General features: G+C 41.8%; 3 protein-coding genes across 13 annotated transcripts; 2 read left to right on the top strand and 1 right to left on the bottom strand.

The window, feature by feature from the left end:
- The first annotated feature begins 24,414 nt into the window (after positions 1-24,414).
- On the top strand, positions 24,415-30,971 carry LOC110537621 (myb/SANT-like DNA-binding domain-containing protein 2). Of its 2 annotated transcripts, none has more exons than XM_021623800.3 (4): positions 24,415-24,952; positions 28,375-28,630; positions 28,923-28,989; positions 29,241-30,971. In XM_021623800.3, the coding sequence occupies exons 1-4, from the start codon at positions 24,497-24,499 to the stop codon at positions 30,193-30,195; spliced, it is 1,734 nt and encodes a 577-aa protein (XP_021479475.3). In that variant the 5' UTR covers positions 24,415-24,496; the 3' UTR covers positions 30,196-30,971. The 2 variants fall into 2 exon arrangements, with proteins under 2 accessions (XP_021479475.3, XP_021479476.3); XM_021623801.3 differs by having other exon boundaries at positions 24,416-24,937.
- Positions 30,972-37,955: 6,984 nt separating this feature from the next.
- Positions 37,956-110,269, top strand: esama (endothelial cell adhesion molecule a). Of its 2 annotated transcripts, none has more exons than XM_021623798.3 (7): positions 37,956-38,737; positions 93,999-94,144; positions 95,463-95,664; positions 98,994-99,149; positions 106,214-106,336; positions 107,093-107,222; positions 107,341-110,269. In XM_021623798.3, the coding sequence occupies exons 1-7, from the start codon at positions 38,671-38,673 to the stop codon at positions 107,870-107,872; spliced, it is 1,356 nt and encodes a 451-aa protein (XP_021479473.1). In that variant the 5' UTR covers positions 37,956-38,670; the 3' UTR covers positions 107,873-110,269. The 2 variants fall into 2 exon arrangements, with proteins under 2 accessions (XP_021479473.1, XP_090048652.1); XM_090192526.1 differs by lacking the exon at positions 37,956-38,737 and adding an exon at positions 79,014-79,176.
- A 4,308-nt stretch (positions 110,270-114,577) lies between these two features.
- On the bottom strand, positions 114,578-141,687 carry LOC110537619 (fasciculation and elongation protein zeta 1 (zygin I)). Of its 9 annotated transcripts, none has more exons than XM_021623795.3 (11): positions 141,638-141,687; positions 134,252-134,632; positions 128,266-128,365; positions 126,957-127,043; positions 123,696-123,864; positions 118,198-118,523; positions 117,034-117,114; positions 116,839-116,914; positions 116,480-116,545; positions 115,794-115,882; positions 114,578-115,556 (listed from the first exon to the last, which is right to left on the bottom strand). In XM_021623795.3, exons 2-10 carry the CDS (start codon positions 134,587-134,589, stop codon positions 115,806-115,808), a joined length of 1,320 nt encoding a protein of 439 aa, XP_021479470.2. In that variant the 5' UTR covers positions 134,590-134,632; positions 141,638-141,687; the 3' UTR covers positions 114,578-115,556; positions 115,794-115,805. The 9 variants fall into 9 exon arrangements, with proteins under 9 accessions (XP_021479470.2, XP_021479471.2, XP_021479472.2 ...); XM_021623796.3 differs by having other exon boundaries at positions 128,266-128,317; XM_021623797.3 differs by lacking the exon at positions 115,794-115,882.
- Positions 141,688-144,179: the final 2,492 nt, after the last annotated feature.

The following is a 144,179-nucleotide window of genomic DNA, read 5'->3' as shown; positions in this document are numbered from 1 at the left end:
CATGGTAATTACAACAATGACCATAATCCATTGCGCCTGTTTTTCCTTCTCGGTCAGAGAGGAATAGGAGAAGCGAGAGGTTTCACTCTTGCCAAAATCTGTCCAAAATAAACTCAAAATAAGTTTCTATGGGCTTATTTTGGACCAAAACTCGTCACCTGCATTCCCGCCGTTGGGACGACTCCCATTGTTAGGTCAGAGACATAAGCATCTTGTCATTATATGCAGATCTCTGGACGGATACACTTTTACGCCTGCTACATTTGGTTCGATACACATAGACCGCAGGAGAGAAGAATGTACACAACACAATGAGAGGGATGGAGACAGTTCGTGAAAGTATCCCTTATCTACTATGAAGAACTAGTAAAAATTATTTCATCAGACAGCTCTGCAGAAAGCTTCCGCATTTGCTTCGGTTCGGCTGGCGCCTAGCAAAACTTGGCTAGTGGAGCTGAGCACTAGGCGAACCGAATGAGTGTGCTCGAAAACTCCCTTAAAGGATCTTCATTTGAAAAGCAAGAAAAAAACTGCAATAGTACATCTGTCCATCTAAGACGCTGTAGCCAGTATACACTTCCTCAAAATGAGTCAAAAAATCTGTAATTAATTTGTATGTTTTTGCCAAAGAGATCTTAACATACAGTCCCAGTATTTCTGAAGTGAAAAAAATGTGCATGAAAACGAGTCGTCTCTCGTTGAATGATAACAAACACCTCATTGAAGAATCCCTACTGTTGACCAATCACCGACAAAGGGCCATAGACTTCGACTACCAAACTTTGGTTTTGCATCGAGAAAAATATTTGTGTTTACGAATGGCTGAAATAAATCCTTGCCGAAGACCAAAACGAAATGTCAGCATAATATATGCACAAACTGTTTCAGATGGGAAAATGCTTGGGCATGACTAAAGACAGTACAGTGTGGGGAGCACATAGCATTAGATGGACTGGCTGGCTGACTGCTACTGTCTGAGCAGAGATGAGATGATGGCTTTAAGAAATTAAGAATAATCAAGTCCTCAAATAAAACATAAGTAACATACTCAACTGAAAGATTGTATTATTTCATAGATATTTCCTATTTTCTATTGATGTCTACTCAATGTGGACCTGACAGAGACAATGGGATATTTTCAATGTTTTGGCAATTTAATGTTTTGACTTTGGAATTTCTATTTAAAAATATCTGAAATCATTGTAAGGTCATTATTTCACAATGCATTTAACATCAAATCGCTCAGCACTAACACACACACACACACACACACACACACACACACACACACACACACACACACACACACACACACACACACACAGTCATTTGACAGGCTGATTACAATACAAAGAGATGGACAGGGTGGGCTCCGTTCCTTCAGTAGGTTCCCCCCAAGGACTCACACACACTTTGAACACAAAGCTAACTCACTTACACACTTCAGCACAATGGGAGAACCTTGCAATTAGGCCATAGAGCATTTCATTGAGATCATTATGACACCCTTGTAAAGATGTGATGCTCCATCAGCCCTCAGAGTAGCGTGTAGTGGAGTCATATCTATAATGATGGCTTCCCAGATAAGTACAGAATATGCAGCTAGTAGTAATATACACTGAGTGTACAAAACATTAAGAACACCTGTTTTTTCCATGAAAGACAGACCAGGTGAATCCAGGTGAAAGCTATGATCCCTTATTGATGTCACTTGTTAAATCCACTTCATCCAGAATCATTGTAGATGAAGGGGAGGAGATAGGTTAAAGAATGCTGTTTAAGCCTCGAGACAATTGAGACATGGATTGTGTGTGTGTGCCATTCAGAAGGTGAATGGGCATGAAAAAAAATGGAAGTGCCTTTAAAAGGGGTATGGTAGTAGGTGCCAGGTGCACCGGTTTGTGTCAAGAACTGCAATGCTGCTGGGTTTTTCATGCTCAACAGTTTCCTGTGTGTATCAAGAATGGTCCATCACCCAAAGGACATCCAAATGTGGGAAGCATTGGAGTCAACATGGGCCAGCATCCCTTTGGAACTCTTTCGACACCTTGTAGAGTCCATGCACCGACGAATTGAGGCTGTTCTGAGAGAAAAAGAGCAACTCAATATTCGGAAGGTGTAGTCCCATAGTTGCAGACCTATTTTGACCTTTTGTGATGAAAGATTTTCAGAGCACAGGCCCAAATATGAGCGAGAAGGTGTTACGTTCATTTTAATTTTTCATTGCCCCTTGTTGTCATCACTATCAATATGTTTCCGAAATACAGGAATTGAGCAATACGCCAGAGCACAGACACCGACATACAAGTCAAATTCATTTTCTTCTGTTAATTACATCAGCTCGTCCCAAACAGACAGAGATCACTTCATAACATATTGAGGTCATGCCACTCATTCAGAAAACACGAGAGACAAATCACAGTCTGTGCCTCCGAGAGCATGAAAACAAATAAATACTTTTCCCTCCGACATTGGTTTGTGTTGTGGAAAACCATCGTCTAAACAAATCCTACCCAGCAGCACCACAAGTTTGTGATAGTATGTATTGAATGTGATTGCTATCTCAGGTCTAGCAAGAGGAGGGTTGAGAATCCATACTGTGTGCAACTGGATCAGATGTAGATGTACTGTAGATATCAGATACTAATAGAAAGGCTGAATTGTAATTTGACTTTGCATCTCAAACTTTTGCTCACTGAAAATGATAGGCTATATTGATGTTGATGGGAGATTTGCAAAAAAAAAAAAATGATAACATGCATTGTATCTCAAATCAAGACACTTGACTACATTAGACAATGGGATCGGGAGACACTTCTTTAGAAAACTATTTTGGCTGGCATTGGTCCTCCAATACAAGCATGCTTCCAAGTTCCTTCCCCTGTGTTTTCTTTCAACACAAAATGAGTGATTACTGTTCATATAAAGAGGCAGCCCTTTAATTACCCAGCCTGCCCCTGGGGAGCCATTACAGCGGGGAATCTTTTCACTCTTTATTAGCACATTTTAATATGGGCTAAGAAAAGTACAATGGGTGAGGCAGCCGTTTCCCTCTCCCTGGGCATATTTATCCTGCTTTAGGGTGCTACCTACTGGGCCTTCCGCTTGAATATGCATAGTGGGCTGTGGACCGGTGGGCTGGTCCCAGGGCACAGGGCCATGTGACAGGGGTGATGAACGGCCTCATCTGGGGGTTCCCCCTAACAAAGGGAAGACACAGCGAGAGTTTTTCATAGGAGTTAATGAAGAGGCCATGTAAAATGAAGGAGATGCCAGCACTGAAAGGTAGAGTGTTGAGGGATGGGACCTATGACTTCCCTCTCACTCTATACACCCAAACTTTATTTGTGGGCTCCCGCTTCATTTGACTGCTCCTCTAAAAGAGCATGATGCGATGCGATGCCATCCCTCAAAAAAGTTCAAGGCAGGAGACCTTAGCAGGAAAAGGTCTGGACCCAAGTTATGTATTGATCCCATTATCCCAAAACATGTTTTATTTTTTTCCACAGGACCCCCATGGATGCAGGCGTGTCACTACCAAGATCAGCAACCGACGATGTGAGCTACGCATTTTTTAAAGTACGATATCACTTTGCTTTCTTCCTGAAATTACAGAAATTGTTTTATAGCAGTAGGCTAAAACTACATGGCCCAAAGTCTGCAGAACTTCAACTTACATAAAGCGCTTTGAGATTTCACAGTGTTTACATTTATTTATTAATCAGGGAGATCAGGCTCCAACTCCAGCAACTGTAAATATGTACTAAATTACATCCAAAGTCAAGGACAAACTCAATCTCCAACAATCTTCCCCTGATACCAACTTATTAAACCCCAGTATAATTCAAAGTCCCTCAATAGGAAAAAGGGCATTGCTCACTTCAGTGCCTGAGTCAACCTCTCCCAATGTGGAGACAAATGTAATAGCAGAACCCATCTGCTAGTTTGTATCCAAGCCCAATGTAGATGCAAAGGAGAGGGATAATGAACCATGAACATAGGGTCTTATTAATAATAATGAACATACATGTTGTTCCTCTAGTAGAGAATAGAGGGATTAGATGGGAAATCCAAAACTATTGACTGACAAGTACTCCCTGACCTCTGAGAGAGAATGGAGGTACATCCTCTGATGCTAAAGTGGCTACATGGGTATATCAAGCCACTCACAGACACACTAAAGCCCCGCAATTAAATTATTGCAGGAATTAAACCCTCACTCCAAAACAGGGGTAAACTAACATTGAGTTGTGTGTGTGTACACGTTTTACTATACTTGTGTGTACCAGAAGTCCTCACAAGAATAGTAAACCAACATAAATTCAGGGAAGTGAGGAGATTTTGCTGGTCCTCACTTGGAAAAAAGCTATTTTAGGCTTAGGGGTTCGGTTTAGGGTTAGGGTTAGGAGTTAGTGGTTAGGGATAGGTTTAGGTTTAGGGGTTAGGGAAAATAGAATTTTGAATGGGAATCAATTGTTCGTCCCTAAAAAGTCCTCACAAGTATCTACCCTACTCTTAACCAGATGATGAAGTAGTAATCGAATGTGCCTGTGTGTGTGTGTGTGTGTGTGTGTGTGTGTGTGTGTGTGTGTGTGTGTGCGCGTGTGCTTCGGGGGAGTAAGGTGCTCAAACGACTCACTCCTCTCCCCGTGTGAGGAGCGCACGTGCGTCTGCATTCTGTAGGCATTAACACACCACGTTAATCAAAGCCAGAGGGGAGACCGCAAGAGGAGATGAGAGAGATGAGGGAAGAGATGTAGGACCCTGCTGGGCACAAAAGCAACCCCTCTGCTCCCAGACCCTTTTAATTAGACCCACAGAAGCGGCACATCGCAGGGGCACATCGGTGACACCCTCATTTTCTCTCTAGTGTGTGTGGGGGTCATCCTATCTTCCCCAATTCTGCTAATGAGCTGCTGCCCAGTGGCTATCAGGGTCAAGATATTGGCCAGAGAAAATAAGACCCTCCTCACTCCCCAACGTCCAGTCCGTCAAAGCAGTGTGAAACAAAAGGATAGATAGCTTCATATCACCTCATTAGGGAGCCATGGAGAATTAGTGTTTCATATGGTAAGGGCTATACTTTTACATACGTTTTCAGACAAACATGTGAGAGGAATCCAGAAGTCTCACTGGCCAGAGAAACCACTAAATAATGTTGGTCTTGACTTGGAATTTATCAGTTGGATATACTTTTCCAAGTGGTAATTTTTCAACAGTGGACACAGAGAGGCTGCTAGCCATCTGCCTGCCAAAGGCCCCCCGAAAGCATTGACATTTGGTCAGGGACCTTTCGCCTCTTTGTAAAATGTCATGACACTGAAAGTCACCCCAACACAAAGAGCCCTAAACCCCAATGGAGGGAATCAGAGCTAACCTGACAGAATGCGGTCCTGCCTGCAATCAAGAATGATTCATTAGTCCAAACTGTCACTATCGCTCACTATCTACTCCTTGCAGAATGACTGGCAAAAGCGACGCAAGTCTAACTTTAGGTGTCATAGAGTGTGATTAAAACAACGTTGGATCGAACCGCGCTGTCATAGCACAATAGACACCCTCAACCCCAGAGCAGAACTCTGCAGGAAGTTAGATTAATTGGGGACACTCAGTGAGCAACAATAAGACCAAGCTGGAATACACTCGGTCTGGAGACGCTCCAGTCTTTATTGCAGTTATCAATCACTAGCACACAAAGTGAGGAGACAGCGAGTGGGCCAATTTTTGCACGGCGGTCGCACTCATTACGACACAGTTGAAGGGTGTTGACAGTGGCTTTCGATGCAAAGATTAAGTGAGATGGTGTTGAAAAGGACCCGCTCTCATTTGCTTCATGGATTTCAATCCCATTAGAGACTCAGTATGAATTCTCCTAGGAACTAAACTGGTACTTTGGCTATCAAATGGAGTACTTGTACACTTTTAAAGCCTTAGTGGTACAAGCAGAAAGAAACGTGTATGTCGTAGATCCATTTGAGTTTTCAAAGGTTTTCTGAAGTGTCTTTTTTAACGTTTTCCTGGCTGTCTTTAATGGTCATATAAATGACATTCAGGTTCACTTTTAGTCTATAAACCAACTCAATACCATGTGACATTTGAGTCACATGTTGAATGAAAACATTCATAAGTAGTATATCATTTCCCCATACAAACCATTTTCACTCAATGCAATCATTTTTTTGATCATTTTCAACTGTAGAAAAGATCTGCAGTTCATTGAGGTGAAGAGTTTTATTCTTTCACTTTGAGTGAAAGTTATGAAGGCTCTGTAGCCACTTACCCCATCATTCTCTCCCAGAGTTAGCCCATGCGGACAGTGCGAGTGGTAAGCTCTGGTCAGAGCAGCTGCCGGGGGTAATGGTGTATTGAGCTGTGGACAGGCCTGAGGTAAGGGGGCTAGGGTCCAGCTAACCCACACCTGTGTCCACTGGGGGGGCCAAGAGCCTGCCGACTTAGGGCCACTGCTCCCCTCCTCCCACCACCCACACCATGGAGTGGGCCCTTCATCACTCAGGCTCTGCTCTCACACACATTAATCAGGGGCCCGTCGTGGGCCCTCAAGTGGGACCATGCATCAAAGACGATGACCATTAGTGATCCTTCATTCATTCCTTCTCTCCATTTTTCCCATTTCTTCTTGCTGACTGTGACATCGCTGGATTAATTGCATTTGAATGAAGCGCACGCTGAGAGTGAAAGCCGAAATGGGATTTGATTGAAAATTGTTTAACTAAGAAAACTGCATGTATATTTGGGAAGTAAGGTATGTACAGTATGGGTTAGACCTACATGATTTTTCACAGAAACAGGGACACCTAACCCTCAATCCAATTCATTCAATAGACTTAACATTTGCTAAGATTTTATACAAAAAAACAAGGACCATTTATTGTTTTCAAAGGCCTTGCTTTACTTCCCACCTCATATTGCAGCATGATAGAGGTTGCCTTTTTAGGCCGTTATTGTAAATAAGAATTTGTTCTTAATTGACTTGCCTAGTTAAATAACGGTTAAATAAAAAAAATAGAACAATTCCAGTTGAAGCTACAAGAGTTGCTAGCAGTTGTATTTCCTAACAAAGTTGTAGTCTTGACATCTGATATGAGTATGTCATCACCCACTTGACCTGAATTCTCTACATATGATTTGCTGAATCACACCTGAGACAATGGTTGAAACAAGCCCTGCTGACACCGAGGCTGTCCTAATATGGATACCTTACAGTGGCTTACTGCAGCAACATGGCTTACGCTTGACCGGTCACCTTATCGATACCATTACAATGTCACAGACAGCAAAGTTATTCCATTTCAGTTATCTGAAATATCAAAGGCATTGACATGAAGAAATGTGCTTGGTTATGAGATAATACGGTCTTTGGTTCACGCTGATATAATATCATTACCAAGCATTTGCCCACCCCTTGATTTGTCATTCATGAGGTGTTAATGAACTGTAGAAAAAGCTTCATTTGAAACTCTGTCTATTAAAGTTAGATGTAATGGAGTAATGGTGCCCGCTGATGTTTCAATACAGACCCTCTTGGGTCTCACAGAAATCTTCAGCTGCTGATGAATAATTGTATATCATTGTCCTAATGAATTAGACAAAAATGTATGGAGAATAATATCTGTAGAATAAAACAGCTCAAATGTAGACTTCAAAACTACATAAAAAAGTTTAATGATTGCCTTTTAATTTACAAAAAAACATTGGGAAAAGGGCATTAAAAATAAGATATTTGATGAGCATATTCAGTATAAGTTAATCAAATTACCAACACAACCAAGTACCTTTCTTGACCTCTGCATGCCCGACACAGCCTCAATCCCCGCTCTGCTTCACCAAGACTTGAACTTGAATTCTCTCACTGCTCAGCCTGCCTCCATCCCTATGTCCTTCGCTACCTCCCTCCCTCCCTTCCTCCAAAATACAGAAGCATGACATGACTTTGGCCCTGACCCTGGGCTACCTGACTGTTTTGTTATGAGTGGGTGGAGATCAGATGTTTTTGGTCATTACGCCGCCTCTCATTAGGTTCTGGCCTCATCCACATCAAGATAATGAGACAGTGTTTAATGTGGAGCCCGAGCTCCCTGATGAGGGAGTAGCGTGTGTTTTGGCCCACCGGGATGAATTACCCCCACGTCTGACTAGGGGATGGCACCTGGGCCTCTGTCACTCTGGGGGAGGTTAGCCTAGAGCATGGAGCTCCCTGGGGGGAGAGAGGGCTGGACTCAGCTGGAGGAAGCCGCCTAGGTAGATTCTCTTTGGGACGGTGTGGATGAAGGGATGTGAGGGCCTTTGGTGTTTGGGGGGGGATTCAGCATTACCATCTGACTTAATTGGGAAGTGGGAGGCGAATGAATTCATTTGGCGTGTGCTGTCATTTTCATTTTCATCTGTTTACGTATTCTTACAATACCCATACAATATCACAAACTATCTTAAACTTATAGGCTTTTCAAGAAGCTTATTTAAAACTTATTCCAGAAGCTTTTCCAGAAAGTTCCCCTTTGTATCACTAAACTTCTAAAAAACTGTTTATGGCACCAAGAACATTGGCTACTAAGAGGCAGCGCATGTACCAGTTACAACAGTGCATAGTAGTTTCAACTTCAATTAAGGCTAATACATTATGATCATTACTAGATTTTATTTACATAAGTAACATTTGTTGTGTAAGGCTACTTTTTCAGACCTTATTTGTTGTGTTCTGGTAAAAAAAAATATGTAAGGTATATTTGGGAAAGAGGTACAAAGGTTTGGGGTCACATAGAAATGTCCTTGTTTTGAAAGAAAAGCACATTTTTTGTCCATTAAAAATCAGATCAAATTTATCAGAAATGCAGTGTAGACATTGTTAATGTTGTAAATGACTATTGTAGCTGGAAACGGTAGATTTTTTTTAATGGAATATCTACATAGGCATACAGAGGCCCATTATCAGCAACCATCACTCCTGTGTTCCAATGGCATGTTGTGTTAGCTAATCCAAGTTTATTATTTTAAAAGGCTAATTAATCATTAGAAAACCCTTTTGCAATTATGTTAGCACATCTGAAAATTGCTGCGTTGATTTAAAGAAGCATTAAAACTGACCTTCTTTAGACTAGTTGAGTATCTGGAGCATTAATGGCCAGAAACAAAGACTTTCTTCTGAAACTCGTCAGTCTATTCTTGTTCTGAGAAATGAAGGCTATTCCATGCGAGAAATTGCCAAGAAACTGAAGATCTACAACGCTGTGTACTGCTCCCTTCACAGAACAGCGCAAACTGTCTCTAACCAGAATATAAAGAGGAGTGGGAGGCCCCGGTGGACAACTGAGCAAGAGGACAAGTACATTAGTGTCTAGTTTGAGAAACAGACACCTCACAAGTCCTCAAATGGCAAAACACTAGTCTCAAAGTCAACAGTGAAGAGGCGACTTCTAGGCAGAGTTCCTCTGTCCAGTGTCTGTGTTATTTTGCCCACCTTAGTCTTTTATTTTTATTGGCCAGTCTGAAATATGGCTTTTTCTTTGTAACTCTGCCTAGTAGGCCAGGATCCCGGAGTCGCCTCTTCACTGTTGACGTTGAGACTGGTGTTTTGCGGCATCTTTTTAATGAAGCTGCCAGTTGAGGACTTGAGAGCTGAGAGCTTCAAGTTCCTAAGTGTCCACATCACCAACAAACTATCATGGTCCAAGCACACCAAGACAGTCTTGAAGAGGGCATGACAAAGCCTATTCCCCCTCAGGAGACTGAAAAAATTTTGACATGGGTCCTCAGATCCTCAAAAAGTTATAATACTGCACCACCCAGAGCATCCTGACTGCTTGCATCACTGCCTGATATGGCAACTGCTCGGCCTCCGACCACAAAGCACTATAGAGGTTAGTGCGTATGGCCCAGTACATCACTGGGGCCAAGCTTCCTGCCATCCAGGACCTCTATACCAGGTGGTGTAAGCCACCCTAGTCATAGACTGTTCTCTCTGCTACCGCACGGCAAGCGGTACCAGAGCGCCAAGTCTAGGTCCAAAAGGCTTCATAACAGAATCTGCCCCCAAGCCAGAAGACTCCTGAACAGGTAATAAAATGGCTAGCCAGACTATTTGCATTGTTGTCATCCCCCCCACCCCCTATTTTACGCTGCTGCTACAGTGCCTTGCAAAAGTATTCATCCCCCTATGTGTTTTTCCTATTTTGTTGTATTACAACCTGTAATTTAAATTGATTTTTATTTGGATTTCATGTAATGGACATACACAAAATAGTCCAAATTGGTAAAGTGAAATTAAAAAATAGATTTAAACTCAGTTTTCACAATTCCTGACATTTAATCCATTTTAAGAATGTGAAATGTCAGAATAATAGCAGAGAGAATAACTTATTTCAGCTTTTATTTCTTTCATCACATTCCCAGTGGGTCAGAAGTTTGAATACACTCAATTAGTATTTGGTAGCATTGTCTTTAAATTGTTGAACTTCAGTCAAACGTTTCGGGTAGCCTTCCACAAGCTTCCCACAATAAGTTGGGTAAATTTTGGCCCATTCCTCCTGACTGAGCTGGTGTAACTGAGTCAGGTTTGTAGGCCTCTTTGCTTGCACACGGATGTTCAGTTCTGCCCACACATGTTCTATAGGATTGAGGTCAGGGCTTTGTGATGGCCACTCCAATACCTTGACTGTTGTCCTTAAGCCATTTTGCCACAACTTTGGAAGTATGCTTGGGGTCATTGTCCATTTGGAAGACCCATTTGCAACCAAGCTTTAACTTCCTGACTGATGTCTTGAGATGTTGCTTCAATATATCCAAACATTTTCCTGCCTCATGATGCCATCTATTTTGTGAAGTGCACCAGTCCTTCCTGCAGCAAAGCACCCCAACAACATGATGCTGCCACCCCCATGCCTCACAGTTAGAATGGTGTTCTTCGGATTGCAAGCATGCCCCTTTATCCTCCAAACCTAACGATGGTCATTATGGCCAAACAGTTCTATTTTTGTTTCATCAGACCAGAGGACATTTCTCCAAAAAGTATGATCTTTGTCCCCATGTGCAGTTGCAAACCGTCGTCTGGCTTATTTTTGGCGGTTTTGGAGCCAAATCAAATCCAATTTTATTTGTCACATACACATAGCTAGCAGATGTTAATGCGAGTGTAGCAAAATGCTTGTGCTTCTAGTTCCGACAATGCAGTAATAACCAATGAATAATATAACCTAACAATTCCACAACTACTACCTTATACACACAAGTGTAAAGGGATAAAGAATATGTACATAAAGATATATGAATGAGTGATGGTACAGAACGGCATAGGCAAGATGCAGTAGATGGTATCGAGTACAGTATATACATATGAGATGAGTAATGTAGGGTATGTAAACAAAGTGGCATAGTTTAAAGTGGCTAGTGATACATGTATTACATAAAGATGCAGTAGATGATACAGAGTACAGTATGCACACGGATGAGATGAGTATATGAGATGAGTAATGTAGGGTATGTAAACATTATATTAAGTGGCATTGTTTAAAGTGGCTAGTGATACATTTTTTACATCAATTTCCATCCATTTCCATTATTAAAGTGGCTGGAGTTGAGTCAGTATGTTGGTAGCAGCCACTCAATGTTAGTGGTGGCTGTTTAACAGTCTGATGGCCTTGAGATAGAAGCTATTTTTCAGTCTCTCCGTCCCTGCTTTGATGCACCTGTACTGACCTCGCCTACTGGATGATAGCGGGGTGAACTCGTGGCTCGGGTGGTTGTTGTCCTTGATGATCTTTATGGCCATCCTGTGACAACGGGTGGTGTAGGTGACCTGGAGGGCAGGTAGTTTGCCCCCGGTGATGCGTGTTGCAGACCTCACTACCCTTGCGAGCCTTACGGTTGTTTGCGAGCCCTTACGGTTGTTTGCGAGCCCTTGCGAGCCTTACAGGCGATGATACAGTCTGACAGGATGCTCTCGATTGTGCATCTGTAGAAGTTTGTGAGTGCTTTTGGTGGCAAGCCGAATTTCTTCAGCCTCCTGAGGTTGAAGAGGCGCTGCTGCGCCTTCTTCACAATGCTGTCTGTGTGGGTGGACCAATTCAGTTTGTCCGTGATGTGTACGCCGAGGAACTTAAAACTTACTACCCTCTCCACTACTGTCCCGTCGATGTGGATAGGGGGGTGCTCCCTCTGCTGTTTCCTGAAGTCCACAATCATCTCTTTTGTTTTGTTGACGAGTGTGAGGTTATTTTCCTGACACCACACTCCGAGGGCCCTCACCTCCTCCCTGTAGGCCGTCTCGTCGTTGTTGGTAATCAAGCCTACCACTGTAGTGTCGTCCGCAAACTTGATGATTAAGTTGGAGGCGTGCATGGCCACGCAGTCGTGGGTGAACAGGGAGTACAGGAGAGGGCTCAGAACGCACCCTTGTGGGGCCCCAGTGTTGAGGATCAGCAGGGTGGAGATGTTGTTATCTACCCTCACCACCTGGGGGCGGCCCGCCAGGAAGTCCAGTACCCAGTTGCACAGGGCGGGATCGAGACCCAGGGTCTCGAGCTTGATGACGAGTTTGGAAGGTACTATGGTGTTAAATGCTAAGCTGTAGTAGATGAACAGCATTCTCACTTAGGTATTCCTCTTGTCCAGATGGGTTAGGGCAGTGTGCAGTGTGGTTGCGATTGCGTCGTCTGTGGACCTATTGGGGCGGTAAGCAAATTGGAGTGGGTCTAGGGTGGAGGTGATATGGTCCTTGACTAGTCTCTAAAAGCACTTCATGATGACGGAAGTGAGTGCTACAGGGCGGTAGTCGTTTAGCTCAGTTACCTTAGCTTTCTTGGGAACAGGAACAATGATGGCCCTATTGAAGCATGTGGGAACAGCAGACTGGGATAAGGATTGATTGAATATGTCAGTAAATACACCAGCCAGCTGGTCTGTGCATGCTCGGAGGACGCGGCTGGGGATGCCGTCTGGGCCTTGCGAGGGTTAACACGTTTAAATGTTTTACTCACGTCGGCTGCAGTGAAGGAGAATCCGCAGGTTTTGGTAGCGGGCCGTGTCAGTGGCACTGTATTTTCCTCAAAGCGAGCAAAAAAGTTATTTAGTCTGTATGGGAGTAAGACATCCTGGTCTGCGACGGGGCTGGTTTTCTTTTTGTAATCCGTGATTGACTGTAGACCCTGCCACATACCTCTTGTTTCTCAGCGGTTGAATTGCGACTCCACGTTGTCTCTATTCCGATGCTTAGCTTGTTTGATTGCCTTGCGGAGGGAATAGCTGCACTGTTTGTATTCGGTCATGTTTCCGGTCACCTTGCCCTGGTTAAAAGCAGTGGTTTGCGCTTTCAGGTGTTGCCGGAATCTCCTGCCTGTCCGGTGCTGCCGGAGTCTCCCGCCTGTCCGGTGCTGCCGGAGTCTCCCGCCTGTCCGGTGCTGCCGGAGTCTCCCGCCTGTACGGCGCTGCCGGAGTCGTCATTCACTCTGGCAGCGCTGGACAGGAGGGAGACTCCGGCAGCGCCGGACAGGCGGGAGACTCCGGCAGCGCCGGACAGGCGGGAGACTCCGGCAGCACTGGACAGCGCCGTACAGGCGGGAGATTCCGGCAGCACTGGACAGGCAGGAGACTCAGGCAGCGCTGGACAGGTGGGAGACTCAGGCAGCGCTGTACAGGCGGGAGCACCTGTACGAAGGAGACAGAGAGATAGCCCGGTGCGGGGGGCTGCCAGCCCGGTGCGGGGGGTGCGTGGATGTGGCACCGGTACCCCCTTTATATAGCCAAGCTACTGTTATTTTACTGATGCTCTTTAACTATTTAATTTTTTACTTATCTATTTTTTACTTAACACTTATTTTTCTTAAAACTGCATTGTTAGTCAAGGGCTTGTAAGTAAGCATTTCACTAAGATTGTATTCAGCACATGTGACAAATAACATTTGATTTGATTTCATCAACTCTGGCTGTGCTTGAGCTGGCATGCATACTGCAGGTGCTGCAATAAGCGCTGGCGATGAATGCATGTAATGATCAATCACACCCACTCGCTAATGATCTGATCCTGAGCACTCAGCGAAGGGGAATGAGATGAAACAGAATTTTATGGTGGGTGTGAAAAGCCCCCTACTACGGATTTTTACCCAGATAGGCCGAAGCTTAATAGAAAGCTGTGTGAAAACACCTGAAAATGTCTTCTTTTAAAGAGATATGGTCAACCATTTTCTCTTACGGGAGAGAAAACATTCCTTTTATTCTAGCACCTTTTCCTGTTGTTAATTTTCAATCCATTTCTTTTTATCTCTTCATGATTTTTGAGCAAATTGCACCATGCAGCCAAAGCAGAGCTTTCAAGTAAAAACACAGCCCTTGCATACCACATTGCCAAGGCTTTGGGACCCAACACATCTGTGACCCAATCAGAGGTTAGCATGGACGTTACACAAATCCATTGCCGAACCGGAGAGAAGATTAATTGCTGGCTTTTAACAGCACACACAAAGGTTGTGTTCAAACACTTTTTAATTGAGCCCACATCCCAATTTCCAATAATTTACTACGAAATTATGGATATGTATTTTTCCATGTTTGTTTTTGCTGAATCCTTGTCCATTAGGGCATTATGCTAATAATAGCTGTACATATTATGTGTTACCCATGTTATGAAAATGTAGCCCGGCTCTGGTCAGAGGGAAATGGATTGAGTAGGCTAGGTAAATGGCTAATCCAAAATATCAACATACGGTAAATAGAAAATGGTGGCTGATTGAAAATTACCATTATAATATTCACAAGTATGATATTGTCCCTCCCTCTCAATCAAATCCCATCTCCCACGATTACATTACCATTTGAATAAAAACACACTCATGAATAGAATGACCATAGAACATGCTAAACTTAAAATTCTAATGACACCACAAGGCATATAATACCAGCCAGCCATAATTAGGAAGAGACCAGTCCATCTTCAAACTTCAGTTAGTAAGACGCTAGGTAAATGGCTGCAGTATAAACCTCATAGCCAAGCATTTTGTCCTGATTGAGTACAAATACAGCAATCACCTCATTAATCTTAAATTATGTCTGCGCATATATATCGTATATAATGGAGATCCTATAATGGTACAGACACAGAACCTAGTCTTTTGGACAAATTTGCATTCACAAATATCCAATCACCTATGGAGCTTATAGGGCTTCTGGAAGATGTACATTTGAGCTGCTAAACATATGACCATGCTTGTGTCCCAAAAGGCACACTATTCCCTTTATAGTGCATTATTTTATGTAATGCACTATAACAAAAATAGAGTGCCATTTGGGATGCAGCCCAAATGTAATAAGTCATAATGAAAATATGAAGAATTATTCTGTTGACATGAAGCACTCTCTCTGAATTCATAGCCACTCCTCACAACCGAATGTGCAACCTGTCTTTAAAAGTTAGTCTGTCCACATTCTTTCCTGTGTCTGACCTTTACCAAATACCAAACACATGGAGATTGTCAAAAACTATGCATCCTGAGAGAAAAGGGAGGACAGGAGGATGTTCCTCCCCTCTGGTCACGTCATGACCAGAAGACACACAGAGGGCATATGCCCACTGCTGGACGACAGCTGGCAAAGCAGTTTCTGAATTCACAGTATATCCACAGTAAAATGAGTCCTATATCGACAAAACCTGAAAGGCCGCTCAGCAAGGAAGAAGCCACTGATCCAAAATCGCCCTTAAAAAAAGCCAGACTACGGTTTGCAACTGCATATGGGGACAAAGATCATACTTTTTGTTGAAATATCCTCTGGTCTGATGAAACAAAAATAGAACTGTTTGGCCATAATGACCATCATTATGTTTGGAGGAAAAGGGAGAGGCTTGCAAGCCGAAGAACACCATCCCAACTGTGAAGCACAGGGGTGGCAGAATCACGTTGTGGGGGTGCTTTGCTGCAGGAGGGACTGGTGCACTTCACAAAATAGATGGCATCATGAGGCAGGAAAATTACGTGGATATATTGAAGCAACATCTCAAGACATCAGTCAGGAAGTTAAAGCTTGGTCGCAAATGGGTCTTCCAAATGGACAATGACCCCAAACATACTTCCAAAGTTGTGTCAAAATGGCTTAAGGACAACAAAGTCAAGGTATTGAAGTGGCCATCACAAAGCCCTGACCTCATTCCCATAGAAAATGTGTGGGCAGAACTGAACATCCGTGTGCAAGCAAAGAGGCCTAAAAACCTGACTCAGTTACACCAGCTCTGTCAGGAGGAATGGGCCAAAATCCACCCAACTTATTGTGGGAAGCTTGTGGAAGGCTACCCGAAATGTTTGACCCAAGTTTAACAATTTAAACTCAATTTAAACTCAATTTAAATGTAAACTTCTGACCCACTGGGAATGTGATGAAAGAAATAAAAGCTGAAATAAATCATTCTCTCTACTATTATTCTGACATTTCATATTCTTAAAATACAGTGGTGATTCTAAGTGACCTAAGATAGGGAATTTTTACTCTGATTAAATGTAAGGAATTGTAAAAAACTGAGTTTAAAATGTGTATGGCTAAGGTGTATGTAAACTTCCGACTTCAACTGTCTATCTCATCTGCCCAGACCCGGATGCTCACACCCCCATCACTGGTGCCTGCATTATTATTTGCCACATGGCATTTTCGTTATCTGTCATTTTGTTAGTTATGCTCCAACATTCCCTCCATCAGTTTTTTAAAGTCTGGGTTCCAATAGTTTATATTTTTTTCTAAGAGTGTCAGTTGGATATGCTTTCTGCAATGTTTTGTATATCTTACCCATCATATGAACATCCTTTTCAACTCACGTAAGATTCCTTCAAGGTTGCCCTGATGTCCAAAAGACTTCAAATCTAAATGTTGTGATATGTAATATTGCATCCATTTGAAAATATCTACATTGGTCAGTCCAAAATTACTTTTGAATTCTGTCATGGACAGTGGTGTAAAGTACTTAAGTAAAAATACTTTAAAGTACTACTTAAGTCCTTTTAGGTGGTATCTGTTCTTTGCATTACTATTTATATTGTTGACTACTTTTACTTCACTACATTCCTAAAGAAGATGATTTACTTTTTACCCCATACATTTCCCTGACACCCAAAAGTTACATTTTGAATGCTTAACAGTGACAGGAAAATTGTTTATTCACGCATTTATCAAGAGAACATCCCTAGTCAAATCTACTACCTCTGATCTGGCAGATTCACTAAACACACTTTTGATAATTTAGTATATTTTAGCAATTACATTTACTTTTGATACTTAACAACTATCTCCCATCCTATTCCTATTGTTTAGGAATATGAATGATTGTCTGTTAGCCTACATCTGAAACTGATCCACTGCAGGACTGAGAGTTTCCATTGTAGCGCCATCCCAGCCATGCTTTACCTGCTTAACAGTTGATAGTTAACATTATTTTTCTATTTCCATTTTTAAATGTCTACATCTGTTGTTTATTGTGTTTGTTACTGTTTCCAATTGCAATATTCAAATGTAAGTTTAACTCACAATTCAGCATGTTGCTGCATAGTTAGGAACACTATAATGTAACAGTATGGAAGAAAATGAAATGTATTCTACAAGAACCAATATGACTTCCTAAAAACACAACCCTATGGAACAATCCTTGGATAGCTTTTCAGAATTCACTGATAAATTGGTTCAAATGGAAAACTAAAAGCATGGAAACCGTAAATTATGTGGTAACAGGAAATAAATGTATTTCCATGACCAGTGGGATAAGTATCCAATTGTCATACTTCAGTAAAAGTAAAGATAACTTAATAGAAAATGACTCAAGTGAAAGTCACCCAGTAAAATACTACTTGAGTAAAAGTCTTGGTTTTAAATATACTGAAAGAAAATTTGCAATTGAAATTGCAATTTGTCCAATGTGACCGACCGCCTTGATTCAGTCTTATGTAGCAAAATTTGAAATTGTGTTTTGTACATTGGATAAAAGTAGAGACACAGAGCTACAAAATGGTATATCATACACTGCATTTGAGGAACAATGGGAAAGTAATTCTGCTTTAAAAGTTGATAAACTTGTAATCTTACTTTTGAGAAAATGGCCTTTGAATATTTTGGTAACAACTGGAGAGCTCTTCTTTGTCTACACCCATTCAGCATCATTCATACACTCTTAAGTTTTAGCCCGACCTATCTCTTTAAGGGTTGATCTGAGCGTTCTGAACTAACAACAGCAGTCAAGCACCCAAGCTAACTGGCTAACATTGGCTAGCTACTTCCAGTCACAAATGAGAGAACAGCTCACTGAACATTACTCGCCCAAGCAAACCTGCTTAGGCTGTTTTTGTGTTATCCAGAGCATTGGTGACTGCAACTGTGCTGTCAGATTGTTAATTGACACGTTAACAATTACACTCATTTCAAATGCAGGTATCAGAACTGATCCTCACATAATATGGTAATAGGAAAAAATGTGTGTGTTGAGAAGCTAGTCATGTTATCAATCTACAACATTTATAAAGAATAAGATTATTGTTTTCAGTGTAAAAACAAATATGTGTAAAACAACTCCTAAACGCCATCAAAAGCAATGGAAGTTCAAAATTGGTACCAAATGGGTTGCCTGGACGACAGGTATGACACACTTGAGTAAATGAGGGATACAAAGTGTATTGAAAGCAGGTGTCACACAGTGGTTCCTGACTTAATAAAGCAACTAACATCCCATCATGCTTAGGGTCATGTAAAAAATGCTGGGCAGGCCATTATTTTGGCAACCATGGCTATGCCCCCATAGGATGACAATGTCTCAGTTACCAGATCTCAACCCAATTGAACCGTTATGGGAGATTCTGGAGCAGTACCTGAGAAAGAATTTTCCACAATCATCAACAAAACTACAACTGATAGAATTTCTCGTGGAAGAATGGTGTCGCATCCCTCCAATAGAGTTCCCGACACCTGTAGAATCTATGCCAAGGTGCATTAAAGCTGGTATGGCTTGTCGTGACCCAACACCCTATAACGACGCTTTATGTTGGTATTTTCTTTATTTTGTATGTGTGAATGTTATAGAGGAAGAGAGTCAGAATATTGACTTACCAGGAAGTTATTAATCCCATAATAAAAGGGATATGGCTCATGCCCATGTATTCCTCATTAGCCATGTGTGTTCGACAGGATCAGCTCAGCTCAGGTACATTGAATGGTCGCGGCACTGTTCCACTCACTCATAGGTACTTGAACATGACACAGCTCTAGCACAGCGGCAAATACGAAGAGGTGACGCTTACCTCCACCCAAACGTTAACGTGAAAGGTCAAGCAACTGTTGCTTGGGAAGATAATAGACTAACATTGGCTGGAGAATGGCCTTAATAAAGAGCTCAGTGACTATCAACGTGGCACTGTCATAGGATGTGACCTTTCCAACAAGTCAGTTCGTCAAATTTCTGTATTGCAGCCCCAGTCAACTGTAAATGCTGTTATTGTGAATTGGAAAGGTCTAGGAGCACGAATGGCTCAGCAGCAAAGTGGTAGGCCACACAAGCTCACAGAATGGTATCACTGAGTGCTGAAGACCGTAGCTTAGTTGCAACACTCAATACTGAGTTCTCTGGAGTGATGAATCACGCTTCACCATCTGGCAGTCCGACGGACGAATCTGGGTTCGAATCTGTGGCAACAGTTTGGGGAAGGCCCTTTCCTGTTTCAGCATGACAATGCCCCCGTACACAAAGCGAGGTCCATACAGAAACGGTTTGTCGAGATCGGTGTCGAAAAACTTGACTGGCCTACATAGAGCCCTGACCTCAACCCATCGAACACCTTTGGGATGAATTGGAACGCTGACTGCAAGTCAGGCCTAATCGCCCAATATCAGTGCTTGACCTCACTAATGCTCATGGCTGAATGGAAGAAAGTCCCCACAGTAATGTTCCATCATCTAGTGGAAATCCTTCACAGAGGAATGGAGGCTCTTATATATCAGTAAAGGGGGACCAACTCAATTTTAATGGCCATGATTGAGATGTTCGACAAGCAGGTGTCCACATACTTTTGGTCATGTAGTGCATGTACTGGACATGAGACGGGTTCATGGTCTCATGACTATCTGCGTCTTCGAAATCAGTGTCACCCTCAGCCCAAGAGAACATTTCCTCTTGGTGTAACGGTCAAGATGGATTCTCCCGTGGGAGACCAAGGATTCGGTCCTGCCCATGACAATGCTGTGCAACCAGGAATGTTATTTTGGGAGCACTGTGCGACTATGAAAAAAAATATCCCAGATAATAATTGTTGTAATGATAAAGCTTAGCTATACCGTTGTTTCAGTGACCTAGAGAAACAAGTGACTGAAGCAAGAGAAGATTTGTTAATGTCATGGTTACTAGAGTGAAAACAGCTTGCTTCTAGCACCACCAGGTCAAAGTATCTGACCAATTATTACCAGTGCAACATTTGTGTCTTCCTATAGGGAATGGGAGCGCCTTTTTCAAACCATGTTGTGGGACCTTCTAAAACTACTCGCAGGTCGACGTCGTTAACCATTCGTATAGTTATGTTACCTCATTGGCTAGCAGGGTTGGGGAGCAGTGGATTACATCGATTACAACAAAAAACGGTAAATGTAATCCGTTACGTTACCAACAAAAATATTGTAATCAAATTACAGATACTTTTGAAAAACAACATCATTACTTTGAGTTACTTTTAAATTCAGAAAGGATGTTTGCGAGAAAAAAAATATTTGACACTTCTTTTCTCAATTACATTCAAATCAGCATTGAAAAAAGGCACAAGTTTAAATTTGTTCCACGTGAGTCTGACCAAACGGTGCCTTGCGAAAGTATTCACCCCCCTTGGCATTTTTACTATTTTGTTGCCTTACAACCTGGAATTAAAATAGTTTTTTGGGGGGGTTGTATCATTTGATTTACACAACATACCTACCACTTTGAAGATGCAACATATTTTTTATTGTGAAACAAACAACAAATAAGACAAAAAAAACGGATAATTTGAGCGTGCATAACTATTCATTCCCCCAAAGTCAATACCACCTTTTGCAGCAATTACAGCTGCAAGTCTCTTGGGGTTTGTATCTATAAGCTTGACACATCTAGCCACTGGGATTTTTGCCCATTCTTCAAGGGAAAACTGCTCCAGCTCCTTCAAGTTGGATGGGTTCCACTGGTGTACATCAATCTTTAAGTCATCTTGAACAAGGCAGTTAACCGACTGCTCCTAGGCTGTCATTGTAAATAAGAATTTGTTCTTAACTGACTTGCCTAATTAAATAAAGGTTAAATAAAATATGGCATATATTTTTCACATGAAAATAGCACTTTTCAGTAGTGCTCAAAACATGCCATTCCATGAGCGCAGCATTTATTTTTCAACTCGAATCAATGAGCCAAATCAGTCCTAAATGACAACAAAATCATAAACAACAGAGTAGGGCTGGGTTTTTTGGGTTATGCTCAGGTAAACAAATTTGGCTATTAATATACTTCCATATTTCCAAGTCCTATTCTTGAAGATCAAGGGGTATAACATTAATTGGAATGACTGGAATTCTGATAGACTGTTTTGATTTGTATATATTTTTTAAATATTTTATTTAACCTTTATTTAACAAGGCAAGTCAGTTAAGAAAAAAATATTATTTATAGAGCTCCATTTTTATGGAACGTTCTGCACATCCACGTGAGAGACGCAGACTCGGTCTCGACCTTTAAGTCTTTATTTAAAACTCATCTCTTCAGTAGGTCCTATGAATGAGTGTAGTCTTGTCCAGGGGTGGAAGGTGAATGGAAAGGCACTGGATCGACGAACCCACCCTTGCTGTCTCTACCTGGCCGGTTCCCCACTTTACATTGGGATTCTCTGCCTCTAACCCTATTACAGGTGCTGAGTCACTGGCTTACTGGTGCTCTTCCATGCCGTCCCTAGGAGGGGTACGTCACTTGAGTGGGTTGAGTCACTGATGTGATCTTCCTGTCTGGGTTGGCGCCCCCCCTTGGGTTGTGCCCTGGAGGAGATCTTCATGGGCTATACTTGGCCTTGTCTCAGGATGGTAAGTTGGTAGTTGAAGGTATCCCTCTGGTGGTGTGGAGGCTGTGCTTTGGCAAAGTGGGTGGTGTTATATCCTTCCTGGTTGGCCTGGGCTGGGGGTATCGTCGGACGGGGCCACAGTGTCTCCCGACTGCTCCTGCATCAGCCTCCAGAATTTATGCTGCAATAGTTTGTGTCAGGGGGCTAGGATCAGTCTGTTATATCTGGAGTATTTCTCCTGTGTGAATTTAAGTATGCTCCCTCTAAGTCTCTCTCTCTCCCCTACCGGAGGACCTGAGCCCTGGGACCATACCTCAGGACTACCTGGCCTGATGACTCCTTGCTGCCCCTAGTCTACCTGGTCATGCTGCTGCTCCAGTTTCAACTGTTCTGCCTGCGGCTATGGAACCCTGACCCGTTCACAGGATGTGCTATCTTGTCCCGCACCTGCTGTCTCCAACTCTGAATGCTCGGGCTATGAAAAGCCTTCTGACATTTACTCCTGCTGACCTGTTGCACCCTCCACAACCACTGTGATTATTATTATTATTATTTGACCCTGCTGGTCATCTATGAACATTGAACATCTTGGCCATGTTCTGTTATAATCTAAACCCGGCACAGCCATGAGAGGACTGGACACCCCTCAGAGCCGGGTTCCTCTCTAGGTTTCTTCCTAGGTTCTTGCCTTTCTAGGGAGTTTTTCCTAGCCACTGTGCTTCTACATCTGCTTTGCTTGCTATTTGGGGTTTTAGGCTGAGTTTCTGTATAGCACTTTGTGACATCGGCTGATGTAAAAAGGGCTTTATGAATCAATTTGATTGTGTGTCAGTACATGCATACAACAAGTAGGTTACATGGGGTGAGGCGTCGTGCCGTATGGTGTGGCTTTATTCATTTTAAATAAAACACGTTTGCTGTTCACTTGCGCTATGTAAGATGGAATGGAGTTCCATACACTCATGGCTCTATATAATACTGTACGTTTCCTTGAATTTGTTCTGGACCTGGGGACTGTGAAACGAACCCAGGTGGTATGTCTGGTGGGGTAAGTGTGTGTCAGTGCTATGTGTAAATTGATTATGCAAACCGAATGAATTTCCAACACATGAATGTTTCTTATAAAAACAATAAGTGACGCAGTCAGTCTTTCCTCAACTCTTAGCCAAGAGAGACTGGCACGCATAGTATAAATATTAGCCCTCTGATTACAATGAAGAGCAAGACGTGCCGCTCTGTTCTGGGCCAGCTGCAGTTTAACTAGGTTTTCATTGCAGCACTTGACCACGACTGGACAATAATAAAGATAAGATAAAACTAGAGCCTGCTGGATTTGCTTTTTTGGAGTGTTAAAAAAAAACAGATAATCTCTTTATTACGGACAGACCACTCCCCATCTTTACAACCTTTGAATATATATGTTTTGACCATGACAGTTTACAATCTAAGGTAACACCAAGTAATTTAGTCTCCTCAACTTGTTCAACAGCCACACCATTCATTACCAGATTCAGCTGAGGTCTAGAATTTAGGGAATGAATATGCTTGTTAACCGCAGCCAGTGTTAATTTTTTAGAATGTGTTTTACCTGTAGCCTAATCTGACTACTGCATTCATAATAACACAAGATTTCAAAAACAACAAACTGAAGTTATAGGCTATTTTTTTTTACATTGATTTGCCAGCTCCAGGTAGACTACACAGGTGGCACAGATTTGCAATGACCTGTGATATCGTAATTTCAACATATTTATTGTATCAAATGGTAGCCTACAATGGCATATACATTAGTAGACTACTTGATGGCCAACAGAGGCAAATGTATAATTCTCGACATTTAGCCTAATGTCAGTTTCATTGAGGACTTTTCCCCATAAAAAGAACCACGCGGGGGAGTTGCATAATTTACACTTCAAAAGTCCACACGGGCAGCCCCCGAGACACGAGAACTGAGCATGCGTAAAGCACTTGATAGCGTTTTCTTTAAGAAGTCAACATTAGAATGCAGTTTAAACCACCTCCGAGCGGATTTGTGAAATGCGCACTAGTGCGCCCAAAGTCGTTTTCCAGTGCTGTATCTCCATTATTTCTTAATGTGCATCGGTTCTAGGGTATTAATATATCTTCTGGAAAAAGGTTTGGAAATAGGTGTCTCCATAATGACAATAAAAATAGTCTACCAACAACTGGTAAAAAAGTTGTCACAACGTGCACGCGTGCTGCCCGCTCCTCTCACTCACGTGACTTAGCCAATAACTGCAGTGCTCTCTCAAAACACACACACCCCTCCGGCCCTCCCAACATTTACACGGGAACATGGCAACGACGAGTGCATGCGCGCACACAAATTATACAGTGCAGATGGCTTGACCCATATTTTCTGTTTGCAATATTAATTGACCGCTCACCCAATCCACTGAGAAGACGTCAACTCCCACCCCCCGCCCCTTAGCAACAGAAGCAAGATGGCGGCGCCCAGTAACGCTGATCATTCTCCAGAGATATCGACGCCTTTAAAGATACCGAAAACAGAAGTGCCATCACCAGAATCAGAAGATTTGAGCGACAGCAACCAATATCATTCCAATCCCTCCACACCTAATCGATTCTCGCCTCTCAACGTAGGTTTGTCGATTTCTGGGAGCGCAGGCCGAAGTGGATCGGCCTGTGCATCAAATAGCTTCACCGCTTGCCGAGGGATGTCGTGGACCCCATCAGAAACAAACGCCCTTATTGCGGTATGGGGGAATGAAAGACTGACAGAGGCACGAATGCAGCAGCTGGAGGTTGCAGGCACCGTTTTCTCTGGAAAGGCTCCTGGTCCCGCAATGTACGAGCGGGTCTCACGAGCCCTAGCAGAGCTCGGCTACGAAAGGACCCCATCCCAATGCAGGGAAAGGATGAAGGTAATGGGGGACAGAGTAAGCATGTTCATCTATCACCTAGCTAGGTAGCTAACGTTAGCCATCTGCCAGACTCTTGCTAGGGAACTTCGTGTTATGTTCATTAATTTTATGTTATCCAGGATGTTGTCATTGCTACCTTCCTAGCTATGCCCCATGACTAAGTAACGTTACCTTTCTAGAGAGCTATACAGAACAAAAATATACACGCACCATGTAAAGTCTTGGTCCCACGTTTCATTATCGGAAATATAAGATCCCAGACATTTTCCATCTGCACAAAAAGCGTATCTCTCTCCAATTTTGTGCACATTTGTTTACATCCCTGTTAGTATTTCTCATTTGCTAAGATAATCCATCCACCTGACAGGTGTGGCATATCAATAACCTAATTAAACAGCATGATCATTACACAGGTGCACCTTGTGCAGTTTTGTCACACAACACAATGCCACAGATGTATCAAGTTGAGGGAGCGTGCAATTGTCATGCTCTCTGCAGGAATGTCCACCAGAGGTCTTGCCAGAGAATGTAATGTAAAGTTTTATAGAATTTGGCAGTACTGTATGTCCAACCGGCCTCAAAACCGCAGACCACATGTAACCATGCCAAGACCTCCACATACGGCTTCTTCAGCTGTGGGATGGTCTGAGATGAGCCACCCGGACAGCTGATGAAACTGGGTTTGCGCATCGGAAGAATTTCTGTTAACTGTTAGAAACCGTCTCAGGGAAGCTCATCTGTGTGCTCGTCGTCCTCACCAGGGTCTTGATCTGACTGCAGTTTGGGGTCGTAACAGAGTTCAGTGGGCAAATGCTCACCTTCAATTGACACTGGCACACTGGAGAAGTGTTCTCTTCACAGATTAATCCCGGTTTCAACTGTACCGGGCAGATGGCAGACAGTGTGTATGGCTCTGTGTGGGAGAGTGGTTTGCTGATGTCAATGTTGTGAATCGAGTGCCCCATGGTGGGGTTATGGTATGGGTAGGCATAAGCTATGGACCACTAACACAATTGTATTTTATCAATGGCCATCACCTCATGTTTCAGTATGATAATGCACGGCCCCATGTCACAAGGATCGGTACACAATATCTGGAAGTTGAAAATGTCCCAGTTCTTCTCAGGCTTGGATGCTCACCAGACTTGTCACCTTTTGAGCATGTTTTGGATGCTCTGGATCGACGTGTATGACATCGTGTTCCAGTATCGAGCAACTTCGCACAGCCATTAAAGAGGGGACGGACAACATTCCACAGGCCACAATAAACAGCCTGATCAACTCTATGCAAAGGACATGTGTCACGCTGCATGAGGCAAATGGTGGTCACACCAGATACTGAATGGTTTTCTGATGCACGACCCTACTTTTTTTTTTGGTATCTGTGACCAACAGATGCATATCTGTATTCCCAGTCATGTGAAATCCATATACCGTATTAGGGCCGAATGAATGTATTTCAATTGACAGATTTCCTTATATGAACTGTAACTCAGTAAAATCTTTATTATTGTTGCATGTTGCGTTTTATATGTTTGTTCAGTGTAGTAATGTAGTGAGATAATGTAACCAGTTGCCCTTCCCTGAGCTAGATACAGTTGAAGTCGGAAGTTTACATACACCTTAGCCAAATACATTTAAACTCAGTTTTTCACAATTTCTGACATTTAATCCAAGTAAAAATTCCATGTCTTAGGTTAGTTAAGATCACCACTTTATTTTAAGGATGTGAAATGTCAGAATAATAGTATAGAGAATGATTTATTTCACCTTTTATTTCTTTCATCACATTCCTAGTGGGTCAGAAGTTTACATACAATCAATTAGTATTTGGTAGCATTGTCTTTAAATTGTTTAACTTGGGTCAAACATTTTCAGGTAGCCTTCCACAAACTTCCCACAATAAGTTGGGTAAATGTTGGCCCATTCCTCCTGACAGAGCTGGTGTAACTGAGTCAGGTTTGTAGCCATCTTTGCACACACACGCTTTTTCAGTTCTGCCCACACATTTTCTATAGGATTGAGGTCAGGGCTTTGTGATGGCCACTCCGATACCTTGACTTTGTTGTCCTTAAGCCATTTTGCCACAACTTTGGAAGTATGCTTGGGGTCATTGTCCACTTGGAAGACTCATTTGCAACCAAACTTTAACTTCCTGACTGATGTTGCTTCAATATATCCACATAATGTTCCTACCTCATGATGCCATCTATTTTGTGAAGTGCACCAGACCCTCCTGCAGCAAAGCACCCCCACAACATGATGTTGCCACCCCCATGCTTCAAGGTTGGGATGGTGTTCTTCAGCTTGCGTTTTCCTCCAAACATAACAATGGTCATTATGGCCAAACAGTTCTGTTTTTGTTTTATCAGACAGACCAGAGGATATTTGATTATCTTTGTCCCCATGTGCAGTTGCAAACCATAGCCTGGTATTTTTATGGAGGTTTTGGATCAGTTGCTTCTTCCTTGCTGAGCGGCCTTTCAGGTTATGTCGATATAGGACTCATTTTACTGTGGATATAGATACTTTTGTACCCGTTTCCTCCAGCATCTTCACAAGGTCCTTTGCTGTTGTTCTGGGATTGATTTGCACTTTTCGCACCAAAGTACGTTCATCTCTAGGAGACGGAACGCGTCTCTTTCATGAGCGGTATGATGGCTGCGTCGTCCCATGTTGTTTATACTTGTGTACTATTGTTTGTACAGATGAACGTGGTACCTTCAGGCATTTGAAAAATTGCTCCCAAGGATGAACCAGACTTGTGGAGGTCTACCATTTTTTTCTGAGGTCTTGGCTGATTTCTTTTGATTTCCCCATGATGTCAAGCGAAGAGGCACTGAGTTTGAAGGCAGGCCTTGAAATACATCCACAGGTACACCTCCAATTGACACAAATTATGTCCATTAGCCTATCAGAAGCTTCTAAAGACATGACATAATTTTCTGGAATTTTCCAAGCTGTTTAAAGGCACAGTCAACTTAGTGTATGTAAACTTCTGACCCACTGGAATTGTGATACAGTGAATTAGAAGTGAAATAATCTGTAAACAATTGTTGGAAAAATGACTTGTGTCATGCACAAAGTCGATGTCCTAACAGAGTTGCCAAAACTATAGTTTGTTAACAAGATATTTGTGGAGTGGTTGAAAACGAGTTTTAATGACTCCAACCTAAGTGTATGTAAACTTCCGACTTCAAATGTAGATAGCTATCCGGTAAGCTGACTGGAAGTTTGCAGAAGATGGTTGAATTTTGCATCTAGTGCAATTGTAGAGAATTAAATATCCTCAGTTTAATTTCAAAGCAAAGGATTTCAGTAAATTATTTTTCAAATCTGGTGTATTTGTGGCATTGGATATGCCTATAGCTAGCCTAGTAGCTAACACAAACCTCAAGCTCTTCCTCTAACATTTACACATCCATTATGACCCGCAGACGCTGCGACGGTGCTACAGCCGAGTGAAGGAGCACGGTGTCGGCAAGAGGAAGAGCAGCTACTCCATCGAGCAGCTGGAAAAGGTGTTTGGCCAGGGAGGCTGGGACTCCCAGATGTGTGCCCCCGTCCTCATCAACAGCAGTGGCCTGTACCAGGAAATGGAGTCTGACGGCAGCACCATGGAGGATTTCTCCCAGGAAGACTGGTGCAACCAGGTGCTGGCCTCGGCCTTCCAGGAGGGAGAGATGGAAACTGGTGAGTGGTGGTGATTGATTGTAGGGTTGACAAAAGTGGGCTATAGTGAAGTGGTCAGCAGACTTATTTTTGTTAAAGGGGTAGGTAGACTATCCAGGGTGCTGGTAGTTCTTACTAGGGGTAGTTACGGGACTGTGAAATGTTTGGAAGCCCTGTCGTTAGTATGCAGGCTATTCCTTCACTCTATGTCAAAAGGAATAATGTAGGAGTTGGCTAATGAGGCCAAATGCCTGTCAGGTAGCATTTATTGTGTTATTTTGATGTTGATTGAAAATACTGTTCATTTCTTCAGAGGAAACACAGCCACCAAAGAATGCCAGAGTCCTGCAGCTGCGACCTGAGCCTTCGGAGCAAGTCCAGTATGTATTTTTTTCTCCATAGAATGAATGATCCCTAATAACACTGTGTAATATGAATATAATGCCAAACTAAATGCTTATTTTTTTACTGCCAAGATGTGATATATTTGAAAAACAAATCGCTTACAGAAACTTGGTCTCTGCATCATTCAATGTCTAGTCTTCATCAAAATTAAGCAGCTGTTCTCATTACCAACCCTCCAATGGTTCCAACCAAATCTTGACCGGTCATTTATTTCTGTCCCTGTCAGGAAACAGGCAGTGATGCTGAACGTGGTGCGTATCCTGGAGTCGGTGCAGGTGAAGTGGGAGCACTTTCAGACGTGGACCGACTTCTCCCGGCTGCACCTTTCCAACAAGCTGGCCATTTTTGGCGTGGGCTACAACACGCGCTGGCGTGAGGACATCCGCTACCACTACGCAGAGATCAGCTCCCAGGTGCCCCTTGGCAAGCGGCTGCGCGAGTACTTCAACCCAGAGAAGGCAGAGGGCCGTGTCATCATGACCAAAGTACAGAAGATGAACTGGAAGAACGTGTATTATAAGTTCCTGGACATCACCATTAGCGAAGCACGCTGCCTGGAACTGCACATGGAGGTGGACTGGATCCCCATAGCCCAGGCCAGGGTGACGGGCTGTAGCAACGGGACCTCCAAGTATCTCCTACCGGGGGGTATCCCCAAGACTTACGGCCTGTACGCCATAGGCTACGAGGACGTGGTGGCGGAGTTGCACTACGCAGGGGAGGATGAGGCTCCAGCCTCTCCACTGCAACACCAAGACACTGACCAGAGCTTGCCTCTCTCTGGGTCGTCGGGCTCCGGCGGGCCCGGGTCCGAGAGTGTGGTGAGGCCGGGGGGACGAGTGAGGGAGGGGGAGAGGACTGGGGCCAAAGTGACCTACTGCTACCTGGGCATCGCAGAGGAGAGGACCTTACAGCAATGTCTGTTCCAGCACTTTCAGAGCTCAGGCAAGCATTACAGCCGCAGGGAGATCTCGGCCGTAACATGCTTCCTCCAGGGGAATTGCAGCGGCACCGGCCAGCAGACCAGGGAAGAGGGCCTCTCCTTGGGCCCTGAACATTCGGCCATATACATTAAATTTATCGAGGTGGAGCTAGATTTCCTCTCTGCTGGCTCACTGTTGGAATGTCTAGAAATTGCAGTTGGTTACTCTTTAAAGTACAACAACAAAGAGGCGTTGTAACGCTTGTTGTTTTGACTCCCATTAACTGAAGGATTGAACAGGGGCCAGAGGGACATGCAATATCTCTTTCCCCCAATTTAACTGCAGACCTGAGTTCAAATGCTATTTGAAATCATTTAAAATACTTCGGCTGGGCTTGATTGAGCTTGCCTTGGTCAATGGAACCAAAAGAATAGTCACAAAACTGTTAACCCCAGCTGACTCATTCGGCAGGCAATAGCAAACACAAAAGAATATTTGAAATAGTGTTTGAACCCCGGTCTGTGTACATGCTGTCTTATCAGGGGATGTGAGAGGGGAATGGCTACTGCTGAATGCATTTCCCTACCTTGAGGATATAGCAGTGGACATACAGTATATTTGTCACAAGAAGATGGTGTGCACTTGTTTTAAAACTGCCTTTACATTTCTTTGAATTTGGATGTCTATCGTCAGGTCTAAGGTGCCAGAAAAAGATCCCGGGGTAAAGATCATGATCCAGGAACTTGATCCAATTCTAATAGAGGACCTAGAGGGGCAATATGAATGAAGATGTTGAATCTATCTCTATATAGAAATATATATTTAAGAATATATATTGATGTTGTCAAGCATTCCAGCATTTATTAACATTATGAATTTCAAAGAAGTATGTTAATGTTTTGATATATATATATATATATATATATTATTGGTTAACCAGTGTCTTTGTGTATTTTTGTTTCCAGGTCACAGTCTTGTGTTTACATGTTTTGAAGAAAATAATAAACAGGGCACAGACCGTCATTTGCCACTCATTGAATAGTTCTAGATTCCAGTGGGCTCATTTGTAGGTGTTGGGTCCTTGTCTCTGCATACTGCTATCTCGTGATGACCCTTAGGTCTTATCCTTACCAACCTTCCTTGCAGGAGAGCCAATGTTTCATGCACCACTTCTGTCACCAGATGGCAGCAGATAGCCATAACTGAGAAGTTACAGGCATTGCGTTCTTAAACACAATCCAATGGTGAATATGCAGGTAAATGCCAAAGTAATGGAAACACCTGAGTAAATGGACACAAAGTATATTTTAAGCAGGTGCTTCCATACAGGTGTGGTTTCTGAGTTAAGTAAGCAATTAACATCCCATCATGCTTAGGGTCATGTATACAAATGCTGGGCAGGCCATCATTTTGTCTACCATGGCCATGCCTCCATAGAATGACAATGCCCCCCCTCATCCACAGGGCATGAGTGGTCACTGAATGGTTTTATGAGCATGGAACCGATGTAAACTATATGCCATGGACATCTCAGTAACCAGATCTCAACCCAATTGAACACTTATGGGAGATTCTGGAGTGATGCCTGAGACAGCGCTTTCCACCACCATCAACAAAACACCAAATGATCAAATTTATCATGGAAGAATGGTGTCGCAGCCCTCCAATAGACTGTTTACACAGGCAGCCCAATTCTGATATTTTACCACTAGTTGGTCTTTTGACCAATCACATCAGATTTATTCACATCAGCTCATTTTCAGTGCCGATCTGATTGGTCAAAAGACCAATTTGTGAAAAAGGTCAGAATTGGGCTGACTGTGTAAATGCAGCAATAGAGTTCCAGAGACTTGAAGAATCTATGCCAAGGTGCATTGAAGCTGTTCTGGCTTGTTGTTGCCCAACACTCGATTAAGACACTTTATGTTGGTGTTTCCTTTATTTTAGCAGTTACCTTTACTTTCAGAATCTGAAAAATAACATGACATATTTTATTGCAGATATTTGTTTGTTTTGAAGTCATAACTTTCCCAGAGGGATAAACTACAAAGCACGACCAATGACTTAGCCATCGAACTTGAAGAAATATTCTGAAATAACTTCACATATATTTTTTTAAAGATACGCTTGAAATGTGCATGGTCTAATTGACTCAATAACCAAAACCACATACATTTAGCCTAAGTCAGTAGTAATAAAATCAATAGTTATTTCTGGTTTTATCAAAGTTAGCCGGCTAACTAACTGATCCTGCTTTTTAGTATACCCACCCTTCTGGTAGATGATGTCAATCCCTCATTCTGTAATGACAAAAGGCTTCTGAAATGTTTGTTTTCACTGCATGCCTACCACTAATGCATATGACTATTGGCCATGTTATGTGTCTGATTATTACCATCATCTCTAGAGAAATAGTGTGAACACTACTAGGCTGTCAAGTGCGTGCGTCTGTGTGTATGTATGCAAGCATGTGAAGCTTCAACTGTTCATATTATTGCCTATCAGAGATGATGCACTTTTTACAGGATATACAATACGTTGTGCACAGGACAAGAGGGGAAATATGACAGGTAGGCCATTATTATGATACTCTCAACATTATTTAGCATTGTTGTCCAAGATTTTAGGTGCACATTTATGAGTACTTTTGTATGTTTCTTCAGGAAAATGTGGTGAATTCAACAAAGGGTCTTCATAATGGCAGACCATGGAGGATGCATGTGCTTGAATCAAAGCTGCTACTGGTCAATGATTAACTCACCATGTGTCCACCTTTATCAGCTTTGAGGTTGAGTCAAGGTAGGTCAAGGGTCATTGTTTGTGTCAGTTGGAATACTACCACAATAAAACTAACAATAAGTACTGGTTCACATTGGGGTTTGATGGAACTAGGCAATGGATGAAATTCCCTGTTAGTGTCTTCATTAAATATTTGAAACACTCAGACCATTGCTATTGTATGATATGGGCCACCAATGAACATGCACTACTGGTCAAACATTTTAGAACACCTACTCATTCAAGGGTTTTTCTTTATTTCTACTATTATCTACATTGTAGAAAATTAATGAAGACATCAAAACTATGAAATAACACATAAGGAATCATGTAGTAACCAAAGAAGTGTTAAACAAATCAAAATATGTTATATTTCAGATAATTCAAAGTAGCCACCCTTTGCCTTGATGACAGCTTTGCACACTCTTGGCATTCTCTCAACCAGCTTCACCTGGAATGATTATCCAGCAGTATTGAAGGAGTTCCCACATATGCTGAGCACTTGTTGGTTGCTTTTCCTTCACTCTGCAGTCCGACTCATCCCAAATCATCTCAATTTGGTTGGGGATTGTGGAGGCCAGGTCAGCTGATGCAGCACTCCATCACTCTCCTTCTTGGAAAAATAGCCCTTACACAGCCTGGAGGTGTGTTGGGTCATTGTCCTGTTGAAAAGCAAATGATAGTCCCACTAAGCCCAAACCAGATGGGATGGTGTGTCGCTGCAGAATGCTGTGGTAGCAATGCTGGATAAATCACAGACAGTGTCACCAGCAAACCACCCCCACACCATAACACCACCTCCTCCATGCTTTACAGTTGACCAAAAAGACCCAAAATACAAATTTCCACTGGTCTAAATTCCATTGCTTGTGTTTCTTGGCCCAAGCAAGTTTCTTCTTCTTGGTGTCCTTTAGTAGTGGTTTCTTTGCAGTATTTCAGCCATGAAGGCCTGATTCACACAGTCTCCTCTGAACAGTTGATGTTGAGATGTGTCTGTTACTTTAACCCTGTGATGCATTTATTTGCACTGCAATTTCTGAGGCTGGTAACTCTAATGAACTGGGTCTTCCATTCCTGTGGCTGTACTCATGAGAGCCAGTTTCATCATAGTGCTTGATGGTTTTTGTGACTGCACGTGAAGAAACTTTCAAAGTTCTTGAAATGTTCCATATTGACTGACCTTCATGTCTTAAAAATAATGATGGACTGTCATTTTTCTCTTTGCTTATTTGAGCTGTTATTGACATAACATGGACTTGGTCTTTTACCAAATAGGGCTATCTTCTGTACACCCCCCTACCTTGTCACGACACAACTTATTGGCTGAAACGTATTAAGAAGGACAGAAATTCCAAAAATTGACTTTTAAGAAGGCCCACCTGTTAATTGAAATGCATTCCAGGTGACTACCTCATGAAGCTGGTTGAGAGAATGCCAAGAGTGTGCAAAGCTTCCGTCAAAACAAAGGGTGAAGAATCTGAAATAAAAAATATTTTTGTATTTCTTTCACACTTTTTGGTTACTACATGATTCCATATGTGTTATTTCATAGTTTTGATGTCTTCACTATTATTCTACAATGTAAAAAATAGGAAAAATTAAGAAAAACCTTTGAATGAGTAGGTGTTCTAAAACCTTTGACCGGTAGTGTAGGTGTTTGCCTCTTCTTTACCTTTAGCCTTTTAGCGAAGATGCTTCGTTTGCTTTAGCCTCTTCGAGATGGCAGTGGCTGTTTCAACCTCACTAGTATTTAACTTCAATGCACATTGTCTTCTTAACAGGCTGCGGGCCCTGCCTTTGGCAGCAAGCCCTGTCTGTATGCGTTTTGTGGTTAAGGAGAGCGGACATTTGCTCAGGGATAGCCGAACACTGCCACAATGTCCCATAGTCGTCCACAACAGGCCACAACATTTAAATGTCCCAATTCTGAAAAATGATATCTAGAACAATTATGTATTGTTTAGGAACTCTGTCGGGGTCTCAACTTATTGTTGAGAGTTAGCATAGTATAATACACAAGGTGCAATTCCAGAATGTGGTTGTGTATTAGCAGTTTTTCTCTTGTTATGTCAGTCACACCCTTAGCGGATTTGGGAGAAAGTGGATGTTTCTAGTTTTCAGGGATACAGTATTTACAACCTAACTTCCCTTTCCCCTAGAACAAAAACAGAAGTAGGGACCACAGATGGTTGGTGGTATAACTTAATTGGGGAGGACAGGCTTGTGGTAATGGCTGGAGGGCCATAGGTGCAATGGCATCAAACACATTATTATGAGCTGTTCTCCCTTCAGCAGCCTCCACTGGTGGGGACTCTGCTCATGCGTCTTTCTACCCCTGCTACGTGAGGTCATGTCAGTCACTAGGCAGGTTTCCATTGACCCAGGTTTATTCAAAAAAAGCAATGTCGCAAAATAAATCATTGCAACATGTATAATGGAAACGGCAGAGAGGATACATTTTCTAAAGAGTCGACAACATTTTTATCTTCTTGACAGGGTGGATTTTTCTTTTGTCTGACTTTCTTTATTGTGACAAATAATGATAAACTGTGTTTTTCGAAAAAAAAATAATGCAGAATCATTTTTAAGGTACGTAGGGCACTTGATATCATTAAATAACTATAAAGCTGCACTCTACATTTAATTCTAAACAGAGGTGGGACCAAGTCATTGTTTTACAAGTCACAAGTAAGTCTCAAGTCTTAGAACTCAAGTCCCAAGTCAAGTCCCAGGTCAAGACCGACAAGTCTCAAGTCAAGTCTCAAGTCCTAAACTTTGAGTTTTGAGTCCTAAACAAGTCATAATGTGCTCTTCGCCAAATGTAATACCATTTCATATTTTTAACAAGAGTAATAGTTAGTATATTACATTTACGCAAATCGTGAATGCTTTTAAAAATATATATATTTTTTTCTTTCAAATAAACTTTATATTTCTATGGAAATACATCATGGCTACATCATGAGAAAGACCCGCACCTCCAACCCCCCATTGCGATCGACTATCGAGGATCGCAATCAGACGATGTAGACTTGTACACAATTGCCCAAATGTAACACACACACACCCCCTCTCTGTATGTGGTTACAGTAGGCTAACGTATGTCAATGGTTTCAGGAACAACAGTCGAGTTGCAAGTCACCCTATTTGTCACTCGAATCTGTCTCGAGTCCACACCTCTGATTCTGAATGCCTAGGCCAACTGCTTGCTATATAAAAAATGTAAACTATAAAAAATGATGGTTCTTTGCAGGACAAGGATTGTCCTGACTTTCAAGAGTTTTCTAAATTACTTCACCTTGCTTTTCTGGTTGACTGGCAAGTTTCACAATCCAACATTTTCAGATCTGCAGGAGTACAAGTTTCACCATGGCACGGACCATGGCAATATGTTGGCAGATGAGAATTATTACAATATAGTAAATGTTAATCAATTATTGCATTCTATCCATGCTAGCTTTCACGGGCTACCTGAGACATGAAACAGATAGGTGGAAGAGCATACAGGCTGTCGCAAATGTATTCATGCGCAATTTGCCTAATTTGCCTTAATTTTTATTTGACACTGTAGGTTTTTGCTTATTTTGTTATTTTGTTTTTTAAAAATGTGACGTCATTACATCCAGCTCTTTTTATCGACATAAGATAGATAAATGGAATCGCACTGTAACAGGCAATTGTCGCATGTATTTTCTATGAAAACTTTCTAAATGTCTACAAAGAAAATCACTGGACAAGTTAATGGAAACATAGCTACAGACAGTCACTCAGCGATTTAAAAAAAAATGTAGATTGGTTAATTATTCTAGCCAGCTATCTAAACTTGCAGTAATCATGGCCGAATAATGACCAGACACACAGGGCACGTGCCCCCGGGCCCCTTACCTCCATGGGGCCCCCATTGATTTTGTTAGTCACTCTCACTCAGATATCATATTAACATGTCATAAGTCATGGCGAATGTGTAGAATTGCAGGAAATTAGCTTTGAAAAGGCAAGAATGTCTCTCCACCCTCTGGTAAAATTGGGTCAAGTTACAGGAAATTAGCAGTAAAATTGCACATTTTTCTCTCTGCCCCATAGCTAAATTAGTAGAATTGCAGGAATTACCTTTAAAACTATGTGGGGTCACCAAATCTCAGTTAGGGCCCCCAAAAGGCTAGAGCCAGCCCTGCTTTATAGCCTGCATGGGCTTCACATCTACTAACTACAAGATATTCTAGTAAGCCTATATGTAGAGAAATTGGCTTTGAGGAAATTGCATAGGAGATTCATCAAAAATAGTCTGAACTTGAATATAAAATGAATCAAAATATAGTCCTTTTCAGTCTAGGGGCCAACATATCCGGTTTCCTTTCAGACAGTGCTGATGTTCCTTGACACAACCACCCACCCTCTGAATGTAGCAATTCAGGGGAGGTCCCGATGTAATCCATTGGCAACATTGGCAACTCTTTACGTATAGATGCGACCCATTAGCCTTTGGACTCTAATAATTTAGTAATCTTGCTGCATTAGCCTCGGCAGTATTTCCATGGCAACCGACCAGCCTCAGAGAAAGCAGAGTGAGTCAGGTATTCACCTCTAAGGGCTGGGCTTGTCTACATTCTCCACTTCCAAGTTGCCTGCTAAGTGCTGGGGGTGCCAAAGCTCTCTTGACAAGCCACTGAGGCTTGTTTCTTTGCATTAGCCACCTGAGAGATCTAAAGGAGTAATAGAACATGAATTGCAGTTTCAAGAGAGGGAAAGAAAAGTAGATCATTTTGGAATTGGTTAGATTGCACACTTATGCATTAGCCTCAATGTGTGTATCAACATATGAGCTAACCATGGCCATTGTCTGAAAAGCTTTATCAGCTGATTTGTTATATTGTAATCATTTGTAAAAAGTCACAATTTTTTAAAGGAGTTGACTGTCATCATACTGTATCATTGCCAGCCCCCATTGAGTTCCTAATTTGGAACTCAGCACACATAGCAGGTGTGTAGGCTGTCTAGATAGTAATGTCCAGAAATAGCTCTCTAGCTAAATAAATAATGTCTATGAACTGAAAAAGGCATTTTGCACTAGCCTCCAACAGTAGCCTAGTTATACCCTGAATCAGCTAATAACATATATAATATGTATCCTATATGTGCAATATACAATAAGTAATGTGTAATCAATGTACCAAGGTTCTATTTAAGCAATAACGCACGACGGGGTGTGGTATATGACCAATATACCAGGGCTGGGCTAAGGACTGTTCTTAACTATGACGCAGCACGGAGTCCCTGGATACAGCCCTTAGCCGTGGTATATTGGCCATATACCACAAACCCCCCGAGGTGCCTTGTTACTATTATAAATTGGTTACCAGCGTAATTAGAGCAGTAAAAATATGTTTTGTCATACCCGTGGTAAACGGTCTGATATACCACGGCTGTCAGCCGATCAGCATTCAGGGCTCGAACCACCCAGTTTATAATTGGGAATAGTTATTTTCATACGGTTTCTTTATTTGGGAATAGAACCACTACACCTGTAAGTGCGCAGAATGTCAAGAGTGACGTTGTTAATGTGCACAGGTGTCGGTTATTGAGGTGGCAGGGCAGAGCATTCTCACCGTGAGAACTTTGTTCGTTTTTGACGACGACCGATGCATGAACGACGAAGTCGACGAAGACATTTTTGTAAGAAAATATCTGGACACTTGCCAAAGTAGGCTGCTGGAAAAATTATTTGCGCGCTACGCTAAATGCGAACGCGAGGCTTTATCACTCTCACGTCAACTGCTGCTGAGAACGAGATGATTTAACTCCGGATAATGTCACATTGCCCACTGTAAACTCGCTACCCCAAGTCTTCGCTCTGGCGGTTCAAGGTAGTGCGAAATTGCTCACAGATAACGGGGAGACAATACATTAAGACAGGAAACAGCAGCTGTGGGTCAAACAGAAGACGCATGTTGAACTATGGAGATGTATACTTCGAGGAAACTTTGCATCTTGCTGTCGTTCACATTTTTCTTGTTTTTTACAGGTAAGACAATAGTCATTTTGAGTTTGAAATAACACAATTTATCATTTCAAAAGTAGTTGTCTTATTGTTTAGTAGGCTATATGTGGATGCAAGGTGTTTTGTAACCAACATTGTCTTCGAACTGACAACACCGACAACATAAAACAATGTTCTAGCTGCCTCCGAATGACAGTACAAAACTTGACCTAATAGACAGTGGAATTTCTAATTTTGTTGTGGAGTAGTAGACGATTAAGTTCCCGTACTCGAGATGGGGATTTAACCTGAAACACCTGTTCGTTTTCCATTGGATTTGAAACAAGTGTGTTACACACAATTCTGCTGGCCAGGGAGGATTAATCCCTTTATTATAAAATGGACACACACTGCCTGAACAGTGGACTAACACTGTTTAGCAAAGTCTTGTTTCACATCACACTATCGAGCATTCTAACATCAAATATTTTGGTCGTAATGACATTTATTTTACAATTTAACCAATTTATATATAGTTTATGGACAATGTCATATGTAGGAATAGTCTTAGATTTTGACAAAGAATTTTCAGACACGGTGCATTTTTAACGAGTGGTATTCTTTCCCAGTAAAAAAAAAAAAAAAAAGCCAAAAACGGAACCAAAGTATTCACTGGACATGGGATGTAGTGGAAACTTCCTATCTCTCTTTCCCACATCTGTCCTAGGATTCTCTGCCCTTTTCAGTGTTTTGTTTCCAAAACAATCATGTGCTGATGCTGGCAATCTCACACTAGCTCATTTCACCTTATCAGGGTGTGGCATTCATTGCCAAATAGTAATGTGTATTCCAAGGAATCATTACTTGACACAAGTTTATTGCAATCTATTCTCAAACTTTTACCTTAAGTATGAAGTGCAGAAAATACTGCTCGGTAGCTGAACAATAACCCACCTGATTTATAAATTAGTTATCTGTTTGACTCACCAACAGTCTACAGCAGGTGTGTCCCCTATGATGTAGGGGCCAAGGCATGGGAGGAAATGGTTGTGAATAGAGTCTTGCTAACAGGAAGATGGCTAGTTCTACTTGTATGCTTTCATTCCCATGGCTGTGTTTGTCTTCTCTTGAAAACAGGATAACCTGTGATTGTCTTGTTGCCTTTTCAATCACATTGTTGAGTTATGGGGGGGCGTGTTAGTGTTGTGTGTGACAGTGTTAAAACTAGTGTCTTGGAACTGAAGTCTGGAGTTAAAGTAGGCTACATTAGACTAATGTATTGTAAACACACTGCTTCACAGCAAGTGTGTGTCACACAATGCCATTAATATGACATTAAGCCAGTAGCCAGCATTATTTTTCTTTTCATCGCAGCTTCTTGCTCAGTTGGACCTTTTTAGAATCTGGGTTTGGGCAATTCCAGTGTAACAGAGTAATGCTGAGACTCACTTTTCACATTTTAAAATGTATGTCAACCAAAGTTTAGCAAACCATACACCTATGTGCAGAAGTCTACTTTGAACAATTGCCACTGAAGATGTTGCTAAAATACTTTTACTTGAGGAACATTGAAGATGCAAAGTTTGGTAGCAGAATGACAGTAAAATCTCTGTTTGTGAGCACATTTTCCAAAATCTGATAAATATTTACTCCAAATTAAGATTCAAAGATTTCTGCAGAAAGAATGGGGCTATGATATGACGCCTTGAGTTTGAGAACATCTCTTGTTTATTGAACTGCAGTAAGTGAAGTGGATCAACACCCGGTAACAGAATGACATCATGGGTCCTTAATCTGTACAACACAGAAATGCATAATTATGGATATGAATGTCATTCTCTTTATGAGGATGTATCCTGAACGAGTGCACAAAGGTAGAAAAATGTAATATCCTGCTTTGAATGTTTGGGTATTCTTCTACACACAGGCTATTATTCTAATGCGGTCTGCCACCAACAAGACCAAATTTGATATGATCCTATAAACTGCTCATGGGTGCTTTTACATGGAAATGACAGTTATATATATGTATATGTGTATATATTTTTTTTTACTTGGCCATGCTCTTTGTCCTCTCAACACAGCAGCCAACAGTACATGTTGTAATGTCAGGCGCTATAAAACATACAGTAATCATATTTAATAGGACCGTCTATTGCATGGTGTTAGTTACATTGTCCTGAGATCCCTACATCAATTAGGATTGTCAAGTCTAAGCCTAGTCATTTTGGTTTTGCTCATTTGAATGCCATTAGTCTCATATGTGTTGTAATTGTTTAAAGTGACCTTGTATTGTATCCAGTACTTTACTGAATCTCATTACTGAAGAAATGTGTTTTTATAAAAAGTCTCGCTGCTTGATGTGCCTGGACTTGTTTTTCCTAATTACTGGAGTGGGTAGGGGTGGGTCAAAGGAAAACTGTACCAGTATTGTTACAATTGAAGGCTTTTTGCTCTTTCAGTCGGATCACGAGGTGGTTCAGGGTTATCTGGATAATTTGGACCTGTAATTAATGGAAAAAAATCCTTAATGAATAATTAGACCCAATTTTAATGACCTTATACTTCCTCAAACTGTTAACTGTTTTAATGGACAACAAAGGATTTAAAATGCTATACTTAGAACAAGTTTAAAATGAGATGGAAGGAACAACACGCTAGTTGATGACACTTCCATTCCAGACACACCATCCCTGGGAAGATAATATCTTCATTTGTTTTCCAGGTGTGCTCTACAAAGGACTGACTTATTTAACAAGGTCATCCCATATGGGCTTCCGAAATCCTTCTGGGTTTGAGGAAAAGCGTGCCTGGGGAAGAGTGTCATGTGTAATACTCCCCACTTCACCTACTCTCTAGAATTCAGTGTTGTTTTTAATAGTGAGGAAGGTTCTGGACTTTATTTTAGCAACATGTCTGTCCCTCATCAAGATACAGCATGCCTTAGTCTAGGTAGTGATCATTAGGACATGCAATGTTTCTTATTGGACAAGTCCAGGTATTCCCTCCCTGTTTGTCTGTTTTCATCGCTTTGGTACCTAATAAATGCGACTCTGCCTGGCGTGTCCTCATCGTTTGGCACAGTTTGTTTCCTCCCTCCACTGTATTTGCTGCAGTGCGTTGAGTTCACCCCCCCCCCCCCCATCCTCTGGAATGCAATCTATCAAAGTTATAACAACTGTGCCTTATCTCTAATTGTTTGTTTCTTAAAATAATATGGACTGGAGGCTTGCCTAATGGCGTTTAGAGCCTGGAATACAGGCCAAATTTGAAGTTGCTGGTCTCTTGTGTGGGACTCGAGTAACTGGTATGCTTTTGATTTGTTACAGGGGATTGTGGATTTATCTGGACTATTGTTAGACGTAATGACAGAAAGAACACCAACCCATGTCACTAGTTATAACAAGGTAAAATGAGGGTTGTCCAATCAGAGAACAGTGGTCAGTTGTAATCCTGTGTATTGCCTCTGGCCATGTATCTCACATTGTGATGCATCCTTGGACCTCTGGGGAGATTGAAATTAGTTCACCCGAGTTGTGTGCTTTGCCTCTCACACAGTTATGGACAGGTATGTGAGGGCAGCTAGCATTAGTGCTAAGATAATGTTAGCAAGCGTCCTCCGCAGTTCCGCCCCTTATTAAAGTTGCCCTCGGCTGCCTTCAATCCCAGAAAATGGCTCTCAGTTTCTGATAAAACTGAATGGGAAAAACAATTAGACAATTAGCAGAGCTGCTATGTTTAGACCTACCTATAGTGATCTCTGATCCACAGACGGGAGAGAACGTGGGCTGAGGGAGGGGGGCAGCCTTTTGGAATGAAACGCGGCTCAACTAGTGGCTTCTGCCACACAGGACATCCTCCAGGCGAATGCCTCAGACAGACAGCACTTTCCTGCTGCTCTGCTCCATGACTCCCCGCATGCACTGTCCCACGAGCTACAGCAGACTACAAGCTGACCAGGGGTCATGAGAAAAGCAGTGGGTGACTTTCCCAAGTCCCAACATGCTGTGTCTGGCCTATGGACTCCCTTAGACACACTCTCTCTCTCTCTGTGTGTGTTTCTGTTTCTCCCCATCTTCCTTTCTGGAAGAGGAAATGGCCTGAGCCTGCTCGACAAATGGGCAGAGGGCTGTGTACGAGATTCCTCATATTATTTCCCCCATAAGTGACTGATTCATGACTGCTGCATGTTATAAGAACCTCTCCTGAGATCATTTGTATTGTATATTGTTTGCATATGGAGGGAGTTATTTTGAGTCTCCTGCTGTGTTTATTTCTCTCAATGTATTTGTCCCTCAGTATGGCATTGTATGTCCCTCTGGAGACACCAAACCAATGCCAGAAGATATTTATAGACTGGTTATACTGGTTTTGAAAGGGATGTCCCAAATTATAACAACGAAATGTCTTGTAAAATGACATGTCAAGCCTATAACAATGACATGCATGTCAAATCCACAGAGTAATTTCAAACAATCTGCTTACTAATTACTATTTACAAACCTTCAAGCTTATCGGGTGACATGACAGGCTGTCAAGCTGCTATGCTAGCGACTCTCTCCTCTCTGCTCACGCACCCCGACAGGCTGCTGATGTCAAACCTCTCCTCCATCTCTCTGCCTTTTTGGGAGGCATTACAGTAAGCAATTACAATACGGCCTAAGAACTAACAGGTCAACAACTGAGATGACACACACTGATAAATGTTGCTGTCTGTCAGATTCCAGCTATGGGGGGGGGGGTCTATTGTTGCGTCTAACATTTCTCCTCAAACTATGTGAAGTGCTTTGAGCTACTGGAAAAGCATTACATACTGTAGTGTACATCCAATCAATTATAATAATTGTAATTGATTAACCATTCTGTTAAGATGGACCTTATTTTTTTGGTGCAATTGCTATAACATTTTGATAATCATATCTTTTCATGTGCAAACTAGTTTCCCTGCAGGTATTGTGGTTTGTGTACTGTTTACTATGATGAAAGCCATTAAATTGGTGTCATAATACAGTCATATTGTCCTCTGCGTACGTCTGCCCCCAATCTGAATCCCCAACTCCCCTTATACACATTTTTGATGATTGAAAGAAAGATACCAGTATTCATCTCAAATCCCTGCTCACCAATTTGTCATTCTGGTTGGGGCAGGTGATATCGCTAGGTGTCGGAGTCGATTAATTGCAATTGGACAAGTGTGCCTTCTTATGCTTGGATTTCCCTTATGGGCAAAACCCCTCTTATTCTGTCTCTGCTATAAAATGACTGTGTAATGTCCTCTGAAATCCACTGTAATCCCATACGGCAAGTCAAGGCCCAGGCTCCATCAGCCAATGCCCCTACTGCAGCATGCAGCTGACGTCTTAGAAGGCACCCGCTAGCTACACCAGAGCCTTACAGGCAGGAAGGAATAGCATCGCAATAGTCCTGGTGAATGTCCACACACACACACATTCCAGCCTTTGCACCACCTGTTTGTTATATACATCAGAGGTATTTCCAGAGAACCAAACTACTCAACTCTTAACAAATTGATAATTACACTTTGCCGATTCCACCCAGAGTAATTGTGTATGCAGTAGCAGCAACGCAGCAGCCAGCCTTGTGGAAAAAGTCATTATATCCACACTATTAAGTGAAGCCCTTCAGGGCAGAGTGGATGTTGCACTTTCCTAGTGAGGGGAGGAGCAAGTGATCAAGAGGCACTGTGTAACGTGGGCTAGGAGTCACCCTAAATGTCACGGCGCTGTGCTCTTCTCCCATCATACACCCTCGACACCCCCCCCCCCCCCCCCCCCCACACACACACACACACACACATACACACAGTCATTCCTGTCCAGCACCTCCATAGCCAGTAGTTTCTCGCAGGTCCGTGCCCCTCAAGCCTCTGCCTGCCCAGCAGAGCTTTCCCCCAGGGGGGACAGGTCAACTTGTCAGCCTAGCCTCCCCCCGCTTCCCTCCTCTCATCAGCACGTCTCATCAGCACATCTCAGGTCAACCAGGAGGTTAGATCTAGGGGGACTCATTACACTGAAAGCAAGCCTGGAAAGGAGGCAAAAGCACGTATTGTGTGTGTCTGTTGGTTTGTATGTCTACAGTACTTGTTTTATATATAGATCTGTAGGCGAGCCTTCACTTGTTGGCCTTATCCTTTTATTTGCTCTTACCTTCCCTCCAATCATCCTCTCTCAGCCTTTCCATGGTGCTGTGCAATTATAGGATTTCATCCAAAGGGGTGTTTTTGGTCACAACCATGCTCTGGTGCCATATGATGTCATTATTTTGGTATCGTGGAGGTGCAGCTTTCCCACTTCAGACTGTAATTGTTGTTTATGAAAGGCATCCCCCAGTGTCAGTGTGCTGTACACATTTATAATGTACTCAACATCTTTCATACATTTCTGCACAATATCTTAGGGCAGGGGTACTCAAGTACTATTTGAGAAAATCCGGTCACGTATTTCCTCGGTGGCAAAGGTCCGGATGGATAATGTCGGCATAGTAACAAATTCCCACCTCGCAACCCATGTGACCCCAAACTGTTCACACCCCTCTTGTTGGTGAAGAGAGAATTTGCCGTTTTTAAAGCTAATTTCCTGCAATTCTACGCATTCGATGTCTTATTTGTGTTTATTATACCGTGGGTTCGAAGCCCTATGTTTTATTTTCTGTTGGGTGGAGGGGGAGACCTGCGGTCCATATTGACCCCGGTCCGGATCCGGATCGCCAGTTGCGTATGAGAGGTCTTAGGGTGTCCAATCAAAAATAGATATTTCGACCAATAGGTAAAATAATGTTAATTGTGTAGATCATCTTCTAAAAGAACCAGTTCCATGTCTCTATCATAATCCGTTCAAAACTTATTGGTGTTTTTTTTTACCCTTGTAGGATGGTCAAAATTAGGGTGATTAGGGCCAGATAAAAAAAATATATATATATATATTAAAAAAGTGGTCAAATCTGGAAAATATCATCCTGTCTGAATGCTGTGAGAATTAAGGCTACCTGGCAGGCTTTTCGTTGAACTCATCATCTTTCTTCTCAAATCCAGAGGCCATAAACCAATAATAGAGGTAAGATGGATCTTGCTAAGTTTTTTTCTCACAAACAAGCGTATCTCTGTGAAATGCCAACAAAGGTTGTTTTTTTTTCAAAGCGTTTAACATTTTATTCAGTTCGTGTCATGCAAATTTTGCTATTTGCGACCTGCGGAAACAACTTGGAAGACGAACAAAATGTAAAACCCTCAAGTTTTGGAGAGAAAGCTGCAGAGCTCTGTGCTTATTATCGGATGCATTAGGTTACGAAACTCTTTTTTTTTTTAAGAATCATATTTGTCATCACCAAAGTGCGTTTTCAATAACTCTGGGCAGAGCCAGTGGACACCCTAGATATCTCCATTTCACAATTTCTGTCAGTCTCCCTCGTCTGAGAATTGTCCTAATTAAATCATCCTTTTTTGCAGATATAAAGATGGAACACTAATCAAATTCAGAACCTCGAGTGGGTTGGTTGTTCCCCAAAACAGTTTCTCATTTGTCAAAAAAGTGTTGTACAATTTCTGTGACCCTTGCAAAAGGAATTGCTTGATAGACTTTTGAGCCAAAAAAGCTTTTCTGCCATCACTCATAATTTACAATACCCTACCAGCATTAAATGGTCACTAAAAGGCATTGATTTGAAGGAATGTGCCTCTGGGGTTGACTTTCCCATCACTGTCCCCAGTTGTTCATAATCAACATTGCTATGGCCCTTTTCAGCATTGCTTGGCCATAATGTTTGAAGTGAAGTAAGCACACCATTCTGTGTGTGAGGAAGAACAATGGAATTTAAAAAGCATATCATGTTTTAAACTAATTGCAAACTATGCTATACAGTGGTTCCCAAACCTCTCCTCGAATATCCCTAGATGTTCCACTTATAGTAGTTGAACAATTCCAGTACTAGCACAGCTGATTTCAACTAATCAAGGGCTTAGTGATTAGTTGAATCAGGTGTGCTAGTTATGGAATAGTACAAATAAGTGAAACAGCGAGGGGTGCTCAAGTATAGGTTTGGAAAACACTGCTTTACGCTAATACCACGTGTTATTTCTATCTCTTTGAATGTTTCCGCCTCACCAATGTCCTTCTCCGCCTTTGGATTGTCCCTTTCTACTGGCAATTGAGAAATTTCCCCTCGTGTGGTGGTTTCTCGCTTTTTCTGTATGCATCTACAGTATAAAGGAACAGCACCGTACTGCAGGCAGAGAGCTTCCATAATCTCTCTGGATGTCTTTGAAGAGGTAGATGTTTTTAAACTGAATGCTAAACAGGATCTATCAGGATTAAGTCTGGATTTGAGGCTGTCTAGCTTAGCTTGACTTTAAAAAAAAAAGTTGAGGGGCAGAATGAATATGTAAATACTACTATGTCAACCAATCTCTGTACAAATAATACATTTTCTTGAGGGAAACTCCACCTTGAGATTGGTGATTCGAATATATGCGTAAGATCTGTAGGTAAATGGGTACTCTAGGTTTAGACAGTCACAAATGATGCTTAACTGGTCATCATTGCCATTTTGTTAGTCTCTCAATTGAAAGCTTTCCCTCAGTGGTCATTGACGTTTTGAAACTTCATTAGGGACTGTTCATTACAGCCATTGATTTCCCAGGGAGTTACGATCCATGGGAGTCATGTCCATTAACCTGGCATTAAGCACAGTTTGCTAGGTGGGTGGGGCACTCAGGTTTGGTCTTGTTTGGCTTTTCCACACTAACTCTTTGCCCAGAAATATACCAATGACAACATGATGCAGCATATGAACTTATGAACTATCCAGAAGACTTGGCAGTAGGTTCTGACCCTCCATTTGGGAAATGCTGCTGAATTGCCCTCACTTTGAGGTGAGAAAAACTTCACTGTGATGCTTGGCAGCAAGTGGTGAGTTAGACCACACCAGAAGATGATTTGTTTTTGACTGTTATACTTAACTGGGCACACACACACACACACACACTATACAGAGTCTCTCAAATCCATATGATGAAAAGGCCCGAAAGAAATGCAGTACACTATGACAGCAAACCCCCCAGCAATCTTCCAACTGACATTCAGAGCCAACTCCAAATCAGTCAATTTCCCTAACGCTCTTTGCATATCCTCCTGCAAATATTTTCTATTCCTGTGTAAACCCTTCACCAACAGCGACTCAGTTTCCATTTATTTCGTCCCTCTATTCATTTTGCCCAGGTCCTCTCGGGTGACACGACTGGCTTTCTCATACCGTTCCTTTTAATCTCCTCCCTAATCACTCGCCTGTCTCTCCCTAACTCCACACCTAAGCAGTTGAATTTGTTACAGAAAATAATCACCTCCCATCGCAGTTAATAACACATTTTCACATTCCTCACAGAGGACTTGAGTTCTATGGCGTTACCACTGTTTTACCTGAAAACTTCAAAGTTGGGTACACGGTTATGTAAATAGTTGTTCGCGCACATGTTATGGTGTCAGATTGTTCTTGTCATTCTACTAGTGTGTCATGTTTAGTTAGCTCAGACCCTGGAGATGTGTAGACTAACTTTTACATGGCTTCTCAAGGGCCCGCTGAGTGTCCGCATATTCATTATACTGTGTGTGTGTGTGTGTGTGTGTGTGTGCGCACGCAGAAGATACAGGGAGATACTGAGCTGGAGATTTGCCTGTTTGATCGAGCTTGTGAGGATTAGACTGGGATGATGCAGGAATTGTGGATTATCAGCAAATTAGCTCGCTGGGCTTTAATCTAAGAACCGGGCGAAGCCTCAGCCACTCGAGTGGACAGGGTGTGTGTTGTGGGGGCTGCTTTGTGAATTTAAATAATATTAGGGGAGTGGGTATTGTCTGCTATTTAATTTTATGATGGTGGAGGGTGAATGAGACAGACGGACACAGACTCACCTTTGACTCGCCCGGCCCTGTTTTATAGCCTGTTATTTTGAGAATGCAGGATTTTAAAAACAAATTGTTTTTGTCACGTACGCAAGTGTGTGTGTGTGTGTGCTTGCATCTAAGAGTTGGATGTGGAGTCGGTGCTAATTGTCTCTGACTATATTTAAATGGCTAAAGGACAAAGGGATAGAATATGTAACCATGTAGTATTTTACAGCTGTTGTATTTCATTAAACCTAATGTGAAATATCACGTTCTAAAAAACAGATACGGGAAGGCTCTCTCGTCCAAAATGACATAGAGCCCGGTGAAAGATGTGTAGGACATTACCAGTAAAAAAACAACAAAAAAAAACACCATGGATATCACAGCTGAAAATTGAACAAAATGAGACTGGTAAGCCTTCTTACCACCTGAGCAATACCTCATGAATACCATTTAGAGAAACGAACGGCTGCATAAATTACTTCAAATATCTATTTTTCCTCTTTGCTATTTTGAAGTGAAGGATAGGCTCTTTCTTCTCAGTACTGGCTTAGATAGTTCCAGTAGTGTGAGCAGGAGCCAGCGCAGCCCCTCTGAAACCTGCTTGGAGCAGATAAGTCGCACCCGTGGAGGGGGCCCCGTCAGCCCCTTGTACCCTAGCACACTCCTTTTCTATTTCTGGTGGCACAATGTAAGGTAAATGTGACGCCGTTCACATGACTGACTGTGCACCTTGAGAGGGGAAAAAAAGACAAACATCTGACACATTAATTTCTCAAAGATGTGCAGAGGGGAAGGCAAGTTGCTTACACCACTCATTTACTACATACTTTTAGCGTAGCTAGCATGTCCAGTTTTTTTTATTTGTCCCTGTGTGTCCATTGGAATCACGGTCCAATTTGAGGCCTCTGGGTCGTTGGCCACTCCAGCGTATTACAACTCTTAACTAGCACACCAAAGGACAGTATTTAAAAACAGTAAAACATTTGGTAACCAAAACACAAAGAATATAATTTAATCTATTTGCTGTATATTAGGTGATGCATTGCTTTTTCAATGGACTTTCTAATGGATCGTGGTGAACATTTATTCACATACAGTTGAAGTCGGAAGTTTACATACACTTAGGTTGGAGTCATTTAAAACTCGTTTTTCAACAACTCCACAAATTTCTTGTTAACAAAGTATAGTTTTGGCAAGTCGGTTAAGACATCTACTTTGTGCATGACACAAGTAATTCTTTCAACTATTGTTACAGACAGATTATTTCACTTATAATTCACTGTATCACAATTCCAGTGGGTCAGAAGTTTACATTCACAACGTTGACTGGCCCTTTAAACAGTATGGACAATTCCAGAAAATGTCATGGCTTTAGAAGCTTCTGATGGGCTAGTTGACATCATTTGAGTCAATTGGAGGTGTACCTGTGGATGCATTTCAATGTGTACCTTCAAACTCAGTGCCTCTTTGCTTGACATCATGCGAAAATCAAAAGAAACCAGCCAAGACTTCAGAAGAAACAATTGTAGACCTCCACAAGTCTGGTTCATACTTGGGAGCAATTCCCAAATGTCTGAAGGTACCACGTTCATCTGTATAAACACCATGAGACCACGCAGCCGTCGTACTGCTCAGGAAGGAGACGTGTTCTGTCTCCTAGAGATGAACGTACTTTGGTGCGAGAAGGGCAAATCAATCCCGAACAACAGCAGAGGACCATGTGAAGATGCTGGAGGAAACGGGTACAAAAGTATCTATATCCACAGTAAAACAAGTCCTATATCGACATAACCTGAAAGGCCACTCAGCAAGGAAGAAGCCACTGATCCAAAACCGCCATAAAAAAGCCAGACTATGGTTTGCAACTGCACATGGTGACAAGATCGTACTTTTTTAGAGAAATTTCCTCTGGTTTGATGAAACAAAAATAGAACTGTTTGGTCATAAGGACCATTGTTATGTTTGGAGGATAAAGGGGAGGCTTGGCTTGCAAGCCATAGAACACCATCCCAACCGTGAAGCATGGGGGTGGCAGCATCGTGTTGTGGGGGTGCTTTGCTGCAGGAGGGCTGGTGCACTTCACAAAATAGATGGCATCATGAGGTAGGACAATTATGTGGATATATATCTCAAGACATCAATCAGGAAGTTAAAGCTTGGTCGCAAATGGGTCTTCCAAATGGACAATGACCCCAAGCATACTTCCAAAGTTGTGGCAAAATAGCTTAAGGACAACAAAGTCAAGGTATTGGCGTGGCCATCACAAAGCCCTGACCTCAATCCTATAGAAAATGTGTGTGCAGAACTGGAAAAAGTGTGTGCAAGCAAGGAGGCATACAAAGCGTACTCAGTTACACCAGCTCTGTCAGGTTGAATGGGCCAAAATTCACCCAGCTTATTGTGGGAAGCTTGTGAAAGGTTTCACCCAAGTTAAACTATTTAAAGGCAATGCTAACAAATATAAATTCAGTGTATGTAAACTTCTGACCTACTGGGAATGTGATGAAAGAAATAAAAGCTGAAATAAATCATTATCTCTACTATTATTCTGACATTTCACATCCTTAAAATAAAGTGGTGATCCCAACTGACCTAAGACAGGCAATTTTTACTAGACTTTAATGTCATGAATTGAACTGTTTAAATGTATTTGGCTAAGGTGTATGTAAACTTCTGACTTCAACTGTAGCTTGCTGTATTGCTGAATGGATAGAATCACTTTGAAGGTGTTTTTCAAAAGGGTTGGCATGGTGTATCTTTAGGCGGTGTAAATTTCATTTTCGACCCTCTATCCCCTCTCCATTTAGTGATTTGTTTGTTCAGGGTGTAGGCGTGCAAGGCATCCCCAGGGGACGAATAGGGCCGATCCATGCTACTCCCACTGCCCATATCTGATAAGGGAGGATATGGCTATCGCCCATCAAGTAATTATAGGCTCAATCCCGATGGAGGCTCCTACCTGCTGTAGGCTAAATGAGAGTTTAGTGTTCTCACTCGATCAGAGAAGAGGGGTGCCAAACGATCAAGACCCTTTGAATCGAGAGAAAATAGGTTTTTAGAGGACACAATAGTGACGTCCAAAATGGACGGTTTATGCATGTAGTCGAGTAACTAACTGCCATCTATTATTTGTTGCATTTGTTATTTTCATGACATGCACTGTCTGGCGTAGTTGTCATCTGTTCAGTAGATAGCTTTATTGGTGATAATTTCAAACCCCTCCTTTTTATAGACCTGTCTCGTGTTCTCTTCTAGCTCTCGCTCTCTCTGTGGTCATGTTATTGTTGTGCTTCTTTTTCTTTGGCTTCTATTTAATAATGAATACTCAATGTGCAATTATAAATCATATACATTTTAATCAAAATACAGCTGTAGACAGAAGTCAAGGATCAAACATACAAATGTTGTCTCGTGAGTTCTGCAAAATAGGAAAAGTCCAATATGCTTGCAGTCAACCCCTAGTGATGTAACTGCCTACGTCAACACCTTCTACTCATGAGACCAAGCCCATGCATATACAGTTATACAAACTTGCAGGAGAGAACAATAGTTCCAGACTTTTCTAAGGGCGCATCAGTAATATTCCACTCCCCAAGTAGCTATGTAGTGGTATGTTGACTTGTCTCTTTCACTCATCTGCAGGGTTCTGTGTCTAATTTCTTTTAGCCTTGAGGCGCTTTCTCAGACTCTGACTGTTTCTTATAAGAGGCAGAGACTAGAAAAGAACAGTGGAACAAACCTTATAATGCATATATATATTGCTAATCTGTAGTCCAGGACCCTATAAATGTAGTGGCAGAGGGGTCTTATAGCCCTTCCCCTTCTTTTAATACAACATAAGCATAATCAATTATTATAATACATCAATCATTTGGTGCAGCCCCTATCGTGACCCCATAATGGTAATGAGGGAGAGGAGGTTGTGGTCCATTATGGTGGCCTATTCTAACAGAAGTGGATCCTGGGGCCGGGCCTTATAGTTATGCGGTGTTTTGCACTACACAGGAACGTCAGACCACTCGAGTACAAGAGGCCCATTTCAGGAGCCCATGCATTATTTCACAGGCGTAGTGACAGCACCACACACGGGCAGAACTCCCCACAGACGCCAGCGTGTCAGAGAGAGGTGTTATAAAACAATAAGTGGTTTTGATTTCTTTCTTTTTTTACATTAAATACACTATGCATTATGTGGGTTGAATGTTATAACAGAATCAAACAATTAATACAAGTCCCATGATGGTAGTGACTGCCCATTACTGCTTATCACATGTTAACCATTAATACACATTACTTTAATAAAATATTTCAGTGTATATTACGTTTAGTTTTATTTGACGTTTTTTAATTCTAACTCAGTTTAGGCAACAGCTCTAGAGATATCTGACAATCATTATTTTAAGTAAATAAGTCATGCTTATATGACTGCTGAATACCACCTACCAATCACTTAGATCATGTATTTTCAGGTAAAGATTGAGTGATACCTCAAAGCAACTGCTCTATCACACGTTTTTCTGTCTATTCTCTATCTCTCCGTGTCTGCCACACACTAACCTAAGTAGCTGGTGTAAAATTAACTGACCGAACAAAGTAGGAACACAATAGATTATTGTCATTGTAGTTTAGCACAGTAAACATGGTAATTAACTATGTAGGATATGGGCCTGTTGGCAACTACAACTCCCTACTACATTGCACAGTCCGGGCTTGATCTAAAGTGCGTTCAGTTCGTTTGCATGTTTGCTATGTCGGGGAACTGTTTGTACTGAACGTCACATTTCCCCAAAATGTTCTTGAACAGACTTTGAGGTACATTTGCTCCCGTTTGGTGGGTGTGGCAAGGTGTGACTTGATGCAATTTGTGACGTATTTAAAGAGCAGTGGCCATGCTGACAGCATTCCCCAACCCACAACACAACCTCCCTGTTTTTCAACTGGTCATCCAGTACAGCACTGTTTCTGTTCAATTGAACATTCAGAACGTAAAAACGTACTGAACGCAGCCCTAATTTGTCGCTAGAGAATTGGTCAATTAGTTGTATAACGCGGGAACCGCCATAGGCCAACGTCCACTGGTGTTGGATTTTGTAAATAAATAGAAAAATATGCAAAAAAAAACTGTCCTGGTCCTTCCCTGACTTTTCCTAAATGTTTTTTAACACTACTCATTTTCAGAATTTGGAAATCATACACAGAAAGGTGTTTTTTTTTTTTTTTTACACCTATTCCTAACTTAATCATCAGACTGTGTTGTACCCAGCCAGGTGCTAATGAGTCTCTCACACACTGAATGGATAGATAATTATGCACCTTAACAATTTAATTTAAATTAAGCCTAACTGAATGAGGGCGACTAGGTTGATTTTAATTTAGAAATACAACAGTGTAATGATCAGTTTGATGTCAGCCGGCCCATCAAAACTATACCAAAACTAATTTCACACATAAGCGTTAGCCTATATACAAGATTACATTTACAATCTGATGAGTGACAATATTAGGCCTATCAATTGTACATGAAGAGATGGGCACATCATGTAACTGATGCAGGGAAAGGAGCTTCACTTTATCAAATCCTCCTTCAATCACATGGTAACATTTTGATTTCTATATAGTATCTGAAAGAGCTGTATGCACTACCTTCTGTAGTTGCCGTACCAGGCAGCGATGCAACCAGGATGCTCTCGATGTTGCAGCTGTAGAACCTTTTGAGGATCACATGACCGCACATTGCTCTGGCTACCAAGCAAACACTAAAATAAAATAAAAAATCCAGCAGAAAAGACAGAACAAATATTATGGTTAAACTCATACTAATTGATTAAAAAAAACTAAAACATTGGAATAAAAAAAGGTAATCTTTAAATTACATCATAAATAGGATGGATGGAGTTGTCACACATGCAGCTAACACAAATATATGGAAGTGTCTGCTCTACCCAAAATTACAGACAACTAATTGCAGCATTACCGCAAAAATGGAAGGGGGTAAAGGAAAAACGTGTCTTTTGGCCCTGCAATAAAGACCAAAATTGGTGAAATAAAATTGTGATAAAGTATACCAGTTTCTTTTAAGGACCAAAAAATTGATCACTGTGCCATATAGATTGCAAAATAGTTGGAAAAGATTTTAGATGTACCAATTCCATGGCACATGGTTTATGAACTGATACACAAAACGACCACGGATTCAAAATGTAGTCTCTTTCAATATAAATTATTATACAAAATTCTTGCAACCAATAGAATATTATATATAAGGGATACAACCATCCCAGCGCTGCATATTTTGTTGTAAATAGACTATCATTAATCATTTGTTTGGTACTGTCTATATACTGTATAGCTTGTTTTTTGGTCGCAAGTTCAGGATTGGCAACATTTACTTGGAGCTAACTCTGCAAATAGCACTGCTGGGTGATTTGAAAAGTCATTCAATCAATAATATAAAACTTTTTGCAAAAATGTTGATCTTTAATTTACAATCTGTAGAATCTATGAGAATAGAAAGGTTCATAATTTTTGTAACAGGACAGTTAAAAAATATGCCAAATAAAAATTGAATGGTCTTCAGAGATAGATGGGAGGGGTTGAGGGTAGCTGAAGGATGGGATTAAAAACAAACAAAACATAACAATTGTAAAATGTTGAAGCCTAAGTGTTTTCCATTAGTTTACACCAATTAAGGGAGGGGTTGTAAGGTTAGAGTACAATAAAGGGAAAAAAATATTTTTAAAATATATGCACTTCATTCTGAAAGTATTCAGACTCCTTGACTTTTTCCACCTTTTTGTTACGTTACAGACTTATTCTAAAATTAGTCAGGTGCCAAAGGCGCGTCAAGAAAGTACTGAGTGAAGGTTCTCAGTTTACTTATATCAGTTTATTTTAATAGAATTTGTCATTACGTGGTAGTGTGATCCCAGTCCCTGCCGCTGAAAACATCCCCACAGCATGATGCTGCCACCATGTTCCACCGCAGGTTTCCTCCAGACGTAACGCTTGCATTCAGGCCAAAGACTTCCATCTTGGTTTCATCAGACCAGAGTTTCTTGTTTCTCATGGTCTGGGAGTCCTTTAGGTGCCTTTTGGCAAACTCCAAGCAGGCTGTCATGTGCCTTTTACTGAGGAGTGGCTTGTCTGGCCACCATGCTACCATGAAGGCCTGATTGGTGGAGTGCTGCAGAGATGGTTGTCCTTCTGGAAGGTTCACCGATCTTCACAGAGGAACTCTGTAGCTCTGTCAATATGACCATCGAGTTCTTGGTCACCTCCCTGACCAAAGTCCTTCTCTCCAGATTGCTCAGTTTGGCCAGGCGGCCAGCTATAGGAAGAGTCTTGGCGATTCCTAACTTATTCCATTTAAGAATGATGGAGGTCACTGTGTTCTTGGGCACCTTTAATGTTTCAGAAATGTGTTGGTACCCTTCCCTAGATCTGTGACTCAACTCAATCCTTTCTCGGAGCTCTACAGACAATTCCTTCGACCTCATGGCTTGGTTTTTGCTCTGACATTCACTGTCAACTGTGGGACCTTATACAGACAGGTGTGTGCCTTTCCAAATCATTTCCAATCAATTGAATTTACCACAGATGGACTACAAGTTGTAGAAACATCTCAAGGATGATCAATGGACACAGGATGCACCTGAGCTCAATTTTGAGTCTCATAGTAAAGTGTCTGAATACTTACGTAAGGTATTTCTGTTTATTTTGTAAACATTTCTAAACCTGTTTTCACTTTGTCATTATGAGCTATTGAGTGTAGCTTGATGAGGAAATCTTTTTATTTAATCTATTTTTGAAAAAGGTTAACGTAAACAAATTGTGGAAAAGTCAAGGGGTCTGAGTCCTTTCCGAATATACTGTATGTATGTGCAGTGCCATCAAGGTATTCAGACCCCTTGACTTTTTTTCACATTTTGTTTCGTTACAGCAAATCTATTAAAATGGATTAAATGTTTGTTTTTTTAAATACTCAGCTTTATCTGTTTTGCAATGGAATTAAATAGTCACTTACAGCTCTGAATTACATTTCCTACAGCTCACCAGTCTTTTCTGGTAAAGAATACCACAAGAAATGTGTTGGTAGATTAGGTATTCCTGTGAAGAGATGACATTCTGCCAATGAAATCAAATGGCAGTCTCTTCATTTGGTCAGTTATAGAACCTTGACCGTCAAACTCCAGTCGCACAGACCTGAAAAGGAAATGTGAACACCACACCCATCCTTCCTGCAACCGGATACCCTACTGTGGAGAGGGGTAGAAAAGAGAGAAGCCTTTGGAGAGAATGGGTCAGGGGGAGGGAGTTGGGGTGAGGGACAGGGGTGACTCAAGTCCTACTTCCATTGTCTATTGGCCTGTGGGATTGTGGGAAGGGAGCTAGGTGTTACCAGAGAAAGACTGCCCGTGCTCGCCATTCAGCACAAGTCCCACTGACTCAACCTGCATCCCAAATGTCACCCTAGTCCCTATATAGTGCACCACTTTTGACCCAAAAGTAGTACACTAAGGTAATAGGGTGCCTTTTGGCAAGCAGCCCACAGGCTCCTAGAAGCTGGGTCTGGACACAATGGCCTCATTTAGAAACAGAGGGGCCCTACCTGTATAGGAGGCGAGCACAACACTACTCCCTGGCTATCTGGCTCCCCAATCAGACAACCTAGCCTTTAGGAATCTTTTAAATGGAGCGGCCCATAGGGATATGTGCAGCCAGAGAGAGGAGTGATCTGTACTCTGTACGATCTGCTTCCGGGCCTTAGTTTTATAAGAACATGTCATGTTTGACATGACTTTAATGTAGTTGTGGGTTGCCTGTAGGCCTACCTGGTTATACTGAAATGGCTCGTACAAACCTCTTGTAATTCCTTCTATCTACATGGTTCAGTGTTTTCCCTATATTAATTTAGCAGCAGCGCACCGCCAATGCTAAATCGTTGCCGTCACTGCAAACCCCCTTTAAAAAATATATAGATTTCTTTTTTCCGAGACACGCTTTTAATGTCAGTGACAAGCCACAACATCAAATCGTCTGAGAAACCTCCAAGGTAACTATCTGGCTAGCTTGCTGAAAAAAATCCTAGGGGAGACACTGTGGTTATATGGAAATTACGCATAGTGAACATTCACCATTTAGCTACCTCTCGTAATTCCTTTTTAATCGGTTTCAAAAATAATTTTGATGTTCCAGCGACGCAATCACTCGCTGTACATGCTATGCCAAATTCTAACACTGTCTTAACCTGTCTAGCAGGTGTTAATATTGCTGGCTGCTTGTGAGTTCATTCTATGGGCGTGTTGTCTGTCATTTGATTTATTTTTCTGTATGTGTGTGGATGCATGTGTGTTTTTTCCCTGAAAGTCATCAATCTATGTCATATACTCCCTCTGGCACCAGATCTGCCTGTCTTTGGGGGCTGTACCTTCAGAGATGGAGGGCTTTGAAAGCTGATAGGATTAGAGTGTGACGAGCAGGCTTAGCAGGGTCCCAGTGCTCCTCATATCGCCCAGTCTCCAAGAGTGCAACAGGACTGGGTGCAGGGAGAGTGGCGGAGGGGCAAGCTTGTGTCACCAATCCCTGCGTCCACACACACCCCTTATCTTGCTTGGTGAATATAGTCATATTTCACCGAAGCAATATCGTCCTTTGTCCTTTCTCTGGGTGTCATACACTGTCACTGGAAATATGTCTGAGGGAACTTGGTTTACGTGTGTGCATGAGGAGTGAAGTGGGGCCTATGTTCGTCCTTACATGATCCCCAAGTCTCTAGTTTTCTGAGTGCCTTTCTCGTTCCACTCCTCCTTTGCCAACCCTCCTTTCCAGTCGTCTGCCGAAAGCTCCTCCTGTCCCTTCATACCCTGAAACAGAGAAGGATTGCAGGGAGCCCAACAGCAGCTGGGCACCTCTGACGATTCAACCGTGATAACCTTTTCACCTGGGTACCTGATGCAGCCTTGGCCCCCTTCGACCTCTCCACTGTCTGACGCTTACATATTCATATTATTACACAAGCTTGACAACCAAGTGTTTTTATTTTATGTAACCTTTATTTAACTAGGCAAGTCGGTTAAGAACAAATTCTTATTTACAGCCAAAACATAACCTGGACGACGCTGGGCCAATTGTGCGCTGCCCTATGGGACTCCCAATCACGGCCGGTTGTGATACAGCTTAGAAACGAACCAGGGTCTGTAGTGACGCCTCTAGCACTGAGATGCAGTGCCTTAGACCGCTGAGCCCCATCCACTGACGTATTGAATTGCCTGTTTCGGCAGACTAGTCAGGTTTTGATGTAATGGAGATTGTTCTTCTGTTGATATATCACGCATTCTTTGTGGAGGATTTAGTCATTGTCGATATTGATGTCTGCATTTCCTTTTTTCGGTATTTGGTCCAAGGTATCACATTGAGCCAGTGCTTCCCTTGTTTCCCCCTGATTGTCAGCTATGATAACACTTATTCTCTGTTGTAACACTGACCCCTTAGTGGAAGGGCTCAGTGGAACGTGTCGTCTTACAGCAGCTCATGGCCGGGATCGTATTGCGTCAACACTTACTCACTCTCCTGCTGGTGCAGACGACAACTCACACTGTGTGTGTAATAATCAACCCTGCTGGATCCAGCTTATTTCACAAGCATCAGCCTGCCATTGTATACTTAGTTAAATCGATGTGCATGTGTTTGAAGGGTCCTATAGTCAGTGTTTTGAAGGTGGAATATACCTTTGGAAAAGTACAATAGAATGTATCCTGACACCTCATTTTACCCTCCAGCGTCTGATGGCTGACATGATAACCGACCGACTAGGCATATGAACATGGCAGTGGCCAGTCATACCTCCCATAGCCATACCGAGGTCTAGCAACTCATTAGTTCATTAGTTCCCCTCGTGGTATATCTGTAATGAGATGTATGTACTGAGCAGATTTCAACCCCCCCTGTGTAAACTCGTCTAAATATTGTTAACTTTGAACAATCCCCATAACAATGAGCCAATATAGCTGTGTTATTCGATGATATGGGATTAGTGTCATGTCATCTATCCCATTGGGTATCTCAAACACTTAATGTGCAAAAACCTACCCCCCCCAGTCATCGAAAGGCCATTTTCATTTCTGACTGCAGCTATGCTGACCAAAATATCCCAGTCATTCGACAGATTTGCTTGTCTTTTTCTGAATGTTCAGCAGAGTTGTGTATGAAAAGCTAAGCCCTTTTAACACAGTCCTCAGGAGGGTTAAGGACTCTGTGTGCTTTCCTGGTAAATGGACGACTACGCATTTTAGCCCAATACATCAGCCATATCAGGGTTTGCACTATATTACTGTGCAAATGATGTTTTTCAGAGGGAAAACGCTTGCCACCCTGAACCTTGCAGGTAGACTCCCAAGTGGAAATGTGTTTAATAATCGGCCCATGTTCTTGTCGACAGTGGATAAAATATATACAGTGCCTTGCGAAAGTATTCGGCCCCCTTGAACTTTGCGACCTTTTGCCACATTTCAGGCTTCAAACATAAAGATATAAAACTATTTTTTTGTGAAGAATCAACAACAAGTGGGACACAATCATGAAGTGGAACGACATTTATTGGATATTTCAAACTTTTTTAACAAATCAAAAACTGAAAAATTGGGCGTGCAAAATTATTCAGCCCCTTTACTTTCAGTGCAGCAAACTCTCTCCAGAAGTTCAGTGAGGATCTCTGAATGATCCAATGTTGACCTAAATGACTAATGATGATAAATACAATCCACCTATGTGTAATCAAGTCTCCGTATAAATGCACCTGCACTGTGATAGTCTCAGAGGTCCGTTAAAAGCGCAGAGAGCATCATGAAGAACAAGGAACACACCAGGCAGGTCCGAGATACTGTTGTGAATAAGTTTAAAGCCGGATTTGGATACAAAAAGATTTCCCAAGCTTTAAACATCCCAAGGAGCACTGTGCAAGTGATAATATTGAAATGGAAGGAGTATCAGACCACTGCAAATCTACCAGGACCTGGCCGTCCCTCTAAACTTTCAGCTCATACAAGGAGAAGACTGATCAGAGATGCAGCCAAGAGGCCCATGATCACTCTGGATGAACTGCAGAGATCTACAGCTGAGGTGGGAGACTCTGTCCATAGGACAACAATCAGTCGTATATTGCACAAATCTGGCCTTTATGGAAGAGTGGCAAGAAGAAAGCCATTTCCTAAAGATATCCATAAAAAGTGTTGTTTAAAGTTTGCCACAAGCCACCTGGGAGACACACCAAACATGTGGAAGAAGGTGCTCTGGTCAGATGAAACCAAAATTGAACTTTTTGGCAACAATGCAAAACGTTATGTTTGGCGTAAAAGCAACACAGCTCATCACACTGAACACACCATCCCCACTGTCAAACATGGTGGTGGCAGCATCATGCTTTGGCCTGCTTTTCTTCAGCAGGGACAGGGAAGATGGTTAAAATTGATGGGAAGATGGATGGAGCCAAATACAGGACCATTCTGGAAGAATGGAGTCTGCAAAAGACCTGAGACTGGGATGGAGATTTGTCTTCCAACAAGACAATGATCCAAAACATAAAGCAAAATCTACAATGGAATGGTTCAAAAAGAAACATATCCAGGTGTTAGAATGGCCAAGTCAAAGTCCAGACCTGAATCCAATCGAGAATCTGTGGAAAGAACTGAAAACTGCTGTTCACAAATGCTCTCCATCCAACCTCACTGAGCTCGAGCTGTTTTGCAAGGAGGAATGGGAAAAAATGTCGGTCTCTCGATGTGCAAAACTGATAGAGACATACCCCAAGAGACTTACAGCTGTAATCGCAGCAAAAGGTGGTGCTACAAAGTATTAACTTAAGGGGGCTGAATAATTTTGCACGCCCAATTTTTCAGTTTTTGATTTGTTAAAAAAGTTTGAAATATCCAATAAATGTCGTTCCACTTCATGATTGTGTCCCACTTGTTGTTGATTCTTCACAAAAAAATACAGTTTTATATCTTTATGTTTGAAGCCTGAAATGTGGCAAAAGGTCGCAAAGTTCAAGGGGGCTTACTTTCGCAAGGCACTGTATTTTTAAATCTCAGGTTTGCTGTCTTTTACTACTCATGATTATTGAAGGCCAACCTCATCTCTGTACCCCACACATAGAGTTATTGGTAAGGTTGAGCAGTGAATTAGAACAATAAAAACAAGGGAGGTTTTCCAATGCTTCACAAAGATGGGTAAAACAACTAAACAGACATTGAATAATCCTTGGAGCATGCTGAAGTTATTCATTACACTTTGGATGGTGTCTCAATACACACAGTCACTACAAAGATACAGGCGTCCTTCTTAACTCAGTTCCTGGAGAGGAAGGAAACCTCTCACGGATTTCACCATGAGGCCAATGGTGACTTTGAAATAGGGTTGAATGGCTGTGATTGGAGAGAACTGAGGATGGATCAACATTGTAGTTACGCCACAATACTAATCTAAATGACAGAGTGAAAAGGAAGCCTGTACAGAATAAAAATATTCCAAAACATTGATCCTGTTTTGCAATAAGGCAGCAAAGTAAAACTGCAAAAAAAATTGGCATTGAACTTTGTTCTGAATACAAAGCGTTATGTTTGGGACAAATCCAATGCAACTCATTACGGAATACAACTCTTCATATTTCCAAGCACAGTGGTGCCTGCATCATGTTTTGGGTATGCTTGTCATCGGCAAGGACTAGAGTTTTACTTTTTATAAAAAAAATTAAAAACTAACAGAATGAAGCTAGCACAGGCAAAAGGGAAAACCTGGTCCTGTCTGCTTTCCAACAGACACTGGGAGACATTCACCTTTCAGCATGACAATAACCTAAAACACAAGGACAAATATACACTGGAGTTGCTTAACAAGATGACATTGAATGTTCCTGAGTGGCCTAGTTAGTTTTCAATTAAATTGGCTTTAAAATGTCAAGACTTGAAATTGGCTGTCTAGCAATGATCAACAACCAACTTGACAGAGCTTGAAAACATTTTTTTCTTCATACAATAAAATAATGCCACAGTATTCTGCAAATTTTGGCTGCTAAATTAACTAGTGTAGCGTACATTCTGTATACTTCTGGCCCTTCTTTGGACACTGTGTTAACAACCCTCCAGGCAAGCTTCAATGCCATACAACTCTCCTTCCGTGGCCTCCAATTGCTCTTAAATACAAGTAAAACTAAATGCATGCTCTTCAACCGATCGCTACCTGCACCTACCCACCTGTCCAACATCACTACTCTGGACGGCTCTGACTTAGAATACGTGGACAACTACAAATACTTAGGTGTCTGGTTAGACTGTAAACTCTCCTTCCAGACCCATATCCAACATCTCCAATCCAAAGTTAAATCTAGAATTGGCTTCCTATTTCGCAACAAAGCATCCTTCACTCATGCTGCCAAACATACCCTTGTAAAACTGACCATCCTACTAATCCTCGATTTTGGCGATGTCATTTACAAAATAGCCTCCAATACCCTACTCAACAAATTGGATGCAGTCTATCACAGTGCAATCCGTTTTGTCACCAAAGCCCCATATACTACCCACCATTGCGACCTGTACGCTCTCGTTGGCTGGCCCTCTCTTCATACTCGTCGCCAAACCCACTGGCTCCATGTCATCTACAAGACCCTGCTAGGTAAAGTCCCCCCTTATCTCAGCTCGCTGGTCACCATAGCATCTCCCACCTGTAGCACACGCTCCAGCAAGTATATCTCTCTAGTCACCCCCAAAACCAATTTTTCTTTGGCCGCCTCTCCTTCCAGTTCTCTGCTGCCAATGACTGGAACGAACTACAAAAATCTCTGAAACTGGAAACACTTATCTCCCTCACTAGCTTTAAGCACCAACTGTCAGAGCAGCTCACAGATTACTGCACCTGTACATAGCCCACCTATAATTTAGCCCAAACAACTACCTCTTTCCCTACTGTATTGAATTCATTTATTTATTTTGCTCCTTTGCACCCCATTATTTTTATTTCTACTTTGCACATTCTTCCATTGCAAAACTACCATTCCAGTGTTTTACTTGCTATATTGTATTTACTTTGCCACCATGGCCTTTTTTGCCTTTACCTCCCTTCTCACCTCATTTGCTCACATCGTATATAGACTTGTCTATACTGTATTATTGACTGTATGTTTGTTTTACTCCATGTGTAACTCTGTGTCGTTGTATGTGTCGAACTGCTTTGCTTTATCTTGGCCAGGTCGCAATTGTAAATGAGAACTTGTTCTCAACTTGCCTACCTGGTTAAATAAAGGTGAAATAAAAATAAAAACAACCATATGCCATAGCCAGATCAGGGCATAACATAAGGATGACTCATAATATGCTAGTCTGTTCTTCTGAAATAGGCTGCATTTTCTTCATATCATGTTTCTTTAGACCTGACTAAAATAAATAAAGGATTTATTGTGACGGTGTGGGCTATAGCTGGCTAGTTGGTAGCCGTTGTTGATACAGGTATCCGAGTTCTGAAGTTTTCGGCGTCCAGTCGTTGTTCCCTGACAGCAGCTGGTGGGGAAACTCAATAAGCACAATGAGTGACTATACTGATCACAATTTGGAGTCTCACTCACACACTGGAAATAAGCACTTTGCAATTTTTTATATTTCTTTATATTGTCAGCTGTTACTAATGATCCTCAGCAACAACCACACGGCCATGGCGGAGATTTACAGCGGAATTATTTTTAAGGTAAACAAATTAATTCAATGGAATGATAACGTAGGCTATACCAACTGAACTAACAGTAAATTGGCTGTTGAATATGTGCGGTTATTAGTCCTACCGACGGTCGAAACTGATAGTGGCTAATATTTAACATAATAGAAATAGGAAACAGAATCTCAGGGTAGCCTATAATAAGACATTTAAGAGTGCCCATCCTTGCAAGTTATAATGCCGTACAATTTAAATTCTGCATAATGACAGCATTTCATAAACTTTACTGTGTGAGTGTTGATATGCTTCAGTTTGATGCCATATGACTGGTTTCACATTTGTCTCCAGCGACTATAAGGTAAACTAGATCTAAAACCATTGTAATTTAAATGTACAATTCCCTTATCCTAACAGATTACTAATTTACCTTGTGCTTATCAATTGCTATTATCAAGTTGTAAATTACAGTGCATGGATAATGGTGTTATTTCTATTTTTTTTTTATTAAGTAGATGCTTTTTTTCACTTGGAACCTGTAGGTTTTCATTTATGCATGCTTAACTTGGGTCGTAATCGACACCTGAATGCATACAGATAATTGTCCGACATGAAAAATTGGTCAGTTGTTTTTAGTTAGCTGAAGGTGGTTCTTTTTTTTAAAGCTAATGTTAGGTAGCAAGCTAGGCAGCAGCCATAACCTTAGCTAGCTAACGTAATGTTGTACCACAGATAGCGCTCATGTGATTGGTATTCTAACGTTTGCAAGCTAGCTAACCATTAAGCGAGGAATGCTAGCTAGCTATATTTTGCCAAGGAAGGTTTTTTAATCTAAGGCTGACGTCATCTGTGTAAACAAGCAAATAATGTTAAGCACAAATAATCTAGTGAACGTCCTTGGCTGCTATAGCCATTTAGGTAGCCAACGAGCTAGCAAGTAACAACTCAATGTTGATGATAACTTATATTCCACAAAGCATAGCTAGCTAGCTAAGTGAATTTCATAGTTGCCAAAAGTTTGATGTTGACTGTCACACTGTAATTTATAGTACATGCAATGGGAATTGCTCATCTAATGTTAGCTGCTGACATAGTCAAATTGTTTTACTAGCTAACGAGTTGTGTGCAACCAGATTTCAGCACATAACAGCTGCTAGCTATCCTCGACCAAGTTCAGCCATGAATTTCATGACTTAAACTGTTGCTGATCAAATTGCTTTGCTAAGAAACAGATATTGAAACTAAGAACCCGGCCAATGCCACATGCAGGTGTACGCAAGCTAGCTAGATCAACACACCAGACATGTTTTGCTTTTTGACCATCCAAAGCAATTTAACATTAGCTAACGTTACAGCCCTTACCTTAAGCATTAATTCAGTACGTTCCCTCTGTCAATTTGTCATTATATTCCAAATTTGCATTGACTGATCAACAGTCTCAAGTTACTTTTCAGTGTGTTCTCAAATCTGAACATGCCATCCACACGTACCCAGTTAAAACATCTCATTGCTTGCTTGCGTGTATTATTTTGTGTTAATGTTTCATTTCTCGCACCCATCTACACAGGATACCACATAATGACAATGTGAAAACATGTTTTTAGACATTTTTGCAAATGTATTAAAGTATTCACACCCGAGTCAATACTTTGTATAAGCACGTTTGGCAGCGATTTACAGCTGAGTCTTTCTGGGTAAGTCTCTAAGAGTTTTCCACACCTGGATTTCCACACCTTGAATTTAAAAAAATATATATATATTCTTCAAGCTCTGTCAAATTGGTTGTTGGTCATTTGCTAGACTACCATTTTCAGGTTGCCATAGATTTTCAATCAGATTTAAGTCGAAACTGTAACTCAGCCACTCAGGAACATTCGGTGGTTTCTTGGTAAGCAACTCCAGTGTAGATTTGATCTTGTGTTTTATGTTATTGTCATGCTAAAATGTGAATCAATCTCCCAGTGTCTGGTGGAAAGAAGACTGAACCAGGTTTTCCTCTAGGATTTTTCCTGTACTTAGCTCCATTCAGTTTGTTTATCCTGGAACCCCCCCAGTTTAAAAAATATTTGTAATAATGACAATTACAACAATACTGAATGAACACTTATTTTAACTTAATATAATACATAAATAAAATCAATTTAGACAAGTAAATAATGCAAAAACAAAGTGTTGGAGAAGGTAAAAGTGCAATATGTGCTATGTAAGAGAGCTAACGTTTCAGTTCCTTGCTCAGAACATGAGAACATATGAAAGCTGGTGGTTCCTTTTTTAACATGAGTCTTCAATATTCCCAGGTAAGAAGTTTTAGGTTGTAGTTATTATAGGACTATTTCCCTCTATACCATTTTTTATTTCATTAACCTTTGACTATTTGATGTTCTTATATGCACTTTAGTATTGCCAGTGAAACAGTATAGCTTCCGTCCCTCTAGTTAGCGCTCGCTAACTAGCTAGCCATTTCACTTCGGTTACACCAGCCTTATCTCGGGAGTTGATAGGTTTGAAGTCATAAACAGTGCAATACTTGACGCACAACGAAGAGCTGCTGGCAAAACGCACGAAAGTGCTGTTTGAATGAATGTTTACTCTTCTGCTTCTGCCTACCACCGCTCAGTCAGATACTTAGATACTTGTATGCTCAGTCAGATTATATGCAATGCAGGACACGCTAGATAATATCTAGTAATATCATCAACCATGTGTAGTTAACTAGTGATTATGATTGATTGTTTTTTATAAGATAAGTTTAATGCTAGCTAGCAACTTACCTTGGCTTACTGCATTCGCGTAACAGGCAGCGAGAGAGAGGCAGTTCGTTATTGCGTTGGACTAGTTAAATGTAAGGTTGCAAGATTGAATCCCCCGAGCTGACAATGTGAAAATCTGTCATTCTGCCTCTGAACAAGGCAGTTAACCCACCGTTCCTAGGCTGTCATTGAAAATAAGAATGTGTTCTTAACTGACTTGCCTAGTTAAATAAAGATATATAAAAAATTGGCAAATCGGCGCCCCAAAAATACCGATATCCGATTGTTATGAAGACTTGAAATCGGCCCTAATTAATCGGCCATTCCGATTAATCGGTCGACCTCTATTCTGTACAGGCTTCCTTTTTTCACTCTGTCAATTACGTTAATATTGTGGACTGTCATAGAAATTTTTATCAAAGGGAAGAGACTGCAGATTCTTTCAAACAACAATTTTACAAGTTTTGCAAAAATCAAACAACCATCTCTAAGAATAGTCAGTTGAAGGCACAATGTCTCTCTCTTATAGAAAAAGTACAGCTTATTTTGTCTACGTGGCTGCTTTTGGGGGCAATTAGGGACAGAACGTGGTGTGTAAAAGCTGACTTAGCTCGTCTGTGCCTGCCATAACAAAGGGGTTAAATACTTAACTTTAGTTTTATATATTTTTATTACGTTTTAAGACATTTTTAACATAATTACAGTTTGACATTATGGGGTATTTTGTGTTGGCCAGTGACAAAAACAATTTAATCAATTTTAAATTCCAGCTGTAACACAACAAAATGGGGAAAAAGTCAATGGATGTGAATACTTTGAAGGCACTGTACAAATGTTACTGTTTTGAATAATGTACGTTTGGGGGAAAAATATATATATTTTGTGAATCACTTTTGTTTACAGGTAATGTAGTAGGCCTTTTTTCAGTAAAATGGAAAGTAACATGTTTAATATGTGTCTTTTCCAGGAGCTTTCTCAATTGTCTTGGTAACAGTTTTCCAGTTTACTCCATATTGGCTTGGCTTTCTGGTTTTCACTTCCCTCTGTAAAGTAAGCAGTTAATATTACATGAATACTAATAGCTACATTATTTATGTTGCCATTGTCATTATTTTGTATTTGACTTGTATTGCAGTGTTATCCTCTATTAAAATGTTGGTTAATCACCTTCAGGTGTAAACTGTAGAGGTGTTTTTGGAGAAGGTTTGAATCCTTAGCAACCTGCCTAAATATTGTTTGAAGTACAATAGACCAACATAGTTACTGTAGTAGGTCAAAGCTGTGTGCTGGAAAACCTTGGTAGGGCATGGGTGGAGTAGGCATTCTGGTGCTCATGTGAATTTCCTTTTTTGGCTTCAGACCAATGCTTACTTTTCACTTAAAACTTAGTTTTTTTGTTTTAATTTCCTACTCAGCCAGCTTCGGGGGCAGCAGTCATAGAGGGTGACAAGGAGAGTTCCCAGTTTGTGGGACATGACCTTTTGGGAGAGGAAACATGACCAGAGTTTCCAGGAAGTGAGTTGTCTCTCTAAAGACGTGCGACAGGACAAGCCGCCTCCAGGCATCTGTTTGTTTCTGATGACCTCTTCAAGGGCACTCACAATCTCTCCAATTAGGCCCCAAGATACGCCTTCATGGCAGGAAGAGACCAGACCTTATCAAGGATGACCGTTTAGTTCTAAATATGGTATTATTACACGAGTGGTCCCTCAGAGGTTCATAGGCTTGGTAAACACATTACAACTGTAACTTACATTTTCAATTCCCCTGCCAATTACTGTGTTTTCGTTTTTATTATACCAATCTTTGTGTGTGTGTGGTATACGTTGTATGTTGTAGTGGGCTGGAGTAAGCCAGGGTTAAGAGTTTGGATCCCTCTGTGAATTCCGGGCCGGTATGTTTACAGAAAGTGTCACTAAACCGATCTGACAGGGTGTGGGAAAACGGCTAAATCCTCAGAGAGAGTGTAATGTAATCCAGCCCCGATGATGATTCGCTGCCTGTCTCAGTTGCACTGTAGATTGTGGCGTTTCAAATTTTGGTTGATCGTAACAACCATAGCCTGTCTATATTTAGCCTCATAATTGTGAGTCACTTTCCCCCTCTTTTTTTCCTAAGCTTCATATGAAAACATATCCAGTGGCATTGCAACTTTGTAATCTGGGTTTCTTCACTGACACAGATGGCATCTATGGGCGTTATTAGCATTTTGAACAGACTCAATTAGTATTGGTACACCAGGCCCGCGTCCTTGCTGCCATTCAAGTGAGCCGTTATCAGTGTTCATGTCAAAACAAGATTAATGCCTCACTCCCCCTTATCTTTGATATTGAATCTCTCCTCTCCCGCCTTCTCAAGGGTGTGTAAATCAAGCCTCTTAAATATTAAACACCTCATCAGAATTCTTAATGTTTCTTTAAGATTTAATCAAGGTATGATGCTGTCAAGAGTATAGCAGTGGTCATTTCCATATAAAATGACCCATGAGCACCAATGTGAGTGAATAGAATTGGGTGTCAAATGAACGCTAAGAGTCTATATTTTTGGCATTAATAAAATGTTCAACCATTTCCATCTTAAAAATGAGGCTTAGGTAATGGCTTTGATTTGCTTCTGGTCAAACGGCTGGAAAAAGGGTCTTGGAAAACATCTACTAGAATAACTATTTAAAAGGGATTAGAAATGGATCAACACTAATGTTGAAGTAAAGATCCTTGCCAACTCATATCAACACTTATATTTAGTTTTGGAGAAATTATTTGCCTTCTGTAAGTTTAAAAAAATTGTCTTGTAATTCAACCACCAAAAACCCATGTCTTTAATATATTAAAGGTACACCTACCAATTAGTGTTTTTACTGATATATATTTTTGTATGTGAATTAAGTGATTCATAATTCTGTTACCGAATTACTGCAGTTCAACTGGATACAATGGGAAATCATAGTAGTCACAAACTACAGTTCGGTCACCTGCTATTGTCCACACTTCCACTCGTATACTGGCATATTCAGCTCATAACTGTAACTCTTTGTCTGTCTGGGGGTCAAAGTGAGTGAGAACAGTCTGGACAACCCCTCTCTCTCTCTGCCTCTTCTCTCTCGCTCTCTCTTCAGTTAAAAGTAGTTGGAATTTGGTCAGTCCACTCTGGCCATGATTTCAACGTCCACCGATATTTTTTTTTGCTCCGAACCAGCCTTAATGTTGCCCAAACATAGACAGCCATGATTGGTTCAGATTTGGTCCAATCATAAACGTCTGTTTCACAAGTTTGGACAGCACAGTACAGTGAAACAAAGTACAGTAAAGAAAAGCACACGTACAGTATAATGTACTATACTCTACTGTACTGTGCTCTACTTTACTGTGATGTCTAATCTTGTGGAACATGGACGTCTATGATTGGTTCAGTCCCCGCTCTCTAAAGACTTCTCTCTGCTGTCCCTCTCTACCTACTACTGAAGTCTCACTGGACACTTCTAACCAGAGGTTGGATTGAGATTTTGGGCTGACGTTGGTGGAACTCCATTTAAATGGTAGGCTTTCAGTAACCACATCTACATTGACACAAATGTGGAAGACACATTTTAGTTGAATATATTCGGTTGTAAAACTGAACAGCCCCTTTCCCTCGAACATAATACAAATAAAACATTCCACTGCATCCCTACCAAATGTAACCCTTTCCATCCCCACCTTAACCCTACTCCTCTCCCCCATAAATCCTCTGTCACCATCACACACCTCAAGACACAATCAGCTTTCCTAGTTACTGCTTTGATCCTGACACCAAACTACAACAAAGAACCATAACAGCCCCGACTAACACCTGCCAGATGATGCCAGCCAGAGTTTGATAAAAATTGAAAAATGGTCAGTCACCCAGACACACATGCGCCCACATGGAAAGGTGTACACACACACACACACACACACACACACACACACACACACACACACACACACGTCTCTCTCACGCAGACACCCGCTCTCTCTCTCTTACACACACCTCGCTCTCTCACTCACTCGCTCTCTGACTAGAATCAGATATTGAAGGCAGGCGGGTTAATATGTCACGGCTCAGAGACATGTTCATGCTGTGCCTCCTTCCCATCAGACAAGGGCAGGGGGAGAGAAATAATCTGAGGGGGAGGGGAGAATTCGTCATGGCTATAATCCAACGTGTCCTAGGAGGATTGTGTCAACTGCCACCTTTCAGTATTATGCAGATTGATTTTCCCAGCTGTCTGTCAGATGGAATCCCTGGGCAGATCAGATGGCGCTGTGGTGACGCTCCAATCCATCACCTTACGACACCAGGTCACTTTTCATCACCAGAGACTGGCGGCTTGTCTCAAAGTGCATGGACTTCATGGGGTGTAGTTTAGGTTGTCTGCCTACCTTGTGTGTTGTTATGAATGGATGGATTATACACTACAGTGTTCGACGTGAGTGTGTATTGTGTTCGGTTATTTACATTTTGAGTAAGCGGCAGGTTTTTAGTCTATTGATATTGAATGTTCTTTACAACAAATCCAATCAAAAAGTAGTTACAGGTCAAGAATGAATTAGTCCTATAAGTAGTGTGCTTAGCCGGCATTTCATTATTATATTAATGTACCATAATACTTATTATACCTTTTTACAGTGCTACCATCTCCCCCAGTTCCTACACGATTCAGTGCAAGATACATTTGACCTGTCATGGTACAGTATGACATCACAGGCTGTGATTGTAGAGTAAATTTGAAGTACTTTACCGGAGGTCTCGCGTTTAAGTCTTCTTCCAGAATGCCTGTTTTTGAAGCCAGGTGTCTACAGCGGTATGTGACTCTAGCTGATTTCCTGTCTGTCACTTCCTGTTTGACCTGTGCTTCTGTGCCAGACCCCGCTAATTCTGGAGTACCGCCCAGCTCTTTATCAGCAGGCCCAGGTTTTTCCTGTCTGCACAATGTAAAGGAAGTGTGTGGGGTGGAGGGGGGGTGTTTCTTTGATTTTGGCCCTGTGTAGAGGATGCTGAATCTGTGCTTTGCAGTAGATCTGTAGCACTGAACACTTCTCTCTGAACTTAACTCTTCTATCAGGTCTTAGCAGAAGCAATGTTTCTTGTAAATGTTACTATTAAGTGACACGATCATTTGAAAAGGTGTACTGTGTGGTCTTCTATTGGAATGGAAAGGTGTTGCTTCCACACTATCATACTTGTTACCGTCATCAGATGAATATAGCCTATTAGATAACAAAAAGCCTTCATAGCCATCTCTATAAGAAGACCCTTATGCTTCGGTAGTCTATTCTTGATTTCCCTCCGCCAATACACATCATTATAAGCGCTTAGTAATACTCTGTCTCACTGTCAGTCCCCCTAAAGACCACCCCAATCAGATCCAACTCAAAGCTGTCATTACCGCTTCAATTAATCTCAACGTCTCTGTGCTCCGAGCTCCTCCAGGCTCAGCCTCTCTCGTTCTTTATCAGTCCCGCACATCACCACCAAGGCCCAGGCCCGCTACACATACACACTACGAACACACGCACATAGTCACACAAGTGTACACCCACACACCCGCACTTAAATGTAGACACACTCTCACACTTTGTACACACACTAGCAGACACATGCAAGAAGCACACACACAATGTCCTCACCCCTGCAATTAAACTGAAATGTTTTTTTTCTTCTCTCTCTCTCGAGGCTATATAGATGAGCCAAGGAGAGAGCAGGAGGAGAAACTGTTTCGGCGAGATAGGGCCGGCACGTTTTTCTCAAGTCCGCTGTTTCTTTTTATTATACTGGAAGACGGGGCTGGGAACGACAGAGGCTTATCAGATGATGAGCAAGTCCTCTTCAATTTCTGTTGCCGAGAGCTGTGTCTGTGTGGCTCAAATTCCAGTCATCTCACACTTGGTTGATGAGGTGGCGTGAGTCAGAGTAAAGTGTTTGGACAGGCTACTGTAGATTGATTGCTGCTGCTCACTTCTGCATGGTTTAGCATCACCCCAAAATTCCATCACTCCACCCGTCTGTCAGTCCTTGTGCCATTAATCTTGGCTTGGATTCCCTGATTCTAATAAAAATGTAGACCGTACCACAAAGTTGCTCAGACAGTATGTTCAGATATTTTGGTGCCAGTGAGTTTTATGGTTCAGCCCTTAGAGGATCACGGTGTGGAAATCAAAGCACTATCTGGGGCATAGTCATTAGGGCATGCAATGGAAATTTTGCAATGAAAGAAGAAAATGTATATTTCTTATTAGATAAGTCCAGGTAGCCCCTCCCCTTTTCTGTCAATTTCCGTCTGTTTGGTGCCTAATAAATATGACCCCGGTGTGACTGGGTGACTTTTCCCTGGAGCCTGTTTCGTGCTTTTTCTCCATGATAATTGGGAATTGCTATACTACGCCCATCGTCATGAGTCAATGTGCCTCTCTGGCTTTGTAGCGCATTGAATCGTCTTCAGAAGATTTAAGTACTTTGACTCTATCCCCCTTTTTTCCCTCTCTGATGTGCATTCATCTTTTGCTTTGATTTCTATCGATATTCCCCTGTAATTGGGGACATTTGTAATCGCGATGACCAGAGTAAGATGAGATCTTTTGAAAGTACATTTCTTCTCATCAAACACTAGCACTTAGGGCTTTCATATTCCATACAGGCTCTAAAATAACTTCCTCCAGTTATCATCCATCTTACAGAGACATGGATGGGACATTCCTACAATGTGACTCCCTCTCTTAACTTTGAGCTGTTGAGGCGGGCGAGGAAGTGAAATGGGTGCCTCCCTTCACTTAGCTTTAGCTTTTAGCTTGAAGGGATGCTATATAAACCAGCAACTCCATCAAAGAGCTAACTACAGCTTTATCTACTTGTAGGATTTGGGAGGGAGTAAACCAGGCCTAGCTACAGCCCTTCCTGTAAATTAGGCATGTTTACATGAGCTAGACACAGATGCACTCTGCTGTCCCGAAGGGAGCAGACAGGCTCAGTATGCCACCGGGATCGGAGTGTCCTCCTGCACACTCACAATCGGCCACCATCACACACACACACACACACACGTCACGCATGCTCACAAACCTCTCATTGTCACACAATAGGACAGGTTTGCCCGCACTTAAACCCACTCAAGACCCTCGAGCTCTGACACTCGACAAATGCAGGTTCTCTCACATTACCAATTCATGTCATCACTGGACACAAGTACTACACAGACACATGCACCCTCATCCCATGTACCTGTAGAAAGTATACACTGCCCTTGAAAATGTTTCCCATTTGTGTGTAGCCTAACCCATACACGTCTCAGTACCTGAAGTCCCAAGTTTACAAGTAATTAACGAGTAATTAAAACTCATTCTTCAACCACTCCACAAATTTCTTTAAAAAAAATATAGTTGTGGCAAGTCAATTAGGACATCTACTTTGCATGACACAAGTCATTTTTCCAACAATTGTTTACAGTCAGATTATTTCACTTCTAATTCACTGTATCACAATTCCAGTGGGTCAGAAGTTTACATACACTAAGTTGACTGTGCCTTTAAACAGCATGGAAAATTCCAGAAAATGATGTGAAAATGGATTTTGAAGCTTCCGTTTGGCTAATTGACATCATTTGAGTCAATTGGAGGTGTACCTGTGGATGTATTTCAAGGCCTACCTTCAAACTCAGTGCCTATTTGCTTGACATCATGGAAAAATCCAAAGAAATCAATTGTAGACCTCCAAGTCTGGTTCATCCTTGGGAGCAATTTCCAAATGCCTGCCGGTACCACGTTCATCTGTACAAACAATAGTACGCAAGTATAAGGACCATGGGACCACGCAGCCGTCATACCGCTCAGGAAGGAGACACGTTCTCTCTCCTAGAGATTAACGTACTTTGGTGTGAAAAGTGCAAATCAATCCCAGAACAACAGTAAAGGACCTTGTGAAGATGCTGGAGGAAACGGGTACAAAAGTATCTATATCCACAGTAAAATGAGTCCTATATCAACATAACCTGAAAGGCCGCTCAGCAAGGAAGAAGCCACTGCTCCAAAACCGCCATAAAAAAGCCAGACTACGGTTTGGAACTGCACATGGAGAAATGTCCTCAGTTCTATTTTTGTTACATCAGACCAGTTTGGCCATAATGATCATCGTCATGTTTGGAGGAAAAAGGGGGATGCTTGCAAGCTGAAGAACACCATCCCAACCGTGAAGCACGGGGGTGGCAGCATCATGTTGTGGTGGTGCTTTGCTGCAGGAGGGACTGGTGCACTTCACAAAATAGATGGCATCATGAGGCTGGAAAATTATAGTATTGGAGTGGCAATCATAAAGCCCTGACATCAATGACCTCAATGAAAACTCAATGCTATAGAAAAGCATGTGTGAGCAAATAGGCATACAAAGCATACTCAGTTACACCAGCTCTGTCAGGTTGAATGGGCCAAAATTCACCCAACTTATTGTGGGAAGCTTGTGGAAGGCTACCTGAAACATTTGACCCATGTTAAGCAATTTAAAGACAATGCTACCAAATACTAATTGAGTGTATGTAAACTTATGTCCCCCTGGGAATGTGATGAAAGAAATAAAAGCTGAAACTATTCTCTCTACTATTATTCTGACATTTCACTCTTAAAATAAAGTGGTGATCCTAACTGACCTAACACAGGGAATCTTTACTTGGATTAAATGTCAGGAATTGTGAAACTGAGCTTAAATGGCTAAGGTGTATGTAAACTTCCGACTTCAACTGTATCTACTACTACAACTGTATCTACTACAGTAAGCCTCTGTAACTGCAAGTGCTCGATTCATACTAATTACCCAGACTCTGTGTGGAGATGGATGATGATGATGATAACCCCTCGCAGCCACAAGGAGCTGAAATGTAATGTTACTTCCCTCCCCACACTTTTTCATCCACACTGGCTGATATTCAATCTCGTCAGTTATGACGCAATATTATAATCCGATCCATCTAGGAATGTGAGTGGATTAAAGAACTTCGAGCACAGATGAGTAACCAATATGAATTCAATGACTTTTTGACAGCATCCCTTTTGATTGAAACAAAACTTTCTATATATGCCGTACTTGCCCATGGAAGAAATGGTCAGAAAACCACAAAACATTCAGGAGACGGAGGTGTTCAAAGTTGACACATTTTTTTTAATACCCAACCATACCATGAGACATCCATTTCTTCATCACTGAAAAAGATAAGTGGTTGAGTTTGATATCATTTCAAAACTGACACTTTTAAAAATGTTTTTTACATTTCTTGAGAAAGAAAATGTTTATGTATAAAAATGATAATACCTTTTAACTTCAATTATCTAAACACATCAACTCAACTCAACATTTTCGCAAATGTTGTAGCTTAGACCCTATTTTACATCATCTGAGTTGTTTGTTGTGCCCACCATTGGTTGAGACATAGCATGCTCTTGAATACAGGGTGGGTGTGATTTCAATCATAGAAATATAATTCATAGAATTGACCTATCCCTTCAGACCACTGCAATGTAGCTGGTACACCTTTGACATTTAAATTGAATTGACATTTTAACTTCTAATTACTACCACAAAGAAGGCTTCTGGTCCACCCACCGTTGAATGTCAACTTAATGGTATCTGTTCTATATATTTGGATGATTGATAGTATAATTTAAAACATTTCCATTCAAGTCAACATTCTCTTGATATGTGGACATCCAACCATCTTTGTGGAACCATTTGATTGTCGACGTTTTCATTTTAGTACATTTATCAGCCAAAACGTGACACCCACCCTGTATTCAAGAGCATGTTCTGTCTCAACTGATTGCAGTCACAACACAAAAACCTCAGATGTGAAATAAGGTCTAAGCTACAACACATGTGAATATGAAAAAACATTGGCTTTTAAGCGTTTTTAGATAATTGACGATTTAAGGATAAAAACATACCTTTTATTTGAAAACCAGTTTGACAACCCTGTTTGTAAGCTTTTAAATTATTTCATACTCACTGTACATTTCTTTCAGTGTTGAGGATGTGTAGGTCTCATAAGGTGGGGAAAGCAAAATAGGTATTTTTATTTATTTACCTTTTTATATCTTGAATATTCTGGCATTCAAGTCCAAAAAGTCATCCTTGGTCAAAAAGGCTATAGTTTCTCAACGAGAACGTTGTTGGAGAAAAATGTACTGAAATCTCAAGAGGATGTGCAGGCAGTTGAGTATCCATTGACGATCAAGATTGTTCTTAATCTTTCGTCTGGTGAGCCTCTCAACTTTGCCTTATCCTCACCTGTCTTAATTTCTCTCCGATTTACTATCCTCCAATTTTACTATCCTCCATTTATTACATCCAGTTGGGTCATTTTAAAATACATCCAATGCTTACTGTTTTATAAGCTAACAAGGTCGTATTCCATATACACCACATGGTAGAAAATTGACTGAAACAAAGATACTACTCGAACTTATCCAATAAGACACGTTTTCATTTATGTTTTGCTACATCTTGAATAAGACCAAGGTAGCAGTAATGTGAAGAGTGAAAGCTTGTAGTAAATTAGAGGAATGGTGTGTCTGACAGTAGTTTTGTCAGAGAATGCACCCCGCTGGGTGTCTGACACCGGACTCCAGTCTCTGTCTAAGCAGCAGCAAGTAGCAGGACCTCTCAGCTTTCATCATTATCACTGCCAAGCAGCTCACCTTACCCAGCAGCTCGCCTTACCCTGTGTCATAGACCAGCACATGCAGACACGCACACTGGCTTCCGAACCTGTAGTTTCTAAGGCCAGGAGCTCTACCCCCAACATCACCTGTGTGAAGGTACAGCAGCAGTGATGGGGTGGGTGTAGATTTGTCTCAAAGAAGAAAGGCATTAGGCCAGTTAAGACCCTTGTTGAGGTAGGGAGTGAGAGAGGCTACATGAGGGGAGAGATGTGACTTAAAAAAAGGACGGAGGAGAGCTTCTCTACTTAATGACAGCGGGCCGCTGTAGACTCTGATTTCCCCCCCCCCCCCCCCCCCCCTGCACATCCCTCTGCTGGTATATTCCCCCCTTACTGAGGCATCTTAGCAAGGATGGAGGGATGAGAGAGGAGAGCTTCTCTACTTAATGACAGCGGGCCGCTGTAGACTCCGATTTCCCCGTCCCCCCTTGCACATCCCTCTGCTGGTTTATTCCCCCCTTACTGAGGCATCTTAGCAAGGATGGAGGGATGAGAGCGGAGAGGGGAGCTTGTTGCCTAATGACTCAGAGAGAGGAGACACACACACCGCCTCACAAGAGGCAAATGGCATTCATTAGACTGTCAGCTCTGCTAATTATAGTAAACATGCATTAAACACACACACCCTGTAATCATGAATGTAAACACACTGACTCCACTCAGAGAGCGCCTTTGCTTCTCACAGTTCAACCCTTGATGCATTTTTTTTGTCTGTGAAAGCAATGAAAGTTTAGCGTTATCGTTAGTGAATGGGTTGTTTTTAAAGGATTCTCTGTATTAATCCTATACATTCTAAGACCCTTTATTGTTTCTGGAGGGAACTCTGTAATTATGCTATTATTATTACCTATTATGCTACTGTACATTCATGTTCTTTTGCATTACCTACACACCTTTATACCCATGGTGCCTAAGGTATTATTCACCTATGTTTTTACCACTACATCCCTGGTTGTATTGTGTTTGTGTATGAACCCAGGAAGATTACCAGTGATGGGTATGTTAAGAAACTGTACTACTGTGGAATAGACATTCAAATTATATTTGCATGAAGGTACTGATCTTCTGTCACTGTTTCAGCTCATTGGTGCTCAGTGGCAGGTGCTGGTTATCTGCTTCCCCCACCTGGTTATTTGGACACATTGCAGTTTTTATTGAGTAAATATCCACTCAAACAGAACAGGCAGTGGACTGGGGTGATTTCATCCTTAGCGGCTTTGCCAACAACCGGATGCATGCATCCGGTTTTTAGGGATACAGCCATCTTCAACCTAGCTTCCTTTTCCGGTGAAAACTAGATTTGGGAACTCCGCTCAGGTGTTTATTTTATGCCTGCTACATTAGGTTAGGATGATGGTGATCGGGTCCTGCTTGGGTGATTGTGCATCTTACAACAACTAACCCTTCAAGGTGTTCAAGGTATTTTGATCATGTCAGTTATCTGAAAGATGGCTTCTTTTAAAAATGTGTGTGTGTGTGTGTGCAGTTGTGAATGTATGCTTGTAAGCTTGTGTGAATGCATGTTTGTGAGATTAAGGTTAGGGGTTTATTCTAATGAATAATCCAAATAACACCAGAAATTAACCTACTGGTATCCTCATGTGTTCTGATAACACTGGGCAAATAATTTAGAGTAAGGCTAAAATAACAAATTGTTTAAATAATTTGGGAGTGGGAACATGGAACATCAGACAAGACCTATACACACGTCACATTTCATATGACATGGACACTCCACAGACGCACCCTGACAAGCTTACACGTGATAGTTACACACACTAGCAGACGCAAAATGCACGCAATCACAAACACACAGCATGCAGTGATGGACTGGATTGAGAGATGAAGGAAGATTACACACAGCTCTTTAAAATTGGAAATGTCATTTTATTGAAAGACAAGGATATTACATGATTACCCAAAAGAAACAACAAATTACATTGAAGGGCATCTCTTCCATCTGATATAAATGTGATTATTTCAGCACATTATTATTATTATTGTTACTGATCCATACAGGAAATCAGAGCAACATGACTTCATACCATGGCATGGTTTAATACTTGTCTCTGATTAGCTTGAAGGGCATTTTATAGCACGCATTATTTAATGATAATGCCTGAGAAGCTGGTGTTTGGAGGATATACACTGCTCAAAAAAATAAAGGGAACACTGAAATGAACACATCCTATATCTGAATGAATGAAATATTCTTATTAAATACTTTTTTTCTTTACACAGTTGAATGTGCTGACAACAAAATCACACAAATGATCAATGGAAATCAAATGTATTAACCCATGGAGGTCTGGATTTGGAGTCACACTCAAAATTAAAGTGGAAAACCACACTACAGGCTGATCCAACTGATGTAATGTCCTTTAAAACAAGTCAAATTGAGGCTCAGTTGTGTGTGTGGCCTCCACGTGCCTGTATGACCTCCCTACAACGTCTGGGCATGCTCCTGATGAGGTGGCGGATGGTCTCCTGAGGGATCTCCTCCCAGACCTGGACTAAAGCATCCGCCAACTCCTGGACAGTCTGTGGTGCAACGTGGCGTTGGTGGATGGAGCGAGACATTATGTCCCAGATGTGCTCAATTTGATTCAGGTCTGGGGAACGGGCGGGCCAGTCCATTAGCATCAATGCCTTCCTCTTGCAGGAACTGCTGACACACTCCAGCCACATGAGGTCTAGCATTGTCTTGCATTAGGAGGAACCCAGGGCCAACCGCACCAGCATACGGTCTCACAAGGGGTCTGAGGATCTCATCTCTGTACCTAATGGCAGTCAGGCTACCTCTGGTGAGCACATGGAGGGCTGTGCCTCTCCCCAAAGAAATGCCACCCCACACCATGACTGACCCACCGCCAAACCAGTCATGCTGGAGGATGTTGCAGGCAGCAGAACGTTCTCCACGGCGTCTCCAGACTGTCACATCTGTCACGTGCTCAGTGTGAACCTGCTTTCATCTGTGGAGAGCACAGGGCGCAAGTGGCAAATTTGCCAATCTTGGTGTCCTCTGGCAAATGCCAAACGTCCGGCACGGTGTTGGGCTGTAAGCACAACCCCCACCTGTGGATGTCGAGCCCTCATACCACCCTCATGGAGTCTGTTTCTGACCGTTTGAGCAGACACATGCACATTTGTGGCCTGCTGGAGGTCATTTTGCAGGGCTCTGGCAGTGCTTCTCCTGCTCCTCCTTGCACAAAGGCGGAGGTAGCGGTCCTGCTGCTGGGTTGTTGCCCTCTTACGGCCTCCATGTCTCCTGATGTACTGGCCTGTCTCCTGGTAGCGCCTCCATGCTCTGAACACTACGCTGACAGACACAGCAAACCTTCTTTCCACAGCTCGCATTGATGTGCCATCCTGGATGAGCTGCCCTACCTGAGCCACTTGTGTGGGTTGTAGACTCCGTCTCATGCTACCACTAGAGTGAAAGCACCGCCAGCATTCAAAAGTGACTAAAACATCAGCCAGGAAGCATAGGAACTGAGAAGTGGTCTGTGGTCACCACCTGCAGAACCACTCCTTTATTGGGGGTGTCTTGCTAATTGCCTATAATTTCCACCTGTTGTCTATTCCATTTGCACAACAGCATTTGAAATGTATTGTCAATCAGTGTTGCTTCCTAAGTGGACAGTTTGATTTCACAGAAGTGTGATTGACTTGGAGTTACATTGTGTTGTTTAAGTGTTCCCTTTATTTTTTTGAGCAGTGTACAATTGAAGTCGGAAGTTTACTTACACCTTAGCCAAATACATTTAAGCTCAGTTTTTCACAATTCCTGACATTTAATGCTAGTAAAAATTCCCTGTCTTGTGTCAGTTAGGACCTCCACTTTATTATAAGAATGTGAAATGTCAGAATAATAGTAGAGAGAATGATTTATTTCAGGTTTTATTTATTTCATCACATTCCCAGTGGGTCAGGGGTTTACACACACTCAATTAGTATTTGGTAGCATTGCCTTTAAATTGTTCAAGCCTTCTACAAGCTTCCCACAATAAGTAGGGAGACTTTTGGCCCATTCCTACTGACAGAGCTGGTGTAACTGAGTCAGATTTGTCAGCCTCCTTACTCGTAGACGTTTTTTCAGTTCTGCCCACCCATTTTATATTGGATTGAGGTCAGGGCTTTGTGATGACCACTCCAATACCTTCGCTTTGTTGTCCTTAAGCTATTTTGCCACAACTTTGGAAGTATGCTTGGGGTCATTGCATAGACCCATTTGTGAACAAGCTTTAACTTCCTGACTGATGTCTTGAGATGTTTCAATATATCTACATAATTTCCCTGCCTCATGATGCCATCTATTTTGTGAAGTGCACCAGTCCCTCCTGCAGCAAAGCACTCCCACAACATGATGCTGCCACAACCCATGCTTCACAGTTGGGATGGTGTTCTATTGCTTGCAAGCCTCCCCCTTTTTCCTCCAAACATAACAATGGTCATTATGGCCAAACAGTTCTATTTTTGTTTCATCAGACCAGAGAACATTTCTCCAAGAAGTACGATCTTTGTCCCCATGTGCAGTTACAAACAGTAGTCTGGCTTTTTAATGGAGGTTTTGGAGCAGTGGCTTCTTCCTTGCTGAGCGGCCTTTCAGGTTATGTCGATATAGGACTCGCTTTACTGTGGATATAGATACTTTGTACCTATTTCCTCCAGAATCTTCACATGGTCCTTTGCTGTTGTTCTGGGATTGATTTGCACTTTTCACACCAAAGTACGTTCTTCTCTAGGAGACCGAAATTGCTCCCAAGGATGAACCAGACTTGTAGAGGTCTACCATTTTTTTCTGAGGTCTTGGATTTCTTTTGATTTTCCCATGATGTCAAGTAAAGAGGCACTGAGTTTGAAGGTAGGCCTGGAAATATATCCACAGCTACACCTCCAATTGACTTAAATTATGTCAATTGGCCTATCAGAAGCTTCTAAAGCCATGACATAATTTTCTGGAATTTTCCAAGCTGTTTCTAAGGAACAGTCAACTTAGTGTATGTAAACTTCTGACCCACTGGAATTGTGATACAGTGAGATATAAGTTAAATAATCTGTCTGTACAGAAACCTTTGTTTGCAATTACAGAGATCATACATTTCCTGTAGTTCTTGACCAGGTTTGCACACACTGCAGCAGGGATTTTGGCCTACTACTCCATACAGACCTTCTCGAGATCCTTCAGGTTTCGGGGCTGTCGCTGGGCAATACAGACTTTCAGCTCCCTCCAAAGATGTTCTATTGGGTTCAGGTCTGGAGACTGGCTAGGCCACTCCAGGACCTTGAGATGCTTCTTACAGAGCCACTCCTTAGTTGCCCTGGCTGTGTGTTTTGGGTCGTTGTCATGCTGGAAGACCCAGCCACGACCCATCATCAATGCTCTTACTGAGGGAAGGTTGTTGGCCAAGATTTCGCGATACATGGCCCCATCCATCCTCCCCTCAATACGGTGCAGTCGTCCTGTCCCCTTTGCAGAAAAGCATCCCCAAAGAATGATGTTTCCACCTTCATGCTTCACGGTTGGGAGGGTGTTCTTGGGGTTGTACTCATCCTTCTTCCTCCAAACACGGCGAGTGGAGTTTAGACCAAAAAGCTCAATTTTTGTCTCATCAGACCACATTACCTTCTCCCATTCCTCCTCTGGATCATCCAGATGGTCATTGGCAAACTTCAGACGGGCCTGGACATGCGCTGGGTAGAGCAGGGGGACCTTGCGTGCGCTGCAAGGTTTTAATCCATGACGGCTTATTGTGTTACTAATGGTTTTCTTTGAGACTGTGGTCCCAGCTCTCTTCAGGTCATTGACCAGGTCCTGCCTTGTAGTTCTGGGCTGATCCCTCACCTTCCTCATGATCATTGAGATCTTGCATGGAGCCCCAGACCGAGGGGGATTGACCGTCATCTTGAACTTCTTCCATTTTCTAATAATTGCGCCAACAGTTGTTGCCTTCTCACCAAGCTGCTTGCCTATTGTCCTGTAGCCCATCCCAGCCTTGTGCAGGTCTACAATTTATCCCTGATGTCCTTACACAGCTCTCTGGTCTTGGCCATTGTGGAGAGGTTGGAGTCTGTTTGAGTGTGTGGACAGGTGTCTTTTACACAGGTAACGAGTTCAAACAGGTGCAGTTAATACAGGTAATGAGTGGAGAACGGGAGTGCTTCTTAAAGAAAAACTAACAGGTCTGTGAGAGCCGGAATTCTTATGTCATGCAAGAAAATGCAAATTAATTACTTAAAAATCATACAATGGGATTTTCGTTTTAGATTCTGTCTCTCACAGTTGAAGTGTACCTATGATAAAAAATTACAGACCTCTACATGCTTTGTAAGTAGCAAACACTGCCGATTTTGCAGGTTATCAAATACCTGTTCTCCCCACTGTATATGTAAACTCCCTACTTCATCTGTATTGGCACGGGTGTTTGTTAGGCCCGAGACTAAGTCGACACCGGCTTCGAGGCCATTATCACTTTTATACAACGGGTTACCAACATATTCAAATAATGATTTACATATTTTCATTCAAAGTTATCATCCCGACTCCCGACACGGTCATCACTATTTTTTATTTATTTTCATTTAACCAGGCAAGTCGGTTAAGAACAAATTCTTATTTTCAATGATGGCCTAGGAACAGTGGGTTAACTGCCTTGTTCAGGGGCAGAACGGCAGATTTGTACAGCTTGGGGATTCGAACTTGCAACCTTTCGGTTACTTGTCCAATGCTCTAACCACTAGGCTACGTTGCCACCGAGATTGTCTCAATATTCAAATTCAATGTTGCAAATGTCAGAGAGACAGACAGCAAGGTTTATACAAATCTCTGCTGTTGAAAACTAAATGTTAGTCTCAAAGAAATGTGAGAATGTCTAGATGCTTTTTATAGTGAAGATCAAGTTTATAAATTGCCTGGCTGGGCTGATGAGACAGTGGATTGTGCAGTCTGATGGAACTGATTAAATAGACATTTTAACGTCGTAGATTTAGCCGGTGGTAACTTGTGGACTAGACACTGGCTGGAATGCGCTATAACCAATCAGCATTCAGGATTAGACCCACCTGTTGTATAATTCCCTGTAACGCACAGCATGTCAGCACGGTAGAATTCAATGACTTTAATTAGTTCTTACATGTTCAATGTTTAAGCTGCTTTTGAAAGCAAAAGTTGAATTGAAAACCGTTATTGGCATTGTTGAATTCGACTTTCGTAATAGCAAGCTGAAAGTTTGGTTAGCTAAACTAGCGAGTCTGTTTGGTTACCAAGGCAACTACTGTAGCTATCTAGAAACTTGCTAGCTACTTCTGTAGGTGTTGAACACATTTCTACCTGCAAATAAACACATTTCTAGTGGCAAGTGTGATACATTTTAGCCATGGTATGAAAGGGACAATCAACTCAGGGCTGTATGCATTCTCTGGAAAATAATAATCTCTTTAATAATGTAATTCATTATTTTCCATAGAACGCATAGCCCCTTGTTGATTATCCCTTAACATAAAGCAACATAACTTGTATAACCTAAACCAGCTGGAGACTTTGAGTAGGGCTGCAAAATTCCTGGAACTTTCAATAAATTCCCTGGTTTTCCAGAAAACCTGCTTGGAGGATTCCAGACTTTTTGCTTATTCCCTCCTGATTCCACTAATCCTCCAACCCAACCGGGATTTGGGGATTTGGACCCCCAAGGCCATTGCTGTAAATAAGAACGTGTTCTCAGTCAACTTACCTGGTAAAATAACGGATAAAAAAAATATATATAAATAATTTATATATAATAATTTATTGAACGTTCCAGGAATTTTGAGACAGCTAGCCACCTATCCTCTTTAGCGATTAAACATTGTGATTTAACTCTCTGAATTCAGAGAATTGCCAGGAGAGCATAATACAGTATATCCACCACTGCATATAGCTACCACTATTCTCAATGTCTAGTAAACTGCTCTGTAAGAAATCCCTCCACTCGGCTGCCTCCAAAGCTGGAATGTAAGAGGTTAAGATCCTATGCTAGCTATATTGCTTTATGCTATGATGAGGTTTGTGTAATTCCCGAAGCTCAATAGAACATAGAATAATAATGGTAAAGACGATTAGCTGTGGATAAAGAAGGGAATAGAAGTGCCTGAGTGGATAGGGTGGGGAGTGCCCTGAGTGGACCATGAACAAACCTGACTGACCCATTAAGTGACCAAGCTGGCAAACCAGACGGGTAGAGATTCATCCACTTTATTTATTTTTCATTCACAAGTTTTATTTTATTTGACAGTTGATCCTCTTTCAACTGGAGTGCTGTCTGGAGTCCATTTCTACCCCTCTGCTTCAATGACATCATAAGATGTATTTTTTGGGGGGCTCTGTGTGTCAGTCGCTGTGACTTATTGGGACCAAGTAACCATCTAGCACTGTGTTTGTGGTAATGAAGAGCTTGTGGTCATGAAGAGTTATGAAGAAAAGTACCTGCCTGTTTGGATATCTTCCCGTCTTTGGTTGGTAGGAACAATTGTTTATGGTGTTATGTAATTGTGCGCAAAGTGGTTGTGGCAATGAACTTTTGTTGGCAAGACTGATGATTTATCATTGGTTCCAATAGCTCTGGGAGTGAAAGAGTAAGTATTTAGTTTGCAAATTAATTCCCTGTGTTGGCTTACTAAGCATGGTCTCTTTTAATTTTTACAGTATTTGAGAATGAAGTAGGAGGATAATTTCTTGAAGGGTGACAAGTGTTACACTGATTACAAAGTGCATTTTCCCCTTTCTACCAGAAACACTCAACTGTTTTTGATTAAGGCCCCATGCATTTTTCAATCTATTCAACCTGATAGTCACAACCACACTCAGACAGTTTCCATAAACACCCGCACCAGTAGAAATCCACTAGCCTTCGAGCTGAACGATGATGGCCAGAGCTTACTCATGATGTTGCACGACGATTTAAGTCAATACATCATTGTTTTTGTCAAACTATGATATATTTGGGCTTGAAGTGACTAATCTGAACTAACTGCCCACTTTGTGCAAATCCATATGAATGTGGTGTCTTTTCCTATGATATGACATGCACATTATTTTCAGCTTATGTTTTGTTTCAGGGCTGTGTTTCCTCTGAATGTTAGCACCCACCAGCATGGTTTTGTTTATTAATCAAAAACAGCTGCAAAGTTATTCCTCTTTGTGACTGAGTGAGATGAGCCAAACAGCCTTGTTGCCACCTGAGCAATTGAGCAAATTAAAATGGTGGGGGTAAACTTATTTTTGCAGCTCCTTTTTTTTAAAAACATTTTTTACCCCTTTTTCTCCCCAATTTCGTGGTATCCAATTGTTGTAGTAGCTACTATCTTGTCTCATCGCTACAACTCCCGTACGGGCTTGGGAGAGACGAAGGTTGAAAGTCATGCGTCCTCCGATACACAACCCAACCAAGCCGCACTGCTTCTTAACACAGCACGCATCCAACCCGGAAGCCAGCCGCACCAATGCGCCGGAGGAAACACCGTGCACCTGGCCACCTTGGTTAGCGCACACTGCGCCCAGCCCGCCACAGGAGTCGCTGGTGTGCGATGAGACAAGGACACCCCTACCCTAAATTCTTATTTACAATGATGGCCTACCAAAAGGCCTCCTGCGGGGATGAGGGGCTGGGATAAAATTTTGAAAATATAGGATAAACGCACATCACGACGAGAGACCGAAGACGAAAACAGCATGACAGCAACACATGACAACACAGCATGGTAGAAACGCATGACAACAACATGGCAGCAGCACAACATGGTACAAACATTATTGGACACAGACAACAGCACAAGGGCAAGAAAGTTGAGACCACAATACATCATGCAAAGCAGCCACAACTGTCAGTAAGAATGTCCATGATTGAGTCTTTGAATGAAGAGATGGAGAACTGTCCAGTTAGTTTTTTTGCAGCTCGTTCCAGTCACTAGCTGCAGCGAACTGAAATGAGGAGTGATCCATGGATGTGTGTGCTTTGGGGACCTTTAACAGATGTGAATGGCAGAACGGGTGTTGTATGTGGAGGATGAGGGCTGCAGTAGGTCTCAGATAGGAAGTGAGGCCTAAGAGGGTTTTATAAATGAGCATCAACCAGTGGGTCACACACAGTGATGTGTCCTATAAGGAGCATTGGTGGCAAATCTGATGGCCGAATGGTAAAGAACATCTAGCTACTCCAGAGCACCCTTACCTGTCAATCTATAAATTACGTCTCCATAATCTAGCATGGGTAGGATTGTCATCTGAATCAGGGTTAGTTTGGCAGCTGGGGCAAAAGAGGAGCGATTACAGTAGAGGAAACCAAATCTAGATTTATCCTTAGCCTGCAGCTTTGATATGTACTGAGAGAACGACAGTGTACCGTCTAGCCATACTCCTAAGTACTTGTATGAGGTGACTACCTCAAGCTCTAAACCCTCAGAAGTAGTAATCACACCTGTGGAGAGGGGGGCATTCTTCTTTTCAAACCACATGACCTTTGTTTTGGAGGTGTTCAGAACAAGGTTAAGGGCAGAGAAACTTGTTGGACACTAAGAAAGCTTTGTTCTGGAGTGTTTAACACAAAATCCGGAGAGGGGCCAGCTGTGTATAAGACTATCATCTGCATTTAAATGGATGAGAGCTTCCTACTGCCTGAGCTATGTTGATGTAAATTGAGAAGAGCGTGGGGCCTAGGATTTGAGCCTTGGGGTACTCCCTTGGTGACATGGCAGTGGCTGAGGCAGCAGATGTAAGGACTTTATACACTGCACTCTTTGAGAGAGAGAGTTAGCAAACCAGGCCAAAGACCTCTGACACAAATACTCCTTAGCCGGCCCACAAGAATAGAGTGGTCTACCGTATCAAAAGCTTTGGCCAAGTCAATAAAAATAGCAGCACAACATTGCTTAGAATCAAGGGCAATGGTGACATCATTTAGGACCATGCAGTGACACATCCGTAACCTGAGTGGAAACCAGATTGCATACCAGAGAGAATACTATTGACATCAAGAAAACCAATCAGTTGATTGTTGACTAGTTTTTCCAACACTTTTGATATACAAGGCAAAATAGAAATTGGTCTCTAACAGTTAGGATCATCTTGATCAGATAATCCATTGGATAATTTGACAATTTTCACAATTTTTTTAGCTAGTCTGTATTAAGAGTATAATTGTGACATGATAGCATTTTGCAGACCCGCTTCCCCCGTCGCCCCAAGATGAATGATTCTGACCACTAAAGTTTTGCTACACTGCTTTGATTTGTGTAATGTTAGTTAGAAGTGTCTTCAGATAATGAAACGCACCTGTGAAGGAAATTCAAGGAACTTGTAGTTGCATGTAATTTGCAGTGTTAATGATCATGAGCAAAGTCATTGTAGCCGATCTTTTCACTTCCCCTGTGAAAACCATGAGCATAGGCTGACTTGGCATTGCTGTACCTCAGCCTGACAGCAGCCTACCTACCAAAGGATGCACGTGTCCATTTACAGTTGTGGCAAAAAGTTTTGAGAATGTCACAAATATTAATTTCCACAAAGTTTTCTGCTTTAGATATTTTTGTCAGATGTTACTATGGAATACCGAACTATGATTACAATCAGTTCATAAGTGGCAAAGGCTTTTCTTGACAATTACATGAAGTTGATGCAAAGAGTCAGTATTTGCAGTGTTGACCCTTCTTTTTCAAGACCTCTGTAATCCGCCCTGGCATGCTGTCAGTTCACTTCTGGGTCACATGGCAGCCCACCCGCCTCTTGAAGATTGACCAGAAGTTCTCAATGGGATTAAGGACTGGGGAGTTTCCTGGCCATGGACCCAAAATATTGATGTTTTGTTCTCCTAGCCACTTAGTTATCACTTGACTTATGGCAAAGTGCTCCATCATGCTGGAAAAGGCATTGTTCGTCACCAAACTGTTCCTGGATGGTTGGGAGAAGTTGCTCTCGGAGGATGTGTTGGTACCATTATTTATTGCTGTGTTCTTAGGCAAAATTGTGAGTGAGCCCACTCCCTTTGCTGAGAAGCAACCCCACACATGAATGGTCTTAGGATGCTTTACTGTTGGCATGGCACAGGACTGATGGTAGGGCTCACCTTGTCTTCTCTGGACAAGCTTTTTTACGGATGCCCAAACATTCAGAAAGGGGATACATCAAAGAAAATTACTTTACCCCTATCCTTAGCAGTCCAATCCCTGTACCTTTTGCAGAATATCAGTCTGTCCCTGATGTTTTTCCTGGAGAGAAGTGGCTTCTTTGCTGCTCTTCTTGACACCAGGCCATCCTCCAAAAGTCTTCGCCTCACTGTGCGTGCAGATGCACTCACACCTGCCTGCTGCCATTCCTGAGCAAGCTCTGTACTGGTGGTTCCCCGATCCTGCAGCTGAATCAACTTCATGAGACGGTCCTGGCGCTTGCTGGACTTTCTCGGGCGCCCTAAAGCCTTCTTCACAACAATTGAACCGCTCTCCTTGAAGTTCTTGATGATCCGATAAATGGTTGATTTAGGTGCAATCTTACTGGCAGCAATATCCTTACCTGTGAAGCCCTTTATGTGCAAAACAATGATGACGGCAAGTGTCCTTGCAGGTAACCATGTTTGACAGAGGAAGAACAATTATTCCAAGCACCACCCTCCTTTTGAAGCTTCCAGTCTGTTATTCAAACTCAATCAGCATGACAGAGGGATCTCCAGCCTTGTCCTCGTCAACACTCACACCTGTGTTAATGAGAGAATCACTGACATGTCAGCTGGTCCTTTTGTGGCAGGGCTGAAATGCAGAGGATTTTTTTTTTTATTCAGTTCATTTGCATGGCAAATAGGGACTTTGCAATTAATTGCAATTCATCTGATCACTCTTCATAACATTCTGGAGTATATACAAAATGCGATCATACAAACTGAGGCAGAAGACTGTCGTGGAAATGTCCTGTATTACTAAACATTGAGAGAGCAAACCGCACACAACTCAGTTATTTTAAAAAGTCCATCTTTAATTATATTTGTGCTTCACCATAGTCCTGTGACTCTCAGATCAATTCAGTGTCTATAAATGAATTATCTGAGTGCTTACAAAACAGTTCTTAGTATCATTTATAGCCAAGACACACCCCTCTCAACTCACATGACAAATAACAGATCTTAGGAACATTACAAAGGAAGACTTTACTTGAGAGAGGAGTATCCCATAGCCAGATAGCATTAGCTATAAATTATCATTCAGTTTGGTCTCCTAAACGAAGTTCATATCTCGTTCTTGGTACAACATAGTACCAAACCATTACATCATCCAATGGCATATATCAATTGTCAATTCTAGATACTCCCATCTCAAATACACCCCCTCCTGGACAAGATCAGAAAAGACAGTGAGCCTCTTAGGTCATATACTAGATCAAGATAAGACCTCAGAGGGGACATGTAATAGTTACAGAGACATTCCCATAAGAAGACAAGCCTCCATTCTGTCCTCCTCCCCTCCTGATATTCTTCATAGTGGTTCACATGGTTTAACAGATACATTGACATATGAAGACAAGCCTGACCTCTCCCCTCTCTGGGCCCCTAGTGACTAAGCCCTAGCAGAGAAGGGATAACTGCAAACTGCCAACAGTATTATCCAAAAGAAAACATCCTAATGACAAATATCTCACATAAGCATTATTATGTAAATAAAACATCTTATTTATCAATGTTACCTAACTAATTCTGATTCTGCTACCACAAGACTGAAATTTATATTTGTGTTATTCTCAACTTTTGGCCACGACTGTACTGTAGATATGCATTTTTCTACTTTGTATCTTTCAATAGTTACCCATATTACTGGAGCATCAGCTTATTCTTTTTAACTATTTCTATGGCTGATTCATGGCTGCAATTTATGGAAGATGCCAAAACTTTGGATTTGACAAGAGAGGGCAAAGTCAAAGAGAGGCTGGTGGTGTCCATTTGTGGCAAAGTTTTCAATAAGTCAATGCTTATGACAAATCCATCTCCGGAACCAGTCATAGAGCAATCTGGCGAATGTTTTGAATACGGTGTAAAAGAAAACAGCAGCAACAAATAACATTAGCTAGCTAGATACGGTTAGCAAGATCTAGGTAGGTCGATAAGGTTAGCATGCTAGCTACACTGACAGCTGTCAGTGCCAGATTTGTTGTTTATCAACTCCACATGGAAATTCACACACCCAATTCATGAATATGTATAAGTAGTCATTGATATTCTTCAGAGGTGGAACCGACATGTGCATTGCCTTTCTAGGTCAGGAAATCACATCAAAATTGTGGCGGCAACTTCCTCTGGGGGTGGGTCCTTTTAAAGACGTTCTCCAGCTTATATATATATATATATATATATATATATATATATATATATATATATATATATATATATAAGCTGGAGAACGTCTTTAAAAGGACCCACCCCCAGAGGAAGTTGCCGCCACAATTTTGATGTGATTTCCTGACCTAGAAAGGCAATGCACATGTCGGTTCCACCTCTGAAGAATATCAATGACTACTTATACATATTCATGAATTGGGTGTGTGAATTTATATATATATATATATATATATATATATATATATATATATATATATATATATATATATATATATATATATATATATATATATATATATATATAATTTTTTTTTTTTTTTTTTTTTTTCAACCACTGCACAAATTTGTTGTTGACACACTATAGTTTTGGCAAGTCGATTAGGACATCTACTTTGCATGACACAAATCAATTTTCCAACAATTGTTTACAGACAGATTATTTAACTTATAATTCACTGTATCACAATTCCAGTGGGTCAGAAATGTACATACACTAAGTTGACTGTGCCTTTAAACAGCATGGAAAATTCCAGAAAATTGTCATGGCTTTAAAGCTTTTGATATGCTAATTGGCATAATTTGAGTCAATTGGAGGTGTACCTGTGGATGTATTTCAAGGCCTACGTTCAAACTCAGTGCATCTTTGCTTGACATCATGGGAAAGTCAAAAGAAATCAGCCAAGACCTCAGAAAAAAATGGTAGACCTCCACAAGTCTGGTTTATCCTTGGGAGCAATTTCCAAACGCCTGTTGGTACCACGTTCATCTGTACAAACAATAGTACGCAAGTATAAACACCATGGGAGCACACAACCGTCCTACCTCTCAGGAAGGAGACACGTTCTCTCTCCTAGAGATGAACATACTTTGGTGCAAAAAGTGCAAATCAATCCCAGAACAACAGCAAAGGACCTTGTGAAGATGCTGGAGAAAACGTGTCCTATATCGACATAACCTGAAAGGTGGCTCTGCAAGGAAGAAGCCACTGCTCCAAAACCGCCATAAAAAAGCCAGACTACGGTTTGCAACTGCACATGGAGAAATGTCCTCAGTTCTTTTTTTGTTTCATCAGACCAGTTTGGCCATAATGACCATTGTTATGTTTGGAGGAAAATGGGGGAGGCTTGCAAGCTGAAGAACACCAACCCAACCGTGAAGCACGGGGGTGGCAGCAGCATGTTGTGAGTGTGGTTTACTGCAGGAGGGACTGGTGCACTTCACAAAATAGATGACATCATGAGGATGGAACATGTGGATATATTGAAGCAACATCTCAAGACATCAGTCAAGAAGTTAAAGCTTGGTTGCAAATGGGTCTTCCAAATAGACAATGACCCCAAGCATACTTCCAAAGTTGTGACAAAATGGCTTAAGGACAACAAAGTTAAGGTATTGGAGTGGCCATCACACAGCCCTGACCTCAAACCCATAGAAAATTTGTGCAGAACAGAAAAGCGTGTGCGAGCAAGGAGGCCTACAAACCTGACTCGGATACACCAGCTCTGTCAGGAGGAATGGGCTACCTCAAATGTTTGACCCAAGTTGAACAATTTGAAGGCAATGCTACCAAATACTAATTGAGTGTATGTAAACGTCTGACCCACTGGGAATGTGATGAAAGAAATAAAAGCTGAAATAAATCATTCTCTACTATTATTCTGACATTTCACCTTATTAAAATAGTGGTGATTCTAACTGACCTGAGACAGGGAATTTTTACTAGGATGTCAGGAATTGTGAAAAACTGAGTTTAAATGTATTTGGCTAAGGTGTTTGTACACTTCTGACTTCAACTGTATGTATATGTGTATGTATAATATAATTATTTTATATAAATCTTTGTTAAAAAGTGATATCCAAAGTATAAGTAAAGTACCCCTCTCCCAACTCCAGGTGTGTTGGCCCAGATCCAGATGCCGCAGAGGACCATGGAAGTGATCGAGGGTCAGAAAGTGGTGCTGCAGGCCTGGTACAGCCCCAGCTCCATCACTGGCAAGAACACCGTTCTCTGGAACTTTGTGGCCAATAACACCCAACTGGTGAGTGTGTTTTAGGATCTGTTTTGTTGTGTGGTGGTGCCTCTTGCATCTGTGCTGATCGTCTGACGATTTAAGGACTGTCATCACTTGAGATGCGTACAGTAACTTGAACTTTTGCACCAAACATTAAGGCAAAGGCATATTTGCTGTGACTTAAGTCTACAGTAAAAGGTACCTGCATTAGCTCTGCATACCAGAGCTACTTCCTTGTCAGAAGTACTTTGTACATGGAAAGGTTTTTTGGTGGAAAATGTTACTCATCTGTAATATTGCCTTTTTTTAAAGTCAACTTGAAATTATGAATGTATTCTAATTTGTTAGGTTTTGTTTTAATGTTAAACTCTGACTTCTGTGACACTTCACATCATTTGTCTGAGTATTCAGAAAAATATGTTTATGTTCTGTGCAGTTCTTGCTCAAAAGCTTCCACTGAAAATCTGACTTGCTTGGCCATCTGTGGCTGTAACGTGGAGGATTATTATCATGAAGGATGTTTGACTGCTGTTATACTGTTAATCTGGCAAAGCTCTTCCTTTGGAAACCCTCATAAATGAATCAAATAAAAGGCTTAACACTCCATCTATCCACTGTATTTTACCCTTGCTTGAAAATGAATAAATATAAAATGTAACATTTCTGAAAATTAGGCCATCAAGTGAAACGATGCTAAACCACTGAACAGAGTTGTGATTTTGGGGTTGGGTTTAACCCTTGACAAAACAAAAGCAAATTAAGTGGGCAGTGGGCCATAACTGTCTCATCTGACTTGTTCCCCAATCAGACAATGTTATCGAATGACCTATATTCTGTATGTTTGCTTATTCCAGATTATCCTACCATAGTATACAGACGGACCAAGTCCCAAAGGGGATCAAACAAACACAAAAAGTCCACTACAGTAGCATTCAACAGCAGTTGATTGGGAGATTGCAGTTGTTGGCCTTGAGATGGCAAGCTGCTTTGGCTAAAGGCCCAGTCATGGGGTGATAGTCTGACATAACCAGAGAACCATTATCTCAACTCTGAATCAGCCCGTTAGTCTTTAGCTCCAAAGGATAATTCTGTTTCACTTGTTTGCATAAAGGTCTATATGATTTGAAAGAATGTGGTTTTATCTTCTAATATTTTTGTCATTTATTTTAAAGTACTCTAATTATATTCCTACTCAATGCACTTTTCATGGCTCTATTAAGAACATAACATCAGCTAAGAGAACATCTTGGTAATGGCAGATGGTGTAAAATTAAAAGGACAGGATTTTCGAGGGAGCTTTGCAACAGTCTTCATGGCTCTTGTCCCCACCGTCCACCCCACACAGATCATCTCGTACACCCCAGACTCGATCAGTTTTGGCAGCCCCCAGTTCGGGGAGCGTGTGGGCTTCACGGCCACCATGCCCTCGGCCAACCTGTCCCTGTACATCAACAACACGCAGGAGTCGGACTCAGGACGCTACCTCTGCCAGGTCATCATCCCCGGGGCCCAGGGCCTGACTGGAGAACTTAGCCTCAACGTCAATGGTAAGGACAAGGAGACCCCTTATGTAGTTCATGTAGTCATACAGCATGCCATCTGTGTATTCTTTATAAGAGCTGTATATGTAGAATGAGACAATCATGTACATACAGTGCATTCTGAAAGTATTCAGACCGTTGTACTTTTTCAGCATTTTGTTACGTTACAGCCTTATTGTAAAAATGATTAAATAAAAACACCAATCTACACACAATACCCCATAATGACATAGCAAAAACTTTTTGGGGGGACTTTTTTGCTAAATATGTAAATGTGATATTTAAGTATTCAGACCCTTTACTCAGTACTTTGTTGAAGCACCTTCAGCAGCGATTACAGCCTTGAGTATGACGCTACAAGCTTGGCACACCTGTATTTGGGGAGTTTCTCCCATTCTTCTGTGCACATCCTCTCAAGCTCTGTCAGGTTGAATGGGGAGCGTCGCTGCACAGCTATATTCAGGTCTCTCCAAAGATGTTCGATCAGGTTCTGTAAGAGAAGAATGCGAGAAACTCCCCAAATAGAGGTGTACCAAGCTTGTAGCATCATACCCAAGAAGACTTGTGGCTGTAATCGCTGCCAAAGGGCTGGGCCACTCAAGGACATTCAGAGACTTGTCCCAAAGTCACTCCTGCATTGTCTTGGCTGTGTGCTTAGGGTTGTTGTCCTGTTGGAAGGTGAACCGTCACGTCAATCTGAGAACCTGCTCCAGAGTGCTCAGGACTTCATCAAGGATCCCTCTGTACTTTGCTCCGTTCATCTTTCTTTCTATCCTGACTAGTCTCCTAGTCCCTGCCACTGAAAAACATCCACTCAGGATGATGCATCCACCACCATGCTTCACCGTAGGGATGGTGCCAGGTTTCCTCCAGATGTGACGCTTGGAATTCAGGCCAAAGATTTCAATTTTGGTTTCATCAGACCAGAGAATCTTGTTTCTCATGGTCAGAGTATTTTAAGTGTATTTTGTCAAACTCGAACCATGCTGTCGTTCCTTTTACTGAGGAGTGTGTTCCGCCTGGCCACTATACCAGAATGACCTGATTTGGTGGAGTGCTGCAGAGATGGTTGTCCTTCTGGAAAGTTCTCCCATCTCCACAGAGAAACTCTGGAGCTCTGTCAGTCACCACCGGGTTTTTGGTCACCTCCCTGACCAAGGTCCTTCTCCCCCAATTGCTCAGTTTGGCCGGGCGGCCAGCTGTAGGATGAGTCTTGGTGGTTACAATCTTCTTCCATTTAAGAATGATGGAGGGCACTTTGTTCTTGGGGACATTCAATGCTGCAGACATTTTATTGGTACCCTTCCCCAGATCGTTGCCTCTACACAATCCTGTCTCGGAGCTCTACAGACAATTATTTTGACCTTATGGTGTGGTTTTTACTTTGACATGCACTGTCAACTGTGGGACCTTTATATAGACAGGTGTGTGCCTTTCCAAATCATGTCCAATCAATTGAATTTACCAAAGGTGGACTCCAAGTTTTAGAAACATCTCAAGAATGATCAATGGAAACAGGATGCACCTGAGCCCAATTTTGAGTTTCATAGCAGTGTCTGAATAATTACAGTACCAGTCAATAGTTTGGACACACCTACTCAGTCAATGGTTTTTCTTTATTTTGACTAATTGTAGATTGTAGAATCATAGTGAAGACATCAAAACTATGAAATAACACATTTGGAATCATGTAGTAACCAAAAATATATTTGCAGACACTTCTCTCAGCCAGCTTAAGCTTTTCCAACAGTCACGGAGTTCTCACAAATGTTAAGCACTTGTTGGCTGCTTTTCCTTCACTCTGCGGTCCATCTTATCCCAAACCATCTCAATTGGTTTGAGGTTGGGTGATTGTGGAGGCCAGGTCATCTGATGCAGCACTCCATAACTCTCCTCCTTGGTCAAATAGCCCTTACTCAGCCTGGGGGTGTGTTTTGGGTCATTGTCCTGTTGATTAACAAATGAAAGTCCCACTAAGCGCAAACCAGATGGGATGGCGTGTTGCTGCAGAATGCTATGGTATCCAAGTGGGCCTTGAATTCTAAATAAATCAGACAGTGTCACCAGCAAAGCACCATCACACCTCCTTCCCCATGTTTCACGGTGGGAACCACACATGAGGAGAATATCTGTTAATATACTTAGCGTCTCACAAAGAAACGGTGGTTGGAAACAAAAATCTCAAATTGAGACTCATCAGACTGAAGGAGAGATTTCCACCGGTCTAATGTCCATTGCTCATGTTTCTTGGCCCAAGCAAGTCTCTTCTTCTTATTGGTGTCCTTTAGTAGTGGTTTCTATGCAACAATTCAACCATATAGGCCTAATTCACACGGTCTCCTCTGAGCAGTTGATGTTGAGATGTGTCTGTTACTTGTACACTGGTAAGCATTTATTTGGGCTGCAATTTCTGAGCCTGTTAACTCTAATGAACTTATCCTCTGCAGCACTTGATGGTTTTTTGCATCTCCACTTGAAGAAACTTTCCAAATTCTTGACATTTTCCTGATCGACTGACCTTCATGACTTAAAGTAATGACGGACTGTCATTTCTCTTTGCTTATTTGAGCTGTTCTTGCCATAATATGGACTTGGTCTTTTACCAAATAGGTCTATCTTCTGTATACCCCCTTCCTTGTCACAACACAACTGATTGGCTCAAACGCATTAAGAAGGAAAGAAATTCCACAAATTAACTTTTAACAAGGCACACCTGCTAATTGAAATGCATTCCAGATGACTACCTAATGAAGCTGGTTGAGAGAATGCCAAGAGTGTGCAAAGATGTCATCAAGGCAAAGGGTGGCTACTTAAGTATCTCAAATATAAAATATATTACCAACATGATTGGTTACTACATGATTCCATATGTGTTATTTCATAGTTTTGATGTCTTCACTATTATTCTACAATGTAGACAATAGTAAAGCATAAAGAAAATGAGTAGTTGGAATGAGTAGGTGTGTCCAAATTTTGACCGGTATGTACATTTCTGGGTGGCTTTGCTTTGCGATTCTGTGTGTGTGTGTAGATTGGTGAGGAAATGTAAAAAAAAAAAAAAATGTAAATCCTTTTTAGAATAAGGCTGTAACGTAACAAATGTGGAAAAGGGGAAGGGGTGCACGCACACTTACAGATGTGCTGTACTTGCAGTTATACCCACATATAGTACATGCGCACACATGTTCCTGCATGTATCTTAATACAAAACTTTGTTAGTTTGCCACTACCCTAAATCCTAAACATTATTTAATCTATTATTCAAATACTGTAACTCAGCATCTCATCACAAATGGTCAACTAACTATCTATTTAACCTCTCTCCTATGTCTCAGTTCCTCCTGCTGTCCCAGAGTGCTCTCTGTCAGGGAAGCCAGTTCTGAAGGGCAATGTCACACTGAGCTGCAAGTCCAAGTCAGGAAAGCCCATCCCAATGTACAAGTGGAAGAAGACCAGCCCCCCGTCCGAGGTCTTCTTCTCGCCCATGCTCAGTGAGTAACTACCTGCTGCCTGACATCTGGAACATGGTGGTCTAGCTTTATTAATCAACATCCTAAGAATATTTGGGGGGTTACTATGAAATAGTCTATTTATTGTAGTTGTCCTATATTTCAACTAGAGCGTGCTCTATTTCTACAATTTGATGAGAATTAGAACTTTGAGAATACTGTAATAGTATGTAGTTCAGCCAAGTTGTTGTAAGCACCTAATGTGAGTTGCTCTGGATTAGAAAGGTACTGTATATACAATAAGTAAATGTAAAAACAAAATGGCGCTGGATGAAATGGCAGCAGTTTTATGGGCGCCCAACCGATTGTGCTATTATGTGTGGGTTTTTCGCAACTTATTTTGTACATAATGTTTCTGCAACCGTATCTTACGGCAAAAAAAGGCCTTCTGGATATCAAGACAGCGATTACTCACCTCGGATTAGACAAAGATTTTTTCTACAAGGACGAGGACAAAGAGCCGGATGCCTGGTCAGGACCCGGAGAAGGCGACTGGGAAAGCTGCCATTACCATCAATACTACTCGCAAACGTGCAATCATTGGACAATAAATTAGACGAGGTACGATCACGAATATCCTACCAACGGCACATCAAAAACTGTAATATCCTATGTTTCACGGAATCGTGGCTGAATGACGACATGGATATTCAGCTAGATGGATTTACACTGCACCGGCAAGATAGAACAGCACACTCCGGTAAGACGATGGGGGGCGGTCTGTGCATATTTGTAAACAGCTGGTGCATAAAATCTAAGGAACTCTCTAGATTTTGCTCACCTGAAGTAGAGAATATTGTGATAAATTGCAGGCCACACTACTTGCCTAGAGCATTTTCAGCCATACTTTTTGTGGCAGTTGATTTACCACCACAGACGGATGCTGGCACTAAGACCACACTCAGTCAGCTGTACAGTCGTGGCCAAAAGTTTTGAGAATGACACAAATATTAATTTTCAGTCTGCTGCCTCAGTTTGTATGATGGCAATTTGCATATACTCCAGAAAGTTATGAAGAGTGATCAGATGAATTGCAATTAATTGCAAAGTCCTTCTTTGCCATGCAAATTAACTGAATCCCCCCAAAAAACATTTCCACTGCATTTCAGCCCTGCCACAAAAGGACCAGCTAACACCTGTGTTAACGAGAGAATCACTGACATGATGAGGCGAAGACTTTTGGAGGTTGGCCTGGTGTCAAGAAGAGCAGCAAAGAAGCCACTTCTCTCCAGGGACAGACTGATAAAACATCAGGGACAGACTGATATTCTGCAAAAGGTACAGGGATTGGACTGCTGAGGACTTGGGTAAAGTCATTTTCTCTGAATCCCTTTTCCGATTGTTTGGGGCATCTGGAAAAAAGCTTGTCAGGAAAAGACAAGGTGAGCGCTACCATCAGTCCTGTGTCATGCCAACAGTAAAGCATCCTGAGACCATTCATGTGTGTGGTTTCTTCTCAGCCAAGGGATTGGGCTCACTCACAATTTTTCCTAAGAACACAGCCATAAATAATGGTACCAACACATCCTCCGAGAGCAACTTCTCCCTACCATCCAGGAACAGTTTGGTGACGATCAATGCCTTTTCCAGCATGATGGAGCACCTTGCCATAAGGCAAAAGTGATAACTAAGTGGCTCGGGGAACAAAACATCGACATTTTGGGTCCATGGACAGGAAACTCTCCAGACTTTAATCCCATTGAAAACTTGTGGTCAATCCTCAAGAGGCGGGTGGACAAACAAAAACTCACAAATTCTGACAAACTCCAAGCATTGATTATGCAAGAATGGGCTGCCGTCAGTCAGGATGTGGCCCAGAAGTTAATTGACAGCATGCCAGGGCGGATTGCAGAGGTCTTGAAAAAGAAGGGTTAACACTGCAAATATTGACTCTTTGCATCAACTTCATGTAATTGTCAATAAAACCCTTTGACACTTTGACACAATACTTCAGTATTTCATAGCAACATCTGACAAAAATATCTAAAGACACTGAAGCAGCAAACCTTCTGGAAATTAATATTTGTGATTTTATCAACTTTTGGCCACGACTGTATAAGGAAATAAGCTAACGGGAAACCACTCACCCAGGGGCGGCGATCCTAGTGGCCGGAGACTTTAATGTAGGGAAACTTAAATCAATTCTACCAAATTTCTATCAACATGTTAAATGTGCAACCAGAGTGAAATAAATTCTAGATCACCTGTACTCCACACACAGAAACACATACAAAGTTCTCCCTCATCCTCCATTTGGTTCATCCGACCACAACTCTATCCTCCTGATTCCTGCTTAGAAGCAAAAATTAAAGCAGGAAGCACCAGTGACTCGGCCTACAAAAAAGTAGTCAGATGAAGCCGATGCTAAACTACAGGACTGTTTTGCTATCACAGACTGGAACATGTTCCGGGATTCTTCCGATGGCATTGAGGAGTACACCACATCAGTCACTGGCTTTATCAATAAGTGCATCGAGGAAGTCGTCCCCACAGTGACTGTACGTACACACCCCAACCAGAAGCCATGGATTACAGGCAACATTCGCACTGAGCTAAAGGGTAGAGCTGCCGCTTTCAAGGTGTGATACTCTAACCCGGAAGATTACAAGAAATCCTGCTATGCCCTGCGACGAACCATCAAACAGGCAAAGCGTCAATACAGGGCTAAGATTGAATCATACTACACCGGCTCCAACGCTTGTCTTATGTGGCAGGGCTTGCAAACTATAACAGACTACAAAGGGAAGCACAGCCGCGAGCTGCCCAGTGACACGAGCATACCAGACGAGCTAAATCACTTCTATGCTCGTTACGAGACAAGTAACACTGAGGCATGCATGAGAGTATCGGCTGTTCCGGACAACTGTGATCACGTTCTCCGTAGCCGACGTGAGTAAGACCTTTAAACAGATCAACATACACAAGGATGCGGGGCCAGACCGATTACCAGGACGTGTGCTCCGGGCATGTGCTGACCAACTGGCAGGTTTCTCCACTGACATTTTCAACATGTCCCTAATTGAGTCTGTAATACCAACATGTTTCAAGCAGACCACCATAGTCCCTGTGCCCAAGAACACAAAGGCAACATGCCTACATGACTACAGACCGTAGCACTCACGTCCGTAGCAATGAAGTGCTTTGAAAGGTTGGTAATGGCTCACATCAACACCATTATCCCAGAAACCCTAGACCCACTCCAATTTGCATACCGCCCAAACAGATCCACAGATGATGCAATCTCTATTGCACTCCACACTGCCCTTTCCCACCCGGACAAAAGGAACACTTATGTGATAATGCTGTTCATTGACTACAGCTCAACACCCATAGTACCCTCAGCTCATCACTAAGCTAAGGATCCTGGGACTAAATACCTCCCTCTGCAACTGGATCCTGGACTTCCTGACGGGCCACCCACAGGTGTTGAGGGTAGGTAGCAACACATCTGCCACACTGATCCTCAACACTGGAGCTCCACAGGGGTGCATGCTCAGTCCCCTCCTGTACTCCATGTTCACCCACGACTGCATGGCCAGGCACGACTCCAACACCAAGTTTTTTTCAGATGACACAACAGTGGTAGGCCTGATCACCGACAACAACGAGACAGCCTGGAGGGAGATGGTCAACCTGGCCAGGTGGTGCCAGAATAACAACATATCCCTCAACGTAACCAAGACTGAGATGATTGTGGACTACAGGAAATTGAGGACTGAGCACGCCCCCATTCTCATCGACGGGGCTGTAGTGGAGCAGGTTGAGAGCTTCAAGTTCATTGGTGTCCACATCAACAACAAACTAGAATGGTTCAAACACACCAAGACAGTCGTGAAGAGGGTACAACAAATCCTATTCCCCCTCAGGAAACTAAGAAGATTTGGCATGGGTCCTGAGATCCTCAAAAGGTTCTACAGCTGCAACATCAACTGGTTGCAGCACTAGCCTGGTACGGCAATTGCTCGGCCTCCGACCGCAAGGTACTACAGAGGGTAGTGCGCACAGCCCAGTAAATCACTGAGGTTAACCTGCCTGCCATCCAGGACTTCTACACCAGGCGGTGTCAGAGGAAGGCCCTAAAAATTGTCAAAGACCCCAGTCACAGATTGTTCTCCCTACTACCGCATGGCAAGCGGTACCGGAGTGCCAAGTCTAGGACAAAAATGCTTCTCAACAGTTTTTACCCCCAAGCCATAAGACTACTGAACAGGTAATCAAGTGGCTACCCAGACTATTTGCATTGTGTTCCCCCCAACCCTCTTTTTACGCTGCTGCTACTCTCTGTATATCATATATGCATAGTCACTTTAACTATACATTAATGTACATACTACCTCAATTGGGCCGACCAACCAGTGCTCCCGCATATTGGCAAACCGGGCTAATCTGCGTTGTGTCCGACCCACCACCCGCCAACCCCTCTTCTTTTTTTTCTTTTTTTTTTAAATATACAGCTACTCTCTGTGCATCATATATGCATAGTCACTTTAACCATATCTACATATATATATATATATATATATATATATATATATACTACCTCAATCAGCCTGACTAACCGGTGTCTGTAAGTAGCCTCACTACTGTATATAGCCTGCCTTTTTACTGTTTTATTTCTTTACTTACATATTGTTCACCTAACACCTTTTTTGTACTATTGGTTAGAACCTGTAAGTAAGCATTTCACTGTAAGGTACAAAGATACACCTGTTTTATTTGGCGCACGTGACAAATAAACTTTGATATAATGCCAAAGCAGATGGTTTAACTTTGCCAATGGCAAAGGGTTTTGGAAAGTGAAATGTGAATTGAGACAATCAGGTCTCACTTTACATGATGTGTCACAAATGTATAGGTGCTAGTTAATGACAATGTAACCACATCCAGTTATAACAATTGTGAGTTATTTCAATCTGTACTTAGTAATACACTACATGCGTATGTGGCTACCATTTATCTACAGTGCCTTGCGAAAGTATTCGGCCCCCTTGAACTTTGCGACCTTTTGCCACATTTCAGGCTTCAAACATAAAGATATAAAACTGTATTTTTTTGTGAAGAATCAACAACAAGTGGGACACAATCATGAAGTGGAACGACATTTATTGGATATTTCAAACTTTTTTAACAAATCAAAAACTGAAAAATTGGGCGTGCAAAATTATTAAGCCCCCTTAAGTTAATACTTTGTAGCGCCACCTTTTGCTGCGATTACAGCTGTAAGTCGCTTGGGGTATGTCTCTATCAGTTTTGCACATCGAGAGACTGACATTTTTTCCCATTCCTCCTTGCAAAACAGCTCGAGCTCAGTGAGGTTGGATGGAGAGCATTTGTGAACAGCAGTTTTCAGTTCTTTCCACATATTCTCGATTGGATTCAGGTCTGGACTTTGACTTGGCCATTCTAACACCTGGATATGTTTATTTTTGAACCATTCCATTGTAGATTTTGCTTTATGTTTTGGATCATTGTCTTGTTGGAAGACAAATTTCCGTCCCAGTCTCAGGTCTTTTGCAGACTCCATCAGGTTTTCTTCCAGAATGGTCCTGTATTTGGCTCCATCCATCTTCCCATCAATTTTAACCATCTTCCCTGTCCCTGCTGAAGAAAAGCAGGCCCAAACCATGATGCTGCCACCACCATGTTTGACAGTGAGGATGGTGTGTTCAGCTGTGATGCTTTTACGCCAAACATAACGTTTTGCATTGTTGCCAAAAAGTTCAATTTTGGTTTCATCTGACCAGAGCACCTTCTTCCACATGTTTGGTGTGTCTCCCAGGTGGCTTGTGGCAAACTTTAAACAACACTTTTTATGGATATCTTTAAGAAATGGCTTTCTTCTTGCCACTCTTCCATAAAGGCCAGATTTGTGCAATATACGACTGATTGTTGTCCTATGGACAGAGTCTCCCACCTCAGCTGTAGATCTCTGCAGTTTATCCAGAGTGATCATGGGCCTCTTGGCTGCATCTCTGATCAGTCTTCTCCTTGTATGAGCTGAAAGTTTAGAGGGACGGCCAGGTCTTGGTAGATTTGCAGTGGTCTGATACTCCTTCCATTTCAATATTATCGCTTGCTCAGTGCTCCTTGGGATGTTTAAAGCTTGGGAAATATTTTTGTATCCAAATCCGGCTTTAAACTTCTTCACAACAGTATCTCGTACCTGCCTGGTGTGTTCCTTGTTCTTCATGATGCTCTCTGCGCTTTTAACGGACCTCTGAGACTATCACAGTGCAGGTGCATTTATGAGGAGACTTGATTACACACAGTTGGATTGTATTTATCATCATTAGTCATTTAGGTCAACATTGGATCATTCAGAGATCCTCACTGAACTTCTGTAGAGAGTTTGCTGCACTGAAAGTAAAGGGGCTGAATAATTTTGCACGCCCAATTTTTCAGTTTTTGATTTGTTAAAAAAGTTTGAAAAATCCAATAAATGTCGTTCCACTTCATGATTGTGTCCCACTTGTTGTTGATTCTTCACAAAAAAATACTGTTTTATATCTTTATGTTTGAAGCCTGAAATGTGGCAAAAGGTCGCAAAGTTCAAGGGGGCCGAATACTTTCGCAAGGCACTGTTTGTGGATTTAAGGACACTTAATGTAAAATGGCACAGGCAATCAAAAGGATGGTGAATAAACATCTGAGTTTATTTTGGTATGCCTGTGTCATTGTTCTGTTTTGGTTTTGACTTGGAGATTTAGCGGCTAATCTGTTTGGAACTAGATTAAAGCACAGATGAGTTTGAATCCTCATTTGACTCTGCTCAAATGCACTCGTTTGAACCTCTATTCCAAACTCATAGTCAGTGTTCCCATTGTTAGATCAATTATTTCCTCTCCTTTTATGGTATGCAATAATTACATAGATATCCCACATTGTTTGGTTAGTAGTGATTTAATGATGAGGAATTTCATATGACCAATGCACGGTGTCCATATAAGGACAGCCACAGTCTCAGCAGGACTGACAATGCTGTCCTAATATGGACACTGTATAAGTTTCTATTTTTGTGTGTGTGTGTGTGTGTGCGCACGTTACAGATGAAAAAACGGGCACGCTGAAGCTGAGCAACTTGAGCAGCAGCATGTCGGGGAAGTACGTTTGTACGGCCAGCAACACAGCTGGCAATGACAGCTGCTACATCAACCTGGAGGTCATTACCTGTACGTACTGAAGTACCCACATGACTACACTATATGACTATATGGACCAGTCAGAATGTAGAGAAATGTGCTTCCTAATATTGTTGACTCCTGGTATGTGAAATGGCTTAGAAAACCAGTGCATGCAGATATCCAGAGCAAGTAATTAAGAATGAATTTTAATCGGGACTGATGTACTGCCCTTCACTTAAATGTGCATTCCTCTAAAAAGGGTGTAATGCATGTTTCACGTGTATTTAAAAAAAATATATATACGTTTTTTGTTGTTGAAATTCCTGCACTAGGTAGCTAACTCATCTCTCTCTCTCATCTAGGACCCACTAAAGTTTATTTCCTAAAAAAGTGGTCTGGTTGACTCTAAATTAGATGCAATAAAGCTTTTTTTTAAAGGAAACATCAATTTGGTGGAAAAGGCCATCATGCAGGGATGCTGTTCAGTTAAATAAATTCATTTAAATTTAATGAGGTTTAATAGCCTTTTTTGTATGTATGTTCTTTGTGTCTTTATGCTTCCACAAAGAAGTCAACTCTGCCTAGTCCTTTAAAAACACTGAACAGTCACAGGCTGCTGTTCTTGCACTGTTGGGGGAAGAAAGCTGAGTGGAGTTCATGTAAAAACAGAACTAATGTACAAAAACATGATGCTACCGTAGTTTTTAATTATCGTTTCAACCACAAAGGCTCTTGTTATTTACCCTGGAGAGTGAAGGTACTATTCCACAGATCTGTAGTGCAAATGTGTGTGTTTCTCCCCAGCAACTAACGCAGGGATGATTGCTGGAGCCACGGTGGGCTCGGTGTTGGTCTTCATATTCATCATCCTCTTCCTCATCTACCTTCTGAGGCGAAAGAGAGACTATGAAGAGGACCGGGCCAACGACATCAAGTTAGACTCCCTTTCACAATATTGCTGTGTTGCATGCGTTCATGTGCCCAAATGCATGTCAGCCAGTCTCTCACCCCTTCTCCCTCACTCCCTCTCTTTTTCCCCTCTTCATCCCCAGGGAGGACGCTCAGGCGCCCAAGCGCATCTCGTGGGCCAAGAGCGCCGGCTCAGGATCGGACGTGGTCTCCAAGAATGGCACACTCTCCTCCATCACCACCACTGCCAACAGGCCCCACCAGAGGGAGCCCTCGTCCCACCACCAGCACCACCACAACCACCACCTCCAGCATTATCCCCAACGCCCTCCCTCTGACACAGCCTCCATCATCACAGCCACAGGCAGCGTCTCTGGCTACCGTGCTGGACCACGCCATGGATCCTCCACCAAAGGCCACGCCGTGCCGGACTACGGCTACAACGTGGCTACACCCCTGCCCCGAGGTCAACCGGCTAATTCTGCTGCATCCAGTGCCAACGGTAGCCCCATGCCAAGAACCAAGCACCCACAGTCCTATACCCAGCCCCAGGCAGCACCTGCTTCCCCACGCCCACCACCTCTGCCCACCATTGTGACTGCGTCCAACATCTCCCGCATGGGAGGTGTGCCCATCATGGTGCCAGCTCAGAACCAGGCTGGTTCGCTGGTGTAACACCAGTCTGCTATGGTGCATTGTACCTTTACCCTTCAACGCTGTACTTACTCACATAGATTTTCAAAAGGAAAATATTCAACTGCCACTAAGATATGTCTAACTCGAGCATTAAAGCTTGAATTGGCCTTCGAGAAGCTGGGGCATTTGACCCGGTCAAAATGCAGTGAGATCATTAGTAAGACCTTAAAAGAGATGGACTGTGTTGCTACATAAGGCAGTTTTATTTAATTAAGTATATGGAAGTACTTTTTTTTTTATTATTTTTTTTTTTACACTTTTATACTCAGTTTGTATGCGAAGGATGCATAGATCTGGATTTCATACATTTGTGCAGTATCTTTTTTTAAGTTATTATTGTACTATCAATCAATCAATGTATTTTTTACAAAGTTTTCCAATGCAACTTTTTTCGAGATTGTATTTACTCTATCTACCACGTCCTATGAAGGCCATTCTATGACATCACTTTAAAAACGGGGACAAGATGTCATGACACCCACTGGTCAATGTGTGTGTGTTGCCTGTGTATTACAGCAAGAACAGTCAATGTGTGGATCCCACTGTTGTTTTACTTTATGCATTTCTCGCAGATTTTATCGATATGACAACTGTAGATTAGGACCAAATAAAATAAATATATATGTTTTAATTGTCACATAAACCGATAGGTGCAGTGAAATGTGTTTTACAGGGTCAGCAATAGTAGTATGGCACCCCTGGAGCAGATTAGGGTTATGTACCTTGCTCAAGGGCACATTGACAGATTTTCACCTTGTTGGCTGGGGTATTCGAACGCTCTAAGCGCTAGGCTACCTGCCGCCCTGTGCTTCAAACCAAATGTGCATATATTATTATTTTTATTCTCAAATATGGTGGACTACTGCTGAACACCTGTCTAGCCACATGCAATTAAGAAAGAAGAAAAAAGACTGGGCATACTAGAATGACATTTTCTGCAACATTTTCTAAATCCTAGGTAACCGTTACCTTTTCATGTACCTTGTATAAAACTTCATGCCGACGCTCTTTAGACACAGCGCTTAAAACATGACTATTTTACCGCATAGGAATAGCTTATAGTATAAAATACAATTTGACACATTTTGTCAATTACATTTGAATTTATGGACTAAGATATATAACCACTATGGTTCCACCATTGAGTTGTAATGATTTTTGGTTGCTCTCCACAAGGAAATTGTAAATAAGATATTTACTATTTTTCTTTCGATTGTACTTGAGGCTATTCGTTGAATCGTATGTGACGGACTGGATACAAAACCAGAGGTTTCAATTTGTCAACATCCCAAACTGATGACCAATATGTTCATGGAAATAGACCCAAAAGGTGTCACATCAAATGAGTCTAAGATGAGGCACTTGTGTTTCATACGAGGCATAAAAGATACAAGGCAAAAAACAATTACAAAGTGATTTTGGCTATGTCACTGATCAAACTACTCTTATGTCAATCTGGACTTCTTTGAAAGCATTTACTTTGGCAAAACTCTACTGTCCAACTTTTACCCTTAGTCTTGATTGCTCTATTCAGACATGTCTGTGTGTAGCAAGGTAATGGTGTTCTGCTAGGTTTATGAACAAGATACTTGTAGCACATCCAAGAAACAAAGCGTGGCACACAAGACTACCCATTACATATGAAGTGGAGGTTTGTCACTTTAAATCTGAGGACTGGTTCATATTAATGGCTGGAGTTGAATAGAATGAATAGAACAGCTTAAATGAAGCATATGGTTTTCCTTCTAAGCCTATCCTCAACTTCTGTATCACCGGAGAATAGCTATTGCCAGTACACTGGAGCATAGAGACACTGTTGGAGCTAGGAACACAAGCATTTCCCTACACCGGCAATAACATCTGATAAACGTGTGTATGCAACCAATAAAATGTTATATGATTTGATGTAAGAAATGTTTCCACACGGAAAAATAAAAATTATGCGCACAGACAATTTTTGTTGTGTGGAAGACTAGCTCAGACTCAAAATAACATAGTTTGTGACATTCTTGTATGTGTAGTGGTATTCAATGACAAATGCTTTTGCTGTTTTAAAGATGGAAAAAATATGAAACAATATTCAAGACTGGCCTTTTGTGATACTGTAATGTATATGCATTATGTAACACAGGGATAGAATTACAAAACAGGAACACGAAATGATAACATTGAATATCACGGAACATCTAATAAAATACTAGTAATCGATTAGTTCTAACTGATAATGTAAGAAGACACACTGATGGCTGCTGTGCTAATGTATGTATTTATGCTCAAACATAGACCACTATGTCGAGTGTTTAAGTTTCTTCAACTTGTATGTATATTGAAAATACTCTTATCAATATTTTTAATAAAAAGATGAATGGTTGTAAAGGCGTATGATTTGTTTTACCACCTGGAGAAAGCATTACACCTGTATGATCCAATAACCAATATCTCTGACCAGATGAGTAACAATGAAGGTGTGAAGTCCTGCAACATTATGGGCCTTAACTTGTCATCTGTGCATGATTTTGTTCATGGAAAGAGAGAAATCTAAACAATCTTTTTCTTATGTCCCCACCCTGTGGCCTAAATATAACATTGCAGTTTGCATCACTCCTGCCATCTATGGGTTGTGAAGATTATTGCATACAGAAATGGGGGAAAGACATGCAGTAAATGGATTCCAAGATTAAGTGCGGAATTACAATATATGAAAAGGTACTGAAATGGATCCAAATATAACACTCTGGACCAGTTTTCTCAGCTGAAAGAGTTTTCTAGTCCAGGACTAATCTGTCTTGGAGACTGATCCTTCTCACTGGGCACACCAAGTCATTTCATTGTGGATATTTAGGTAATATTTGGTTGAGACGTTTATCAATAACATTACAACCTATATTCACCCACTCAAAAATAAATCCAAAAGTTTGTTGAATTTTCAATGTGTTATAGCAATGCTTTCAACCATCTAGACGCAGAACTAAATTCCAATTGAAAAACAACGTCATAGTTTTGGTTTAGTTGTCACCCAAATGCCTATCACTGTGCCTTCAACCAATTTAAAGAACAGAAAAATTCAAATGGGAATACGATGTCAGGTATGTTTATTTATACAACAGATAAATGTGTTATCACTGTGCTTCATCAATTTACCTGCATTGCAGTTGAGATTACATGAAAGTACATGGTGCAAGTCCTCAATGACATTCTGCGCAGATTATTACCGCAATTGTGAAGTTCTCCACAAACCTGCGACCAGGGCCTGCGTTACGGGTGGGATTTAGGGGGCCTGGCTCGCCCTACCAAAACCTTGCCCGTCCAAATAAGGTATTGAAATGTTGATCATTTATTTGAGCGAGACGCATGCCGACACTCATAAATCTCAGATATAAAGCATCGGATCGATATAAACCGCTCACTCTGTCTCAGCATGGGTAGACCATGTATCTGATGCTCTCTGGACAAACAAAATATGGCATGTCATACTATTTCTGTCCAGACAGCATCAGATCCATGGGCTAGATATAGTAAAACAGAGGAGCCATGTATTGCTCGCTCAGGTGTTTTCTCCGGTGAGATAGTTTCAGCAGAGAGGAAGAGGTGACCAAGAGGGCTCAATAGCCTAAATCTGTCCAGAATAAGCCCAATGCATTTCTATGGGCTTAATACGCAGACCTAAACTTGTCTCCTGCCTTCGGGGCAACTACTCCTATTGTTAGGGCAGAGACATGAGCATCTCGTCATTATATACAGATCTCTGGTTTCAGCCATTTGCAAATTGGAAAGGAAAGTGGGCGAGTCCACGGTTCAGATGCTGGCTTTCCCTGAAGTAAATTGATGTTTTATCAAATTGATATAATTACTCTGGTCTTTGATCATATTTGATCATATTACTCCACTGCTAGCCTCCCTACACTGGCTTCCTGTTAAGGCAAGGGCTGATTTCAAGGTTTTACTGCTAACCTACAAAGCATTATATGGGCTTGCTCCTACCTATCTTTACGATTTGGTCCTGCCGTACATACCTACACGTACGCTACGGTCACAAGACGCAGGCCCCCTTATTGACCATAGAATTTCTAAGCAAACAGCTGGAGGCAGGGCTTTCACCTATAGAGCTCAATTTTCATGGAATGGTCTGCCTATCCATGTGAGAGACGCAGCCTCAGTCTCAACCTTTAAGTATTTATTGAAGACTCATCCCTTCAGTAGGTCCTATGATTGAGTGTAGTCTGGCCCAGAAGTGTGAAGGTGAACAGAAAGGCTCTGGAGCAACGAACAGCCCTTTCTGTCTCTGCCTGGCCGGTTCCCCTCTCTCCACTGGGATTCTCTGCCTCTAACCCTATTACATGGGCTGAGTTACTGGTGCTCTTCCATGCCGTCCCTCGGAGGGGTGCGTCACTTGAGTGGGTTGAGTCACTGACGTGATCTTTCTGTCCGGGTTGGTGCCTCCCCCTGGGTTGTGTCGTGGGGGAGATCTTCGTGGGCTATACTCAGCCTTGTTCAGGATGGTAAATTGATGGTTGAAGATATCCCTCTAGTGGTGTGGGGGCTGTACTTTGGCAAAGTGGGTGGGGTTATATCCTGCCTGTTTGGCCCTGTCGTCTGGGTTCTCTGTCCTAGTCATTTTGAGGGAGCACGCACACATACAAGTACTTGGTCTGCTGCAGGCAAATGTAGGAAAGTGTCCATTTTGAGAAGTCTGATTTCTGATTGTCTCACCAAGTCCATCCATTAACTCACCAAGTCCATCACTAATAAACTGAGCTTCTCAGTCATTTTTTCTGTCTCCCACAGTAAGGCAATGAAGTCCAATTTTTTTTAACATCCATTGCAAATGATAATAGTTATTCACAGTATTTAAAACATCTTTCCAGCACTCTCCCGACCTCGACAATCACCAAGCCTTGTTGTGAAAGAGCAAAATATGAGTAATGATCCCAGATATCCGGTGGAAACTTTACACAAAACAGCTGTCTGCCCCAAGCTCACTGGTGAGGGACTTGAGGTCCCAGAATAGGCTCGTTGATACAGTTGCAAGTTTTCTAGAGGCAGCTTCAGGCCGGACCCAGTTGATTGATTTGATACAATGTGTTGCTTTTCACTAGAGATCACAGGAGGCTGGTTGCACCTTAATTTGTAACAGAATGAATTAAATGGCATTGAACAAGTTTCCATGTGTTATTTTTATAAGAAACATTGTTGGGAATTCCTAATTGTTTGCATAGCCAAGTTAAGCCAACTTACATACAGCGCTGACACACACACACACACCACACTAGACCTGCCACCGGGGGTCTTTTCACCGTCCCCATGTCCAGAACAAATTCAAGGGAACGTGCACTATTATACCGTCATGAGTGCATGGAACTCCCATCGTATATAGCGCAAGTGAACAGCAAACCTTGTTTCAAAAAACAAATAAAACTACACCTCACGTAACTACGCCTCTACCCCATGTGACCTATTTGTTGTAAACACTAAAATGTTTGTGTAGCTGATAGGTGCACACACACACACTACATGTTCATGTTTTAAATGTACTGTATGTAAATTGTAAAGACTTTTGTCTGTAATGTCTTTTTTGGTATGTCGGACCCCTGTAAGACGAGCTGTCACCATTGGCGTCAGCTGATGGGGATCCTAATAAATCAAATCAAATCACATCAAACACATGGAAACCATGTGTTTGATACCATTCCATTTACTCCATTCCAGCCTTTATGAGCCATCCTCCCCTCAGCAGCCTCCTGTACTAGACACAGCTCAAGTCAAGTCAGAAAGGCAGTGGAGTATTCGCGGATGCAAGAGAAGCCAGGCTTCCCCCAAATCTGTCATTTTTGGTTGAGATGAAGATGTGAATCCAACACATAAATTATTAATTTGTAGACAAACTGAAATTAAAGCCATAGGCTAAGTCAGTGGCACAGATTGAACTATCCAAACAGAAGATACAGTATATCTCCTTCAAATGTTGATATTTGGTTGCGTTGACATCCAAACACCATTCAATGTCACTAAATATCATTACATTTGAAATCAACGAGCTTGAAACCCTAGGCCTATTTTATTGTCTATTTTAAGTTGAATTCTAGGTTGAATTTAAACAACTGTTGATGACTGCAAATGCAATATAGGCCTAAAAGCATAATTGATGATAAATGTCACATTTCATTTGCTCTTTGGAATGAATTAGCAACAGTGAATCTATTTAGTTTTTGGGTAGAGATCTTTCAGCAATCATTCTCACAATAGCAGATTGGTAATAGTCAGTGACAAATATAACTAAACAGCGCTGGACTTGGTTAAAACCCTAGATGGTAGACCAAAGGGGAGCTGTAGATTGTTCAATTCTCCAGTAGGAAGTGCTGCCCACACTTTCTGATAGTGGACATAACGTTGAAGATCTGATGTTGCTTTAAAGGTACAAGTTCAACATGTTTTTTACAAGGTTTCTCGGTGTTGAAATTGAGTTACCATGACGACCTAGTCCTGTGGTTGAGATTTCACCCTTAAAATAACCGCTCATGTTGATTCCTTTTTTCAAATCCAATGTCTTTTCCACGTAGATTCCATGTCACAATATGTTGACGAATTATGTTAAAACAACATTGGAGGTTGTTCCAAGTGGATTGTGTTGCCTTGATTCAGTCAGCAGAGAGAGAGAAGAGACAAAAAAACACATCTGGCACACAGTTTTAGGGTAGCATGTTTATTTGAACTTGCGATTAGCAATGTAGTATTCTCCTACGTGGCTCACAGGAATTCATAAATAAGTAAGCCTATACCGTATTCAAATGAGCCCATGTCATCAGTGACAATGAAAACTCAATGATAAAACTCCATGTGACAGAATGGGGTGACACATACTCTGATTATTCATTAAATAAAAGTATAAAATAAACAAAACAACAGTACATGATGGCCTATATATATTAGATCACAGTAAATCAATTATCAAAAGTCTGAAGAGCACTGAATATTCAAACATTATTGGTTGAAGTAACAAAAACATTTAAATATACTGCACCCGTAATATTAAGCTACAGTACTAGCATGGCAGAAAAGGTCAATGGCTTTTTTATTCAAATTTGTTACGTTTACAGGTTATTGTCCGCGAATAATGAGAGAAATGTTCAGTCCAGATTTCCTACATTTAAGTTGAACCCATCAATCCTCCATAATCTGTACAAGGTGACATATGGGCAGACAGACAAAATGGCATAAGAACCAAACTCCTTTTAGGCCTGAGGTACAGTGAAGTAAAACATAGCTATGTTAATATCTGATATCAAATCATCTCTGTAAAAAATTGAAAATAAAACTAAAAATGAATCCCTGTATAACTGTGTGGTCAGTATTAGCTTATCATGCTCTGAATAGAGATCAGTTAGTCAGTTCTTCAACAGGGGTACAGTGGCCCCATACACTAGTATTCAGGCGGCTGCCATTTTGGCTCTGGACGGATCTTAGTGTGCAGGAAGGACAAGGTGAGCTCAGCAAAAGGCAGTAGTTTTATTACATGAGTAAGGTACAATGATTTAGATGGTAATGATCCATGGCTGATTATGAAACAGGGGGGAGCTCATGCAGCTTGGACTGGATTGGAGAGCCCTCTCAGAAGTCTCCATCAGAGAGCAGCCCATGGCTTGAATTCTTTAAGTGGGACACAGCACTGGAGAAGAAAAATAGATTGATAATTGGGAATTGGGAATACTTCAATCATCGTTATAATAATTATCATCATCATAATGTCATCACCTAGTCTTCGTCAACTGTGCTAATCAAATTAGCTGAAAAACATTAGAATGAGCCTTTTTTTTCTTACAGGCACATTTCAAATTAAATAAGTTCAGACAGGAAATTCACATGAATTGAACCATTTATTAGAAAATAGAAGACAACCCATTACCATTATAATAAACTACAGGCAGTGAGAGAGATATTCCAATCCCCCTGATGGTAACAAACCAAACGGGTGGAGGCTGGGGTGGTGGTAGGCTAGCAGAAAACAGACAACACATAGCAGGTGGCAGCAATAGTTGCAGCAGCAACATTAAGCGGCAAAAACATGCCAAGCATACAGCTTAGCTTGGTCCTTTGATATAGCATGGCGCATGAAATGCCAGGGTAGTGGGTTTGATTCCTGGGACCACTCATATGTAAAATGTATGCATGCTTGACTAAGTCGCTTTGGATAAAAGTGGCTGCTAAACGGCATATGGTCCATTTAAATAGCCATATTATTATAGTAGAGCCGCAATGCAGCAGCAGATAATGTGTGTGTAGATCTGGTCCATTTAAATAGCCATATTAGGGTAGGAAGTGTTGTTTGAATCCGATTGGTGCAATCTCAGCTGATTCTATTAAACATTCGATATGCAAACACTCGAGTTTCCCATCGGAACAGGGTTCACTTAACTATTATACCAGTGGGATAGCCCCTTTATGTATCAGGCTAGTAAGTAGATCCTGTACTTTCCACTTTTGTTATCTTAACTTGGATAATATAATTGCATTCAATGAGTTATTCCCTTACACTTGGAGTAACACCTATGTAATGTTAAGTGTTTCTAAACCTAATCAAGCATTAGTTACCTTTTAATATGTAGTCAGTTAGCAGTGTAGGCACCTTCTCACTCTCCTCCTTCATGGCGTAAAGAACTGTGGGGGATAAAATCAAAACAAGGTGGTTCTTAGCACTGAGTGTAGTGCTGGGCATTGGTACATTTCTGAGCTATGCTACTTGTATAGCTGCTATGTGGGACAGAGACTAATCAAATTGAAAAGGAGGTTCTAACTGAGCAAAACACAATTTGAGGGTCAATTTGTATGTCTGTCCAATGAAAATTTAAACTGAGTTGAACATTTGGGGATGTGATCGTATGACCAGCTAACCCAAACGTGGAAAACGACCCATTAGCTTAGCATTCAATTGCATTATCCCGCCTACTTACTATTGGTGATCATCTGAAGGTCGTCCACAGTTGGAGGAGTTGCTTTCTTCTCATATGGAATTACCGTGTTTAGATACTGAACAACAAAGACAAAGAGAGACCGTTAGGGAAGTGACGTAGCAGTGTTGAATCATTGTAGATTTAACACACTGATATACTTGGTGGCTAGGAGCTGTAAAAGCTTAAGTGTCTCACCTGTTTGTCTGTCCCTGTGCTGCCAAACGTCTGTCTGATGCCAGTCTGCAGGATGTTGGACAGGCCCTCCATACTAAAACGCTGGAACACAGACAATCACCAGCTGTGAGTGACAACGACCCTCTGTCACCACAACACAGTAACTAACACTTTCTATGAGACAGCTGTCTTGTGATGCATTCTAAATGCAGTTATCAGTTATCTATGCATTCTAAATGCAGTTATCAGTTATCTATGCATTCTAAATGCAGTTATCAGTTATCTATGCATTCTAAATGCAGTTATCAGTTATCTATGCATTCTAAATGCAGTTATCAGTTATCTATGCATTCTAAATGCAGTTATCAGTTATCTATGCATTCTAAATGCAGTTATCAGTTATCTATGCATTCTAAATGCAGTTATCAGTTATCTATGCATTCTAAATGCAGTTATCAGTTATCTATGCATTTATAAAGCTTATGAGGCGCTTTTATGAATATAGTATGCATAAGAGTGTGTTTTATAATGCATGTAACTTAACAGCATTCATAAAGGCTGTTCATTTAAAAGGAGCCGTCATGAATGCTTGTGACATTAAAATCAGACATTACCACATCAATTGTATATAGACTGGTTGTACATCATGATCAGGGCTACAGTAATTGACTCCATTCCTACATTGTCATTACTAAACAGATAAAGCTACCATGGTACTGGACAGGTAAACACAAGCGTGTCCTTTGCTATGAGTAAAGAGGGGCTGTTAAGTGTTGTTAATTTGTTCCTGGATATGGACAGGCTGGTCTATGCTTTTACTGTACAAGAACCTATGGTCAATTCCTCTGAGTACTGTGTTGGTTTTTCTTCCCGTAAGTGCAATTTGTAATAACAAAACAAAAAAATGTGTGCAGTTAGGGCCTAATGGCCTCTATGTCCATTATCCATGACGGTGTGGGAGGCAGAGAGAGAGAAAAAGAGCGCTGCCTGGCTTGGAAATGCATCCGTATAGACATTAACACACAGACACTCATGCTTGTGTGTGTGGTGTGTGTGTGTGTGCGTGCGTGCGTGTGCGTGTGACAGACAGACACACACACACCACCATCAGCCTATACACTAATACCATTGCCCATACAAACATACCCCCGCCTCGCTCATTTATCTCCCTCCCTCAGTGCTTACCTTCATAGGCATAGAGGCGGGCTTGGAGTCCGTGTGGGCAGTGGTTGTAGTAGTGGTACCACCAACCACGGTCGTGGTTACCGCGTTACCCTGCAGACTGAGGCCCTTATCGCTCCGGCGCCGGCGTTTGCCCGTGTCCCGCTGCTCCTTCTGGCGGTTCTGCACATCCATGAGGGCCGTGATGAACGTGTTCTTCACCTCCTTCTCAAACTCCAGCTCGTCACGGCGTGCCAGCTGGGTGACCAGCTCCTCGGAGTACTCCATGATGGCAGACTCCACCCGGCACAGCAGCTCCACCAGGGCTGAGCTGGGCATCAGACTTAGGCCTGGAGAGAGAGAGAGGCATGGTCTGGTATGGAGCTACTATACCTTAGCCTGTAGCCCAGATCTGTTTGTCCTGTATAGCCAACTCCTACAATCGTTGTCACTAACAGATCTGGGACCAGGCTAACTGTACATAGAGGTGAACCGAGATTCAATATGCATAATATTATATACTGTACAAGGGATATCGAATTGCTTCTCTCGAGGGCCAAAGCATTGCTGGTTATCATTATTATCAGGGATTGACTCAGACCTGGCGCATCAGGACGAAGTGAACTCTCTGGCCAAACAACAACAAACGTCTAGGTAAAAAATAAAACCTTGTCCCGTATTCATAAAGCGTCTCAGAGTAGGAGTGCTGATTTAAGATCAGATATCACAGTTTTTTTTGTTTTTATCGCTTCGGTGCTATTTTCACAAGTACTGTATGTGGTGAATTTTCTAAACTCTTAGTACAAATCTCCGAACTGGTAACACTTGTAAGTCTTACATTCAAAACCTTTTGTTGTGCATTCATTTGGTTTGGAGACATCTTTCACCACACAACCATTGATCCAAAAATATATGTTTACTGTGAAATAGCAAGCGAAAATTGATTTAATCACCAAAACATGAGAGTATTTTCTGCATGAACAGTAGTTATAAAAAAAATTGAAGTTAATCCAAGAGCAAAAAAAATGCAAGATACAGGTTTCAAAACGTTGAATGTTGTACTGTAAATTACAGTAAGTAACACTGTTTTCAATACACCTGCACTACCCATCAAAATGTACTGAAACTCACATTTCCATCATTTTTATCCCATGTGTGATTAAAGTTGTAATTATTGAAGAAATGTTCCACAATCATTGATGCAAAAAGTACATGTATTGTTCAGATAGAATTACACTGTAGGTGTACTGTAATCAAATGAAATGAATGAAAGAAACAATGTTTAGCAGTAACTAGTTTGCACCAAGCCTGTCTTGAACATTTGGTAGGTTCTCATCGACATCACAGCAAATGTCTTCATTGTTCATGCACCTGGGGAAAAAACGTTTGTCATGACAAATCCAAGGCTGACATAGGTCTGTCATTGCATGCCTCATCTATAGCCTGAAGGAGGATGGCACACTCATGGTGATGCAATCATAAACCTTTGACTTGTATTTTCTTAATGTATTGTACTTATGTATTGTAGTGGTCCTTTGTGGCTCAGTTAGTAAGAGCATGGCACTGGCAACACCAGAGTTGTGGGTTCTATTCCCACGTATATTAAATGGCATATATTCCGATATTACAGTACTGTATTGGCCAATGCAATTTTTGTAAAGCAGTGTGAAAATCCCCCATTAAAAAGACCCCAGCAGCTTCATCTTTTTAGCTATTTAGGGGATGCATTTGTTACATACAGTACATCTCTAAAACTTACTGTAAAGTAAAATCAAAATTATAGTACATTACAGTATATCAAGCTTTATACACTGCTCAAAAAAATAAAGGGAAAACTTAAACAACACAATGTAACTCCAAGTCAATCACACTTCTGTGAAATCAAACTGTCCACTTAGGAGTCAACACTGATTAACAATACATTCATGTTGTTGTTGTGCAAATGGCATAGACAACAGGTGGAAATTATAGGCAATTAGCAAGACACCCCCAATAAAGGAGTGGTTCTGCAGGTGACAACCACAGACCACTTCTCAGTTCCTATGCTTCCTGGCTGATGTTTTGGTCACTTTTGAATGCTGGCGGTGCTTTCACTCTAGTGGTAGCATGAGACGGAGTCTACAACCCACACAAGTGGCTCAGGTAGTGCAGCTCATCCAGGATGGGACATCAATGCGAGCTGTGGCAAGAAAGTTTGCTGTGTCTGTCAGCGTAGTGTCCAGAGCATGGAGGCGCTACCAGGAGACAAGCCAGTACATCAGGAGACATGGAGGCCGTAGGAGAGCAACAACTGAGCAGCAGGACCGCTACCTCCGCCTTTGTGCAAGGAGGAGCAGGAGGAGCACTGCCAGAGCCCTGCAAAATGACCTCCAGCAGGCCACAAATGTGCATGTGTCTGCTCAAACGGTCAGAAACAGACGCCATGAGGGTGGTATGAGGGCCCGACGTCCACAGGTGGGGGTTGTGCTTACAGCCCAACACCGTGCAGGACGTTTGGCATTTGCCAGAGAACACCAAGATTGGCAAATTCGCCACTGGCGCCCTGTGCTCTTCACAGATGAAAGCAGATTCACACTGAGCACATGTGACAGACGTGACAGAGTCTGGAGACGCCATGGAGAACATTCTGCTGCCTGCAACATCCTCCAGCATGACAGGTTTGGCGGTGGGTCAGTCATGGTGTGGTGTGGCATTTCTTTGGGGGGTCACACAGCCCTCCATGTGCTCGCCAGAGGTATCCTGACTGCCATTAGGTACCGAGATGAGATCCTCAGACCCCTTGTGAGACCATATGCTGGTGTGGTTGGCCCTGGGTTCCTCCTAATGCAAGACAATGCTCATGTGGCTGGAGTGTGTCAGCAGTTCCTGCAAGAGGAAGGCATTGATGAAATGGACTGGACTGGCCCGCCCGTTCCCCAGACCTGAATCCAATTGAGCACATCTGGGACATCATGTCTCGCTCCATCCACCAACGCCACGTTGCACCACAGACTGTCTAGGAGTTGGCGGATGCTTTAGTCCAGGTCTGGGAGGAGATCCCTCAGGAGACCATCCGCCACCTCATCAGGAGCATGCCCAGGCATTGTAGTGAGGTCATACAGGCACGTGGAGGCCACACACACTACTGAGCCTCATTTTGACTTGTTTTAAGGACATTACATCAAAGTTGGATCAGCCTGTAGTGTCGTTTTCCACTTTAATTTTGAGTGTGACTCCAAATCCAGACCTCCATGGGTTGATAAATTTGATATCCATTGATAATTTGTGTGTGATTTTGTTGTCAGCACATTCAACTATGTAAAGAAAAAAGTATTTAATAAGAATATTTCATTCAGATCTAGGATGTGTTATTTTAGTGTTCCCTTTATTTTTTTGAGCAGTGTATTTTTATACTTTACAAACATACATGTTCATTATGTGGTTCTCTGTAGTAGATCTGTAGTAGACAAAAGTTTAAAACCTATAGGTTTACTAAACGGTTAAATTGTTATCAATTAAGTAAGAGTAAAATGTATTTTAACAAATGAGAGGACAATTATATCAAAAGTAATGTGAGTACTGTATTGTGAAAAGCAATAACTTCATATGAACATGAGCAATATGAAACATGTATTTCTAGATGAAACAATGATTTAAGTTTTGTGAAAAAGTGACTTTATGATTGTGTATTTTGTACTTAGTCAATTAAACATATACTTAGAGTTTTGAAACAACTGCCTTTTTGATTATCGGTTTAGAGTTTTACTAAGCTTTGTGAAAATATACAATAGTGCATTCGGAAAGTATTCAGACCCCTTCACTTTTTCCACATTTTGTTACGTTACAGCCTTATTCTAAAATGGATTAAATAAAAAAAAGTCAATCTACACACAATACACCATAATGACCATAGAAATGTTTTCACATTTATTAAAAATAAAAAGCATAAATACCTTATTTACAAAAGTATTCAGACCCTTTGCTATGAGACACGAAATTGAGCTCAGGACCTCAGACTGGGGCGAACAGGACAACGACCCTAAGCACACAGCCAAGACAACGTAGGAGTGGATTCGGGACAAGTCTCTGAATGTCCTTGAGTGACCCAGTCACAGCCCGGACTTGAACCCGATCGAACATCTCTGGAGAGACCTGAAAATTACTGTGCAGCAACGATCCCCATGCAACCTGACAGAGCTTGAGTGGACCTGCAGAGAAGAATGGGAGAAACTCCCCAAATACAGGTGTGCCAAGCTTGTAGCATCATACCCAAGAAGACTAAAGGCTGTAATTGCTGCCAAAGGTGCTTCAACAAAGTACTGAGTATAGGGTCTGAATATGTATGTAAATGTAATATTTCTGTTTTTTTATTTTTATAAAAACCTGTTTTTGCTTTGTCATTATGGGGTATTGTGTGTAGATTTTTTTAAATCCATTTTAGAATAACGCTGTAAAGTAGCACAATGTAGAAAAAGTGAAGGGGTCTGAATACTTTCCGAATGCACAGTACTTTGATGAATTATTATTATTATTATTATTTTTAAAGAAACATGGATCCTAGATCATCACTCTTTGAGATACTTTATGAATATGGGCCAAGTACCACTTCAGGCCTCAAGGGGCAGGAATTAAATAGTCCTGCTGTATTCAGTACATACAATATAGGGATAGATGACATAAGTGGGATGATATCACTTGTACATCATCCATTTAAATGTTTCATTACCTTGATATTAAATTCTGAGTAGAGTAACTAGCATGCTGTCTAATATGACTTATATTTCTGGAAGTAAACCGACTTTGCGAAAAACATATTTAAGACGACACACCCAATTACAAATACAAAGAAATACTCAAACACATGCAGTGCATCTACACACAGACATATGGATTCACAGACATATACCCAAATGTGCTTCCATAAACACACACACACTAAGCAGGAAACACGTCTCTCATGCAGGGGAGCCACATGGTCACACAATATGTCTTTCCACAGGGAACCATATTGAGTGCGTGCCTTGGCCCTCTGAAACGAGAGACTCATATAAAAAAATGCCTGCTGCAGCTTTATCCAGTTATTTATCCTTTTTGCACTACATTCACCATAGAGGCTGAAGACTGATGAAATATCCAGATGTTTACTCAGGTAAACTGACAACACTTACATATTGTCTGATCTATGACCCCTCACACAATCAAAGTCCTACAAGCAGCGCAATAGCCTGCTGAGCTAAAGCCTAGGCATGAACTCAAACAAGTGTACATATGTCTCTTACAAGGTTATTTATTTCACAATCAATGCTCATAGAGCCAGCTCTGCTGTATGAGCACATACTTAACCACTATGAGATCAAAGGTCACTTTATTTTTACACAGTATTGTATGGACAGGAAATTGATTTTGGGAAAAGGTGTCTCCAATGACAATGTTAATTGGATGTTGAATTGCTTAAATTGGCACTCCCTTCTGTTTATTCAACTTCTTGGTTTATGTGACTTGGTGTTTAACCCTTCAGGCAACATTAGTTTTTGTACACTTACCTTCATAGGAGGGCATGTTGTTATTGGAGGCCTGGGACAGCTGTCTAATCTCCTCCAGAAGGGATGGGTTGGACTTGGATGAGGAGTGTCCACTCTCTTCCTCGTCCTCCTCCTCGGTCTCACCAGGGTCCGGAGAGTTCTCCATCATCTCAACTATCTCCTCAATGACCTTGGAGAGAGAGTGATCGAGGAAGGGATTGAGGGAAGGTAGAGGAATACATACACTTTCACAAATAGCACTTAAAGAATCTATGCATCACCATTAGGTAAACATTCCATGGTCGTCAGGCATTCATTATTCATGTGCAGTAGTCCAAGAGGTAATGCAGAATGGAGCTACTTGACATATACTACATGACCAAAAGTATGTGGACACCTGCTAGTCAAACATCTCATTCCAAAATCATTCGCATGAATATGGATTTGGTCCCCCTTTTGCTGCTATAACAGCCTCCACTCTGCTGGGAAGGCTTTCCACTAGATGTTGGAACATTGCTACGGTTACTTGCTTCCATTCAGACACAAGAGCATTAGTGAGGTCGGGCACTGATGTTGGGCGATTACACCTGGATCGCAGTCGGTGTTCCAATTTATCCCAAAGGTGTTTGATGGGGATGAGGTCAGGGCTCTGCACAGGTCAGTCAAGTTCTTCCATATCAATCTCGACAAACCATTTCTGTATCTGTATTGTATTCTGTATTGTGCACAGGGGCATTGTCATGCTGAAACAGGAAAGGGCCTTCCCCAAACTGTTGCCACAAAATTGGAAGGACAGAATCGTCTACAATGTCATTGAATGCTGTAGCATTAAGACTTCCCTTCACTGGAACTAAGGGGCCCTGCCCGAACCATGAAAAACAGCCACAGACCATTATTCTGTCTCCACCAAACTTTACAGTTGACATTATGCTTTGGGGCAGGTAGCGTTCTTCTGGTATCTGCCAAATCCAGATTCGTCCGACGGACTGCCAGATGTTGAAGCATGACTCATCAATCCAGAGAACGTGTTTCCACTGCACCAGAGTCCAATGGCAGTGAGATTTACACCACTCCAGCCAACGCTTGGCATTGCGCATGTTAATTTTAGGTTTGTGTGCGGCTGCTCGGCCATGGAAACCCATTTCTTGAAGCTCCCGGCAAACAGTTATTGTGCTGACGTTGCTTCCAGAGGTAGTTTGGAACTCAGTAATGAGTGTTGCAATCGAGGACAGACGTTAATTACGTGCTACACGCTTCAGTGGTCCCGTTCTGTGAGCTTGTGTGGCCTACCACTTCGCGGCTGAACCACTGTTGCTCCTAGATGTTTCCACTTCACAATAACAGCACTTACAGTTGACCAGGGCAGTTCTAGCAGAGCAAAAATGTGACTTGTTGGAAAGGTGGCATCCTGTGACAGTGCCACATTGAAAGTCACTCAGCTCTTCAGTAAAGCCATTCTACTGCCAATGTTTGTCTATGGAGATTGCATGGCTGTGTGCTCGATTTGTCAGCAACAGGTGTGGCTGAACTAGTCGAATCCACTAATTTGAAGGGGTGTCCATGTACTTTTGAATATATAGAGTATAGTCTTGCAATACTTTTCGCCTTGGCTTTTTTAACCACTGTTATTTTATTGGGCTTTAATGTATTCTACTTTCATATTTTTTTTTTACTGTCTAAATAAGCTAGGAATATACATACAGTCCCTTCAGAAAGTATTCATATCCCTTGACTTATTCCACATTTTGTTGTGTTACAGCCTGAATTCAAAATGTATTAAATATATGTTCTCTCACCCATCTACACACAATACACCATAATGAAAATATGTTTTTAGAAATGTATTGAAAATTATTGAAAATTAAATATGGAAATATCCAATTTACATAAGTATTCACACACCTGAATCAATACATATTAGGATTACCTTAAGCAGTGATTACATCTGTGAGTCTTTCCAGGGAAGTCTCTAAGAGATTTGCACACATGGATTGTACCATAGTTGCACATTTATTATTTAAATCATTCTTTAAGCTCTGTCAAGTTGATTGTTGATCATTGCTAGACAGCCATTTTCAAATCTTGCCATAGATTTTCAAGCCAATTTATGTCAAAACTGTAACTAGGCCACTCAGTAACAGTCAATGTTCTCTTGGTAAGCATATCCAGTGTAGATTTGGCATTGTGTTTTTGGTTATTGTCCTGCTGAAAGGTGAATTTTCTGTCAGTGTCTGTTGGAAAGCAGACTGAACCAGGTTTTCCTCTAGGATTTTGCCTATGCTTAGCTCTATTCTGTTTCTTTTTAGCCCCCCTCAAAAATGAAGATGACAAGCATACCCTTAACATGAAGCAGCCACCACCATGCTTGAAAATATTAAGAATGGTACTCAGGACATAAATGCTTTGTACTCAGGACATAAATGTAATTTCTTTGCAATATTTTTTGCAGTTTTACTTTAGTGCTTTTGTTGCAAACAGGATGCATGTTTTGGAATATTTGTATTCTGTACAGGCTTCCTTCTTTTCACTCTGTCTTTTAGGTTAGTATTGAGGAGTAACTACAATGTTATTGATCCATCCTCAGTTTTCTCCTATCACAGCCATTAAACTCTATAACTGTTTTAAAGTCACCATTGGCCTCATGGTGAAATCCCTGAGTGGTTTCCTTCCTCTCTGGCAACTGAGTTAGGAAGGCCGCCTGTATCTTTGCAGTGACTGGGTGTATTGTTACACCATACAAAGTGTAATTAATAACTTCACCATGCTCAAAGGGATATTCAATGTCTGCTTTTAGTTTTTTCTACCAATGGGTGCCCTTCTTTGCGAGGCATTGGAAAACCTCCCTGGTCTTTGTGGTTAAATCTGTGTTTGAAATTCACTGCTCAGCTGAGAGACCTTACATATATTTGTATGTGTGGGGTACAGAGATGAGGTTATCATTCAAAAATCATGTTAAACAGTATTATTGCACACAAAGCGAGTCCATGAAACGTATGTGACTTGTTAAGCAGATTTTTACTCCTGAACTTCTTTAGGCTTGCCATAACAAAGGGATTGAATACTTATTGACCCAAGACATTTAAGTGTTTCATTTTTTATACATTTATAAGAGTTTGTTAAAAACATTATTCCACTTGAACATTATGGGATATTGTGTGAAGGCCAGGCTGTAACACAACAAAATGTGGAAAAAGTCCAGGGGTGTCAGTACTTTCTGAAGGCACTGTAACTGGAAGTACTACCAAGTTGTTTGTATAACAGAAAGTACGTGTCTTTAGTCACCTGATCAGCAGTGATAAGAGGCTCCTCACTCAGGCAATTGGCATTGTCGTTCTTCTCGTTCATCTCCTCCTCCTCTTTTTCATGAATCTGGAGAATGCGAGAGAAAACGAATGAAACCATGGAAACCCCTTCAGCCACATTAGTGGAATCTTAACTTCTTAGTATTAGAAATAGAAACCATGGAAACAAGGTTTACCCCCAGTGGTGTTAGCGCTAGCATCTTAGCATTCGAAAAATAAGATTACAGAAAAGCCATTCACTCATATTGAATTTAGCTTTAGCATATTAGCATTGGCGTTTGGTGAGCTAATGAACATTCCCCAAATTTGAACCCATGATTCCCTTCTCTGCTCTTCATCTGAAAATAACATTTCTGCCCCTCGAGTTTGGAAGCCATCTTGAAAGTGTTTGGGTTGTGCTTAGTCGCATTCAAATTGCCATGATTCTATCTATTGACTGTTTGTTTTCTACTTTCTTCTAAAAAATATTGCTTTTGATGCTCATTGTTCTTATGCCGTTGGTCTCAGCCAAGTTTATCCCTGCAAGGATATCAATCAGTAATTATCTAAACCAGGGGCATAGAAGACTAAATGCTGATGGACTGCTTTTTCAATGTCTGTAGAGTCTCTTATAGCTTCTGCTGGAGACTGTGTGTCTGCGTATTGGCCCTGACCCAGCCCTGAGCCTTGGCCCTGACCCAGCCTTGAGCCTTGGCCCTGACCCAGCCCTGAGCCATGGCCCTGACCCAGCCCTGAGCCTTGGCCCTGACTCTTTGAGTGCCTGGAGTTGCATGTGAGAGCAGATTAGGGGAGGAGAGGGCGTAGGAGGAGGAGGGTGGTTGACTGATACTGAGTAGCAGGCAGTCAAGGCAGCTCAGCCTTGATTTTTGGTGTCAGGTCAGGTGACGTCAGCACCACAACCTCAAGGCATGAATGACATCCAGTCAGTCAGCCAGCCAGCCAGCCAGCACACTCTAGCTAGCATTCTTTCTAAGACGTTGCTCAGTTACAGCACGTCCTCGCACATTGCCTCCCTACAGAACACACTAGTCAGTCACACATGAAAGAGGTGAGGTTTTGAGCAGAAAAGCCCATTCCTTGCTCTAGAATCCAATTGATAATACAAATCTGAACTCCAATTGTTCTGAAATCCATTCAAATAAGACTAAAAGTCTTAAAGAAAAATGCAATTTCAAGATAGTCTTTCAAACTTATCTCAAAATGTTTCAGGTCTCTCCAGGTGAGAGGGGAGAGAAAGACGATTCTTCCAATGACTTTAAATTATAATGAAGTATATTAGAAAGTGTTACCTCCTGATCGGAGAGGTTGCCGTTGAATCCCTCTGAGTTGGGGTCGTCCCAGCTGGAGACAGAGGAAGGGACGTAATTATCCGTCAGCGCATCCCACACACTGAAACATGGACAACACAAACACACATTCAGTCACTGCAACACAACAGAAGTACACAGTAAAAATGCAACAAACAAAAAAGAAACAGATGCAAACACACAACCATCAACATTGTAACAGGTCATCTCATACACTGCAACACAAGACAAACACACAACCACCAACATTGTAACAGGTCATCTCATACACTGCAACACAAGACAAACACACAACCACCAACATTGTAACAGGTCATTTCATACACTGCAACACAAGACAAACACACAACCACCAACATTGTAACAGGTCATCTCATACACTGCAACACAAGACAAACACACAACCACCAACATTGTAACAGGTAATTTCATACACTGCAACACAAGACAAACACACAACCACCAACATTGTAACAGGTCATCTCATACACTGCAACACAAGACAAACACACAACCACCAACATTGTAACAGGTCATCGCATACACTGCAACACAAGACAAACACACAGCCAACGACGCTGGGAATGATCAGGACATTCACAACAAAGCACAATACACTATCAGTCCTCAAGGCTGCAACTATCTGGAAATAGGCTTTTTGTTTGGCACAGAAGCCTAATCCCAAATCCAGTGCCGGTTTGTGATTTAAAGAATTGAGGAGGAGGATGGATTACATAAGAGGACCATCTTTCTCTTCCTCTCTAGATGACCCTCCTCTACCCAAATCATATTTGATAGAAATTATCAATTGTAAATCTGCAGCCATTTCCTTCTATTAGTGTTCCGTTGACCATTTGCAGACAGTGAATTCAGAGGAGGAGATGTTCACATGACATAATTGTGCTTTGTTCCCAATTCTGTCCCTCAACTTGCCAACATAATAAATAACATCAAAATGCACATCATAATCCTCCGTATTGCACTCCAGGCTGCAATGCACACTGTCCACTAACAATTAAAGAAAAGCCCACAGTTTACACATTTTTTAAAGGTGTCCAATGTGAAGAAGTATAGATAAAAACAGCCCCTTACAGCATTGTACAGGTCCTCCTCGAACTATAAGCACCTCAGTCCAATCAAGGCTGCAGCCTTGTGAAAATGACCAGAGTAGAACTCTCCCTTTGTTTCCGCTTTCTTTGTTTTCCATCCAGCTTGGCATGGCACCCACACCCTACCCTCCTCTTAGTGGCACTGCCCAGCCATGCGCCAAACAGGAAACAAGCAGCCATTCATCGGGACTCATGACCTCACAGGTCATGCCTGTTGTGTTGTCCACAACACACACACATACACACCTCTCCATCTGCCAAACAGGAACTAACTGGTACAGCACCGTCCCATATACATTGCTCAAAAAAATAAAGGGAACACTTAAACAACACAATGTAACTCCAAGTCAATCACACTTCTGTGAAATCAAACTGTCCACCCAGGAAGCAACACTGATTGACAAAAAATGTCACATGCTGTTGTGCAAATGGAATAGACAACAGGTGGAAATTATAGGCAATTAGCAAGACACCCCCAATAAAGGAGTGGTTCTGCAGGTGAGAACCACAGACCACTTCTCAGTTCCTATGCTTCCTGGCTGATGTTTTGGTCACTTTTGAATGCTGGCGGTGCTTTCACTCTAGTGGTAGCATGAGACGGAGTCTACAACCAACACAAGTGGCTCAGGTAGTGCAGCTCATCCAGGATGGCACATCAATGCGAGCTGTGGCAAGAAGGTTTGCTGTGTCTGTCAGCGTAGTGTCCAGAGCATGGAAGCGCTACCAGGAGACAGGCCAGTACATCAGGAGACGTGGAGGAGGCCGTAGGAGGGCAACAACCCAGCAGCAGGACCGCTACCTCCGCCTTTGTGCAAGGAGGAGCAGGAGGAGCACTGCCAGAGCCCTGCAAAATGACCTCCAGCAGGCCACAAATGTGCATGTGTCTGCTCAAATGGTCAGAAACAGACTCCATGAGGGTGGTATGAGGGCCCGACGTCCACAGGTGGGGGTTGTGCTTACAGCCCAACACCGTGCAGGACGTTTGGCATTTGCCAGAGAACACCAAGATTGGCAAATTCGCCACTGGCGCCCTGTGCTCTTCACAGATGAAAGCAGATTCACACTGAGCACATGTGACAGACGTGACAGTCTGGAGACGCCGTGGAGAACGTTCTGCTGCCTGCAACATCCTCCAGCATGACTGGTTTGGCGGTGGGTCAGTCATGGTGTGGGGTGGCATTTCTTTGGGGAGAGGCACAGCCCTCCATGTGCTCGCCAGAGGTAGCCTGACTGCCATTAGGTACAGAGATGAGATCCTCAGACCCCTTGTGAGACCATATGCTGGTGCGGTTGGCCCTGGGTTCCTCCTAATGCAAGACAATGCTAGACCTCATGTGGCTGGAGTGTGTCAGCAGTTCCTGCAATAGGAAGACATTGATGCTATGGACTGGACTGGCCCGCCCGTTCCCCAGACCTGATTCCAATTGAGCACATCTGGGACATCATGTCTCGCTCCATCCACCAACAGACTGTCCAGGAGTTGGCGGATGCTTTAGTCCAGGTCTGGAGGAGATCCCTCAGGAGACCATCCACCACCTCATCAGGAGCATGCCCAGGCGTTGTAGGGAGGTCATACAGGCACGTGGAGGCCACACACACTACTGAGCCTCATTTTGACTTGTTTTAAGGACATTACATCAAAGTTGGATCAGCCTGTAGTGTGGTTTTCCACTTTAATTTTGAGTGTGACTCCAAATCCAGACCTCCATGGGTTGATAAATTTGATTTGCATTGATCATTTTTGTGTGATTTTGTTGTCAGCACATTCAACTATGTAAAGAAAAAAGTATTTAATAAGAATATTTCATTCATTCAGATCTAGGATGTGTTATTTTAGTGTTCCCTTTAGCAGTGTATTTGCAAACCTTTAGTTAATCTGGAACTTAGATTTAACCAATCATTCCAACAACTGTGTCGTATAACATAAAGGATCAAGCTTGCAACAGGTGAATGTGTCTATGTTCCTTGCGTCACTACATGGATAGTGATGGAGGAACCAATTTCAAAACATTCAAATCAGAAACATCATATGATGCGGTGTCTAACTCTGTGGTGTACTGTAGAATAGATAAGCAAAAACGTCATTTAGGCACACCCACATGCTAACAGTAGCATCCCCAACATACATCTTTGTAATATTTTATCATAATGAATTCTGAATATGAATCAATAGGCATACCCAGCCTCCAGTATTTATGCTGCAGTAGTTTATGTGTCGGGGGGCTAGGGTCAGTTTGTTATATCTGGAGTACTTCTCCTGTCCTATTCGGTGTCCTGTGTGAATCTAAGTGTGCGTTCTCTAATTCTCTCCTTCTCTCTTTCTCTCTCTCGGAGGACCTGAGCCCTAGGACCATGCCCCAGGACTACCTGACATGATGACTCCTTGCTGTCCCCAGTCCACCTGGCTGTGCTGCTGCTCCAGTTTCAACTGTTCTGCCTTATTATTATTCGACCATGCTGATCATTTATGAACATTTGAACATCTTGGCCATGTTCTGTTATAATCTCCACCCGGCACAGCCAGAAGAGGACTGGCCATCCCACATATGCTCTCTCTAATTCTCTCTTTCTTTCTCTCTCTCGGAGGACCTGAGCCCTAGGACCATGCCCCAGGAATACCTGACATGATGACTCCTTGCTGTCCCCAGTCCACCTGACTGTGCTGCTGCTCCAGTTTCAACTATTCTGCCTTATTATTATTCGACCATGCTGGTCATTTATGAACATTTGAACATCTTGACCATGTTTTGTTATAATCTCCACCCGGCACAGCCAGAAGAGGACTGGCCACCCCACATAGCCTTTCTAGGGAGTTTTTCCTAGCCACCGTGCTTCTTCACCTGCATTGCTTGCTGTTTGGGGTTTTAGGCTGGGTTTCTGTACAGCACTTTGAGATATCAGCTGATGTACGAAGGGCTATATAAAATAAATTTGATTTGAAAATTTGATACCCAAGGTCACATACAACAAAGCTATTCTTAGCAAGAGGGTTTATTTCCACCCAATGTGAGAATGTCTGCATTTTCTCTTCAAAGGCTGTTGGCGAATGGGAGTTCTGGTTGCCTGCTGGTAGAGGCAGTAGACAGACCAACAGAGGAACAAGAGAGTACAAAAATACATGGAATAATTCAAGGCCTATCCCGACTGTGGACTGCTGGGGTGTGTTGTTTTGGTTTTTGCTGGTGGGCGATTTGGTCGGCTGTGAGGTAGGCTGAGTAACAGCTTCAACGTTGGTCATCATAGGATCTGAGAGTTGGGTCATGAGATATGCAGTGGTACTGTTTGAACAATGTTAAATAATGACATACAGTGAGCTCCGAAGGTATTGGTGACACACTTTGGATGTGAAATGACACAAAGACTATAAGGTTGAAGTGCAGATTCTCCACTTTAATGTGAGGGTATTTTCATCCACACTGGATGAACCGTTTAGAAACGACAGCACTGTTTGTACATAGTCTTCCCATTTTTAGGCGACCAAAGGTATTGGGACAAATTCACTTATGTGTGTATTAAAGTAGTCAAAAGTTAAGTATTTGGTTCCATATTCTTAGCACGCAATGACTACATCACGTTTGTGACTCTAAAAAGTTGTTTGTTTTGGTTGTGTTTCAGATAATTTTGTGTCCCATACAAATGAATGGTAAATAATGTATTGTGTCATTTGGAGTCACTTTAATTGTAAACTACATGTGTTTCTAAACACGTCTACATTCATGTGGACGCTACCATGACTATGGATAGTCCTGAATGAATCGTGAATAATGATGAGTGAGAAAGTTACAGACACTCAAATATCATACCCCCACAAAAAATGCTAACCTCCTCTATTACTGTAATGGTGAGAGATTTGTGCGTCTAACTTTCTCACTCATCATTATTCACGATTCATTCAGGACTATCCATAATCATGGTAGCGTTCACATTAATGTAGAAGTGTTTAGAAACATATTTTATTCTTATTTACAATAAAAAATTATTCCAAATAATATATTATTTACCATTAATTTCTAGTGGCACAAAATTCTGAAATCTGAAACACAACCAAAACAAACAGTAAATGCATCCAACAAGTTTTGTAGAGTGACAACCTTGATGTAATAACTGTATGCTAGGAATATGGGAACAAATACTAAACTTTTGACTACTTTAATACACATAAGTGAATTTGTACCATTACTTTTGGTCCCGTAAAATGGGGGGACTTGGTACAAAATGTGCTGTAATTTCTAAATGTTTCCCCCGATATGGATAAAGTTAAAGTTCCTACTCTGCACTTTAACCACAGTCATTGTATCATTTCAAATCCAAAAGTGTTGTAGTACAGAACCAAAACAACAAAAAATGTGTCACTGTCCCAATACTTTCTGAGCTCATTGTAGTAATGGTACATCAGCCAATGCTCTGTTTAACTGATAGCTGTGATGCCTTGTGGGATTCTATCTGAACTGTAGTGAATGCATAGGTGTAGTGTTCATACCTGCTCGTTTCACACCAAACCCAGAATTTACATGCTCTGATTGAAGTAAATGGTGTGCCTTACGAATGGGACTGTATAGCCACAAAAATATGCAATTTGAAGACAGAAGAGGAAGACATCATCAGACATGATGTACTACCTAAACAAGCAAGCTGACCAATGCTTTGCTCAGAAGATTGCTGCAATGGATGTGCCATGTTATCAAAAATAATACAGGGGTGCATTGTACAACCCAAAAGGAAAGCAGCTGAAGCAACAAAAAAATCACTCCCCCGTGATACACCATTTGCATCTTTAACTCGTATCTCAAAAGCACATATTTTTTTTGCTGTAGTCAGACTTAAGCTTCAAAAACACAAAGGTGGTGGCCGACACTCACTCTTCATCCTGCAGCCGTTCCTCGTCCTCCTCGGTGTGGGACTGGTTGCGCACAGGGGCCAGGCCCTCCGTCTTGGTGTTGTAGTTGTGGAAACAGACATTCAGCTTCTCGTCAAACTCATTGACCAGGTCCTCCATGGACTTGAAGCTCATCATCTCTGAGAAGTTCTCCAGTTCGGAGAAGTCCTCGCGGGTGATGGGAGCCAGGGGGGCCATTGGGGCCAGGGTGTTGGTGCTGTAGGGGGGTCGGCTGAGGGGCACAGCCCGATCCATGTCCTCTACCCGGCAGGGCCGGAGGTCTTCGAACTCCTCATCCAGGCACACAAGGGGAGCTTCCATGGTGGGTGTCTCCAGTCACAAGTCAACGACAGAGAAAGGAGCCCTAGGAGAAGGAAGGAAGGGAAATTAGAAAACAACATGGACTTTACATGGGGCTGCTTTTTTCAATTCACGTCATTAGATCAGGATTTTGTCATCCATCCCAAAGAGGTGCACATTATTAAACACTGTCAATACCAGTGACCCAGAAAAGACGAAGCATGTCTGGGTCCCAGCCCAGGCGCCAGGTCTCAGGAAGGTCTCAGGAAGGCAGTAGTGATGCTAAATCGGGTATCTGCTACATCAGCACTCGCACATGTGATTAAAAAAAGGCTTGGTGATTAGTTGAATCAGGTGCTGTGCTAGAGTAAAAATACTTGACTACATGATAAATTCACACATAATATATTTTTATGGCATCTCAGGTATCTTGAGTAATTTCAATTGGATATTTATGTGGCAGCAACTCTATAATGGCAAAGTCACTCCCAAAACAGACAAAATGGTAGTTGAGATTCCTGATTAACTGTAGGTAACTAAGCAATACTGGTGGGATTTAATTGATGAGGAAAGGGATTCAGGAACAGACCGTCATTATAAAGACGATACCGTGGCCACCCATTATGTTTTCTAACTCGTCTTAAGAGCGACACTCAACAAAAGAAATAGCTTAGCTAGCCCTACATTTTGATAAGGTGCTAATTATAGATGTATCACTGTGGCAAATTCTGTGTCACAACAAAATGGTACTAAGCACCAACAAACTTGGAGAACATTGTTCAAGTCGGACACAAATTTAGCACAAATCCTAAACACTTAAATCTATATGAGGTCATATGCTGTAGCCAGTGGTGGGAAAAGTATCCAATTGTCATACTTGAGTAAAAGTAAAGATACCATCATAGAAAATGACTCAAGTAAATTGAAAGTCACCCAGTAAAATACTACTTAAGTAAAAGTCTAAAAGTATTTGGTTTAAAATATACTTAAGTACCAAAAGTAAAAGTACAAGTATAAATAATTTTAAATACCTTATATTAAGCAAACCAGACGGCACAATTTTCTTGTTTTTTAAATGTACGGATAGCCAGGGGCACACTCCAACATTCAGACATCATTTACAATTTGTGTTTAGTGAGTCTGCCAAATCAGAGGCAGTAGGGATGATCAGGGATGTCCTCTTGATAAGTGTGTGAATTAGACCATTTTCCTGTCCTGCTAAGCATACATCCTGAGGCTGCATTTATTGTAGCTAAGGGATTTTAACAAAGCTAACCTGAGAACAAGCTTCCTAAATTCTATCAGCATATCGAATGCGCGACACGAGCTGGTAGCATTCTGGATCATTGCTACTCTAACTTCTGCGATGCATACAAAGCCCTCCCCTGCCCTGCCTTAGGCAAATCTGACCATGATTCCATTTTGTTGCTCCCAGCCTATAGACAGAAACTAAACCAGGAAACGCCCATGCTAAGGTCTATCCAACGCTGGTCTGACCAATCGGATTCCAAGCTTCAAGATTGCTTCAATCACGTGGACTGGGATACGTTCTGGATAGCCTCAGACAATAATATTGATGTATATGCTGACTCGGTGAGCGATTTTAAGTGCATCGGCGATGTCGCACTGTGACTACGCACTGTGACTATTAAAACCTTTCCTAACCAGAAACCGTGGATTGACGGCAGCATTCGCACAAAACTGAAAGCACGAACCACTGCTTTTAATCATGGCAAGGCCACTGGAAACATATCTGAGTAGAAACAGTGCAGCTATTCCCTCCCCAAGGCAATCAAACAAACAAAGCGTCAGTATAGAGACAAAGTAGAGTCGCAATTCAACAGCTCAAACACGAGACCTGTGACAGCTCAGCATTTAACGCCATAGTACCCTCCAAACTCGTCCTTAAGCTCGAGACCCTGGGTCTCGACCCCGCCCTGTGTAACTGGGTCTTGGACTTCCTGACGGGCCGCCCCCAGATGGTGAAGGTAGGAAACAACATATCCGCCCCGCTGATCCTCACCACCGGGGCCCCACAAGGGTGCATTCTCAGCGCTCTCCTGTACTCCCTGTTCACCCATGACTGCGTGGCCATGCACGCTTCGAACTCAATCATCAAGTTTGCGGACGACACTCCAGTGATAGGCTTGATTACCAACAACGACAAGACGGCCTACAGGGAGGAGGTGGGGACCTCGGAGTGTGGTGTCAGGAAAATAACCTCACACTCAACGTCAACAAAACAAAAGAGATGATCGTGGACTTTAGGAAACAGCAGAGGGAGCACCCCCCTATCCACATCGACGGGACAGTAGTGGAGAAGGTGTAAAGTTTTAAGTTCCTCAGCGTACACATCATGGACAAACTGAAATGGTCCACCCACACAGACAGCGTGGTGAAGAAGGCGCAACAGCGCCTCTTCAACCTCAGGAGGCTAAAGAAATTTGGCTTGTCACCTAAAACACTCACAAACTTTTACAGATGCACAATCGAGAGCATCCTGTCAGGCTGTATCACCGCCTGGTACGGCAACTGCACCGTCCTCAACTGCAAGGCTCTCCAGAGGGTAGTGCGGTCTGCACAACGCATCCCCGGGGACAAACTACCTTCCCTCCAGGACACCTACAGCACCCAATGTCACAGGAAGGCCAAAAAGATCATCAAGGACAACAACCAACCAAGCCACTGCCTGTTCACCCCTCTATCATCCAGAAGGCGAGGTCATTACAGGTGCATCAAAGCTGGGACCGAGAGACTGAAAAACAGCTTCTATCTCAAGACCATCAGACTGTTAAACAGCCATCACTAACATAGAGAGGCTGCTGCCAGCATACAGACTCACATCTCTGGCCACTTTAATAAATTGACTTAATAAAGGTATCACTAGTCACTTTAAATAATGGCACATTAATAATGTTTACATATCCTACATTACTCATCTCATATGTACAGTGGGGCAAAAAAGTATTTAGTCAGCCACCAATTGTGCAAGTTCTCCTACTTAAAAAGATGAGAGAGGCCTGTAATTTTCATCATAGGTACACTTCAACTATGACAGACAAAACGAGGAAAGAAAATCCAGAAAATCACATTGTAGGATTTTTAATGAACTTATTTGCAAATTATGGTGGAACATAAGTATTTGGTCAATGACAAAAGTTAATCTCAATACTTTGTTATATACCCTTTGTTGGCAATGACAGAGGTCAAACGTTTTCTGTAAGTCTTCACAAGGTTTTCACACACTGTTCCTGGTATTTTGGCCCATTCCTCCATGCAGATCTCCTCCAAAGATTTTCTATGGGGTTGAAATCTGGAGACTGGCTAGGCCACTCCAGGACCTTGAAATGCTTCTTACTAAGCCACTCCTTCGTTGCCCGGGCGGTGTGTTTGGGATCATTGTCATGCTGAAAGACCCAGCCACGTTTCATCTTCAATGCCCTTGCTGATGGAAGGAGGTTTTCACTCAAAATCTCACGATACATGGCCCCATTCATTCTTTCCTTTACACGGATCAGTCGTCCTGGTCCCTTTGCAGAAAAACAGCCCCAAAGCATGATGTTTCCACCCCCATGTTTCACAGTAGGTATGGTGTTCTTTGGATGCAACTCAGCATTCAATGTCCTCCAAACACGACGAGTTGAGTTTTTACCAAAAAGTTATATTTTAGTTTCATCTGACCACATGACATTCTCCCAATCTTCTTCTGGATCATCCAAATGCTCTCTAGAAAACTTCAGACGGGCCTGGACATGTACTGGCTTAAGCAGGGGGACACGTCTGGCACTGCAGGATTTGAGTCCCTAGCAGCGTAGTGTGTTACTGATGGTAGGCTTTGTTACTTTGGTCCCAGCTCTCTGCAGGTCATTCACTACGTCCCCCCGTGTGGTTCTGGGATTTTTGCTCACAATTCTTGTGATCATTTTGACCCCACGGGGTGAGATCTTGCGTGAAGCCCCAGATCGAGGGAGATTATCAGTGGTCTTGTATGTCTTCCATTTCCTAATAATTGCTCCCACAGTTGATTTCTTCAAACCAAGCTGCTTACCTATTGCAGATTCAGTCTTCCTAGCCTGGTGCAGGTCTACAATTTTGTTGTTTCTGGTGTCCATTGACAGCTCTTTGGTCTTGGCCATAGTGGAGTTTGGAGTGTGACTGTTTGAGTTTGTGGACAGGTGTCTTTTATACTGATAACAAGTTCAAACAGGTGCCATTAATACAGGTAACGAGTGGAGGACAAAGGAGCCACTTAAAGAAGTTACAGGTCTGTGAGAGCCAGAAATCTTGCTTGTTTGTAGGTGACCAAATACTTATTTTCCACCATAATTTGCAAATAATTTTTTTTTTAATCCTACAATGTGATTTTCTGGATTTTTTTTCTCATTTTGTCTGTCATAGTTGAAGTGTACCTATGATGAACATTACAGGCCTCTCTCGTCTTTTTAAGTGGGAGAACTTGCACAATTGGTGGCTGACTAAATACTTTTTTTGCCCCACTGTATATACTGTATTCTATACCATCTACTGCATCTTGCCTATACCGCACGGCCATCGCTCACCCATATACTTATATGTACATATTCTTTATCATCCCTTTACATTTATGTGTATAAGGTAGTTGTTGTGAATTTGTCAGATTACTTGTTAGATATTACTCCATTTTCGGAATGTAAGTAGTATTTTTTAGAGTCAGGGAAAATGTAAGGAGTAAAAAGTACATTATTTTCATTAGGAATGTGGTGACTAAAAGTAAAAATTGTCAAAAATATAAGTAGTAAAGTACAGATACTCAAAAAAACTACTTAAGTAGTTGTTTAAAGTATTTTTAGTTAAGTAGTTTACACCACTGACTGTTGCTATAATAAATCAGTCATCCCCAATGGTGAATTACTCTGTATGTAATTCTTGTTCTTAATAACTATTCTGGAAAGTACAGAGTGATCTGTATGAAATTACCAAGAACTATTGATTCTTGTAGATAATAGATAATGAAGCAAGAACTGTTGAATAAAAGTTGTGTTTGAGTCCAGGTTCTGACGCAGTGCAATTACAAGAGTGAGGGCCAAATGTACTAAAGCTTTTCCTGGATCTTCGCCTGTATCCAGGGAGTGGAGTGGAGAGGAACCAATTTAAAACAAGCTTGTGTAAGCGTCTTCCTCTCCCTCCATCACATTACTCAGCAAAGTGCCGCTTCATCAAAAGCCAGATATTATTCTTCAGCCTCTCCTCTCTCTCCATTGGTCTCTTCTTTCCATCATACCCACCCTTATTTTCTACAGAGAAGCCTCTGGGTTTGTATTCATATAGCATCCCAGAGTATGAGTGCTGATATAGGATCAGTTTGGCCTTTTATATCATAATGAATTAGATTATATGGACAGAGGGGATCTGATCCTCAACACTCCTCCTCTGAGATGCTTTGTAAAAATGGGCGCTGATCATGTCTAATTGACATGAAATGCACAGTCCAGGAAATGACTACAAGTCCCACAATCCCTTCCAAAAGAGACGACGATGAATCATCCCGTCTCCATTATGTGACTGACAACTGGCATTTGAAAACACACAATGCATGTATGGAAATGTGGCATGCACTCTGCCACATTACATGTGTATTATTGGTAAAACATTGTCCATTGTTCCTTCAAATTAATTATTAGGCAACTAAAATGAATAGTCAATGTCATCTTAGTCATGTTGTTAGACATATTTGCAGCTTTTATGGCTACATAAGAAGCTTTTAGCTTTTGTTTGTTCCTAGACCATATGCTAACGGACATCTTGCAGGTGGATACAAAGAAAATACTGAAAACAGGAGAACATCCTTTTGTTCTGGTAGACGAGTGAAATCAGGACAGCAGGCTGAGTGACAATATGGATGTGTGTGTGTGTTTGTGTATGTGAATGTACTGTATGTGCATGAGTGTATGCACTCATGTGTGTGACGTTTGACCTTCACCTTAACCAATGGACCCAGGTGTATGGCTGTGTTACCCTCCCACTGTTTCGCTCCCTGCCAGAGGCCAAAAACACCCACAAACCACCAGTACCAAAAACAACCAATCATAGAACTTCATCAGAGGTAATTTAAAGATACACTATGCAGAAATTGCTCCGTCATTTCCTAGTTGCAAAAAAAATCAGTTTATGTAACAAAACAAGCAAGTATACTGTAGAGAATCGTTGTACAAAAAATATTGTATTTTCAGCTGTTTGAAGCTGGTGTACAAAACCGAAAGTAAAAGACGCAAAAATGAAAAACGGGAAGCATAGAAATAACGCAAATAGAATGGATCTACCACTTAGACTTGCTTTCAAAGATAATGACAGATTTATAACTCACATTTCTATATGAATTGGGTCTGCTCGCCCAAAAAGTTACAAAGAGAAACAAATGGCTGCCCCCATATTATACTGGCAAACAAAATAAATGCTAGCACACTGACTGGACAACAAATCAATATTTGTTGCTATGCCAAATCTATTACCAAATCAAGCCCATTTTTTATATTGTAGATTTTTTTTAAACATATTTGAGTGATTTCAATTAAATTGAAACAGTGATGGGTGGATCATATGGTTGCATTTATCTCAGAACAATACAAACACATGTCCTTTGCTATTCATATTCATATAGCTGTGTGGCTGCCTACCGAAGCATCTCCTGGGGTGAACATGAATATGTTGACATCTTTTACTTCCATTGGCTTCATGAGAACATGCTTGTCAGTCCCATTATGGAAGAAGATGGTTATGGCTAAGATGCAGTATAACAAAATTGAAGGCTACTTTATTCCAACATTCATACCGGCATATCATTTACACAGCATCTTTTGCATTGATATAACAAAAACGAATGCTTGTTCGGTAGGCGTGCTGCTATAATAAAAATGGACACCAAGCACTGACTGTATATGTCATCAGTGCTTCTTAGGGTGAAAAACAGGAGGGGGAGGGAGAGAAGGAGAGGACGAAGAGAAGGAAGACAAGACCATGGTTACATATGAGGGAGGGAGATGATGGAGGGGGGAGGTGGAGGTAGAGACGGATAGATAGAACGACAGATTACCTGCAGTAACTGTGCCTCCTGTAATATGGCTAAGAAACAGAGACAGTCCCTCCTAGGCAAGGCAGATCTGCACTACAGCACCTTCCTCTGAAAATCCCAACACTGGCCAACCAACAGCAATCACAATCATTCCAGAGTCTGGAGAGAAAAGAAAGAGAGAGAAAGAAAAAAAAAAAGACAATGGCCGGTGCTGTTCTGTTCGTCCGTTCTCCTCCAGTAGCCCACAGCCCCCTTGCTTATCTCTCTCCGCTGGCAGCAGCCCGTTATTTTCCAAACAATAAGCAACCTCAGCCTCAACCTTACTTGAGAGAGAGAGCCTGTGCATCGCTCGCTCGCTCTCTACAGCCTGCCTGCGGAATCATCATCCCCCTTTCTCCTCCTCCTTCTTCTCCCCCTCTCCCTTTGTCCACGCCTCCCTCCTCCCCCTCCCTTCCTCCCTCCTCCAAGGCTCAAACCCTCAATATTAATGAGGAGAAGGGAGAGGCAGCTGCACCCTGTGTGTACTGTAGAGACCATGCAGACTGTCTGCCATGGCTACATTATTATATTTTCCTGGAACCTGCTATTTATCATTCTATGGGTAGAATTGCAGGTAAACTAGCTTAATTCAACTGAGCCAGCTAGCACCATGCCTGTGAATATGCTAGGCTGATTAGCATTTTGACAGGGACAGAGTGTTGCTGGTGTGGAAACGAAGCTGAAAGGAGGGACCCTTAGACAAGGGGTAGTGGTTAGTTTAGTTTGCTTGCTAGCTTTGGTAAGGAAGAAGATTGTCATTTTTGGTCCCACCTCAATGAGAGCGGAAAGTAGAGGGAGTATGGTGAGAATCTGTGATGACGTCAAAGAAACCTGCCCTTTTATTTATACTGTACCTGTATTTATTGGTGGTCCTGTGTGATAGATAGATAGAGAGAGAGAGAGAGAGAGAGAGAGAGAGAGAGAGAGAGAGAGAGAGAGAGAGAGAGAGAGACAGAGAGAGACAGAGAGAGCGAACGGCAGTGAAAGATTGAGAGAATGCCAAACAGGCAGCAGTCCACCATACCAGAAGACAAAGATGGTTGTTGTAGAGGCATTTCTGTCAACTTGGTTTTTGTCACCATGTGAGTTACAGATGGCTTTTACACACACTACGTCACACACACACCAACAGATCCCCACCACCCCGCACACACACACTTGCACAATATAAACCCACTCAGCTCCTTGTCAATCCCTGGCCTGTTCCCTGTCCCTAATCTCTGACTGGATTTAATCTGATTCTGTGATGGAGATGAAATCCCTTTGAAAGCCTCATAGGAATTGAAACCCATTTGCTCATGTTACGGTTTTACACACTATTTTAACACTGTGGTGCACAGAGTGATGCAGACACATATGGCCATGCCATGATCTCTCCCTGGTACATTAGAGCTAGACTCTTCAGCTAGCCGCACTAACTGGTTTAGCATATCAGATTAGCGGCAGTCTGTTATGGGGCTAATGCAGTGTGTCTTGTAGATGTACATTACTGTTGATGTAATGTTATGGAGCTGAGTGTCTAAGCCGTAACATCATCACCGTAATTTCCCGATCAGAACATGGTAATGGTCACCCAGTGCTTAGATTACACAGTCCCAATGTTCCCCTACCCACTGTGGCAAAGTCATACAAGTGACAATGGGCTTATATTGTGTGACTGACTCAGTGTGCTTATGTAACACGAGACAAATATGAGAAAAAAAAACAAATAATTTAGACCAACATTTAATGCGCTTTGTTGTCAGATTTTGTATATCTTTGTTTTTTTCACTGATCTAACCTGAGTGTGCATTTACTAGGAACCAAACTGAAATTAACAGACCGAAACGGAAAAGGACCTAAAAAGAAACTCTCATTTTCATTGCAAAACATTTTGCTATGGTGTGCAATAATGAATACACCCCAGAACATGATAAATATTCTTCTTGTTTCAAAAAGAAGGAAAGTTCAAATAGGTTTCCAAACTGACGCCAAAGCATCAATACAAAATTAAACTGAAGACTATTGCCTTCTCTCAATTGGGCAAAGGTCCATCCTCCCCTCGACTTCTCCATCCTCCTCTTCTCCGTGACCCGGAAACCGATAAGTGGTCACCATATTTTTACTTATTTCACCTTTATTTAACTAGGTAAGCCAGTTGAGAACAAGTTCTCATTTACAACTGCGACCTGGCCAAGATAAAGCAAAGCAGTGTGACAAAAACAACAACAAAGGGTTATACATCGGATAAAACAACCATACAGTCATTAACAGAATAGAAAAATCTATATATAGTGTATGCAAATGTAGTAAGATTAGGGAGGTAAACTAATAAATAGGCCATAGTGGTGAAATAATTACAATTTAGCTTTAACACTGCAGTGATAGATGTGCAGATGATGTGCAAGTAGAGATACTGGGGTGCAAAAGAGCAAAAATAAATAACAATATGGGGATGAGGTAGTTTGGTGGGCTAATTACAGATCGATTGTGTACAGGTGAAGTGATCGGTAAGCTGCTCTGACAGCTGATGCTTAAAGTTAGT

This window comes from Oncorhynchus mykiss, chromosome 12 (genome assembly GCF_057628025.1).
Source record: "Oncorhynchus mykiss isolate SJ-2025 chromosome 12, ASM5762802v1, whole genome shotgun sequence".
NCBI classification, from domain to species: Eukaryota; Metazoa; Chordata; class Actinopteri; order Salmoniformes; family Salmonidae; genus Oncorhynchus; species Oncorhynchus mykiss.
Note: the sequence above shows the minus strand (reverse complement) of the source record. Positions and strands in the feature narration are given on the sequence as shown.

Bases quoted from the DNA above. Each gene is read 5' to 3' on its own strand.
- LOC110537621 (XM_021623800.3), top strand. From the start codon at position 24,497: ATGGCGGCGCCCAGTAACGCTGATCATTCTCCAGAGATATCGACGCCT. The intron at 28,631-28,922 runs GTGAGTGGTGGT...TCATTTCTTCAG, and splicing joins GGAGGGAGAGATGGAAACTG to AGGAAACACAGCCACCAAAG. The intron at 28,990-29,240 runs GTATGTATTTTT...TGTCCCTGTCAG, and splicing joins GAGCCTTCGGAGCAAGTCCA to GAAACAGGCAGTGATGCTGA.
- esama (XM_021623798.3), top strand. From the start codon at position 38,671: ATGGAGATGTATACTTCGAGGAAACTTTGCATCTTGCTGTCGTTCACA. The intron at 38,738-93,998 runs GTAAGACAATAG...TCCCAACTCCAG, and splicing joins ATTTTTCTTGTTTTTTACAG to GTGTGTTGGCCCAGATCCAG. The intron at 94,145-95,462 runs GTGAGTGTGTTT...CACCCCACACAG, and splicing joins TGGCCAATAACACCCAACTG to ATCATCTCGTACACCCCAGA.
- LOC110537619 (XM_021623795.3), bottom strand. From the start codon at position 134,589: ATGGAAGCTCCCCTTGTGTGCCTGGATGAGGAGTTCGAAGACCTCCGG. The intron at 127,044-128,265 runs GTAACACTTTCT...CGCATTCTCCAG, and splicing joins GCAACCTCTCCGATCAGGAG to ATTCATGAAAAAGAGGAGGA. The intron at 118,524-123,695 runs GTAAGTGTACAA...CTCTCTCTCCAG, and splicing joins CAACATGCCCTCCTATGAAG to GCCTAAGTCTGATGCCCAGC.